Raw genomic sequence first — 144,179 nt, 5'->3', positions numbered from 1 at the left:
ATGTAATCATGAAGCATTTCACCCAGCTCCATTTTATAGATAGAAACTAAGACTTCAGTTAAATAAATTTCCACATCACCATATGGACTATGTTAGATTCAGATACAATCAGGTCTATCTGATTCCAGAGGTCGTGCCCTTCCTTAACCATGAAGCAAGCTATGGCTTCTGGTGCATTTTTCTGTTGCTGTAGGAGAAGCAACCGTAAAGGTTGGAAATGAGAAAGAATCTGAAGCTACTTTGGAGGGAAGGGACATTAAGGTACATGACCTTAGAGCTGCGAGTTTGAAGGCTGAAGCTACAAGGAAACCATACGTTAAATAGAAGGCGATACTCAAAGCTGCCGACATGTAAAGAATTTTCAAAGCTCTGAGTATGAGGAAAGAAGAGCAGGGCAGGCTGCGGTGGTGCCGTTCCCTGGCAGTGGGCTGCAAAGTGCTGGTCCTGATGGTGAGGAGTGAGTCATATGTCCTTTGCTTCCGTTATCTTGCTGCGTTTTCAAGGGCCATCTTCCTACAGATGTTGGAAACATGCGCACAGTAAGCATGTGGGGAAAAGCCGTGGGAATCCCGCAGTGCTTTATTTGCATTGATAGAGTTTACTTCTTTGTAATTTCTCTCCTATTTCAATGTTACACAAACATAAAATTTCCTATGGTAATACAATCCAGATTTTAGCTCCTACCTTTCGAACAAGGTCCAGGACTGCAACCTTCACAAACTGGTTTTCTCAGTGAGATCTCCAATAGCTCCAGTTTGAAGGCGCTCAAGGAAAAGAATCCCTGTTGTCAGCAGAGTACACGCTGTTTCCCAGGTCAAGACCGTTCTATACAACAGCCACCATATTACTGGGCTTATTTTAAAGATGGGGAAAAAGAGGGTGCCTGGGTGGTTCAGTTGTTAAGCATCTGCCTTTGGCTCAGGTCATGATCCCAGGGTGCGGGAATGGAGCCCTACATCAGGCTTCCTGCTCTTCCCCGCTGGTCTGCCCTCTCCCACTCCCCCTGCCCGTGTTCCCTCTCGCACTGTGACTCTCTCTGTCAAATAATTTTCTTTATTTTAATGGGGAAAGAGAGGCTTAGAGAACTTGAGATCTTTATGTTGCACAAACAGGAAACAATACAGCTGAAAGTTCCCAATTTGTATTCATATGATCAACTGGTAGAGGAGGAGGTTAAGCAGGTATAAATGAAGTTGCTTCCCACATAACAGAAGTAACCTCAATGGTGTCTAGTTTTCATGCACGGTGCGGTTTTTAGTTCTCTCGGGTGAATTATTAACGAGGTCCCTGTGCACTCTCAACATTGTCCTGAATTGAACGGTAAGCCATGTGGTCCACCTTCAGATGGTGAACTCTGAAGCGAAGCAGTTCAGGAGCAATCAGAATTAGCCCTCATTCTTAATGAGTTTGGGTAATTCAGAAATAGCGCGTTCCATTCAAGGTATTTTGTGCAGCTCAGTCAAGTAAATGGCTACCAAATATTGACACTGGAGATACAGATACAGAAGGTAGCATTTGCATGACGCGGCCCAAACCACAGACAAATGTGATCTCTAACGAATAGCAGCAACCTACCTCTAGATCCTCAGGGCAGGGATTCTCTTTGCTCACATCAGTTCAGAAATAAACATATTTATTACACGAAGTAATACCGTAAATATTGCTAATAATGATGCTGATAATATCTTCCCATTAAAGGTTGCATTCACTGTTGCATAAGCCTCTTCCTGCTGATAAATTGCCCTCAAGTTAAGTCGAGTCTAGTATAAATACTCCAGTGTGTCAGCCGAGAAAAAGAAAATAAGCACAACTTCAAAATAATTATGGCAAAAAGCCATTTCCTTTTGTCACTAAGTGTTTTAAGGGGTTTTATAATATAATAAAAACATGCCCTAGTGATTTGTTGTTTCATAATATATATTTCTTTTACAGTTAGAAAATTTATTAAATAAATAGTCCATCATCTTAATTGGTATGAAAGCATGCCTGAGTCCTGAGCAGAATGAATTCCCTCAGGTACTCTTAGAAGATCTGTTCAGCTTAAGAGGAGGTTTCTTGCTGGGTAGATGCTCTTCCAATGCATTTATCTCTGCAAGTCTAGAAACACTTTCCATATTTTCATATATTTCTCCTCATGTTATTTGAATACATGGCAAAGGAACATAGTTACCAAGTGGCTTTTTTGTGTGTGTGCCTCAGTGGAATAATGTTTTCAAAACATAAAGGTAGAGAACTACCGGTACTGTTATAAGCAAAGAAAAATAGGAAGAAAAAAGGGAAAGCAAGTCAAGATTATCTTTCTCACCTTGAATGAAAAGTCTATATTTCTAATATTTTGCTTATGGAATTTTGGTTCTAAGAAGCTTAAATTTTGCGGTTCTAAATTTATTTTGGTGAAGTATATTGCAAACCCAAGCCTCTTTAGTTAATACAGATCATTTAAACTGCTTCATCTTGTCTTCTCAAAGGTGTAAAATGTGCTTCTTTTCTCAAAGTTCTCAAGCATTGCTTATGTAACCATGATCTTAATCTCTGATTTTTTTTTCCTTGAAAAATGAGGAAGGAATCTTAGACCAGTAGAAAAATCAAGGATGAAAAAGTGCATGATCTTTCTTTAATATTTAGATGGCATAATATAAAAACTAGGTTACTCTATCTAGAATGCATTCTTAGACTTGAACTTCATTGTTGGTGTTATACTCTTCAAACTTTAGTCATGTAGCTTCCTTTCCCTTTCTGAATTGTATTAATAAGATTATCTACCAAGTGATTTGACCATATTCCTATTGAATAGTTTCAATCAGCTATATTCCAGGTACTACTAATATCTTTTTTGTTTTCACTGTTGTAGTAAAAACTGAAATTAGGTCATTATTTTTCTAGGGTCATATATAAACAATTAAAGCATTTTTTTTTTAAAATTTAGAAAGGCCATTATACTCACAAAACAAACTGAGGGTTGGAGGGGTAGGGAGAGGGTGGTTGGGTTATGGACATTGGGGAAGGTATGTGCTATGGTGAGTGCTGTGAAGTGTAAACCTGGGGATTCACAGACCTGTACCCCTGGGGCTAATAATACATTATATGTTAATTTAAAAAGTTTAAAAATTTAATAATTAAAAAAAGGCTGCTGAGCAAGGAGCCAGCTGCAGACTTGATCCCAGGGTTCTTGGATTGTGACCTGTGCTGAAGGCAGATGCTTAACCAATTGAGCCACCTGGGTGACCCAGAAATGAAGTAATATTGATGCAGGATGGCTGAGTCCAAGGACCCAGAAAGGTGTCCTATAGGATCTACCAAGAGGATCCTTGGCTTCATATGGGATAGAAATCAAACTCAAGCAGAGAGGAACTGAGAGCAGAGTTTATTGAAGATACAGAGAGGGTGTAGATATATAGAGAGTATAAAACAGATGGAGTATCTAGGAGTTTTGGAAAGGAAAGAAGAATGAGGCTCATCTTTGTTGAGGCTGGGGGGTTTTGCTGAAGATGGTGGTCTGGGGCACGTGTCTTCTCAGGCATCCAGGAATGAAGATGAGTGTTCAGGTGTCCGTTCTAAGTCACATATGCTGTGGAGCCTGGGGTCTTGGTGAGTCAGCAGTCTTGGAAATTGTTCCTGATGACCCCATCCAGCCCCTCCTTAGATGTTATCTATAGCGCTGGAAAACTCCAAAGAAATTGTTGGCTCCTTAAACTTTATAAGGACATATATTATCTGAAGGACAAGCCCTGTGTAGGGTGGGGATGCAAGTTCCTAGTAAAAATAAAAGCAGGAAGAGGAGCAAAAAAGCAGTTTATTCCATGAGGTCTCTCTAGTTTCTGTCTCAATATGACGTATATATTTAAATAAAATATAATGAAGCGTAATGTAATAGAGCTGAAGCTACAGAATAGGGTTTGGATTTGAACCCTTATGTGTGAGTTGCAAAGCTTGCTCTTTTCTCACTATACCAATTTTGTGGTGATTAACTAATCAGTTACATGAAAATACCAACATAAGCGGTGCTGTTTCAAGCCCTGGAAAAGATACAGGTGTGAAGACTAAGTAACATCAGAGAAAAAGTGGTATCTTTTTAAGGTAGAAGAGATCTAAATATAAGGACAAATTTAGGCAAATAACCATCATGGACAAACTACACACAGTCCAAGTACTGACAAATTTTGTAGAAGAAGGTAATTTTGCTTTAGAGAAATTGCATATACAATTTAAATTTCTCCCTGGTGAAAAGGAATTTATTTACTCCCTCAGAGCAAAACAAACAAAAATACCAACTGATATCCTTACTTTTAGTCTATTAGAAAACCATACTTAAGTAATACCTATGACTCATCCCTCAATTTATTCCATCTTACTCTTAGTTTCTCTTTTGGAAAAAAAAAAAAATCCTCATGATAATTTAAACAATAATAAAACTTAAAAATTTTGAAATCTGTTTCTCCATGGAAACATTTGTTCCATTAAAAAGAAAGTTACAGGCAGAAAGAGAATCATTTGCCCCTGGGATAGCAAAATAAGACTTAATTGCAGTTTCAACTTCCCTAGGGGTGGAATTTTAAGCCAATTAATCCGGAATTTTCTGTTTAGCAAGAAGGAGGTAATCTGTCACTTGAGCCCTCTCTCATTCCCCCCAGGGAAGATGAAGGGCTCCACCTAGTAAGACACCCACCACTCCAGGGAAGGTGATCTTAACTGTAACAATTCTTTCTTTTCTTTTGCTAATAACCTCTTGACCTATCTTCCTTCCTATAAAAATCTCCCATTTTGTACAGCTTCTCGGAGGAGCTTCCCACTACCTGCTGCCTTATCGGTAAATTACTTAATAAAGCCAATTAGATCTTCAAATTTAACTGGTTGAATATTGTTTGTTAAAATAAAATTTTTTTCTTTTTTCCCCCATTTACACATTCTTTTTATTCAAAACAATAAGAAAGTCTAGTGATCTGATTTTATAGAATAAAAATAAAAGGAAAGTTGAGGTGATTATCCTCACTATGCAAATTCCCTCCACAAACAGGGCAGAGGACAGAAGTTTGTTTTCAATAATGAGTTATCTCGAATAGCTTCAAGTATCAATTAAAAGCATTGTATAAGCCCTAGAAAAGCTCATCTTTCCTGTCTTTGTCTATAGCTATAATAGGAAGAGAGAAAAAGGTTAATTTTCCTAGTTAATACTCATGTTTTGCTCAATTTTGAACTGGAAAAAAAATTTAATAGTTTTAGCACATGGTAGAAATCATGTTTATTTTAGTCCTGAGACCCTGACATATTTTTCTAGCACATGGTAGACAGAGACCCTTATTTATGCATTTAGGTCATGTTTTTATTTATGCCTTAGTATTTTTAAAAACACCAGATCAAATTGTAAGCCAATCCATAATGTCTTCTGCATAACTGTGTGGGAGTTAAACCACAAATATTATCTATATTTATATTGGGCTGCCCCACCCGTTGGCTGTCTTCACAGCCTTGGTTTACTAGGACTGCCACTCCTGGGTAGCAGTGGCGCCACTTCCATTTGGCATAACTGTCTACATGGGACTTTCCCTTCTGTTGTCTTTCTTTGGCACAAACCAGCACATGAAGTCATGCAAAAATGTGGCTAGTCACTGGGGACGCCTGAGACTGTGATAACAGAGACGGTTGATCTGGCCCTGTGTTCTTTGGGTTTTGAACTATCTCCTCCCTATGCAGGTTTTTAGCTGGCCTGATAAACGTGTGTTAAACTTCATATACAGAGAAGCAGTGCCTATAAGAGCAGAGGACGTAAAGGTAGCGCACTGTAGGGCAGAGAAGTCACCCCATCTTCCAGCGGGTTGACGAAATCTCCTTGAGCTATCCAGACAGCCCTTCTGTTTGGCTTTTACGCAGACATCCTCTGCTGGAGTTAGAAACTACACTCTGAGGTTGTAGCGACACTCCTGTTAAGTTCCAGATACACCGCTGAACTCACTGCGTCAGAGCACACTTTCATAGAAGTCTACAGATTTGTGAAGTAGAAAAACTACAGATGTTACCAGAAGAGCTCCCAGTCAGCCATAAATACTTACTATAATAGCTTACTATGTCCCCAGAATCTTTTAAAGAAGGGGAGAGGGAGGACAGAGTGAGGAAGAAGAGAAGATTGTTTATACATCCAATTGGGGTAATAGGAAAAGAAGAAACTGGCTAAAAGTATGTAAGAACTTTCAGACAATGTAAAACTGACTTTGGCTTCAGAGTCGGGTTAGGTTTGGTGCAACAGGCAAATCGGTAGCCAGCACTGAAAATTGACCAGAGGGTCACAGTGATGAAGTTAAAGGATCAGTAACCCCATCAAGAAGGCTTCAGCGGGGGGCGCCTGGGTGGCTCAGTGTGTTAAAGCCTCTGCCTTTGGCTTGGGTCATGAGCCCAGTGTCCTGGGATCGAGCCCCGCATGGGGCTCTCTGCTCAGCAGGGAGCCTGCTTCCTCCTCTCTCTCTCTCTCTGTCTGCCACTTTGCCTACCTCTGAACTCTGTCTGTCAAATAAATAAATAAAATCTTAAAAAAAAGAAGGCTTCAGTGGGTGTCTGTACTATGCATCGTGCAATGCAATTGTAGGAGATGGGGGGAAACAAAGCGATACAAGACATCCTCTTTTCACAAAGGATTTTGCAATCTAATCAAAAACCCCTATCAATAGAAAAACAAATAGTAATTCACCCCCAACAGATTATAAAGCTAACTAAGAGATTTTGACATTAAGTGCAATATAAAGTCAAAAGAGTCCAAAGAGTGGGATTAGGTGGCCTGGAAAGAATGCATGAGTGAGGTGGAATTTAAAAGGGTCTTTAATAGGCATTCCGTTCTTGGATATGTTGTAATTACTCCCCCCTCCACATTTTTTTTTAATCTCCTAAAGTGCATATTGATTAAACAGATGCAAGGTTTTTGTCAGGAATAGTGGGAATAAGTGAGAACTAAAGACAAAAGGTATAAATTTTAGGGTCATAAATTTGGGGGGAAAAAAACTAGATTTTCACTCAGCTCAAACATGGCAATTGTTTTTCATAAGCATGAAACCCCTACAAAACCACTTAATAGTGACAAGGGATGCACTATTAGGGAAATTACGCCTGGATTGTGTAGGACTGTTCATGCCAGGCTTAAAAATGTATGCATTATCCCCTAAGAGGCAAAGAATCACTGAAACAATTGAGGCAAAATGTGTATTAAAATACGTATTCAGGTGGTATGTATTAAAATCTCTCAAATCAATATACCAGTTTTCAGATCCAAATAGAAGACAGGAACAGGCAGATAAATTTAAAAAACCATTGAATTTTTCAGAGTAATGTGGGTGCTTTAGCTAAAGTATGATGGCAGCAAAAACAGCAAAGTGATAGGTCCACTGTTAGAGCTAATAGATGCTGAAGAAAATTCTAGTTTAATGGGAAGAGACACATTGATTTCAGTTTTAGGCAAGTTTATTTTGAGTTAACAGTGGGGCAGGACAAATTTAGCATAAAGGTAGGCAGGTAAGACCTACACATTCCAGGGTGCCTAGAGGTAGAGAGAGAGAGAATGGCATCTCCTGGGTGCCTTCAGCTTGGCGGCTGAGCATGGGGTGAAGTCTTCATCCTGTATCATAATGGAAGTGAAGACTGGGCTTATAAAAAGAAGTCATAGTTATCACAGAATTGAAAAAATTCTAAATCCTTCTGTATTATGAAACTGACAAGTTGAGCTTTACGTCCACTTTTCTTCCCACATACTCAAAAAAATTGGGGGTGTGTTTCATGTCCATTGGCGTGACAAAATGCAACCCAGGATGGAGCTGTTGGTCTATGACACACTGGTAAGTCTCCGACACTCAACAGCAGTGCCGCTGCTTTGTGAAATGGAGAGCAGCCGTAGAGACACTTCCATAGATATGTTTCTTCCTTGCAGAATGAAGCAGTTTTAAATTCTGTGCTCCCTTCTCTCCTTCCAGCCTTCTAAACACTAGGGGAAAAAAAAAAAAGAGAAGGAAGGAAAGAAGGAGAGGAAGAAAGAAAGAAAGAAAAGGAAGAAGGGAAGGAGAAAGGGAGAGAGAAAGAGAGGTTGATTTCCTTCGATAGCTTATTTCTGCTTCCATATGAATACCAAAAAAACTTGATGGGATAGTAGGCTGAAGATGAACGTAAAGCCAATCAGTGGAGAGATCAATAAACAATATGGTCAGATCCATTCCACACAACACTTTTATTACACCATATTGAATTAATACAAATGCCTTTGGTACAATAGCAAAATTATTTATGAAACAATAGAAAATCTGCTCTTAAGTAGAAAAAATGTACTGCACATGATTTCAGTGAAAAAAAGAACCAGATGTTACACATACTTAAAAAAACTCCATCCCATATGCAGTTACCCATGAAATATTCAACGCATACATAAGTTTCAGGCTTACTGGCATGATTTCTTTCCTCCCTCTCACCTTCATGCTAATCTTCCACATGTCAGCATTTCTTTGAAATCAGGGTGTGTTACTGCAGTGGAATATAGAGAGCCAACTGAGGATTGATTCCAGTTGAAATGTTTGTAGAATGCCCAGGGATGTCCTCATCTCTAAAAGGAAGAGGGTGCAGCGACTACAAGTCAGGAATGCAGGCGTGAGCGCAGCACTGTGCGCCGCTTATCTACAGAACCAGAGATAGACTGGCTGCTGCAAGGAAAATGAATAAGCAAGCAACATGGTGCAAGGAAAGGGGGTTATTTACAGGGTCCAGATTCTTATACTAAAGATGAAGAAGTCGACAAGCGAGTACCAGTTAAATTCCCACCGCTGGGAGTGACCTATAATGTCTCAGCTACAAAATCAAACCCTTGACTTTAACTCTGGTATTCTAACTGAAATTGTGTTTATATATTAAAGTTTTGGGTTTTATTTTTTTAAAGACAACATTGAATCAAAAGCAGCCAACTACACCAACCATATGTTTACCCACTTGGTTTTTGTTTTGTTTTGTTTTTTCAACTGACACAGAAGCCCCAGGAATTTCCTACATCTAAGATTTTTGTTAGCTGTGCTTTCCTAATGTTCTTAGACTTTTGACATTTATTTTATTTTATTTTATTTTTCCACACAGTTACATCTGGTGTATTCTGAAGCCCATAGCCGTTGTTAGGAAATATATGGATACTTATATCATCCATTCAAAAATGCAAACCTTTTATTTTTATATGCTAGTTTATTTCTTTATAAATTTAACAACATTAGGACTGCCTCATAGGTTCACACTGCTTCCAGATTTCTGTCTGAAAATAAGAGTCAGTTGCTCTTCAAAGAATCTTAGGATCCTTGATCTTAGGAGGTTTAAAGAGCACTGGAAGTGAACAGCAGTGGGTTTTTCTTGGACTTGAAGCTAAGCCCCACTAGGCAAACTTGAATCTCTGGGCTAGGGGAGATGTTCTAAGCACAACTATTATTTCACTAAGGGTATAAATATATCATTCACAATCTTTTTTTTTTTAATATTAGAATCCTGATAGACAAGCTTTCCCAAATATTTTATAAAACATACATTAACAACATTCCTTCGTTCATTCAAATTAATTATAATTAACAAAGACAGAGAGACTCTTTAGCCTCCTCCACAAAGCACCTCCATAAAGCATCAAAGATGAAGTAAATTTAGAATTAGATATGAATATGGATATATAAGTATATAAGGATATGTATCTAGAGAAATACCATTTATATGAGCATGTGTATATTTATATAGATCACATACACACATACACATATATGTATACATTAAAAAATCAAAATATGCCTATTTACATATACACATAAATGGAGCTATCTTAACAGAGCGTGTATGGTTTCTACATAGACTTTCTTAGAAGGCAAACAGAGATTTCAGGGTATTTTGTTTGAGAACGAGAGTTACAGGCTCGTCAATTTAATCTGCTTTCCATAGTAAGGAAAAAGCATGATATAGGCAGAGCAAATATGTTCATGATATGTGTGGAAGATTTTTCTAAAATTCTCCCATAACCCTTATAATACATTTCAATCCAAAAAATAATTTGACGTGGAGCACAGGAATAGATCCCTCACAAAATAATGAAAATAAAAGTAGTTGGGGAGGGGTACAAAAAACGTAAATCAGTTCGTCATCAGATACCATGAATGGGGATAATGTACAAAGTGTTCCTATCTTCAGGACTGAGTCGCTGTGGATTATACCATAGCTGGTGATGTGCCATTTCATTATCCCATATTCATCCCTGGACACACTCTATATTTGCTTTCCCCGATCAGTAGGAAGAGATCACCTATTTGGAATTAACTAAGGTAAGCAGAGACTTTTTTTTTTTTTTTCAGTGTGGTCTTCCCTCCAGAAAAAACTGCAAGATGAGCATAGATGAAAGAAATAAATAATAACTGTCTTGACAAATGAACGTAGGGGGAAAAAAAGACAGAAACCGGGGGACACCTGCGTGGCTCAGTTGGTTGAGCTGCTGCCTTCGGCTCAAGTCTTGATCCCAGCATCCTGGAATCAAGTCCCACATCAAGCTCCTTGCTCAGCAGGGAGCCTGCTTCTCCCTCTGCCTCTGCCTACCACTCTGTCTGCCTGTGTTCACTCTCGCGCATGCGCTCCCTCTGACAAATAAATAAATAAAATCTTAAAAAAAAAAAAAAAAAAACAGACAGAAACTGAGAGACAGACTCTTAACTACGGAGAACAAACTGATAGTTACCAGATTGGAGGTGATGGGGAGATGGGTTCAATAGATGATGGAAATTAAGTGCTCTGGGGGTTGTGTGGAAGTGTGGAATCACTGTGTTGTATATCTGAAACTAATACTACACAGTATGTTAACTCAGAGGAATTTAAATAAAAACCTGAAAAAATAAAAAATAAAAACTGTTTTGAGTCAGAAATTAGCTATCGGGATTGTTGATATTAAAAACTACAAGTTAATAAGGTTTCTTTGCTTTTCCTCCTTCCCTCTCCTCCGTATATCACTTCCAATATATCTTTCTTCCATGCTTAGTCTTATATTTTCTCTTAAAATAAGCAATGAGAAAGAGTTTTTTAACTCTTTAAATCTATGCACATTTGAAAAGACAGTGGGTCAAGTGTAAAATTGAAAAGAAGACATGGCTGTGAACATCTGAACAACACTCCAAGGGGAAACAGAGCCAAAGATTGGCATTAAAAATATCCCAGAAGGCAGAATGGTCACTATTAAGGGTTTGGCTGTTATTAACCGTTCTGTGGGGTACATAAGCCATACAAAGTATGATAGGTTTTAAAAATTACCTAGGCTTGAGGTTTGAAGCTTTACAAATGAGTTGTACAGGTAAGACAGACAAATATATGGATTGGCAATGTAGTTAGATGACACTTGGATGTCCAATTTAGCAGGAAGATACTGGTCTTGAGGAAGTCAGTCTTTGGATATGGGAATCCAAGTTACCCATTGCATTCTGAAGTGGTTCCAGCTCCCATATAAGGGAGTAACTCAGAGGAAAGCAAGGCTCACTCATCCCAGGGGCTACTAGGGAATTAGGCAATGAAAAGATAAATTAAAATGACTGTGGACTCTGAGAAACAAACTGAGGGTTTTAGAGGGAAGGGGGGTGGGGGGATGGTAAAACCTGGTGGTGGGTATTAAGAAGGGCACATATTGCATGGAGCACTGGGTGTTATACATAAACAGTGAATCTTGGTGTTCCACTAAGTTCCACACTACATGAAAAACTAATGATGTACCATATGGTGACTAACATAACACAATAGAAAGAAAGAAAGAGAGGGAGGGAGGGAGGAGAAAGAAAGAAAGAAAGAAAGGAATAAAGAAAGAAAGAAGATCTATATCTATATCTGTATATATATATACCAAATCAGAAGCTAAGGCCAGTCAGTGACAAGTACAGTTGGACTTTGCGTATAGACGCTCTAGTGCCAAAAACATTTTCAGAGTGAAGACACCAGAAAGGGTTCAAAACTATGTGAGGCCCAAGTGTCAACCACCTGTGACCCAGGGTCTCAGGTCAGATTTGTCATAAATATGACCATTGGCACAGTATAGGGCCTGGGGGATATTGTGATCTTGATTAGTTTGGTACTAATCAAGAATCTAGAAAAGATACTACCATTCATCAGATCCCTTCTCTATGTCTGGCATGGTGTTAGATGCTTTGCACACCACTCTTTAAGGTAGGCATTATTATTCTATTAAGCTGACTGAGGAATCAAAGACAAAAAAAGGACTGGCTTAAACTCTTAAATCCAGATTGTTCTAGGAATTAAGGGGGGTTAATTGCATGGATAGGGATCTCAAAGAGCTAAGGAAATCACAGTGAGATAACAAACAGCTGATCATTGAGCTGATTTCCTGAGAGCATTCTCATCTATGTCTTAGAGTTACCTAACAAATGTTGTAGTCATGGAGGTTTGAGTATCTACTCAAGATTGTAAGGTAAAATCCTATTATACGCCAGAAAACATCTAAGCCTTGGGAATAGTCATGAACTTGTTAGATAGTGTCTATTCTCACAGAGTCCATATACTAGTAGTTGATGCCCAAATAGGTTTTCTAAACAATGTATGAAAATTCTATATCCAATATTCTATCTAGACTTGTGAGATATGAGAAGTCAGCTGAGGACATTTGAGAAAGCTCTTCTTCCCCCCAAATTTACATTCCTTCCTTCTATAACACAAGCATAAAGGGAAGTAGCTCAGAGTGAGGTCGACATGGAGGATGATCTTGGTGGGGGAAACACAGGTACCTGATGACATCATTGAGCATCTGATCATACCATTCTATAGGCTGCTCTCCAAATGGACTTCAATTTTGTGAAATAATTTCTTGACTCCTTAATGTGTAAGCCACTATAAATTTGGTGTACAAATCTGGTAATTTGTAGCTGAAAGTTGCCAACCTGTTACATGGACCAAGAACTAAAAGTATCTGTCCTACAGGCTAATTTCAATAAATAAAAGGCCTCTGAAGAGAGGGAGTCAAAGCATATGGTTTGAGTTGAGGTAGGGCAAGTAAACAGACCAAATCCAAACTGTAGCAGATAGAAGAGTAACCTTGGGACGATGGAAAGAAAATGGCCAATAAAAAGCAGAGCATGAATGTGAAAGTTCTCCTCTAAAAACAAAACAAAAATCTAAGGAAACAAACGAGAATCAAGTGCTGAAAAGACAAATCAGCAAGCTTTCTTCCCAAAAGATTTTCTGGAGTAAAATTTACTTTTTCTAGAACTCCAGGAGCAGATTTAGTGTCGACCATTTCAATTTGTCTTAATTGGCTTCAAAGATAGAGGTTGCAGAGTATCCAGCCAGAGTCAAATAATATTGATCTTGATAATTTTTATTACAATGAACTCATTATCTCCCATGAACCATCGTTGCAACAGCTCTTCTATCTCTATGCTGGTTCCAGTATTATACTCTGGGAGATGTTAATACAAAGGTAGATTCAGTGTAGGGCAGGAGAAAAGGAATTTGGTGTAGAAAAGTCTTAGATTTAAATCTCAGTTTTTAAAATGAGCATTTTAGGATGACCAGCTATTATTATCATTATTGCTTATGCCTACCAATTGGCAATTTTTTAAAGCATTTAAATGAATTCTCAAACTTAAGGACAAGTGGATTTTTAAAAAAATAATAAAAAGAAATCTACTAGTATTATAAGGAATATCTGCATTTATAATTTCAAAATATCCTTTTAAAAAAATGGAACTTGAAAAAAGAGACCTCAAGAATGTTGGTAAACACAAGCATCAACTATGGTTGCCATTAAGTATTTCTTATATTTTGAAAACTTTAAATACCATTGTTTTAGGAAGAGCACAGTTCTATACAGAAGTAATATGAAATTAAAACAATAGCTCATTGTTACAGTTCCATGCTAAGGATACCAGACATAATTGAGTTACATTAACTCACAAGAAATAGGACCCAGTGGTCACATCCTGATTACCATTCTCAATTAACACTGCTACATTTTTTAATGCCTATGTTTAATGTCAAAGCATTAAGAGGCTTCCAGGATAAGAAATCTATTAGTGTTTCAAAAATATGTTCCAAACCAGAGAGACTAGAAACAGAATGAAACCATATGTCATTTGCACTAAAGTGATAATTTCAGCAATATGAATTAATCAAGTTTCTCAAGGGAAGGCTATAATTTAAAAAGTAGTAAAGAAATTCAGTGTTAAACACGAGGCTGAATCAGCTTGTTTAAGACACAAAACAACAGATCTGAAATAATTTGAGAAGTATTACACATGAGGGAGAGAACATTTCCATACCCCTGTCTGCGGAGGGTATGCCTTCAAATCAAACGACCTTTCCATTTGTTCTTGAGGATTGATGATGACCCTCACAGGGCCTGGAAAAAGTGAGACTTCAATATGAGGTTTTTGAATGAATGAACAGATAAAAGAAAAAAAATCAGAAGAAAATAAAACTCAAAATGTAGGATTATAGTTGAAAGAAGCCTGGGGCAATGCAGTCTAGGTCTGAGTTCTAGCTGATTTCGCTGTTGGTTGTTCTCATAATAGTGAGAAACAAATCATTTGACACCCGGTTATTACATCTCTAAATTTGGATTACTAGGTCTCTAAAATCCCTCCCAATTCTTCATTCTGCCACAAAACTATGACTGAGCTTTAAAAAAAATTAGGCCATAAAATATCCCAGAAGTTGAGACAAAGAAAAGGAAATATGGAAAGTGGCCAAAAATTAGTAACGGTAGATGATTTGAAAGATTGTGTTTGTTTTTAAGATTGGAACCATCTGAATAAAATTATATGGAAACAATCCCTTAGGGTCTGAATATATTTGAATAGAAACAACCCATCTAAAATACAAAGAACACATCCTTAAAGAAAATAGAAAACAAAACTTCCAAAAAGAAGAGATTAATATTAAGTTGTTCGTTCATACATTCAGTCAACAAGCATGCATCAAATGTGTTCTCTGTGACAGCTCCCATGCTAGGCACAGAGGGTTTAAGACTAAATGGAGAGCCCTTGTCCTCTAGGAAGTACATCTAGCAATGAGTTCACAATCTAGTCTAGAAATGCAATTCTGAAGATTAAAGAAAAAAATGCTACAAAAAAGAGATTCAGCTAATAATAGTGTAGTCCTGACATTGAAATTTATTTTAAAAACATAAAAAATTCTAATATAATTATCATTTTCATCTTGGACTTTTTGAGAAAGCCAAATGAATTCACTTGAATATTAATTTGAAATAGTGACAATTTATGTGAGTAAAATAAGCTGAAACAGAATGGTCTCTTGCTGTCTGACCTAGGCAAAATTAATAATTGCTCTAAAAATCTTTAATTAGGGTGCTTAATAAATGCATATTGACTCTTATTTTTTGTCCATCTCAAGCAAGAAATTTATGAAGACTGGGATTATTGAATAAAAAGAATAAACTTTCTTTAAAAATTTAAACACGAAACTAAATTGCTTTGCCAAAGCTTTCTATTAATTTCAAATGTTTTAGTTAAAAGTCCAAACCATTCTCACAAAGAGCATTTTAAGTACTTTATATTTTTGTTGTATTACCAAAAATGTATTCTTTTTTAAATTCTGTGTTTCTTTTATTACTAGTGAGGGTCCACATATTTCCATATGGTTAGCAATTCATTTCTGTTATGCAAATTATTTGTCATGGCATTTTACCACTTATTAGGATCTTGTTGTTTTATATTAAAATGCTTTTAAGGGGTGCCTGGGTGGCTCAGTCAGTTAAGCATCTGCCTTTGTCTCAGGTCATAATCCCAGCATTTTGGACTCCCTGCTCAGCGGAGAGTCTGCTTTCCTTCTTCCTCTGCCTCCCCAACCCTGTGTTCTCTCTCTCTCTCAAATAAATAAATAAATCTTAAAATATATATATATATATATATATAATAAAATGTTTTTAAAACCAAATATATTTAATCTTCATCTTATTTCCTGTAAATATTATTCCCTGTTTAGAAGTTGCTTCTTTATCGCAGGCTTCTCTTAGAATTTGGTTGTTACATATTTAAAGTTTAATTTATAAGAAACGGTTTTAAAACCATATAACATATTTTACTTAATGCCATTTATAAAATATAACACTTTATAAAGCCCATGATTTTTAAGAAGAACAGAGTTCAATGATAAAATGTCAAGTTTGGGTATTATAATATAAGCAATACATAAGTCATTTATACAAAAAATACATAGTTCAAATGTTATAGTAAAAAAAATTTTGGAGAGCAAAAATGGGATTTATGAACAGAATTTACAGTAAGATAGAATAGTAACACAAGTAATAATAACAACTAAGACCTATTGAGTCCTTTCTGTGTGCAAGGCACTGTGCTAAGTACTTTATAAAAATGTAATCCTATTTAATCCTTACAACTCTTTCTCTACAATAAAGTCTATTATTTGAAGGATGAGCTCTTTTCAAAATGTCCTGGAAAACTTTGGAAATCTATAAGGCATTGCCAATTTGGAGCCTAAAGGAAACTTTATTTCTCGGTAGTTCCTGAAATGTACTATTTTTACTCTTATACTTATTTTATTTTATTATTTCTGACTTAAATAGGGAAATCCATGGTAAATGCTTTTGGGAAATCCCGAGTTAAAACTAAATGTTTCTTTCCTGCAGGATTTTCTTTCCTGTGAGTTGTCATACTCCAAGAAGACAATAGGATATTTAGTATTGCCTATGCACATCGACCACAGAAGGTCCTCCCCCCCCCCCCCATGAGCCTACTCATGGATTATTTTATTTTTTTATTTTAATTTTTTTTTAAGATTTTATTAATTTATTTGACAGAGATCACAAGTAGTCAGAGGTAGAGAGAGAGGAGGAAGCAGGCTCCCTGACGAGCAGAGCGCCCGATGTGGGGCTCCATCCCAGGATCCTGGGATTATGACCTGAGCGGAAGGCAGATCCTAACCCCTTTTCACCCCCACTGAACCACCCAGGGGCCCTCATGGACTATTTTAAATAATACTTGATTAATGATTTGTTTAACAGTCCCATATGAAAATGACAATCAGGAGATTAGGTTACTAAGGCCCCTCCCAAGCAGTATTGATATTTAAAGGAGGGTCCCCTGTTTAACTGTGAACCCCTACACGTGTTTAACTGTGCACCCCCACTCTTGGTGTATTCTGAAAGCAGTACCTGTGCAGAGGGAGTAACTCAGAAGAGAAATGAAGCTGAAGAAGGGATATGTTTATGAAGGCAATATACTTTATGAGAACCATCAAAGCACGAGACACTTTTCCAAGTTCTGGGGAAGAAGTTTAAATGTGCCATAAGGGAGATTGCTAAGTAAATGGTCACAATACCACAGGGAAAAAGTGAGGTGCTTTCTGGGAGCAGAGAAAAAGAACGCCCAAAGTACTTGTAGGCGGTGTCAGAGAAGGATTAATGGAAAAGACAGCTTTTACCTGAATATTGGAAATTGAATTGTCCAATATTTGAGTTGGGCAGTGATGCCCATTCCACGCAGGGTAATAAGTCTTACGAAGGCAAGGAAGTGTGAAGGAATACAGAGGTGGTTTGGGAAAACCAGTGATTTAGCAGGACTGCAGAATTGGTAAACCATGAAGCTGAAAAACTGGTCAAGGATCAGATTATGAGAACTTTGTTTGTCATATGAACAACATAATATTTGAAGATTTCCAGCAGGGAAGTGATCCGACTGGATAGTTAGTTGTTTTAGAAAGGTCACCTGGGCGGTGCCTGGGTGGTTCAGTCATTAAGCATCTGCCCTGGGCTCAGGTCATTATCCTGGGGTCCTAGGATCTAGCCCCACACCAGGCTCCCTACTCAGTAGGGAGCCTGCTTCCCCTCTCTATCTCTCTCCCCTGCTTGTTCTCTCTCTCTCTGTCAAATAAATAAATAAATAAATAAATCTTTAAAAAAAAAAAAGGAAAGAAAGGTCACCTGGGGACTTGGAGGATGAGAATGGGAGAGGGGAAGCGTGTGGCAAGGTGAGCGGTCAGAGGCAATACAGCAGGTAAGGAAGGCTGAGGAATAGATTTATAATGTGATAGGGTAGGGAAAGGACAAAGTTGGGAGCTATTTAAAGATATTTGGAAGTTAGGACAGGACTTGGTGACATGTTGGCTGTGGATGCCTAGGATCAAAGAGAGACTGAAGACAGCAACTTTGTCATGGAAACTGGGACCCCAGTACAATGCTTTTCTTTCAAAACGATCTGAGGTCATTGAACAGTATCAATTTAAAAATTAGAAAACTGGGGTGCCTGGGTGGCTCAGTGGATTAAAGCCTCTGCCTTCAGCTCAGGTCATGATCTTAGGGTCCAGGGATTGAGCCCTGCATCGGGCTCTCCGCTCAGCGGGGAGCCTGCTTCCCTTCCTCTCTCTCCCTGCCTGCCTCTCTGCCTACTTGTCATCTCTGTCAAATAAATAAAATATTTAAAAAAAAATTAGAAAACTGCACAGTCTTCAATTCTTATGCCTATTTGTTCAGGTGATAAAAATAAAAATATATGCTTACATTAAAATATCTGAAAATATAATTGCTGTGATATTTGAGAGTGTTTCCTTTCAGGCTCTTTTTCTAAGCATATGGGGAGGAGCAGTGAGTGAGTGTGCATGTTTATGGCTGTGTATGGTGAAGATCCAACTTTTATACCACACTGCAGCCTGAGTTTCTATTTAATATTATATCATGAACATTTTCCCATCTGTCTTCATTTCTTGGGACTACTATAATAAAAATGTCATAGATTACATAGCTTAAACAGCAAACACTTATTATTCACAGTTCTTCAGGCTATGAAGTCCAAAGTCAGCCAGCAGATTTAGCGTTTGGTGAGAGTTCACTTCTTGGTTCATAGATAGCCATCTTCTTCTGTCTTCACATGGTGACTAGGGTAAGGGAACTCTCTGGAGTCTTCCAGAGACTTGGAAGGATTCTGATTCCATTCATCGAGGGCTCTACCCTCATGACCCAATTATTTCCTAAACTCCCTACTTCCTAACACCATTATATGGCTGGGGGATGGGGGTGAAAAGGGGTTAGGATCTCCACATATGAATTTGGGAGGGACACAGTATTCAGTCCATGACACCATTATTAAAAATTATTCCTCAGAATCCTTGAAGTTTATTTATTTTTTTAAATATTTTATTTATTTATTTGACAGAGAGAGATCACAGTAGGAGAGAGGAAGGGAAGAGATCACAGAGAGAGAGGAAGGAAGGGAAGCAGGCCCCCTGCTGAGCAGAGAGCCCGATGCTGGACTCCATCCCAGGACCCTGAGATCATGACCTGAGCCGAAGGCAGCGGCTTAACCCACCGAGCCACCCAGGCGCCCGTTGAAGCTTATTTTTAATGGCTATATTAGATTCTATTTCCTAACTGTCTGACAATTAATTTAACTTTTCCCTCTCATTTAATATTGAAGTTGTTTCTTTACCTTGTCTCTCTCTCTCTCTTTTTATTTTTTCCATTTAGAAGTCGGTGCCTTGACAGATATCATTTCATCTAAGTGTTTTCACATTTTTATGGTAATTTACTTGTCATAGATTCCCAGAAGTGGGATTACTTTATCAGAGGGTATAAACATTTCCAATATTTTATGAGTATTAAAAATTGTGTTTCAGGCAATTCATAGACATGTACCCCTGGGGCTAATAATACATTATATGTTAATAAAAAAACTGTGTTTCAGAAAGCTTGAAACATCGCTACTTATTTAATTGACCATTAGCCATTTGATCTTTATTTAATACATTTAACCTATCCTAAATTCTATTTGCCAGATATCATACAGTTTATTTTCATTCCATTGGTTTAATAGTTGACAAAATTAGCTAGAGATTGGATTATTGCTAATTGTATCTCCTCAGAAAATGTGTTTTCTTTTTTCTAAAATAAACCACATAATTTCTTCACAAATTTTGATTTTCCTAAATTTAAAAAAATGGAAAAATTGATCAAGAATGGAAATTGTTTAACTTTTCTATGTTTAATAGATGTTTCTAATTTCTGCTAAAATTAATGTGCTCCTAACAGAAAATTTGGAAAAATATGTTAGCATCTACAGGAAAATATTACTTACAAACCTACCATCCAAAGAGAAGCATCTCTTATGTGTGTTCCTCAGTGGTGTTTTGGGTTGTTTTGTTTCTTTGGTCACCAATCTGACCCAAGTACCTAGAACAGTGTGTGGTATATTGCTGGTTTTTAGCAAGCATTTGTTAAATAGATAAATAGTTTTAGTTTAATTTCCAATATCTTACATAGATATTTACATTAGTTAATGTGTATTGATCAATACGCCAAGCTTCATACCAATGCCATATGCAACATCTCTGTAATACAACACTGTTTATAGGAACCACTACAATGTTCAGTTGGCAGATCTAGTCTGAGCTTTAAAAAGATTATGCAGCCTGTAAAATACCACATAAAAGCCAACAACTTCTGCTGCGGCAGGCTCCCAGGAACCTTGCCTACGGAGGGTATACTAGTCATATGAATGTCCACCACACAATTCTGCCCCTAGATAGGGAGATAAACAATCACTCTATTAAGGTTTATTACTCTAAAGCCACTATCGTCTGTAAACTATTTCCTAAATCTCTAAATGTTTGATTTCCTGGATTTCATAGCACTTATTAAAACATCTTCATTTTGGGGATAATTCTAGTATTTTATTAAATTCATACTGTGATATTCATCATTAAAAGTAATATTTAGTCTGCTTTCTGATGGTTACTTGAGATTTGATTTCTATCAGTTGAAATACTAGATCAAAGAAATTATTGTTTTTAAGGTTCCTGACTCAAAATGGTTTCTCCCCTTTGAAAGATTGTTAATATACCCATTACGGCTGTATAAGCAGCCCATAATCTTTTTGGTCTCAGGACTCGTCTCAATTATTAAAACTTACTGAGCACCCCAGAGCACTTTTGTTTATGTGATTGTTATTTATATTTACTCTATTAGACATTAAAACTAGAAAAAAACTTAAAACACATAAGCACACATTCCATTAGAAATCAGAGTTATGACTCATCACATATTAAATAAGTTCTAGAAAACTCTACAGTACACTTGTGAGAGAAAGAGAATGAAAGGGCAAATGATGTCATGGTGTAATTATGAAAATACTTGGGAGTATGTGCTTTCTGTGAAAAGTCCGGGGCGATTTCCAGGGGTCCCTGAATAACTTTGAGAATAACTGTACTACACTGTACTTAGTATTTTAATTACCATTTAAACATTTTTTCATTCGGGACAGCTGGGTAAATCAATTGGTTAAGTGTCTACCTTTGCTCAGGTCATGATCCCCAGGTCCTGGAATCCATCCCAGCCTTAGGAGCCTGCTTCTCCCTCTGCCTCTGCCTGCCATTTCCCTTGCTTGTGCAAATAAATAAGCAAAATTTTAAAAAATAAAAAAATAAAAATCTTTTCATTTTGATGGACAAAGAACAATACATCATCCTTATTTTAACATGCATTTATTTGGGTCATTATTTTGTGTTTATTTTATGATCTTCCTTCCTCATTTTGATTTTTTTTTTTTTTGTCTATCACTTTTCCTAATTGTTCCATTCAAAATCTCTTCACATTTTCACTTGAAATGTAGACAACAGCACAACTCTGCTTTTCATTTTCTCTTTAGCATGCTAAAGCAAGTTCATGTTACTCGGATCGACTGTTCTGGCAGACTTGACGTTCACAAGTCCTCAGCATAAGTCTATCCAACTTCATATATGCAACAGCTTATCCATAAGTGCCCTACAGATAATTCCAGAAAAAAAGGATCTATGCCTTGAAATACTAATGATCTGTTTAATATCTGTTTGTAATACATGAGCTCCCTAACATTTACCTAAAGGTAAACTTCTTTTCACTTTTTCTTCCTCAATCTGTTCTCAAAGGTAAAAGTCAAAAAAGAAAAGACACAGGATAGACATGCATGACTTCACCCATTGCTACCATGCCATGCAAATTTACTTCTTTGTAATTTTTTTTTTTTACCCATGTGGGTCTTCAAACACTTGTCAGAATACTGATATTTTATAACATTCTTTTTGCTATTTAATTTCATTCCCTTAACTTTAGGAATAGTTTCTAAGTGACGCCTACACTTACATTTCCAGTCATTATCTAGCTACATTTTTCACTTTGACATACAAAATTTAAATGCATTCTTAATAGAATATTGCAGGAGTTGTATTGTTTCAGCCGACATTGTATTGTCTTGTCTATATTTTGGTCATATTTCCTTCTACAGAACATAACCTCCCATGTTTAAAAAAGTTCATTTGATTTTTTTCCGCAATAAGGTTGAGTTTATCTTAAAAAAAAAAAAATCCCTTGCAGCATTTAGGTTTACAGAAATTATGTTCTGTCAAAATATTTTATAATGGCAGCATTAAATATTGCCTGAAGGAATAATATAGCTAAAAGTTGACTGAGAAATAATATCTTGGTGTTATGCCACATTAGAATAATTTTTTATTTCCTGGAGATAATATTTTATGGCCATACTGTTGAAAGAGTATCTATATTTGCCCACAAAGTAGAATATTTAAATGGGAAAGTTAAGGATTCATGATGCATTACTAAATTATGAATTCAACTGCCTCCCCCATACATTCCTACTCATAAAAGCCCCCTTTCCACTTTGGACTAAATGAAGTGGTTAATAGTTTGGGCAGAGTACTTAGCTTCTGAAAATAGCCTGCAGATAAAGGATGACATTGGTGATAAATATAATATACAACTGACAATTTACATACAGTTCTGGTGCCTACAGTAGGACACGATAATTAGCAAACACCCCTGGCAACTCTCCATATCCTCCCCTCCATCTGTTGCTTCACTTTGGGTTGTAGGCAACTAAAATATGGAATATTCAGAATGTTTTTCAGTATTATGAATTTTAGTTGTAAGTATATACATAGAGATAGGCGTATATATCATGTAATAGAGTAAATAAATAATATTATTGATCCAAGTACTCAAGAACTTTTCTATGTCTAGCATTGGTTATGCTACATATCAGATATTTGAAAAACATCTTTAGCCTTCATCTAGATATGTAGCGTCCCTTTAGATCTTAAAAATGGCAAAATCAACTCTGAACATTGTGAGTATAATATCATGTGAAAGTTTACATAGAATAGCTGAAGATAGCCTATACTAGGGAAATTATCTCATAGTTTTAGGAAAAGAAATATTGTCTATTTTCTGGACTACAATACCAAATGTTTAATGTTATCAATGTGATGAACTCACAAAACAAACTAACTTTATAGAACAGTCATTAAAACATGGATTAAAAGAATCAGACTTCCTGAGAATATAAATATATATATATATTACTATAAATATATATAAATAAATATTTAAAAATTTATATTCTTCTATTTATTAGCTACATAACCTTGATCAAGTTTCTTTACGTTTCTTTGTCTCAATTTTTCTCTTTGTCCCAATTTTCAAATTAATAAAATGAGCATAATAAGAGTATCTCTAGGGTTTTCATGAGGATTAAAGGAGCTGATATTCATAAACTCTTACAACGTCTGCCACAGAGTAAATTACATGTGGTTGTTAAATGAATAAGGAAAAAGGCGGCACACTATGTTTATCTTTTTTTTTTTTCCCCAAGCTTATCTTTGCTCATTTTACCTGCAAACTGTGAAAGATGCTCAAAAGTGTGCTTGTGCTAATTATAAAATTCTTATTGTTCTCATGCTGTTCTTTTAATAATTTTATTAAATGTTAGTAATATCATGGTAAAACAAATTCATTTGAGCTTTATCCATATTTTATTATGAATAAAACATAAGGTTTCCTTTTGAAAGATACTTACTTTCATACTGACCATTGCTTGTTAGAAATGTTCCAAATAAGACTAATGTCAATTAGTATAATAGCTAATTGTGTTTATTGGTCATGGTACCAAAAATTATTTTTAAAAGCTACAGAAAATCTTGTACTGCATGTGAATATTTTTTAACTGAACAAGAGACCATAACTAAAACCCTGAAGGTATAGATTAGATAATTAGTCACAGTGTGTTCTTTGCTGATCCCAATAGAAATTAGCTAAATCTAAAGCACTAATGATGGACAATATGACATGAGAATAAAGAGTGGCCCTATTATTCTCTATTTGCTGACATCTTCCTTTTTAAAATGTGTTTTTTAAATATATCTATATTTTCCTATGCCTTGCTCAATTTATCTTGAATTTTAGGATGGAAGATTTTATCATAAAGCTGTAATTATCCCTGTAATAGCGAGGGCATATGGACAGAAAAAACGTAACTCTCTTTCATTTTTGATATAAATTCCAAATATAGGGCAAACAATGAAGGAAACAAACTTATGTTTCCTGTTTTAAAAGTATTAATGCCACTAATATTCCTTAATATTTGAATAATCCAAAATTTAAAGGTTAGAAAATAATACTTCATCAGTCTATGTTATATTTACATAATTTATCATAAATATAAATGAAACACAAATGAAAAGCATAGTTATGACCCAAATCTGGATTTTTGTTTACATGATAACTGGCACTTTGTACCTATTTTGATCACTGGCTTATATGGCTGCATTAAATCCCTGAAGTCAGACTTTAGTAAGTATCTCAGAAAGTAGGAGACTTGAGCAAATTAGGCTTGCCAATAATTTATTAAAAGTAGCTTCTCTGTCAGTTAGCTTTTGCAAATAACCCCAACATTTAGAGGCTTACAACAACCATGATTTGTCACTGTTGATGACTCTGTGAGTAGGCTGGGTGGTTCTATTGATCTGGGTCAGACCGGGTTGCTCTCAGCTGGGTTCATCTTTATATTTGAGCTCAGCCAGTGGATTGGCTGGAGACAGGCCAGCTGAGATAGCCTGGCACTCAGGTCTGGGTGTTGGTGAGGTGACACTGGGGGACACCAGGGATAACTGGATGGTGCTCTCATTAGACGGCAGCTAAGCCTAGGCTCGTTCACCAGGCAGTCAAGAGTGAGAGGGTGAAGAAACACACCGATCTCTCCATGCTTGAGCTCAGAACCAGTTCAGCCCTTCTGCCGAATTCTATCGACCAAAGCATGTTACAAAACCTGCCCAGATTCAAGGATGGAGGAAAAGAATCCACCTCTTGATGGGAGTAACTGAAAGGAATTATTATTGTCACATTGGCAACTTATCACAGCCACTGTGGGTAATCTAGGAATAAATCGTGTTTTTTAACTGAGCTGAGGCCTAATCTGAGTACAAGGTACACATCATGAGCCTTATAATCGACAAACTCCCTTTTTTGTTTTTGATTTTGGTTTTGGTTCTGAGGTGTCCTGAGCATGCTACGAGGGCACACACTCGAACTGTGTCTTTCCACGGTGTCAGCTTTATTCAATCATAAAGCAAAAGTTAAATCACAATTATAAAGCAGGTTCACGATTCTAAATTCAGGGACAATTCACCACGTGGTTAAACTTGGCTTCTTACATAGCACACAAAGCAGGGCAGAGGAGAGCCACACGACTAACAGAAGGGTGCAGGAAGTGAAGGAACCAAATGCCCAGTCAGTCTGTGGGTGCCTGTTGAGCTAAGGCCTTGGTCTGGTCTGGGTCGACTCTCGGCACTGACTGCTTCTGACGTTCAAAGAGGGGAGGCTCTCCATTCTGTCTGGAGATGGATGGGGCAGAGCCTTCCGTAGCAGCTGCCCTTTTTACGTGGTCAGACATGGAGGGGTCAGGTCTGAAGAGTCTGACAGTTTGCTGCTCCAAGCCTCCTCTTTTTAAAGGAATTTAATTGGTTTTGGGTCCCTGCAGACCTCCTCGGGTTCTGCTTTTTATCAGTTCTGGGGCAACAGCTGGTGTTGGTCCTGCCGATATCCCATAGCTGTAGTACCTTAACTGTTTGCGTCTTTGCTAGACCCAGTCTCCTGCTTGAATGAGAGACTCCATTTTGTTGTCTACATGAGGCTTTCTCTCAATAACACTATCAAGGAGATAGAGGCATGAAAAAAGGCAGCCAGTCTACTTGGCTTCAGAAAGCCCTGAAATATTTTAGCCATCACTCAAGTAAACAATTTGATAGTTGATTCACAAGAAAGTATTTCCAGGCTAACACTTGATTCCAGGTGAACAAGTTGAATCCCCATTTTCTTTCTTACTTTAAATTGGTGGAATGGGATGAACCATTGCAGAGGTGAACAAAATTTTACTCATTTGAAAAAAGGTACTTGATGAGGCCCCAGTCATCATTGGAGCTCCAATTTGGTCTCCCAAACCTCAGCATAATAGTGTGGTATCAAGTAATATCAGTGATTTCAGTGATGTGCCAATGATCTCTAGCTGGAAGTAGGCATGTACCATCTAGAGGGCTCTAGTCGTGACTGTGGAAACATACAAATGATGCTTATTTTTGTTTTCCTGTCCCAGGCACCAAAATCTTGCCTGAAGTTTGCAATGGAGTTACCTGAATCCTGTGCTTCTTTCTGAGTCTTCCAATTTGGATTTTTAAAATTTATCTATTTTTTTATATGACAGAGAGAGAGAGATCACAAGTAGGCAGGGAGGCAGGCGGGGGCTGGGGGGGAGAAGCAGGTTTCCCGATGAGCGGAGAGCTCGATGCAAGGCTCGATCCCAGGACCCTGAGATCATGACCTGAGCTGAAGGCAGAAGCCTAACCCACTGAGCCACCCAGGTGCCCCAATTTGGATTTTTATATAAAGGTGGCAAAAGGATACATTGAGAAGAATTTACATGATACACATTAATGTTATAGATCACGTGCATATATGTGTGGAAACACATAGTTATCTTTCACAACATAACCCACGGATTCTTTGACCACCATCTTTCACCCAAGCCTACTCTCCTCCTGTGTTCCCTATCTCAATTAATGGCATCACTTCTTGTTTTGTTGTTTAAGCCAGAAACCTTGTTTAATGTCCCTTATTCTCACCCGTGGTCAGCAATGAATAACCACACCATACAGATTCTAATTCCTTGATTAGGTCTTATCTGGGTTACTGCAACTCTGCCCTAACACATCTCCTTAAAATAGATCTCATTTCCTCCCATCCATTGCCTATGCTGCTGCTGGAATGAACTCCCTACATTATTTATTTATTTTGTTCACCTATCGAAAATTTTATCCTGACTGTGGCCTTCAGGACAAAATTCACACCCACATATACATCGAAAAGGATTTTAAAGCATGACTCCTTCTGTCTTCTATTAGCTTCTTGCTGGAAAGTCAAGAACCAAACCATGGCTGCTGTATGTTGCCATTCCCAAAATGAAGAGGTGCATTCTGTGTGCAGTTACTAAGAGAGAGGTAACACCTGATTTGCAAACCTCAACCCATCACCGATTTCCGGACTGAGGCTTGTAGAGAAATTTTGGAGTCCCTTAACACCCATCCTCCTTCCGTGCTTGAGCGTGTGCGCGCACACACAGACACACCCAAGCATTGGGTAAAGGAAAAGTAGTTTCTACCTCTTGATGGAAACCAAGTGCGAGGATCATTAATTAAGACAGGCATTCAGCCCTTGAAATTTGCTAGACCCAGAAACTGGTACCAGGACTCTATCTTAAAAGGTCCGTGGAGGATAAGCATCTGCATGGCGGTCCTCCTTTGCTATTACCGATGACGACGGGATGACTTATTTTACTATAGAAAACTATTTTTATGTAATTAACATATGCTTTTTTTGTTTATAAATGCCCGATTTTAAAAAGAAAAGAGAAAAAGTTGGCGTACTTGTCTACTTCGTTATGTACCCGTTAGTCCTTCAGCGCCTCTTTCCCAAATAGATGACATTGTATAATAAAGGACTTCGAGAATTAAAAAAAAAAAAAAAAAGGTCCATGGAGCAGAGTATATACTGGCAGGAGCGAATTTCACTGATGGCCAGAGAAAGGTATATATTGTTCTCTGACTTGTGGGCAAGATGTGTACCACGTGCAGACTGAAGCCCTTTTAAATGTTACATAGATGACTGACTGGTAGGTCAATGTCATTCCAACCAGAGGATGGACGTCTGGATGCCCCAGTGCCTGCAGTAGGGATCATAAGTTGAATGGACTACTTGAGACCAGTATTGCCCACCTCAGAAGTACTGCAAGTGAAGGAGCTTAGCTAGAGCTGTACCTGAGAAACCAGGGAAACCATCCCCCCAGGGAGTAACCCATGAGCAAACAACCACGGTTCACAGAGCACCATCCCTGGAATACACCTGTGCCTGTCAGTAAGCTCTTTCTCATTTCTTTTATCTCCCTGGTTCTAGTCATTAAAGGGTAAAAGGACCAGAGCAGCCCAGGGATGAAGTGTGGGGTGAAGGGAGAGCAGAAAGGTGACCGCTGGTGTGGGTAAACGCTGGTTTATCCCCAGTGAAGAAACTGGAATTCGTATTGTGAAAATGGGAAATAAAAGCAACTTGCGAATTGTGTGAAGATAACACTACTTTTCGTTTCTTTTCTTTTTTTTTTTTTTAAAGATTTTATTTATTTATTTGTCAGAAAGAGAGAGAGAAAGCACACAAGCAGGCAGAGAGGCAGGCAGAGGTGAAGAGAGAGGCAGGCTCCCTGCCAAGCAAGGAGCCCGATGCGGGACTCGATCCCAGGACCCTGGGATCATGACCTGAGCCAAAGGCAGTGGCTTAACCCACTGAGCCACCCAGGCGTCCCAACACTACTTTTCTTTATGCAAACTTTGTTTCTCAGAAACTGACCGGAAAGTTTTCTAGAGCATATTTTTATCTGCAATGTTCAGAAACACATAAAAATCTGATGACATACCTTTGCAATATTTGGTTCTTTATAGAGCTGACTTCCTTTTAGCCACAGATACACTACATATTAGAAGAGATAATATAAAATGCCCTCATGCTTCTCTCAGAAAGAGAAATAAAAATCGAAACCTCAGAAGTTTACTCAATGGTAATACATAAATGTTTATAAAACACAATGAACTCTCCTGTTAAAAGGAATTTAGAACCTGGGGAAATATTGTCTAGTAAACCCTCTGGCAACATTTTATAATTATAATGCAGCGCTCCCCCCCCCCCCAGGCAATGAGTCCAATCTGTTATAATATGAACAACAATCTATTTACTGCAACGCATTAAGAAATCCAAATATCTGGAACAGGTCATATCTCATTTGCTATTGCTGATTAAAACAAATAATGGAGTAAGATGACTTTCAGTCTCTCTCTCTCTCTCTCTCTCTCTCCTCTCTCTCTCTCTCTCCTCTCTCTCTCTCTCTCTCCTCTCTCTCTCTCTCTCTCTCTCTCTCTCTGTTTAATCACCACTGCATTTGTGTCCAAGATTGTTTTGGAAATAAAGCTAATATTTTAGTTCTTGAATAGGTATAATTTTCAAAATTGTATTAAACATATGAAACTTCGTTTGGGAACTGTGCCTTTGAGTATTTTTCTGGTGATGATTTAGGAACTTTCGTCTATCAGTATTTGTGTATTTTGTTGAATACTTCAAGGAGGTGATTTCTCACAGGTCAGAATAGAGTGCCAAAATATGACTTTATGAGTTATGGAAAGTACAATCCTCTCTACTCACCATCTTAGATAATTTTCTAATCATTCGTATGAATTACTCCTCGTTCCCATTCTCTGTGAATTATACAAATGGTATTGAATGGATGGCCTAGACCAAGGCACTGGGTGTTCTGCTAAGTGGTACATAATGGGCATAGTTGAGCCCATCCCAGATTTGTCACTTGGCACCCAACGTAAGAGGACAGGCTGCCTTTTCTCTGCTCTTACACAGCAGTTGTCAGCTTTTGTGTGTGTGTGCGAGTTTAAAGAAGATTTCTCAGACTCCTGTTGGTATACCATTAGTTCCACTTTTCACAGAAAACAAAATCTTGAAAAGACAGATTATCTATGCATATAGAAAATGATTTTCCCTGAAGGGCATTTTCTTTTCCTTGATCCAGTGTATTTTTAACCGTCTCAAGTGATGAGGCTGGCTGTTCAACCAAGTTCAAGAGCACACTTTAATTCAGCCCATTATCTATCATTGTGAATTCAAACCTGCTGTTTCTCTTTGTTGATAATCTATCATCTAACGAGAGCGAGGATGACTTTAAACCACAGGAGCAAAAGAGCAGTCATGGACTTGGCTTACAAGGAGATTTATATAGAGAACAGCACACACAAAAATATATTCAGTTCCGTTATTTCCCTGCTCAGGTTTTTTACAATGCTCCACGCCTTGCCCCTGGTAGAAACTTGGATAGTTATGACAAAGAATTGCTAAATATTAAAAAGGAATGCGAAAGGGTGAATCTAAAATGCATATCTAGTCTCTCAAAATTAGTTCCCAGAATATTATTTTTAAGGGCTATAAATCATTATTTTATGCACACAAATAGAAACCAGAAGGGATGTCCTACTGAAGGACTCTTTCTCCTAAATGTCCTTATTCTTCCTTCATTATGCTATCTATGTTCCCAGGATAGCAACATTAATTTGACATGGCTGAATTATGCTACCTACTGTTTCCTGTAGAGCAGTCTCAGTGCCCGAGGCTGGGTTTCCTGCTTTGGGGATAGGGGGCAGAAAGACATTTCTAACTCTACTCTAGTATGAGAAGCAATTAAGCTACAAGTTGTTTAGCTGTAAGCAGTTAACCTCACAAACCTAATAAATTATTTGATTATATGGAATGCTTAGAACTTTGACCCCTTCTGGTAAATATGCATGAAATTGTAAAACTTGCGTTATTTTCTTTGGTTTTTTGTCACTTAATTATTTTAACATTTTCCCTCTTACTGCATGCTTTGTGATGTCTAAATAGCAGAGAGGGTAGATGCATCTGTTCTCTCATGGCCCGATCATCTGATTACATTGTCTCTGCGGCTACTACCATCTCTGTTTGGTTGAAGATCTCCCCACTTTGTTTCTGCACAGGAGAAAAGCCGCATGGGTTGTCTTTGTTCCTTTTAATCAATTAAAAACAAACAAACAGGCATCCAACGCTTCATGGACACTAATGAACCCGAAATAGTCTGTAATTAATTTCGAATTCACTACTAGTTTCAAAAAAATTAGCTAACACTGCAAATTGCACTGACCATGATAAGACCCTTAATAACGAGGCCTATTGTGTGAAATGTGCAAGTCAGCAGAAACACAAGTGAAAACCTTTCAGCTTCAAACACGTCTAGCAGCATGCAAAACAAAGCAAGATGAAATGTGAATTTTTTTTTTTAAAGAAGCTTTAAGCAGCTATGTCTCACACCAGATCTGTTAACAAATCCCTTTAAAGTACACTTCCTTTTTTGCACACTCATTTTTGTGAGGTCAGCCTATAAGAGGTTTGAGAGCAAAATTATCTTTTTCTTCTCCTAGAACCTCAATAGTAATAATATATCAGGGAGTCTTAGTAGGTTATCTAAAGTATTCCTAATAGGTAAGTATATAAATGACCTTTATTTTCATCATGAGAATTAATTTTAAAATACATAAATTAAAGAAGTTTGCATTATTATTTAATTTAACACAAAGAAAAATGAAATATTGAATTATTGGGGTGCCTGATATCTTAGTTAAGTATCTGCCTTTGCCTCAAGTCATGATCCTGGGGTTCTGGGATTGAGCCCCGTGTCTTGGGCTTCCTGCTCCGCAGAGAGACGCCTCTCCCTCTCCCTTTGCCTTTCCCCCTGCTTGTTCTCTCTCTCTCTCTCTCTCTCAAATAAATAAAATCTTAAAAAAAAAAAAAGAAATGCTGAGTTATTACTTCACTGCTGAACAATTCTCTAATCCTGTTTTTATCTGAGTATTACTGAGATTTCTTTTTTTTTTTTTTTTAAGATTTTACTTATTTATTTGAAAGAGAGTGAGAGTGAGCAAGGACAGCAGTGAGGGGGTGCGGGGAGGCAGAGGGAGAAGGAAGAGCTGACCAGGAAGGCTGATATAGACTGGATATGGAACTGGATCTCAGGAGTCCGGGATCATGACCTGAGCTGAAGGCAGAAGCTTAACCAACTGAGCCACCCAGGTGCCCCGAGGTTTCTTTCCTTTAAGGAAGTACTTTGACAATTAAACCAAAAATTTATTTTCATTCTCACTCTCCCTATATATAATATTCACTATTTACATATTTAAGGAAATAGAGACTTGTAGTAATCATTTCATATTATTTTTTGGGGGGGTAGTTATTTGTTTCCTTTTAAAGCAATACAACTCTGAGCTACAATTTTTGAAACCGTCCAAATGGTATGAACAGCATGCTAAATCACATTGCATCCTCAAGCATCATACTCTCTGAGTTTAAATTCTAGTGTCGTCATCTGTCAACTTGGGGAAATAGTTAAATCTAGTCAATATTTGGAGTTACTAGTCATGTAAAAGGGATAAGTACCCCCGGTCAGAAGGACACAAATTACAGAGGCAATCTATAGGATTGACTCAAAGAATATAGCAATACGGTTTTCTTCTTCTTCCGTAGTTCTGTTGGTGACCAATTTCCCCTGAATTTATAGCCTCACCCTCTCTAGGCCTCCAAGGCAGGTCTGAAATTCATGGCCAATTGGCCTCTTCTTTACCAGCTCTCATCATTTCCTAATTGCAGACCTTTCAGGAATGAGAGTGCAACTTTCCCTTTTGAAACTCTCTCTCTTGAATACCTTTCCTCTGAAGAATTTATGCAGCACTTCTTCCGACCCTTTGAAAAGTGCATTCCGAATTCTTAATGACTTTCAAACAAAAGAAAACCAGATGCTCCCCCCAAAACTCCAGATGCTGTACAACGCCTGACACCACACATAGCTAATCTTAGATAAACTAAAGATTCATTTTTTTCTCTCCCTTAATTTTTTCCTATAGCACATTGTTCTGCTTATGAATGTTGTACATACAGTCAATTATCCAAGCTAATGGAGGCAAGCTGTGGGAGACATAATTAAGAACAGTAGATAATCTACCCTGCTATTAGTGCAGGTGTCAGCAAAGAGTCTGGCCTGAGACATCATTGTAGGGGGTGTGTGGTGGGGAGGAGGAAGGCTTGTGGTCCCAAGATAGGTATAGAGTGGCAGGAAAAAGACCCCAAGGAGCAGCGATGGGGGAACCAAACCTGGTGAAGGAGCAATGTTAAGACAGATGCTTACTCACTAATAGGAATGTTGTGGATAATCCAGAGTTTACGGTTGTGTTTAAATACCTGCTTAGAATATGATAACAATTAGTCTAAAGTCATATGTTTCAATTATGCCCCCATGGTTATATTTTAAGGTGACAGACCCTACCATCAGCCCCAGAAGTCCCTATTACAAAGGTGCCCTTGTGATTGATAGAGAAATTGGCGTAACCCCACACCAGCACTGGGGCATCATTTAACAAGTGCGTTCTACTGATTATGAGTCAATGCCATTAATTCTGTGCACACAAGTCAAAAAGTAGATCCTAAAATTATGACCAGCTGGTTTCGTTTCATTTTATTTTTATTTTATTTTATTTGACAGAGAGATAGACCGTGAGAGAGGGGAACAGAAACAGGGGGGATGGGAGAGGGAGAAGCAGGCTTCCCATCGAGCAGGGAGCCAACTTGGGGCTTGATCCCAGGACCCTGGGATCATGACCTGAGCTGAATGCAGATGATTAACTACTGAGCCACCCAGGCGCCCCATGACCAACTGGTTTCTAATCACTATATGGTTTCTCTACCTAATGAAGCTTATGTAGTGATGAAATTTTTGTCTGTTCAAGAAGCCAATGGACTTTTTCTGTGTTGTAAAGGCATGGTAAAGATTTCAATACTCCACATACATCATAGAATCAAAATCATCAACCAATGAAAGCTAAAGAAATATTAAAGTCTACAAGGGAAAATAACAAGAGGGGTTCAGAAGTTCATTATTGAGTAGTTTAAGAAAAATCTGGTAATCATGGAAATTCCTTGGCAATCTAAGAGATTCTGTCATTTTTACCACCGGTGGCTTTAAAGGAAAAAAAGAGTAGCAGATACAGACCTTTCAATTTATAACCATCTTCCCAATAGCCCTACGCTGTGGTGTCCTTTGGGCAGAAACACTCCAGGGTCTCAACTAGTGTGTTTTTCAATTACTGGTCCTACTCTTCCCTGATAGATAGGAAGTGATAAAACAACAAGTAAGAAATCATTTTTCATAATTCTTCAGAGTCCAATTTCACCTCAAATCTGCTTCTCTTGCCGTCCTTCATGCTATAGAAGCTGAGTTTTTAGTGGATTCTACAGCCTCAGAGTGGAATCACTTCACATATTTTTCAGTAGATTAGCCTCTAGAGTATTTCTTTCTTACTCTCAAAGTCTAGTAAAACAGTATAGCCTAGAAACACCCTCACTGAGGAGGCATAAATATCAAACAAAATATTAAAACAACCTTGATTTCCAATATTTCAAACAACATACATTCTTATATTTCTTATAACAAACAAAAAAAATCCTAATTTTTTTTCCAGCTGGTTGACGAAATCTGCAATATTTTCATGAGGCATTCAGGAAAAGTCCCAGTTAATTTGTATGCCAGGAATTTTGAAAATGATGAAATTTCTTTGCTTAAAAGAAAGCTGAATGTCCAAGGAAATTAAACTGCAAGTTGCCATAAAATTATTTCCTCTCAAAGAAGACAATCAATAATACATTGAAATATTAAAAATTAATATAAAGAGTCAATTTTAATTGGCTTCAATTTTGAGGTTAATAGGTATTAACTTTCATTTTTATAAAATATGTCCATGTTAATGACTCCAAGATCTATTGTTTGAAAGATTTTCCCGAGGCACATGAAGCTAAAGTTGAAAGCAGTTAAGGGTGCTTGAATTCCTTTACAAGCCTATTATAAGCCAATATTCAATCAAAACGATTATTGCTAGCCATTAAAAAATCTACTAAGTATCAAGGGTAATAACTCTTGCATGTTATTACTGGGAATTCCTACAAAGCAAAAGGCTTTTGTATTGCTGTTTGCAAAGGCTGCTTAATTTATTTGACGTCCTTGGGAAAAGAAAAAAAAATTTGTTCAGGAAAAAAAAAAGAAAGGAGTAGTTTTGTCCCCATTATCTCTGAACAAGAAGTGTCAGGAAGCTTCAGGCTAGAATTAACATGAGATAGGCTATTACAGTTGTAAGAGCATTTAGCAGCCTTCCCTACTGACTTCAGGGTGATAATATATACAGCCCCCTGTAATCTGTCTCCTCTGCTGCTCTTTCTTTGCCTCTCTCCTCCTCGCCTTCTTTACTAATATATGTGCCTTATTATAAAGCATGGTAAGATGTAAACAGCATTTTTTCTTACTAAAGTGACACCATTAGTTGGAGTTTTACCTTCGGCAAAGTCATATAAAGAATCACTGCTTGAATGTTACCATGTTTAAAAAGCCAAACACAACATGCAAGTATAGAAATATTCCATGACCTCTGCTCTAGAAAGTAAACCATATATAGTATTCTTTGCACTAGAAAAGTATTCACATGCTGCTAATTTACACAGAGAATGCAAATTTAGTCAAGTTGAAGCTGAAGAGAATAATTGTTTAGAATTAGTATCTAACAATTCATGAAAAAAATGCAGTAGTGTTAAGGAGAGGTGAAGAGAATATCTGGATGATGCAGAGTATCTGTAATTATTATTGTAAATAATAATGTCTATCTGGAACTTAGTATGGTCCAAAGTACATTTAAACCAAGGCAGACTTTCCTTTTCTTGAAACTTGTAAGACAGAATGAATGTACCAGAAGTCATGTTTGAACATTTTTAGTTCCTGTATTTCTCCAAGCATTTCTAATTCAATTTCCCTTAAACGGATATTAATTCTCTTGAAATTAAAAATGCAAAGTAAAACAAAAATGACTTTAAGTATGTAACTCAAAATTTGTTAAAGCTTAGGCATCAAAATATCTAACAGATAACAGGAATGTATGGAAATTACTTTTAATTCAGTTGTTTTCAACCTTGGTATCATCGACATTTAGAGCTGCACAATGCTTTGTTGTGGCAAACCGTTCCCTGGTCAGAAGATACTCAGCAATTAGCGATATAAGTCAATCGAGAAAGACAATCATATGATCTCCCTGATATGAGGAAGTGGAGATGCAACATGGGGGGTTTGAGGGGTAGGAAAAGAATAAATGAAACAAGATGGGATCGGGAGGGAGACAAACCATAAGAAACCATCACAAAACAAACTGAGGGTGGCCCAGGGGGTAGGGGGGTAGGGAGAGGGTGGGGAGGGTATGTGCTATGGTGAGTGCTGTGAAGTGTGTAAACCTGGCGATTCACAGACCTGTACCCCTGGGGCTAATAATACATTATATATTTATAAAAAAAATAAAAATAATAATAATAAAATAAAGTTCTAAAGCTACAAAAAATAAAAATAAAAAGAAGATACTTAGCGTTATCTTTGGCTTCTACCCGTTAAGTTTTATTAACAACCCCCCACCCCACCCCACCTGCGCACCATGAGTTGTGACAACGAAAAAATGTCTCCTCAAAGGCAAAATCATCCTCACTGAGAACCACTGCTCCAAATGGAAGACCTACTCTAAATTTGACAACGTTTAATTACAATATTAACATTAGAAAAGGAGCTATCATGAAATCTCAATGGCAAAATTAAATTTGTTTTAAGAAACTAATATACATCTAGCTGCAGGAAGACAGAGCTGGGCTTCATCTGCATTTCCTATACACATCCCGGGAAAATGAAATAATTATTACAAATACACGAGAAGTTTGTGGTCCAAATACCAAATACCGAAATTTAAAAATACCACTGTCTTAGTCCGCTTGGGCTGTTGTAACAAAATACCATAGACTGGGTGGCGCAAACAACAGAGATTTTTTTCTCAAAATTCTGGAGGCTGTAAGTCCGAGAGCAGCAGGCCAGTATGATCAGGTTCTACCGAGAGAGGTCTTTTCCTGCCTTGTAGATGGCTACCTTCTCAGTGTGTGCTCACATGACTTCTTTGTGTGCTCAAGGTCAAAGAGAAACCAAGCTCCCTGGTGTTTCTTCCCGTTAGGGCACTGATCCCGTAGGAGGGCCCGGCCCTTAAGATCTCATCAGAACCTTACTACCTCCTAAAGGCCCCACCTTCCAAATACCATCACACTGGGGACTGGAACTTCAACCCAGGAATTTTAGGAGAACACAAAAATTCAGTCTATAACAACAATTAAATTTCTAGCTTACAAATGACATGGTGGTTGAGGTAAGAAGTGAAAATTACCTGTTTCTCTTTTCCGGGAAAATCAGAGAAATGATTTGACAATTACTTTTTAGTGTATCATATCCGTATTCATTATGTTCAAATTAGATGAACATTATTAACACTACCTGACACTTCTGTTGGTATAGTTAAATTTGAATTATTCTGCTTCTTGAACTTGACTGCAGTTTGTTTTATTCATATGTACATAAAATAAAAAGATAAAAAGAAAAAGCACAATTTCATTTACCCCCAAATCACATAGGTTCACAAAAACTACATAAAGCAGTTTTTTTGCTACTAGTTTATAAAACTGATCTATGATGTCAAAAGTCTGGATGTGGTTACTTTCGGACAAGGGGAAGGGATAGTGGCCCTGAGGGGTCAGTAAGAGTACGTCTGAGAAGTCCCTCTGAGTAAGGAACCACTGAGAATGAGTCTGGGGTCATCTCATGACCAAAGTTGAATACATTTCACTCATCGAGTTGTGCACTTAGGATTTGCATAATTTTCTTCATATAGTTCATACTGCGGCAAAAACGTTTTTAAACATTTGTTTTGAATTACAAAGCATTCAAGTCACGCATTTTTTTGCTTTTGTGGATTCCAAGATAAATAAGACAGCGGCAACCCTAAATGGGTCAAAGTCTAAAGAAAGATGCAGATCTGCAAACAGATTGCACAATGCAATGTGGTAAGTGATAAATGACATATAGGAGCAGAGTTCCTTGGGAACACAGATAAGGAAGTATTTAACTGTGTCTGAAGAAATCAGGAAAGATTTTATGACAAATAGCATTTGGACAGGACCAGGTAGCATGGTAAGAGCCCATTTTGCCACATGCTAATTACTATAAAGTAAGTTAGCTTTAAAGAAAATGTGTAAATACAAGTTAGCTGATTGTATCTAGATTTTGGTTTTCAGGTAGTTTCTACATTCTTGATAAAAACAAGCTAATCATGGGTAAAATGCAACTCATTAAGAAATCCCTTGCCTTACTAGCTATTAAGAATTATCTAAGTAGTAAAATAATAAAATAGTAGACATGGATATTTGTTTATGCTCCATCTTTGGGTGCCTTTGTCATTGAAAGCTTTCTTTTTTCCTTCTTAATCATGTTAAAGGCAGAGGGTAAAAAAGGCAGTAGAAAAGATGAAATAATAAAATGTCACATAAATGCTGATGGAGTACATTATGCAAATTGATACTATGCAAGTACTTGAGAGCAATCTTAGTGATAAAGAGATGTGAAAACATGAGTAAATGTCCTCAAAAATGATTGCCAATCATCAGTGACTGATTACAAATACAAAACTAACCCTTGAGGAAGAGTAATGGTTATGTTTTCACAGGTTATGTTAACCTTGCGGGAAATGCTGGTTTCTAGAAATAGAATAGGAGTAGTAGCCGCATCAACCAGAACTTGGGGTCAAAAAGGAACTGCTCTGTGTACTGGAAGAGGGTCTATTTCCGAGAGGTGTGAGAAAAAGGATCGATTTTCAGAAAATCAGGTTAGGCCTCGGAATTTCTATGTTTTTACTGGAATTGTACTCTTGAGAATTACTTTCCTCTGTCAAAGCTACTGTTGAATAATATGCTGAAAGAATTACTCAACTGGGAGTAAAATTTCAAATTATATAAAACCCGTATTTACTTTTAAATTGCTATTTCCAGACATGATTTTAATTTGGGGATCTCTCATTCCTTCTTTAGCAAAATACTTTTAAGATGGAACCCTCGAATGAATGAGTCAACTCTCAGGGGTACTTCTGAAAGCTTAAATTCTGAAAACCTCATGTTCTCACAACCACCGCTTACCTCGTATCTCCAAGTCTCTTTCTTTACTCTTTCTTCTTTCATCCCAACCAGCAATTCTGTAATTAACCCTACCCTGCTTGGCAGTCCTGTACTAATTTTCCCCATAGTGATAGTTTCACCACTGTCCTGCATTCTTCCCCTGTCTCATCTTTTCTAGTATGTTATTAAAGCCAGTCACTGTCCTTGGATCAATAGGAGCATCATCTTCTATTTTCTGTTATTAACAATGGCTCACACACTGGGAAAGGTGAATTATATAACGATGTTTATTGGTATTCACACTAGGTAATGGTTTCTACTTTAAATTGCACCATTAGCACACTTACTATTATAATTCAATAGAATTATAATATTCAAAGAATTCAAAGAAATTCTTTTCAATTCTTTGAGACATTCATTTTAAATATTTATTATACTCTTTATTATACTCTGTAAATATTTATTATACCCTTTAAATCTCCAATCATATTCCACAGTCAGAAAAAGTGAATATCAGGAAAAAACTCCATAACTTCTCTACCATATTGTTATCTATATATGGTGTCACACATTCCTCTTCTGTCTCAGACCAGATTTAATTCTGAGAAAGAGAGTAAGTCTTTGACCCACGAACTGAAGATTTTATTTTCTTTCCTTCTTTGGCCTCTCATTCTACTAATGATTCTCTTTCCTTTTTGCATTACTGAAACACTCTTTTACTTATCTAATTAAAATAGTTTAAGTCTGGGATGCCTGGGTGGCTCACTGGGTTAAAGCCTCTGTCTTGGCTCAGGTCATGATCCCAGGGTCCTGGAATCGAGCCCGGCATTGGGCTCTCTGCTTAGTGGGGAGCCTGCTCTCTGCCTGTCTCTCTGCCTCCTTGTGATTTCTGTCTGTCAAATTAAAAAAAAAAAAAAAAAAAAAAAGTTTAAGTCTGCTGCAATCTTAAAATAACTCTGCCTCTTACCACCCCTCCAAAAGAAAACAAAACAAAACAAAAAAACCCCAAACTTGCCTCAGTATTACTACCTCCTCAAGTAGTTATTGATTTGTCTCCTCCCCATTTGTGGTCAGTTTTTTTTTTTTTTTTAAAGATTATATTTATTTATTTGACAGATCACAAGTAGGCAGAGAGGAAGGCAGAGAGAAAAGGGAAGAAGCAGGCTCCCTGCTGAGCAGAGAGCCCTATGTGGGGCTGGATCCCAGAACCCTGAGATCCCGACCTGAGCCGAAGGCAGAGGCTTTCACCCACTGAGCCAAATGTTTTGAAAGAATATTTTTCACTTACTTTTGTAAATATTCTAAGTTTCCATTTTATCTTTGTCAATGGTATACAGACTAGTGTAAACCTGGCTTTGGTATTTCAAGAAAGCTATAAGAACAAAATTATATATATATGTCTGTCTTTGGGCAAGTTATATAATTCTTCTAAGACTATGAAATTTTGATACCTATTGCGAAAAGTTGGTATGGGAATTAAATGGCATAATGTTATATGGCATTTGCACAATGCCTGACACTGTATAAGTGTTCCATAGATATCGTCTATCACTATTCTTATTCTCTCATATTTTTATTCCTATTATTTCTGCTATCAATTCTTCAACCCACTCTAATCCACTTCTGCCCATAACCTCATCCCCAAAAAGACTATGGACTTGCCCTTGCTAGACTCAACAATGACCTCTTAATTATCAAATCCAATGATCTATTTTAAAAGCTTTGTTCTCTTTGAATATAATATTTGATACTTGTTAGATGCTCTTACCACTTGAAATACTTTCCTTATTTGATTTTTTAAAAAAATATTTATTTATTTGAGAGAGAGAGAGCAGTGGGGGAGGGGCAAAGGGGGAGAGAGAGATCCTCAAGCCAGTTCCCCACTGAGTGCAGAGCCTGATGTGGAAATCAAACTCTGAACCCTGAGATTATGACTCTGAAATCACTTGACATGAGCCAAAATCAAGAGTCAGCCACTTAACTGACTGAGCCACCAGGAAGCCCTCCTTATTTAATGTTTATAATCTCTTTCTTAGTGCTTTGCCATTTCTACATGGTGTCCTTTATTGACTCCTTATTCTTAGTGAGCTCAAATGCTGAGTCTCATCAAAGTCCCTTCCTTGATTTCATTTCCTTCATTTTCTTGCAGTTTCCTTAAGATAATTCCCTTCAACAGGACTAATGGGTCTAGTTGCACATCTTCCCTGAGCTCTGAAACTATATTTCCAATTGTGTACTGAAGAGCTTCCCACAGATGTCTCATATACATATCAAAATAACATGTCTACAGTGGAGCTCATTTGTATTCCCCTCAAATAATCCTCTTCCTATCAACTTTATTTTAATTGTCTCCCTCTAGTAGCATCCAATTCTAACTTTGATCCTATTGTATCTCGATTGAAATATTCAATTCATCTTTTATCTAGTGGCTTTGTAATCCAGTTTATTCACCACAAAATTATCTCTAATAATCAAATGTCGGCACCACCATGTAAAATGTACCTAATAGTACTGAATTATGTACTTAAAATGGTTAAAATGATAAAAATTTTTGTCATGTATTTTTTTACCACAATAAAAAGAAATTTAAAAATCAAATGCTGGGAAAAACTCCCTAGTGTTTCCCATAACTACAAAGAGGATGTTTCAAAACTTTGTTCCAATTTACCTTTGCAAGTTGCTCTGCTGCTAGTGTTTCTGTGATTCTTATCTTCACTCTATTTGTTGACTATTCCAGGACCCTTACCTACCACAGTTGTGCCCAGGTTTTCGCATCTGAGAGACCACCAAGGAGCCAAGCACCGATGCAATCACATGAGGGTTTATTTGACAAGCTTAAGCTTGGGCCCAAGTGTACCCGATGCAGCAGAGTAGGGACTTCGACCGTGAACCAGATTACAGTCAGTGTTTTTAAAGGCAGAGTAGGGGTGGGCTCGGCGGTGGGTGAGGACAAATGGGGTGTTCAGAAGGGCTATCAGGGTAAAGAAGACTGTCAGGATATTGAAGGCCTGGTTACTATCAAGCCAAGGCCGTTTTTCCCTTTAATGAGGCACTAGCATGAAGACAACTGGGAGTTTCCTGGTGGCATGTCACATTCTTGCTATCAAGTGTCCTTGTTAGTGAGATTTGGGTTTAGAAGAGATTTAACTTTATTTACTTTTCCTTCTACCTCAGCCTCCTTCAGTTTTGTTTATGGAGGGGAGGGTGACATTAAGGCTTAAGGAACTGAGTTATTTGTCTCTGGAAATTGGGCTAGACTCGAGGTGGGTACAGCCTTGTTTTTCTTGGCTTCCACAATCACAGGGCCTTTGCATATATTGCTCTCTCTGCTCAAAACATGATCTTTTCTTGTCTAATGAACTCTTTTCATGACTTAATCTCCAATCTCTTTTCTGTTACATTTCCTCAAAATCTCCCAGGCAGAGAGGCAGTGACTCATAGGTGCTCTGATAATACTATTATTGTGTACATCTTTACTACAGGGCTTATCACCTCATAGTATAATTATTTGTTTCTATATTTCTCCCCAGCTAGACTATGAACACATTAATCACTATGCCTCATTAGCCTTCTTGTCCTTAGTTTTTAGTGGAATTCCTAGAACAAAGTTGCTATTTTTTTTTTCACAAATCAATGCACAATTCATGCAGAAATCAATGAATGAGAGACCATAGAAAGAAAAGTGGCAAATAACATCACAAAAATCCCTGTGATAGTACTTTATTTAGGATGCCATCAGTCCTTAGAAGTGCTATTATTGTATTTGTGATTGAGAAGGAAACAACTGCCAATTAAACTATAACATAATACTTTCTTAAAACTTACATTTAAAAAAAAATTGTGTAGTTACCGAAAGCATTCTTTTAGGCTTAGTTGGACATCCAAAGTTTTTAAATGTAAATTATATGCAAACTGTACTACTTTGGGCAGGTTATATAACTTTTTTAAGTCTCAATCCCAATTGCTTATGGAATTCTTAAAAGATATTAACTTCTAGAGCCCACTCTTCTGACACTCTTTTTGGCTTATCAATGAGCATATTTCACACCAATTGTCATCCTCTGTGCTGCTGTGTTGTGGATGCATGGCTATTCCTTTTTTTTTCCCCCAAAGATTTTATTAATTTATTTGAGGGGCCCCTGGGTGGCTCAATCATTGGGTGCCTATCTTTGGCTGGGGTCATGATCCCAGGGTCCTGGAATTGAGCCCCTCATTGGGCTCCCTGTTCTGTGGGAAGCCTATTTCTCCCTCTTCCACTCCCCTGCCTGTGTTCCCTTTCTTGCTGTCTCTCTCTGTCAAATAAGTAAATAAAAAATCTTAAAAAATGTATTTGAGAGACAGAGAGAACACACTGGTGTAGAAGCAGAGGGAAAGGGACAGAAAGAATCTCAAGCAGACTCCCTGTTGAGCACAGAGCCTGAAACTGGGCTCCATCTCATGACCCTGAGATTATGACCCAAACTGAAATCGAGTGGGACGCTTAACCAACTGAGCCACCCAGGTGCCCTGATGCATTATTTCTTAAATCTTCACTGTTTTCTTCAAAATTTTCATCTAGACTCTTGACTTCCATTTGCCAGTTTTTGATGTCTGACACTTTATCAATCATACTATGATGTGTCAATAAATAGTTTTCTTTCAGAAACAAGGACCAGTGGCCTTCGTCAGAGGGTGATTAAATGGTCAGTTGATTGAAAATCATGAAGTTGCAGTTGTTTACTCCCACTGGCAGCAATAATGACTCAGTCATTATAGTTTGGGTAAGCTTATTTTTAAATGAGCCAGGTGCATGTCCACTAACAAACTAAAATCAAGAAGCAAAACATTAATACTTGTGAAGAAAGTTCCCTAGGTATCTCTTTCAGAAAACGTTTATCTCGCTTATCAGCTTGCCCATTCACCAACCATCTGTGTGTGTGTGCGCACGTGAACACGTGTGCACCCATGCACGTGTGTGCAAATACCGAGTAAAGAAGATTTTATTTATTTATTTGACAGGCAGAGATCACAAGTATGCAGAGAAGCAGGCAGAGAGAGGGGGATGCAGGGCTTGATCCCAGGACCCTGGGATCATGACCTGAGCTGAAGGCAGAGGCTTTAACCCACTGAGCCACTCAGGTGCCCCCAGAGTAGCATTTTTGAGGAGATATTCTGAGATATTCTTCAGAAATTGTTTGAGGTTAAAATTTAACATGGAGGAGACGTTGGCCATTGGCAGTCATGTACAGCGTCATGATGACACATCACCTTTCTCCATTGGTGCTCATGATCGTCATCTAGTGCACTGGTACTGAGATTATAAATTTACAGCACGCCAAAGAGCTCTAGGATTTATCAGTTTATCCTATTTGATTAAACATATATTTATTCCACTCCCCCCCCCCAAAAAAAAACCCCACATGCATTTACTCAGTTTTCTTCAGCTGAAAGAAGAGAAAGTACATCAGTGGCTGGAAGTGAAAGTGCTACTGTTCAACTAGCTGGAAGTTTCTGACCAATAGAGGTGAAACACATTAATGTTAATCCTGTGTTATAATTCAGCTGGTCACACCAAATTCTCATTGATTTCAAAGTTCACTCATCTCTTCTGAGGTATATGGCAATTTTCCTTTCCTTCAACTGTATTGCTTGGTGTGTGATAGCCGCTCCTTTTACAAACAACTCAGTAGTAAATATATGTGCCTTATATTCTTGGATCTCATTAAAGCTTTTGGTTGTTCTTTACAAGAAATTTATAGAATTGTGTTCATTCCCACCGCCCCCCCCCCATGAATATTTGCTTCATTAATATCTAATTCATGCCTCACTGCTCTGGGTACATGCCTTTCTGAGTATAAAATAACTTATTGTTTCAATACTGAATCACAAAGTAAGTAATCTTTTTGATGACATTTTTAGCAATGCACATAACTCAATTTAAGTGACAGTATGAACAGCCATGATCGAGTTCCCATATGTGCTGGAAATAGCAGTTACATCAGGACAGTCAGCAATGATTTTAAGTTGCCATCAGCTGTTAAAATGTTAGGGAAAAAATTGTTCCTTATAAACAACAAAATATTGTTAATTTCAAAAGAATTCAGCACAGTGACTCTTCCAAAACTTCTGTTCGTTTTCCACTCTCAATTCTACCCATTTACTTCTTTCTCAATAGATGACTTCACTTTCTACATTACTTAGAGAACTCTCAAAATTTTGAAGTGTATTTTATACTTGCTGACTTCACTTTTTCTCACAATCACTTGCTCTTTACGCCAAAGGATTCTGAACTTCCACACTGCACTAATGAAATCACAATTCACCAATGATAATCACAAAATGGCCTTTTTCTCTGACCCAGACTTTTCATTCACTATGCATGATATTCACAATTTTGACTACCCACATTTGACATTCTCTTTCCTTCTGACTTTCCTATCACTTGAAGCAGAGCTCTTCAACATATTTATTTGTATTACTTATCTCAATTTTCTTTTAAGAAACTCAAATTTCACAGAAGGAAAAACTAAGAGAGGCTGGTAAAAGAAAGTGTAATGTTGAGGGCAAAATCCTCCCAGAAAGTCATAAAAAGAAAGGAATTTAAAACAAGCAACTTCCGGCTCTGCCTGTCTTAATCCTTATTTTCTTCTACGGAGGGTAAAGGAGTCAAGACAAAAAGGTGTTTATTGGGTTGTAAATAGTAGGAAATAGTTCTCTCAAGCAGGAAGACAAGGAAGTGTGAGTTACTATCTTTCTCCCCTATACCAAAAGATTGCGAACATTCAGTAACATGCTTTTGCTTTTTTTAGGTTTTTATTTAAATTTTAGTTAGTTAACATACCACGTGATATTAGTTTCAGGTGTAGAATTCAGTGATTCAAAATTAACATACAATACCTGGTACTCAGCACAAGGGCCCTCTCTACTCTCCATCACCTATTTCACCCATCCCCCTGCTGATGTCCCCTCTGGTAGCCATCAGTTTGCTTGCGTAACCTGCTTTTAAAAGTCACTACCTGGGGTGATTCTTGATTCACAACAATTTTTCCTATATTTGAAAATAGATCATGAATAACCAAAAGTGGGAACTTAGTGACTGTATGTATACTCTGAATATCTGGGGTTAGATGCTTGACCAAATTGGGCATAGTGATTTGGTATCCTCGAAATTCAAACTTCAGAAGGCAGAGACACAAAGGCTCCTGGGCATTTTATTTCTGTGTGTTAATAAATGTCAACACCTGGAGCAAAAAGTGTTCTTTCAACTCTTAATAGATGATGTAGTCCCTGCTCTTCTGATAAAGTATATTGTCCAATCCTTCAATTAGAAGTGCAATTTAACATTAAATACTGCATAATCTTACAGTGAGAATCTCCCTGATCCCTCCACAGAGAGATACAAAAACTTGGTAGGTTCAGGATATGATTTCTCCTTTGTTGTCCCTTAAAGACTCTGCAATGAAATTTTATTCACAAAATGTACCTGATCTGGAATTTGGAATTTCATTTCATTTGGAATTTCATGCCAAAGTCCAAATGAGGTACATTTTGTGAATAAAGTTCTATGAAAATTTTGGTAGGCAGACATCACAGAAAAAAAAATTTTTTTAAATGAACTTAAAAATGATTCTCAGAATTTTATTATAAAGTTCAATGCATTTGTTTTTTATCTCTCAACCACTTGTTTTCCTTATTATCAGGGCGCTGAGAATGGTTATATGTTCAGAGTTACTTTTTATTGTCTATCCTTTACAACACACCTGTGAGTTAGCAAAATATGATTATTCATACTGTACAGATGGTGGGACTAAGATATAATGCCATCTAAAAACTGAATAGCAGAGTAGGAACCAAAATTTATGATTCCCCAAACCTTTAGTTAGAGCAGTATTTCCAGTGATAGCCCTGCCCTCTCTTTAGTGTTTGTGAACAAAAGGCTGCATATAATTGCAATCTCTAACGAAATGCCAACTACTTTTTCAGGATGGATTTGGCTCTTTCACTTTAATGGAGATATATAGTGTACTGAAATATAGATAATGGTTATTAGAAGAATTCATGTATTTCTAATCTGGTATAGATGTTACGGTTTTCCAAACTTGGTCACAAACATAACATCAATTCATCTTTTTATCATCTTAGTTTTTTTTTTTTTTAATTTGTTATTTGTTTCCTTTAAAGACTGTGTCAAAACATAAGTTTTTAAAATTCCTACCTCATGTGATGTCTTGTTTAGGGTATGTTTATTAAAACAAGCATAATCTCTGGTGGGAAAAAAATATTTTATTGAAAATAGCATGGAGCTAAGCATTTAACATTAGGTGCCAGGTTTAGGAAATGCCAGCTTAGTTACCCAGAGAAAATCATATTTGGTGACAAGAATAAATATTCAGATTAAATTTATTTTACAATAGGAAAGAAAGGACACAGGGAGAAAAGTAATTTGGACATACATATTGTTCTCACTTACAAAAAACTACCCGCCAATATTAATAAAAAGATTATCTCCTCTCTAAAAATTAAGTACAGGAAGAAGAGATACTGACTTAACCTAGTACATGATTTTCCCAGGGGCCAGTTCTGGAGTAACTAGATTAATGAAACAGGATAATATCACAATTGATTTTTCATAATACCAAAATAAAAATAAATCTTTGCTGCATGCTCATCTGTATAATATCGAAATTAAGATCTCTTCCAGGGTTTTCAAAGTTTAGTTTACCATCCATGTCATTCAGACTTTTTTTCCATCAGTTAATGAAGCGCAGGGGCTAACCTCATTCATACAATTCCCATCTGTCATCGCCACAGTAGTGATGAAGCCCAAAATGAAATTCCATTCTTCATTTAATTCCTGTAGCTTGATATTAGTCAGGTAATCAAGCACAACTCCTGGGGTCTTGTGTTTTCAGATGAGGAAACTAAGGTCAAGTGACTTGCCCTGGGTCACACAGCAAGACATCATAAGAACAGGGAAAAGATCCAGTAGCCTTGGTCTTTTTCAGACGTTACCAAGACCACTGAACCATACCACCTTCTCAGGTAATTGCCTTCTTTGATATCAAGTGGGTCACATTGTATTATCTCTTTTTTTTTCCTCTCTCTTTCAACAGAACACTGTGGGTTTTTTTTTTCTTTCTTTCTTTCTTTTCTTTCATCTTCTTCTTTTAAACGGGTATTTAGAAATGCTGTTCTCCGCTTAGTGTTTCTGGTAATTATCTTCAAGGAAACCAGAATACAAATTTAAAGTACTCATTAACATGCTGATTAGAAATTTCTCTCAAAGACTCAAAAGGCTGGAAGAGACCCCCAGAGATCATCTGATCCAGCCCCTGACTTCAGGCATGTTTCACCTAAACAGTCTCCAGCAGATGGAAAACTATATTTATGACCCCCAAGGAAGAGTCTCCAACCTCCTTTGGTAACACAACCTAATGCTTAGGTCTGCTTTACTGTGTAATGGATTATGGGCAAATGTAGAAAGATAAAATGACCTCTCTTATAATGTCAGATATTACTAAGTGATTGAGATGAACCATAACTTATATTTGCACTATATAATGTAACTGACCAACATTTCTATTTTGGAAATGTCTAGTTTGTCATCACACATTCTCTTGACATAAAACCTGTTGTAATTTATTTTTCAGTGTGAAAACATATCCTAAAGTATGTTGAATCTTTGTAATTTGGGGTTAAAATGTCTGCCCTTAGTATTTTTGTGCTTTTAGTTTCTGCAATGCAGATGTAGAATATACACCTTGCAGAAATGCTAGTTCTTTCTTTCAATCCTTACTCCATCACCCCAAATAAGATGAGCTTGGGCCAGGTTTGAGAAAACTGTGAGAAGAATGGTCTCTCATGGCTTAGAAATTAAATGGTGATCTGGGTACATGTGTACATCCTGACTCGTTTGTGGAATTGCTTTCATCACTTTCTCATTTTCTTAGCAGATTATGGATAAAAATCTTCAAAAAAATCATCAAAAAAATCCCATCTCCAAAATCCCAATCCCATTTCTGCATCATTCCTTTTAGGGACAGATCTCTCCTCTGCCCATTTATGCTTCTGACTTAGAATAATTTTGTCTTCATTAAAATTAGATTTTTTTTATCAAAATATTAATGAGTACTCTCCTGAATCTCCACATTGAATGGCAGAAATTACTTGTTCAAAGAAAACAATTCCTAGGTCAAATGTACCTAAGAGAATTAGAAGTGTATCCAAAGGTCTGTCCCCTCATATCTACACAACCAGCTTCAATGAACTGCATGAATTATATCCTCAGCACTGAAGGTGGTGGGAACATCCTGTCATTTCTTCATAAGTTAAGATGTTTAAATGTATTGACAAGGACTGCAGATTTCTCAGACTGCCTCCCAGATCCTATCTCTTCTTGTGTATTCTCTGCTTTCTTATTAAAACAGATCTGTGAGACAGGACAAGCATTGGTTTGAGAATTGTGTCATCTGAGTTTCTAGCTGTAAATCTTTCACTGGCCAACAGATTCAGCAATTTTTTGCTGTGGATCCCTGATACTGCAAAATAAAGAGCTTATAATAGATAAACCATAAGATCCATTTTATCTCTAAAATTTTAGCATAAGTGAATGAACACATGAAGAAATTAATGACTGAATAAAGTTATTGAGCATTTTGATCTAGATTACCTAGTTTGTCTTCAATAAAATTGAGCCATTTAAGTATGCATTTTTGAAATATATTTCACTGTAACCTAAAATTTTGATTGAATATCGTTCATTCAATAGAACAGATATTTATTGGACCCTTATGTGCTAGATATATGCGAAGGATTAAAAAAAGCAGTCCATTATTTAAACTTTAAATATGTTGGTGGTTAATACCATGAATGCAGCTCGAGTCCAAAATTAAATATCAATTAAATAAAAGTTTGATTAAATACTAATGTAATATATCCCTAGGGCAGAGAATTTAGAACAAAGTATTAAACCAAGTCTGTTTCAATGAAAAATTTCATGTCAGTTCTGTCCAAATATCTTTTACTCCCTTTTCTAGAAATCTGTTAGGGCTGATATGAGAAGGAATCAAAAATACTCCTGCCAAATGAAGGCCAGATAGATGACCATTTTGCACACATCTAACCATGGCACAGTAATAGCAAAGAATAGCATATTCATATCAGTAAGGTCAACAGTGCTCTTTAAAGTCCTATGGGAGGTGTTAGGTACCATTGAAAAACAGTCTATAACTAGAATAATCCAAAGAATGTTATGCAGAACCAATGATTCATACTGTTTTTGAAAATTAGTCTCACCTGTGGCAGGTAGAATGCTATCCCTTCATGGTATCCACATCCGAATGCCTGGAACTTGTGAAAATGTTATGTTAAATGGCAAAGAAAAATTGAAATTGCACACGGAGTTATGGTTGCTAATCAGCTGACTTTAAAATAAGGAGGCAATCTTGGAATATTTGGGAGACCCAATGCAATTACAAGTGACCTTAAATGAGAGACCTTAAATGAGTGACCTTAAAAGAGAGTCAGAGTCAGAGTCAGAGACAGATTTAAAAATGCGACACTCCTGGATTTGAAGATGGAGGAAGGGGCAAGGAGACAAAGAATTCAGTCAGCCTCTAAAAATTGGGAAGGCAGGAAGCAGATTTGCCGCTTGAGGTTCCAGAAGGAACATAGCCCTGATGAAACTTTGATTTCAGTTCAGTTAGATGATTTTGGACTCCTTGCTTCCATAACTATAAAATAATACATTTAAGCTGTTTTAAGCCACTAAGTTTGTGCTAATTTGTAAGAGCAAAAATAGCAAACTCATACAGCATCCTTCTGGTAGTAAAACAAAAGGTAGACATTCCATAGAGAGATCAGGAAAAATCAGCTTCTAAAAAGGCTCACTTAAAAACTTGAGCCTGTGCTAACTAATCTCCAAATTGTACTTGAGACTCTCTACATCTCCAGAGGCAACAACTATTGTCAAAAAAACTGGTATAATCGATAAAAGTCTGTTCTGATGTGACAGATCAACTTGGTATTGTTAACTACAAATTTAACCCTCTTACTACAAGTAACTTTGCTTGTAGGGTTGGTTGTCATCATCCAAAATAGGTTATTCTTAATTAGGTAGAGACCCTATCTTAACACTTTATATCTCTTTATACTGTACATAGAGTAGGCCATCACTAAAAATGACTATTGATTGTGTTATCTAAAGAATCTTATCAAAGTTAGTCTCAGAAGAGAGAAATCCCAAAACTAGGTGTAAAAACATTAACAAGAAGAGCCCAACAAACAATATCCAGGTCTTCGTTTATGAATGATTATCTTAAAATTTTATAATGTGTAATATTAAATTCTTAATTTTAATTTTATATTTTGAAATGGTGGCTTTGTAGCCTAAACTATAATTCTCACAATTACAGTAGAAGTGGAGAAGGCAAAGAAAGCAGTCCTCCTATTGAACCAAGTCATCTCTAGGAGTCTGAACATTATATACAATCAAGTGTTATTTATCATTACTATATTATCTATCAGTAAGTTCAGACTTCTGCACTTTGGACATTCTTATATTTCTTTGTGTCAAAAATGTCTAAAATTATTTTCAAAATTGTTTTAATGTTTCATCTCCTCTTAGGCATCTTTGAACTGGATCACCTCCTTGAACGTTAAGAGAAACAAATGTAAAAGGAGATATACATTTAACCTAGTTTTTAAATGAAGATACATTTCTTAATTTAATACATTAATTATATAGTCCAGCTATCTGAAATATTTCCAAATATTTTTGGAAATTTACAGTTATAAATTTACAGTTACAAATTCAATTAATTACATACTTTTGTTTGTAGCCCCAAGTTTTTATAGCCACATATTTTTCCTTGTCACCTAATTCTATTTTTTAAAGATTTTTAAATTATTTATCAGTAAGAGAGAGAGTGTACAGGCAGAAGCAGTGGCAGCGGTAGGCAGAGGGAGAAGCAGGCTTCCCACTGAGCAGGGAATCCAACACAGGACTGATCTAGGACCCTGGGGTCATGACCTGAGCCAAAGGCAAACACTTAACTGACTGAGCCATGCAGGTGTCCCCCTTGTCATCTAATTCTTAATGTCCCTTATTAATATTTTTATTAGATTTCTAAATTCTTTAAAACAAAATTCCTATCTACTTCATTTTTACATCCCTCTGAGTTACCAACAAGCATCACCTATTTTATATAGCAACCATTCTATAAGTGTTAACAAGACTGAACAATACCAAGAAGAGAAGACTGCTTAAAATGTCGCTTGAAATGGGCCTTATTAAAAGGCCACCTTATTTGTACAGAAAACACAATGCCTTTGTTTTAGCAAATTATTTTACTAATTTACCACGACCTCACATCCAGAGCCTCTCTAAATTTCTATTCATTTGAAATAGAAAGTGAGATAGCTATTAAGGTTTATTTTATTGAAGATTCAAATCCATTACCCCTATATTGAAGTTCATTTCTATTTTGTGTGGTAGTAGTTCTGCACTCTAGAGTCCTTATTGGATTGAAGAGCAAATATATACATATGTTCTGTTGTGCCAGGGGGCACAAATTCTGTCTTGATTTACTCATGTGCAACTACTATTAACACCGTGAGGAATTCAGGGCAAAGTTTATTTTATTTTTCAAAAAGGATCATGTTGTTACATATTCCAAATAACACATGAACTCTCTTAGACTATAAAACCAATGATGTGCAGCCACACGCATTTAGGTTACTCATTTAGCTTTTTCATCGACTAAATGTCTGACTAGTCTGACTTGTTCTTTATGGCATATATTTTTAAAAGCAAGATTTGACAAAGAGAGAAATGAGGTGAATTTCTGGAACTAGAAAGCATGGATTCAGAAATTACAGGAAAAAAATTCCACATTTTAACATTAAAACATAGTGAACACGCTGAAACATGAGACAATGGTGCACACATTACTTGGCTTTAAATGCACAAAAATTATCCATCTGTGTGAGCTAATCTCGTTTGAGTGTTTTCTTTAGTCAAGTAAAGTAAGTGCTGCCTAGCTGCTCTGAATTTGGAGAGGTTGCGGGGGTTGGGGGAGGGAATCCACGAAGAGATATTGAACACTGAGAAGAGAGGGGAGCCAGGTGGGGAGGTAACAGGGCATCCTTCAGGTAGCTGACCCTTCTCTGAAATCAAACCTTGTATGCCTCTGTTGAGTGACCATTGGAAGTAGCAACCTTAGTCCACATTCTTGGCTGTCCTGCCCCCTGAGCACATACAACCTGTCTAGTTACAGTCGCAATGGAATTGACAAACAGACCCTATGTGGGGCTATGAAGTATAAACATACTAAAAGAGTTTGTCCTCACATATTCTGACTCAATTTCATACTGGCTATAGGACTTTGAAAAGCCATTTCATTTCTCTGTTGTCTTTTTTTTTTTACTTTTTGTAAGAAATGAGAGATTTTAAAATTTTGCCAGTGACTCTTTCTGTCCTATGCAATGTTTCTAAACTTTTTATTGCTATGTAAGTTGACATGTTAGTCGTAATTTTGTTTATAAAGTCATACTTTGTACCAGCATTATTCAAAATATATTTTTTAAAGATTTTATTTATTTATTTGACAGAAAGATCACAAGTAGGCAGAGTGGCAGGCAGAGAGTGGGGGAAGCAGGCTCCCCTCCGAGAAGAGAGCCTGATGTGGGGCTCAATCCCAGGACCCCGAGATCATAACCTGAGCCGAAGGCAGAGGCTTAACCCACTGAGCCACCCAGGCACCCTGATACTAGCATTATTAAATGTAAACCAAAATATAAGATAGCAAATAGAATAGCGAAATATCTTACAGTATGTCCAAATAACAGGAAATACAAAAGGGGATATCCACACAAAATCCTTACCTAGAGCTAGACAAAATTATTTATTGTTTTGAACCGGGCTCTCTAGATCTATATTGTTTATAGAGATGGATAACGTTGGATGCCCATATATAGGAAGGCTTGAAATTGAGTATGTCAAGTCAATACAAATATACTAGATATATATGTATATCTCTATCTATATATCTCTCTATATTTCTATTATATATATTTTTTAATGGGGAAATGACATATATGTAATATGTAACATATATGTAATATATAACATATATTATATATTTGTCATTTTCCCATTAAAAATATTACAAGAGATATACAAAGATGTTACTGCATTGTTATATTTAAAAAATATATGTATCTTACAATAGGGAAACGATTGAAGAGTATGACAACACATCCTTTCTGAACCCAAGGAGCTTAGGAGCTAATGCCAGGAAGAAAAAAAACAATACAAATAAGCCTGTAATGAATCTTCCTAAGATAATGAAAACCAAGGGGCACTTGGGTGCCCCTTAACAGTCAGTTAAGCTCCAGAATCTTGATTTCGGCTCAGGTCATGATCTCAGGGTTGTGAAATGGGGCCCCACGTTGGGCTCACATGCTAGGCACGGAGCTACTTAAGATTCTCTCTCCTTCTCCCTCCCTCCCCTGGCCCCCTCCCTTTCAAATAAATTAATAAATAGATAAATAAATAAATATAATGAAAAACAATGTTACACATACAAGTCAACTCCCATAAAAATAATAGAATAAAGGACAAGAAAAACAGATTTTTTTTTTTTAATTAAGGAGAAGGAAACAGACTAATGAAGAGGAGTAGCTGATAGAGTGAATGTATCTAGGATTGAGTGAATTTCAAAGTAGAGAGATTACTCTTGAGGAAACATGGAAAGGTAAGCTGGAAACAATACCAAGATAGGTAATTAGGTAATACCTTGTTAGTGCTTATTATGTGTCAGGTCTAATCTGGGCATTTTGTATATATTAACTTATTTAATTCTGTCAACAGCTGTATATGAAGGAGATTTTATATGGATGAAATGGACATGGAGAGGTTCAGTGACTTGCCCCAAGTCTAATTAGCTGAAAAGTGGCAGAGTTGATTATAGACCCACGTAGTCTGTGTCCAGAGTCAGCACTCTCAGCCTTGACATTGTACACATCAAGAGCCAACAGAGTAGAAAAGGGCATCCATTCAAATTTTAACCTAAGATAGTAAAACCAAATGAATGGTAAATAACAAGTTTTCAAAGAAGAGGAAACTATGTTATGAAATACTCTAGAAAACAATTTTAAACGGATTATTAAATTATATTTTATTAATACCTGAAAAAGAAACCATTGATCATATGGAGTATTTTTTCCTTAGGCATGAGTTATGCCAAACACAACTCATCTCTTTTATCTTTATGGTTGCTATAGCTGATAAAGTGTGAATAAAACATAGCATGAGTTACCTTAATTTTCACAGAAATGTCTGTCTTATTAAAAATTACAAAAATCTTCAAAATGGTCTTAAAACTGAAATTTAAATAAAACCTTGATGACTTAGTAATTGATTGAGTAAACACAAAGATGAATAGATGTCTCTAGTGATGCACGAAATGTTTTGTTTTTAGCTTTTTAGGTTAAAATTATCCATCAATTAAATAGAGGATGGGGTTGGGACACCTGGGTGGCTCAGTGGGTTACACCTCTGCCTTTGGCTCAGGTCATGATCTCAGGGTCAAGGGATCGAGCCCTGCATGGGGCTCTCTGCTCAGCGGGGAGCATGCCTCCCCCCTCTCTCTCTCTGCCTGACTCTCTGCCTACTTGTGATCTCTGTCAAATAAATAAATGAAATCTTTAAGAAAAAAAGAAATAGAGGATGGGGAGGACTAAGCAGGAATTTGTATTTCTTAAAAAATGCCAAAGTTTTACTTGACTAAAAAAGTTTGATATGATTCCAAGAATGCTAATGCACTTGAAGGGAGTGCTGTCAGAAATACAGTATACGGAACAAGGGCAGGAATGGATAGTATAATTCTAAGATCGCATCTAAATAGTTATGTTCCACCGGAGTGACACATAATGAAAGCAAATAATTAGGAGGGCAACATGGACGGTAAAAATTTGGACATTTATGAATAAACAACAGAAGTTTAGTCTGTAGAACAGGGGGGTGTGTGTGTGTGTGTGTGTATGTGCACATGCACACATGTGCGTGAGCTCCAGACCTAAGTATTGGGAATACATTGATCTTTTTTGAGGAACAGAACAGCATGATTTGATCCATATTTTAACCGTATTTTAACAGGACCACTCTGCTACTGATAAAGGATAGTTGGAAGAAAGGGAGGTAGGGGCAAGGGGCTCCCCCTGCCCTAAGAGGAAATCAGTCTTAAAAGGATTTTACACCACCTGGTAAGGAGCCCTCCACCCTTCCCCGAATGATAGGTAGATGACAAAAACCCAATTGAATGAGAGCATAGGGAGGATTAATCAAACTAAAACAGTTCTCCAATAATTGCATAAAACCCCCTAGATTTAGAAACTCTAGTGGCAACCCCTTGGGTCCCTTACCTCTTTGGGAGCTTTGTATTACCACTCAGTCAACCTTGTTTTACTCTAAGTAAACCTTGCTTCGCTGCCCGGTACTCTATCTTGTCTACTTCTTCATTCTTCAAAGTGGCGTGGCCAGGAACCACAGGCACAGAAAGAAGGAAAAGAAATCCTGCAATATTATATTGAGACAAAAGTGGAATGAGGTCAGGACAGATGCAAGGAAATAACATAGCTGATGATCCAGATGAGAGATATATGTTACCTGAATCAGGATGGTTCCAAATGATGAAATACTATATCTTTTTGGCTTTATAATAACTTTAAAGGTGAAGCCAACAGGATTTGGTAGTATTATCTGTAGGGTGTAAAACACAATACACCAAGGTATTTGGCTTGAACTCTATGTTAGCCAAATAAATTTTAGATTTTAAAGAAACCTTAGAAACTTTCTCATCAAGCCTTTGATTCCTTTAAGAATGCTGTCTACAACAACCTGCTCCTCTTCGAACAGTTCCTTGACAAGGAACTTAATAACTCAGGCAGCACTCATCCCATTGTAGAATAGCTCTTTTTTTCTTTTTTCTTTTTTCTTTTTTTTTTTTTTAAAGATTTTATTTATTTATTTGAAAGAGAGAGAGATCACAAGTAGGCAGAGAGGCAGGCAGAGGGAGAGGGAGAGAGGTGAGCATGACCTGAACCGAAGGCAGAGGCTTAACCCATTGAGCCACCCAGGTGCCCCAGAATAGCTCTTTTTCTTACAATGAGCCAAAACCTGCTTCTCTGTGATAGACAAGTGTGATATTGTAGTTTATAAAAGGAAATAAATATTTGATCTTTGTCCTGTTTGGCACGCAACTCCTAAAGCCCTTGGAATTTTCTAAGTGACGATATCCATGACAAATCCTCTTCAAACACACTTGACTTTATGTTGACTTTATGGGGTCAATTTTAGTAAACATTTAAGGATGGGGGCGGGTCACTAAGGGAACCAATAATGTGATTAGAGGACTGGAAATTTCAGTCCCATCTCTGCAACCTCTGGGGAGTAGAGAGGGGTTCGAGATGGAATTGAGTCACCACTGGCTGGTGATTTAATCAGTCATGCAATGTTACAAAGCGTCTGTGAAAACCCAATAGGACAGGGTTGAGGGTAATTCCAGGTTGGTGAAATCATATGCCTCTATATGATACTGTGCTGGGGCTTCTAACTCCAAAGGAACAAAAACTCCTGCATTCAGAAACTTGCCCTGAGTATCTCTTCTTCTGGCTGTTGATTTGTATCCTTTATATATTTTGCAATAAACCAGCAATCTATTGAATAAACAGGGCTCCGGAGTTCTGTGAGCCCATCTAACAAATTATTCAAACCTATGGCGGGGGTTGGAGGGAAGGGTATGGGATTTTCTGATTGTTAGCTAGTTATTCAGAAGCACAAGTAACAACCTGGATTTGTGATTGACATCTGAAGCGGGGGCAGTCCATAAGACTGAAACTTTAACCTGTGGAATCTCCAAGAAGAGAGTGTCAGAATGGAGTTGAATCATAGAACACCTAGCTGGTGTCTGAGACTTGCTTGATGTCGGGGGAAAAAATACACACATATTGGAATTGGTGTCAGAATTGTGGCAAGTGAATGAGAAAAGATGAAAAACCTGGTAGAAAGGTGGGTAAGAGAAGAGTGGAAAGGAACCGGATTTGTTTCTTCACTGGTATGTCCCCTGTCTATAGCATGGAATGTAGCATTAGGTGTGTAATAAGTACTTTTTTTTTTTTTTTGCTATCTGAGCAATTTGTAAGAAGAGCATTGGGTCAAAATGATGTGACCATAGGTTATTAATTCATCATTTCTTAATGAGTGTATAAGAATACAACTGAAAGGTTTTCTCTACCCATCATGCTTATATAGGTGTTTTACTGATTCAGTGAGTTTGCTTGTGATGATGGTGCGGGTTTTTGTTTGTGTTTTGTTTCATTTATGGTGATGGTCTTAAAGGAATGAAAAATACCCATGTATTCTAGTTTTTGGTTCCATGGTGTCCTAAGTCTCAGCTTCTCAGCTATATTAAAGTATACATACCCTTTAAATTAGGAGTGAGATACAAAATATAAACGGGTACAGTTTGGTTGCCAACTAATCAGAGTGAATGCTGGCCAGTCCGGTGCATATCAGCTAATTTCCGCCTGCTTCAAACTATGGGAGAATCAAGCTATTAGAGTGCTGAGTTTAAATACTACATATTTTTATTTTGTCTTTATTGTAATGAACAAGCCCTGTCTTTAGCTCCTGCTGTGCACTTTTGGAGGGTCTTCCATATGGTTGCTGCTAAGTATTTTGGCATTTTCCCAACTGTTACAATTGGGTCAGTGGGGGGGATTGTATAGGAGTAATAAAACAAGGGTGACTGCTGCAGGGAGGAGTACGCTTACTACACACATAACAGCTTATTGCCTCTCATGCATTCAAGCACAGCTCAGTGCCATTCATTACAACAGGCAGCCAGGGTAAACCGCCTTTTGCCTCAGAGTTTTCGCCAGAAAGGCCAGCCTTACGCGCAGAGCCTACATGTTCTTGTTTACATTTTTTCCCCATTTCCGTACTTGTCCCGTAATATCTAGAATAATTTGAGGATGAATGAGACAATTATACTTTGCATTTTACCATGTCATTCTGAGAAAGTTCTCCTGAGCAGTCTCTTAGCTACATTCTAGCCACAACAGTAGGATTATCAGTGGCCCTGAGGACTTTGAGATGAGAAAAAAAATGGGGAAGCAAATTCTGACTCCCACAAACACTTAGAAATCTTTGAGACATGATTCATAAAGCCAGAGGTGACTAATAGTATTGACACTATTACTGGAGTGTTTTCCCTGGCAGAAATGCCATGAAACAAAGGCTACTACTATTTTTATCCTGTAGGAGACAAGTATTTCTTAAGGCTCTAACAGATTGCAAGGAAAAAAGTTCACAGCAGAATTAAGATTTTAAATAGCGAGATAATATATTAAACTGAGGTATGTGTGTACACACACACACAGAATGAAGTAAAACAATGAACTTAAGGTCTTGCTCCAAAGACTATGTTTTCCATATTTATGCTTATATTCACAAGTATTCTTTAAATAATTTATTATGCTTTTCCTTTAGGGGCTCCTCTCCCCACCTTAAGCACCAAGATCCAGCTATATAGCATTCTAATAGGTTCACAGTATACTCATGAATTTTTCCTGAACAATTACAAGAAATCGAAAATTTTTAAGAAACAGAATTGGAGACGTTTAAGCCAGGATACAAACATGGGGGGATTTTTTGTTGTTGTTTCCGACCAAGAATAGTAAATAGTGTTGCATTCAGAAAATTGTTCCCTATTCCTTCCGTTCCCCGCCATTCTCAAGCCTAGGAACAGGATTCCCAGAGACACACCGGGTGGTCGGCACCCTGGGCCCTGCCAGGCAGGTGAACGCCTCCGGACCCACAGGGGGCTACGCGGGTGAGCGCCCGGGAGATTGCTGACGAGTCAGGGCGGAAAAGAACGTGAACTTCGGAAACACCGCCAGGGCTCGGACCACAGCTCGGCAATCAACCAACCCCTGCACTTATGAAAGTACCGATACTGACAGCAACGGGATGGTTGTAAACCAACTGGTTCCGGGACGACCCACACTTGTCCTAAGACGCTGGAGACCCCCACTTCCAGCTTCCTCCAAGAAAGGAAGAGAGGGCTAACCAAGGCTCATCTCTGTTAGAATGCCCCCACGAACCCGCAGAGAGAAGCTTCCCGACACCGCCGACGGTCTTCCACGCTCTGCTGCCACCGCAAGCCCCTGCCGGACACGCCACGCCGCGACCCCGCACACTGGAAGAGCGGGCAACAGCTGAGGTAAGGGCAAAGGCAGCAGCTTCAGGCGCCGCAGTGCGCAGGCGCTTGCGCCTAATGCGCAGGCGCCGCCTAGAAGTGACTTCTCCAAAAAGTGTCTTAGTTCTCGGTCACCTGAGCCCGGGGCGACTCCGCTGCGGCAGGCTTCGCGGATACCCGCCTTCCGCAGGTCCTGTCTGGAGACCCCACCCTCTTCTTTTGCCCTTCGCTCCGCCACATCAAACCCTCTTAGGGCCTGTCCTTTCCCTCCTGTGCTTTCCCAGCCGGGGTCGGACCGGACCGGGCCGAGCCGGGCAGCCCAGACGCGGTCCCTGACCATGGCGTCTCTCTTCAAGAAGAAAACCGTGGATGGTGAGTTCAGGCCGGGCCAAAGGGGCCCTGCTCTGCGTTTCCCTGGCGTGTTTTGGGGGCTTCCGGCCACGGTTCTTTCAGCTGTCCCTGGGGGCGGGGCTGGATCAAGTGGCCCCACAGGTGACCGCCCTCGTGCGTCACTTCTCTGCTTCCCCATCTCTGCCGACTCGCCACACCTCATCCTCACCTGAATAATCTGGCTGCTTCTCTCTGTAACACACACACACACACACACCACCTTTTCGGCTCCCTTTCGCGCCCCCCCCCCCCCCCCCCCCCCTTTTCCCCCCCCCGCCCCCCCCCCCCCCCCCCCGTTTTTCCTTTAGCGAGACCTTGAGCATTTCGAGGAGTCAGGATGCTGCTGGCCCTTGAGTGTCATTAGACGGTGATTTGATGCATTTCTTGTTGGTTTCATCTGTTGGTTTGTTGCTTCTTCAGTTTGGAGCTGTATGACTTATACAGGCTTACAAACAGGAAAACTGTTCAGCTGGGGGAGGGGATAACAGGCTCCAGTTAGAAAATGAACCTGGGTCGGGGTCGACTTGCCCTTAAAGAGTATCCCATCAAGAGAGATGTGAAACAACTGCTTCTTTACTGACTCCAGGAGAAATATTAGAGAAACCAAAGGGAAGTGCCTTGAGTTTAGTTTTCATAATGTATTTTTCCTTCCCTGTGATTATCTTTTGCTGTCTCAAGTAAGATGTGGTATGTATTATCTGCATAGAAGTTTACATTTTTATATATTTGGCATGGTTTCAGGCATTTAGTTCAGTGTCATATTAAGGGGAAAAATGAATAGAGAAATCTACACATTGGTGTTTATGAGCAATTACTGTAATATGTATATGTAACACTGATTAATTACTCTTGATATATTCATTGACTGCCACCAGGAATCAAATTCATTCAAGTAACTTAAAAATTCTGTTTCCTATTACATGTTGAGTCTAGGTTGCTGTTGGTTCAACCAAAGAATCACTTCTTTGTAAGGATCTAACCCAGCCACAAAAGGAGCAGTGGTAGCTAGACAGTGATTGGTACAAACAGGGTGCTGAGTCCAGACCTGGGGTAACTCCTTCATTCCTTTGTATTGACTGTTCCAGTGCCAGCAACACTATTTTGGGGAGGATAACAAAGACATCACTCTTTCTCTGCCACTCTCCCCCTCACTTCAACACATAATGTAATGTTAGTCCTGATTTAGTACACAGCATAATGCATTTTTGCCTACCTTGAGTGGGTGAAAAACCTTTTTTCGATTTATGGACTTTTTATTAACTAAGAAATACCATTTACAGTACCTGGACATACCTTTCAAGTTGGTGTAGGATATAGTACAATTATGTGAGATGGATTTTACTTGAGAATGCCTTCTAATCTTTAAGGGGGCACTTCACTGTTTCAGTACCAGTATTGTGGTTTCTAATTACTGTATAGTACTTCAGGGGGGGAACAGGTTTATCTTTTGTTTCAGTTTTATATAGTGAGAATTTACTAAACAGAGGAAAAGAGTTGTACCTTTGTTACTGTGACATTACAAATTATATTTTTAAAAACATCATAATATTAAAGGCCAAACAGCTTTAATTGCTTAATATATGTCAGATATTTTCAAAGATATAAATACCAGTTCTATATTCTCATCACTGTGCTTCTTGGTGCTTTTGGAAGCCTAGTAACTATTGTACTTGAAGTAAAGAACAGAATTTAAAAAAAAGTGAAGATGTGCAGTGGAGATTTTTAACTGTATACTCATTTGCACTTGGGTTAATTTATCCAAGAAATAATGTTTTTTGCTAAATAGATTTATTTGTGAAAATAAAGTCTTAAGGACTTTAGCTAGGAGCTGTACTACAGATATAAAGATCTGCATGTGAAATTTCTGAATGTAAATTTGGCCACCATGTACATTTACTATAACTACCAAACTGCATACTTGATTTTTTTTTACATTATTATGTCAGTTCAGATCACTTAATGCCATTTTAATTATAGATTTATACTTTTATTCTGATATAGAGCTTTATTAATGTTTTTACTCCTTGTTTTATTAAAAAGAAGGTGTTTTGTTTAAAAGGTGACAGCATTCTTCTTAGCAGTAATGAGGCTATATATTATGAAATGTAATGTATTTTTATGGATTTCTTGCAGATCCTTGGACTCGTTGATTATTGATCATAAGATCTTTTGCTGTATGCTGCCTTTTTATCTGCTTCAGCAGTAATGAAATTCTGATATATAAGGGAGATATGTAACCACATAGATCTGGAGAATAATTGAATCTTTTTGTCTCTTTGGATTGGCTGGAAGAGTTGCATACTATATCATTAAAGACTACTGCACTTGTAAATTAGAAAGGGAGACAACATTACAGCACTTATTACTATTCAGAGTTATGTTTAATTCATCTTGACACAAAGATGAACAAGTCTCTGCAGTGTATACTTTGTTGCAAAAATTAATGAGAATTGTACCTCAATGCCATAGAAGATAAAGATATCTCTGAATTTGAAATTACAATTGAGTATTTGGTTTTTCTTTTACCAATTTATAAAGTATACTTATATACATAGGTTAAAGTGTTCACAGTATTGTTTTTTCCCCCAAGTAGACTAATGGTGACCTATTTATTGTTTATTGAAACTAATTATGAACCTGTGAATCAGGATGCCATGAGGATTTGTCATAAATGAACAACTAAATATGTCTTTTAAAAAGTGAAAAATTTTCAGCATTATATAATTGTTGTCTCTTGTCCTCAGTAAAGGCAAATTTGAGGTCCTCTTCAAAGCCAGCACTGTGATAGCATTTTGTATGCAGCATCTTATACTTAATTCACAGAGAATTTAGAAGATACGTACTACTATCATCCTCACTTTATAGGTGAGGAAATTGGGATACAAAGGACTAAGTAATTTGCCCAAGGTTACACCACATAGTGGCAGAACCAGAACATCATCCCTTGAGTATTATCATTGGTAATATTTTCTTTTTAGAGATCCTATGGCACGGTTTATTTTGCTGTTCTTCCTAGTATATGGAATTCTCAACTTTTGGTAGGTACTGTGTAATGGTAACCATTTATCTGTGAACCAGGCTCTTTTTCCCTGGAATCAGTGGTAGAACTTTAATTTCAAATAGTAGTAGAACTAGAAAAATCCTCCTTTCCCTGATTCTCCCCCTGACCAGGGTGTTTTAGGAAGTATTGTCCACTGTCTTTTTTCTCTTCTTGTTGTCTCCCATTCCTACCCCTTTAATTCTCAGACCACCCCCAAATTCTGTGGCAGTTTGCTTTACAGCTTAAGCAGTGAGATCTTGCTAAGATCATCAATAACTCCTCGATTGTCAAAATGGCCATTTTTTTAGTGATCAGCTCTTGGGCCTATGTTTTGCATTTGATCCTAATAATAATTTATTTATTGAAATTCTCTTTTGGCTTTCATGAAACTCTTTAATATTTTCCTCAAATTCCTCTAACCGCTCTTTTTCTTTCTCCTTTCAGGCTTTTTTTTTTTTTTTTCCTTCCTTCCTTTTTCTTTTTTTAAGCCTGCTTCCTAAATGTTAGTGTTGTCCTTGCTTCCATCTTGGGCTGCCACTTTTCTAACTGTACACTCTCTCCCTGCATGATCTTATCCAAAGTCTTAGTATTTTAGTTATTACCTAAGTGCTGATAGATACCAAATTTGTAACTCTAGTTCTTTTTTTCTGAGATTCAGACCAGTGATTTGCTGAGTATCTCTACCTAGAGGTCCCAAAGTACCCCAATCTGAAGAGATTCTAAACAATTCACCACCATCTCCTTTAAGTCAGTTCCTTTCCTGAGTTTCCTCTTCCAGTGTTGCCAAGTCTTGATATTGCCTCCTACCTTTAATTAATTACCACGTTCTGCTCCTTTTGCCTCTTAAATATTTGACACACATGATTTTCCACTGTTTGCCTACAACTCCTGCTCTAATACAGATCCCATTTTTCTTGTAATTTTATTACATCACCTTCTGCTTTTCTTTCTGTAGCTTCATAACTCTTAAGTTGTTCATCTACAGAGTTGCCTTGTGATTTGATCTACCTAAAACCCAAATCAGACTATGCTACTCCTCAGTGTAAACCCCTTTATTATATCACTGGTACCAACACGATCAATGAGAGCTCTTTAATAAGGCACATGTGGCCTTCTTGATCTGGTCCCTTCTTCCTGTCATGTATCTGAACATTTTACTGTTCAGCAGTATTGTCCTTATATTCATCAGGACATACCATACCAAACTCTTTCTCTCTCTGACATATTTTTGGTCATGATGTCCATATGCATAGAACCATCTTTTTCCTTCGTCTGGCTAACCTGTACTATGTCAGGTGTTTTTCTTCTCTGAGAACTTTTCTCCGATGCCACCTCAAACTGTGTTAAGTATCTCACTTCCTTTTTTTTAAGCCTCTGCTTCCTGACTTGCATTCATGGAACTAAAGGATATCCTTGTGTACTTCCAAAGTTGGATTATATTTATTCAGAGTTTTTCCTAAATTGCATTTATGCAAGGTAGCAGAGTCTCTTCAGCATACATGGAAGTATCTCTGGAGCAGTTTATCGTTTAGAGACAAAATTTGAAAATAATAGTATTTACTAACCCAAAGCAGTGTTTCCGGCATTCAGAGCTTATTATAATCTACATCCATGTATCACTGCCACCTCCATGCAAGTTTAGACAAAATTTGAGGAACCCTACTGATAGAAGAGGAGCAAGCTTCTTGGTTTTGGCGGTATTGGGATTGTATACATGTGTGCTAGTAGTCCAGGGTTCAGGATGTGTGAAGCTTTGACTAACTTGGGATTCATCTCCTGTCAAAGGGAAGTTGAGACATTTGTGTTATCTTAAGAGAGAAGAAAATCTACCATCTATATAACTGAATCCCCTCCAGAACTCTTCTACTTTCTTCCAAATAAGATAGAACAGTCTGGTGCTACCTGTTATATACCTAGGTCTTCCCTAGGATGCTGTGTGTTCCCTTAGTGCTTATTATTCTGAATATTTAAAAACTCACATTTTACTTGCTGTTTGGCCCCTACAATCTTGGCACACCAAAGAAAAATAATTGAACGTGGGATTCATTCAGAAGCACAGTACTCTCTTTTGAGAATTTTTCTGAGTTAAAGTTCTCCATTCTTTTTGGTATGGAGATGGATGGATACCATCCGTGGATATTTCTGTAGGAAAATGTCTCCCCTTTGTATTTCTGCATCCCTAGCATGACCCCAAAGAGTGGTATATCTTTTCATGCTACTATTTTCTACCTTCAAGTCCATAGGTCTGTGAAACTTCCCTTTTATAGGATCTTTCCTTCTTGTTCCCACTTTTATCTAAAGTGAGAAAATGCTTTCTCACAATTTCCTGAACTGAAGCTGTTATTGATGATGGTACCAAAGCCTGTGTCTTTGAGGACCACATGAGACCTAAAGATCTACTAACATAGAGCCCATATGAAGACCTTCCTTCAGCTCTGGAAAACACTGATATTTTACTAATAAACTAATCTGAATGAATTTCTCAGTATTTGAGTGACTTGAGATTTTACTGGAGGGAGGGTGGGGAGCATTCCTTTCATGCTACCATAAGGCTAGACTCCTATTTTCTCTTTAGTATTCCATCTCCTTTTTCCAAGAAAGTCCTGCTGAGTTTTTCAACTTCAGCCTAGTTTTTAAATGGCTGGTTGGCTCCCAGGACTGTATGTAGGAGAAATCTGTTGGCACAATCCTCCACAATCCTTTCAGTTTCCCCCTAGTTGTTTTTTGTTCTTATTTTTTCTTTACCGTGTATCAGAACTGGTTAATTAAGCTGATGCCATTCCTCCCTGATATTTTTGATGCATAGTTTCCAAACCCTTGAAACATTTGCTTACATTCCAAGTTCTGATTCCTCCCTCACCCATTCCTCTCATTGTCATTTTCCCTCTGCCTGTCAGTAACTTTGGTTCCCAGAGCCCCCTTTTTCAGGAAAGGGCCTTAAATGTTTCTTTCTTACCCTTTAGCGTTTGAATTTGTACCATTTGCAGTTTTCTTCTTCTCATCCACCCCAGATGCTAGTACATCCCGGCATAGTCAGGATGCCTTTCCTCTTTACTGTTGGGTGAGCTCCATCACACCCCCTTCACACAGGTGGTTCTTCTGTTCAGTAAGGATCAGGATGTAGCTAATAACCCATTAGTCTGCCTTTCCAGCGCTGCAGACCCACTGCTTCCACTCCCAGCTGCTGCAGAGATTGCAGATAAAATCTAAAGGAGAAGCTCCCTGTCTTCTCAGGTCTTAATCTCCAAAACAAGTTAATAAAAATGGTAACGCAGGATATGCCTTACTTATTCTGTGCTCTTATTTCAATCCCTGTGATCACTGGATTTAGGATAACTGATAGGCAATAAAAATGTATGGATTTTTTTAAAGAAATACATTTAAAAGCAGAAAATATGATATATTAGATTAAAATGTCTTGGCCTTAGAGTAAACATAACCTTATAGCAAAGAACAAAACCTGTATATGGTGGAGTGGATGCTGTCTAGTACACCAGTGCCTCAAGGCTCCTGGGGCAGAAAACTGAACTACTCTGTAAGCTTGAGATGGGCCACCTCCTTTTCCCCAAAGGAAAGGCACTTTAAACATATTTAACATATAACTCAAAAAGAAATGAATGCCTGTATTTAGAGTTGATAATTACTTTTTGCCTTAATCCTTAAATGTGCAAATTATATGTAAATAAGCAGGGCCAGGAAGGACAGCCATAATTCAAGTTGGGGCCTCGCCTCAAACCCCAGTAGAGAATTCTAGTAAGCTAGGCTGGACTATATGGAGACCCCCTTTATTTTTGTTTTTATTTTTTATTTTCTGACTTTTTTTTTTCCTGTAAGCAGATAGAGCTTATTGATTCAGAACTAAGGAGAGCAGAATGACCTTTTCTCTCTGTATCTTAAGTCCAAAATTTGAGTCTGTGATATATGTATATATATTTCACTCAGTAAAAAAGAGCCTGAAAGGCTTAAGTTAGGCTTTTAATGCCTATAGTAGAGCTGGCTTGGGTGTCTTCTAAGTGTTGTGCTGGGTATGGGTGAGAAAGAGGGTGGTGGTTTGGGGCGGCCTCTGGACTCTTTTCTGCCTCACCAAATGGTAGCAAAGAACATATCATAGTCACAGATATGTATCATTGCCATTTTCACAATGTGAAAGTTCTTTATTACCACCTATTATGAAGTGTTTCACAGCAACCCCACAAGGTAGATGAATTGCTAGAATATAAAAATTTGGGCATATTCTTTTGCCTAGAGAAAGAAGCAGGGATGGACAGGAGCCAAGCACTCTATCTCCTAGATTCAGTAATACCCAGTACATGTTTCTGTCATTGTCTTGACTTGGAATGAAAAAAGGGAAAAGCAGAAAATTATTAGGGAAATACCTGGTTATTACAGTGTTTTATTTTTCTCCTGTATAAAGAGATCTGACATAGTCAAGGTTCATGGTTACATTATCAACCATCTTTCTTGGTAACCAGTGGAGTTTATTATACATCTTAAAGAAATGTATTAACTATGCCTGTAAGACACATTCTTCTACATTTAAATATGTTTGTACTCTTGCAGATCACTGCTAAATACACATTGGGGTAGTAGTTGGCATGAAGTGTGGTGGGAATACAAGTAGAATAAAGAAAATACTGTGCTCCTTGCTCTTAAAGTGCTTGTAATCTTGGGAGGAAATCCAACCTACCAAAAAATAAATATAATGGAAAATAAACTTGGCCTAAAAACATTAAAAGTGTCTTAGAATCTGTTATTAGTCCCTCTGAATTATCTAGGAGACCAAATCATTAAATGTGGATTTAACATAGGGATTGCTTTTATTAAAAAAAAAGTTGAGAGTAATATGTTTGTTTTGTAGGATTATGCCTATCATCTTATATGAAGAAAATGTTTTACTCTCTTTTCTTACTTACCATAATATGTTTTAATGTGTTATGACTATATTTTAGTATGCAACATTAGGTGCTCTCAGTTTATAGCTTAGAACTGTTTAAATATTAATATGTCTATTAACTATGGGGCTATGGAATATGCAGTAGTTAATTTTCTTTATTTTTCTTTCTCTAATGTACTGTGACAGTTATGGTACACATAGTTATATAAAATTAAGAAAAGAGAAGTAAAACTATTTTGATTAAGGTACATGTTTTGGTAAAATTTCGTGTCATAAGTAGTGTTTTCCCAACAGAGATGGCTATATCTATTTTCTGCTCTCATTCTCTGACATCAACTGTTGGGTCCAAAAAGTCAGTCAATCCTCACACTCTGGAGTTAGCACAGACACCGCAAGTTCAGGGCTCAGGCCTCCAGGACTGTCCTCATCCTGGATGCGAGTCATAAGTCCCAGTTGGCCACGAGTACTTCTGACTAACCAGTTGTAAATTCTAGAGTCCCCATAACTTCCTCCACAGTTTGATAACTGTTAGAACTCAGGAATAGCCAAATGGAAGCAAAGTTTTGGAGGCTGCAAGTGGCACAGAGCTTTCATGCCCTTTTCAAGCATGTTGCTCTCCCAGCACATCAGTATGTTTTTCACCAACCCAGAAGCTGTCCTAATATCTTTATTCAGGAGTTTTTATAACCCAGTCTTCAGTTCCACTCCCTTCTCCTGAGGTCAGTTGAGGGGAGCGATGCTGAACTTCCTACCCTCTATTCAAGCATTTGGTCTTTCTGGTAGCCAGTCCCCTCCAGAAACTACCTACGGATACCCTTTCTTGAGTTAAAAGATATTCCTACCACTAAGGAAATTCCAAGGGTTTTAGGAGTTCTGTGCCAGGAACTTAAGACAAAGATCAAATATATGCTTTTTATCATATATGATACCACCCTATAATGAGAAAATATATATTGATAGAATTCGAAATCTTAGCAGTCAAGGCTTTCAGCGATTGCTTTGCATCTGTGTCAGTTATTTGATCACAATTTGGCTTGTCAGTATGGTGGCTTCTTTTTCACTTCTGTACTCTGTGGCTTTAGAAGATCCTCATCACTATCTCATTGTTACCATTTCATTTCATGCTAGATGAGTTTAGGAAGTTGTCAGTACACCAAGATGTTATACTCCAGAGTTCATTATAATTTCATAGTTTTAAATACAAAATATATTTTCTGTTGAAAGAGTAGGGTAAATGGTGAATGTTTTTATACCAATTCATTGGCTTTGGCAAGATAGTATGCTAAGTTCAAAAGAAGAAAATTGGGAGTATTGAGGATGAAAAGGCCGATGATTGCTTTTAAATCTAGGGAAATGAGAACTTTGCTGTTCAGTGTCTACAGATACCAGAGGAAAGATAATGTGTACTGTGGACCGAATTGTATGCTCCAAAATTCATATGTTAAAGTCCTAACCCAAATGTGACTGTATTTGGAGATAAGGTATGTAAAGAGGTAATTGAGGTTAAATGAGATTATGAAGGCAAAGCCCTAATCCAATAGGAGGGTGACATTATAAGAAGAGGAAAGAGGCACCAGGGATGGGCCACTCCGGTAAAGGCCATATGAGGACACAGCAAGAAGGCAGCCATGTGCAGGCTAAAGAGAGAGGCCTGGGGAAAAATCAAACCTGCCAGTGCCTTGATCTTGGACTTCGAGCTTCCAGATCTGTGAGAAAATTAGTTTCTCTTGTTTAAACTACCCAGTCTTTGATATTTATTACAGCAGTCTTAGGAAACACAAATTGTGACAATAGAATTACAGCCAGTGCTCCACCAATATAATGTTAGTGAGAAACAGAGTATGCAAAGGTGGGGAAATAGATGTCTTATAAGGAGGAGCTCTGGCATTGTAACTTTTATTTAGAAAGTCATTGTAGTTGATTAGTTATATCTTATGTAATGACTTGAAATGTTTTTCATTGTATATTTTTATTAATACAGATCTATATTTATAAGGATTATGTCTCTGATAACTTTATTTCTTGTTTGTCTGAAAGGCTTCACAGCATAATACAGTAGTTAAAATCAGAGGCCCTGGAATCAGACCGCCTGTATATGAATCCTAGTACTGTTTCTTCCTTGGACAGATTACCTCACCTAATGTCGATTCCCTGCTCTGAAATAAGTGAGATAATAGTACTTACCTTTGTGGTGGTTGTAAACCTCTTAGTATACTGCCTGTTCTTCAACGTAAGCGCCTATCTTTATTCTGTGTAAAGTTTTATGTTATACACAGGAATGTGTAGAAATAAGTTGTGATGTTCCATCAGCAAAAGGAAAATGGATGTTGGCTCTATTGTTTTATTTGAGGTGAAATTCACATAATATTAACCACTTTAGAGTGAACAACAGTTCAGTGGCATTTAGTACTTTCACAGTGGTGTATAACCATCACCTCTAGTTCCAAAACATCATCACCTCACAGTAAAATCCTGTACAAGTAAAGCAGTGCTCAGCATTTTCTTTTCTCCCCAACCCCTGGAAAATACCAGTCTGCTTTCTGTCCTTATGGACTTATATAATTTGATATTTCATATGAACAAGTCATAAAATGTGACCATTTATATCTGGCTTTTTCACTTAGTATGATATTTTGGAGGTTTTGGATATTCACGTTGTAGTATGTATTAGTACTTCCTTTCTTTTTACACTCCATCTCTCTAATACCTAGAAGTGGAATTGCTGGGTCATATGGTAATTTTATGTTTATCTTTTTGAGGAGGCACCAAATTGTTATCCACAGTGTCTGAAACAATTTACATTCCTATTGGCAATATATAAGGGTACCGGTCTTCACATCCTTATTAACACTTGCATTTTTCCATTTTTGTTTTTTCATTACAGCCATTCTGGTGTGTGTGTAGTATCTCTCCTTTCCCTTATGACTAATGATGCTGAGCATCTTCCTTTTTGTATTTATTGGCCATTTCTGTATCTCCTTTGGATAAGTTATCTATTCAGGTCCTTCAACCATTTTTAATTAGATTGTCTTGTTTTTAAATTATTAAGAGTTCTTTATATATCTTAGATACTAGACTCTTTCACATATGTATAGTTTGTATATAGTTTCACTCTTTTTGTGAAATATCTTTCCACTTGATAATGTCCTTTGGTGCACAGCCTTTAAGTTGCACGAAGTGTCTGTTTTTTCTTTTTTTTTTTTTAATTTTTATTTTTTTTTTAAGATTTATTTATTTATTTGACAGAGAGAGATTACAAGTAGGCAGAGAGGCAGGCAGAGAGAGAGAGAGGAGGAAGCAGGCTCCCTGCTGAGCAGAGAGCCCGATGCGGGACTCGATCCCAGGACCCGGAGATCATGACCTGAGCCGAAGGCAGCGGCTTAACCCACTGAGCCACCCAGGCGCCCGTCTGTTTTTTCTTTTGTTGCTCATGCTTTTAGAGTCATATCTAAGAATCTGTTGCCAAGTCCCAGATTATATAGATTTACTCCCATTTATCCTAAGAATTGTATGATTTCAGTTTTATATTTGGGTCAATTTTTTAAAAAAAGATTTTATTTATGTATTTATTTCTTAAATACTATTATTATTATTTTTAATTGTGCATGGGCACATGAACGGTGGGAGGGGCAGAAGGAGAGGGAGAGAATCTCAAGCTGACTCCACTTTGAGCATGGAGCCTGATGTGGGCTCAGTCTCATGATCTCGAGTTCATGACCTGAGCTGAAATTAAGAGTTGGACCCTAACTGACTGAGCCACCTACGTGCCCCTAATTAATTTTTTAGATACACTGTGCTGTAGGGGCCCAATTTCTTTTTTTTTCTTTTTTTCATGTGGACATCCTGTTGTCCCAGTGCCATTTGATGAAGAGACTATTCTTCTGTTGTTACTACTATTTTTAAATCTACGTCTTGACTAGAAAGGAACTCTAATGAAGTAATTAAGATTACTGGATCCAAATCTGGCATTACTGCTTATGACCTTGTGACTTTTGGCAAGTTATTTAAACTTCCTAACACTTAATTTTCTTCAAATATAAAATAATGAAAAACCAACTCTATAACATTATTGTGACTATTGTATAATGCACGTACAGCACTTAGCAAGATTCCTGATAAAGAGAGATCAGTTTTGGCAAGAATTACCATCAATATTTGTGATTTTTTTTTTTAATTTAACTTATTTATTTGATACACAGAGATCACAAGTAGGCAGAGAAGCAGGCAGAGGGAGAGAAGGGGGAGGAAGCAGGCTCCCTGCTGAGCAGAGAGCCCAATGCGGAGCTCGATCCCAGGACCCTGAGATCATGACCTGAGTCAAAGGCAGAGGCCTAACCCAATGAGCCACCCAGGCGCCCCAATATTTGTGATATATTTTTTTAAAGATTTTATTTATTTTTCAGAGAGAGAGAGAGGGAGAGAGAGCATGAGCACAGGCAGACAGAATGGCAGACAGAGGCAGAGGGAGAAGCAGGCTCCCTGCCGAGCAAGGAGCCGGATGTGGGACTCAGTCCCAGGATGCTGGGATCATGACCTGAGCTGAAGGCAGCTGTTTAACCAACTGAGCCATCCAGGCGTCCCTATTTGTGATTTTTAAAGAAATAACTATTTAGTAACAACTAACCCAAATTACGGTCCATGAGGCCTAGACTAATACTAATTCTTCAAAAGATGGGAGTAATGAATCCAGATGAGTTGAAATAAGTTAGAAAAACATTACGAGGGTGCCTGGGTGGCTCAATGGGTTAAGCCGCTGCCTTCGGCTCGGGTCATGATCTCAGGGTCCTGAGATCGAGCCCTGCATCGGGCTCTCTGCTCAGCAGGGAGCCTGCTTCCTTCTCTCTCTCTGCCTGCCTCTCTGCCTGCTTGTCATCTCTCTCTCTGTCAAATAAATAAATAAAATCTTTAAAAAAAAAAAAGAAAAGAAAAACATTACGATTGAGTGGCAATTCAATAGTATATTATGTATGTTAAATACACCTTACCAACTGTCATTATTTTATGAATAAGAAATTTGAAGTTTAGAATATTAACTGATTTTGCTGAGGTATCATCATGCAATGAGCCAATGGTAGAGGGAGGATTCAAATCCTGCCTCATTGGAAGGTCTGCTGCTTCACGCTGTATTATATAATGACTTAATGTAGAAAAAAGGATTTAATAAACACATGATCTGTCTTCCTTCCTGGAATTTCATAAAATACTACAGTAAGAAGAGATGAAAAGTGTGTGTGTGTGTGTGTGTGTGTGTGAGTGAGAGAGAGAGAGAGAGAGAGAGACATATATGTGTGCCACATAAAACATTGCATACAATCAGTTTTCTAAGCGAATATTTTATTGTGATTTATATATACTTTTGGTTAAACTTCTCACTGTAGCATATCTGTACTTTTATAATTCTTTATATAATTAATATTTATAATCCAAGTATTCATTTTTGACTAATCTTTTAGTATATTGAATGCAAAAATTTTAACATCTAGTAAATCATTTTCTTCTTTTTTTTTTTTAAATTAAGGTCTCCAAGTCTAATATTTCAAATATTATTGAAAAAAACTTTGGAATTCATACATTTAGGTTTCTTTTGTGGTTCTCTTAGATGTAATAAAGGAACAGAATCGAGAATTACGAGGTACACAGAGGGCTATAATCAGAGATCGAGCAGCTTTAGAGAAACAAGAAAAACAGCTGGTAAGTAGAACATTAAATTTCAGTATAACTTTTCAAACAAATTTGGAAATTAGTGTCAGAATAATTAGCTAACTAAGAAAAAGACACATGGCAGGTGGTAAGTGATTTACTAAAAAATGGCATTTACCGTCTTCCTGCATTTTCTGCTTACCTTTGTTGATTCTGTCATTCTGCTCACTTTTATCAGGATTCTGTGAATTCTGCTCGTTATAAAATCAAATTATTCTTCAGTTTGTAGAAGTCATGAATGCCTAGGAGGAAGTATTGCTCAAAACACAGCTACTTCATTCTCAGTTAACAACAAAGACCAAATAGTCCTGAATAGCAAGAAAGGGTTAGAAGAAATAATTATGTGGACTCATAGGTATCTTACTTGATTTTTGGTGATTATTGTGTCTGTGATAATGAATGTAGTTTTAAAAAATTAGATTATCTTGTCCATTTTTAAATATTTTTATGTTATGTTTTTAAAATGTGTATTTAATATGGCTTCCTTCACTCATCATAATTATTTTGAGATTAATATTATAACATAATCAGTATTAATTTTTTTTATTTACTTCATTGTATGGATGTTTCACAGTTTATTTATCTGCTCATCAGCTAGTGGACATTTGGGTTATTTCCAGGTTTGGGCTCTTTTGAATAAAGTTGCTATAAGGATGCAATTGAAGTCTTTGTGTGCACATATGTTTTCGTTCCTCTTGGGTGTATTCCTAGGAGTGGGATTGCTGGATCATAGGGTAAATGTATGTTTAACTGTGTGAGAAACTGATAGACAGTTTTGCAAATTGGCTGTAATGTTTTCTGTTCCTACCAGCTGTATATGAAAGTAAAGTTGTTTCCCATCCTGGCCAATAGTTAGAGTTGACAGTCTTTTTACTTTTAGTCATTCTGGTGGCGTATAGTGGATTGTCATTTTAAATTGTATTTTGCTAATTGCCATTGATGTTCAGCATCTTTTCATGTGCCTTTGTGCCATTTATAGGGCAAAAGTGTTGTTTTTTTTTTTTTTGCCAAAGTGTCTATTAAAATATTTTACCTATTTTTTTATGAATGTTTATTTATTTGTTAGGGTTTTTTATATATTTCAAATACAAGTACCTTACTGCATATATATTTTACAAATACTTTCTTCAGTTATTGTTCTTTTATTTTCCTGATAGTGTCTTTTGTAAAACAGAAGATTTTTATTATTTTTATTTTTTTTAAAGGTTTTTTTTTTTTTTTTTTTGAATGATTTTATTTATTTGGCAGAGAGAGATGCGGCGAGAGAGGGAACACAAACAGGGGCAGTGGGAGAGGGAGAAGCAGGCTTTCCGCTGAGCAGGGAGCCCAATGTGGGGCTTGATCCCAGGATCCTGGGATAATGACCTGAACCAAAGGCAGACACTTAACGACTGAGCCAACCAGGTGCCCCAGATTTTTATTTTAATCAAGTGCAATATATTATTCCTTTTCTCTGTGATTAGTACTTTTAGTGTCTCAGGAAAGCTTTCTCTAACCCAAAGTTGCTAGTTTTTCTCTTATGTGTTCCTCTAGAAGTATATTTTTAGTTCTTATATTTAGGACTGTGAACCATATTGAATTAAGTTTTACTGTGTTATCAGGTGAGGGTACAGCCTCACTTCTGCATCTGTTGAGATGATGATCATGTAGTTTTTCTTCTTTTGTCTGTTAATGTAGTGAATTACATTTATTGATTTACTAATGCTGAATCAAGCTTTTTCTCCTGGGATAAGCTCCATTGGTAAGACATGTTTTTTTAAAAATATTTTTTCTCAGTATGCTGAAATTTTGTAAAGAATATTTTCATCCATGTTCGTGAAAGATACTCATTTGTAGTCATCTCTTCATGCAGTGTCTTTATTTGGTTTTGACATCTGAGTGATGCTGACTTTAAAGCATGAGTTGGTTTCTCTTACTGTTCCTTTACTGGAAGAGTTTGTGTATTTCTTCCTTAAATGTTTGATAGGATTCATCAGTAAAGCGATTGGGAGGGAACTTTTCTTTGTGGATAGGTTTCTAAACTATAAATTCAATTTTTAGGAAAAAACAGATACAGAATGGATCAGGATAACTGTCTTTTTAAATGAATTTTGGTAGTTAACATTTGTCAAGTGATTTGTCCATGTCTATTAAATTTTAAAATGTAATGACTTGTTATTCATAATATTCCCATATTATCCTTTAACATCTTTAAGAGGGATGCCCTCTTTTGCATCACTTTTTTTTCTTTTTTAAAGATATTATTTATTGTCAGAGAGAGAGAGAGTCACAAGCAGGGAGAGCAGCAGACAAAGGGAGAAGCAGGCTCCCCACTGAGCAGTGAGCCTGACATGGGTCTTGATCCCAGGATCCTGGTATCATGACCTGAGCCTAAGGCAGATGCTCAACCTACTGAGCTACCCAGGCATCCCTCCTTTGCATTCCTAATCTTTGTAATTTGTGTGTTCTCTTTTGTCTCATTTTCCCTCCCAGGCTAATAGCCTGCCAATTTGATCAGTCTCCTACGAAAAATGGCTTTGGATTTCATCAATTTTCTATATTTTTCTTTCCTACTATATAGATTTCTTTTATTGTTTATATTATTATTTTTTTTAAGATTTTATTTATTTATTTGACAGAGATCACAAGTAGGCAGAGAGGCAGGGAGAGAGAGAGAGAGAGGAGGAAGCAGACTCCCTGCCGAGCAGAGAGCCCGATGCGGGACTCGATCCCAGGACCCTGAGATCATGACCTGAGCCGAAGGCAGCGGCTTAACCCACTGAGCCACCCAGGCGCCCTTGGTTATATTATTTTTACTTGTATTTACTGTTTTACTTTTTTCTACATTCTCAGTTTTCAAGCTTGTGAGATACTTATTTTTTCCAATATAACTTTAATGCTATAAATTTCTCCCTAAGAGCTATTTTAACTGTAACCCACACATTTTGATATGTTGCATTTTCATTTTATTAAATTCAAAAAACTATCTTATTTCTCCTGAGATTTTTTCCAATTCATGACTTATTTAAAACCATGTTGTTTTATTTCTGCTTATTTATAATATTCCTTCCTTTCCCTTACTGATTTCCAGTTTAATTTCATTGTGGTTAGAGAACATACTTTGTATGCTTTCAGTCCTCTTCAATTTTTTTTTTTTTTTTTAAGATTTTATTTATTCGACAGAGAGAGATCACAAGTAGGCAGAGAGGCAGGCAGAGAGAGAGAGAGAGGAGGAAGCAGGCTCCCCAACAAGGAGAGAGCCCGATGCGGGGCTCGATCCCAGGACACTGGGATCATGACCTGAGCCGAAGGCAGAGGCTTTAACCCTCTGAGCCACCCAGGCGCCCCAGTCCTCTTCAATTTATTGAGTCTTGTTTTCTGAGCAAAATATGTTGTGTTTTGGTGATTTCCTTTTTTTTTAGTGTACACGTATGAAGTATTCTGCTATTGGTGGTGGCGTTTTTATAAATGTTGGTTAGGTCAGGTTGATCATAGTATTTTTTGTAAATATGTATCATTACAGATTCTCTAGCTACTTGTTCTAACAATTATAGCTGTGTACTGGAGAGGAGTGTTGAATACCTCATGCTAATTGTGTGTTTATCCTTTCAGTTCTGTCAGTTGTGCTTCACATATTTTGAAGCGCTGTTCTTAGGTGCATGCATGTATAGGATTGTTTTAACATCTTTATATATTGATTCCTTTGCCATTATGAAATCTCCCTTTTTATTTCTGGTAGTATTCCTTGTTCTCTTGGTTTTTTTGTTTGTTTATTTATCTGATGTTAATGGGCACACTCCAGATTTTCAGATTTTAGTAGGTAATTATAGGGAATATGTTTTCTGTCCTTTTATGTAGGTTTGTTTTTATAATTAAAGTTGGTTTCTTGACATAACATACAGTATAGTTTATATTCTTACATAAAATGACAACTTTTATTGAGGGTTTAGGTGAACCTTCTCACTTGGTATAATTGTCTTTATTATTCACTTTAAATCAACCACTGTGCTCTTTTTGTTCTATCCCACCAATTCTTTGTCTTTTTTTTTTTTTCCCTTTCTTCTACTAACTTTTAGGTTGAACTTTCTTATTTTCTTTCGGGCTCTTTGTAAATACCTTTTTATAGAGTTGCTTTATATTTGTAGATGAAGGTACAAAGTCCCTTGTAAACATGTGGAATAAATTGCCCACTCAAATTAACTATTTTTTTCTGTGACTTTATGACTGCCTCTTCCTTTCTTCATGATCAGGGAGAAAAAAAGCATATAATGTGTGTGTGATTTTTAATTTTTTTTTCTGAAGTAAATCATTAGGGATTACCTACCTATCAATGATTTTATTCCCAATACTCTCTTTATTTCCTTTCTTAGGAGTTAGAAATTAAGAAAATGGCTAAGATTGGTAATAAAGAAGCTTGCAGAGTTTTAGCCAAACAGCTTGTACATCTACGGAAACAAAAAACAAGAACTTTTGCTGTAAGTTCAAAAGTCACTTCTATGTCGACACAAACAAAAGTGATGAATTCCCAGATGAAGATGGCAGGAGCAATGTCTACTACAGCAAAAGTAAGTGGAACCTTTATATCTATACATTTATGGTTCTATTTAAGACATTTAAGGATTCAAAGGATTCAAATGAGATTTAAAAGTACCTCCTGATTACATGTGGTACAGAATCTGTGTAATATTTAGTAAAAGGAGTTATAATAACAGGTAATCCAGATAACTGCTTCTGGAATTTTTAATTGAAGCATATTACCTTACAATATTAAATTAGTTTCACATGTACATAGATTCTTTATTGATATGTTTTACATTAAAATTTCTTATTTCAGGATATTCTGATTTTTCCAAGATCATGTGTAGTCTTCTAAATTTTTTAAATTGACTTAAAGTGTTGTTTGCTGTTTTCCCTTAAATTCTTAGATTTTTGTCTTATTTCATTAAGCTGTAGGTTTTAATTACTCAGTAATTTGCTCTTGATTCATTTTCATGTTTGTGTCAGAAGGACACATGATTTCTGTCAGAAGGATTTATCAGTTAATTTTATCAGGAACTTACGTTTAACTTAGTCTTTATATAAAAAAATAAATGTTTTCACTATAGAATTTAAAGGTCTCTGAGCTGTTTTTAGAGAGGCAGAGTTCGGGGCTGGGGTGGAAGGAGAGGGAGAGAATCCTAAGCAGGCTCCACACTCAGCAAGGAGCCCAACATGGGTCTCGACCTCACAACCCTGAGATCATGACCTGAGCCGAAATCAAGAGTTGGATGCTTAACCACCTGAGCCATCCAGGTGCCTTGGAGCTTTTTTGATTTTTTAATAATGAGTCCCTTGATATATAAGAAGTACTATAAGGAATAAGAAGATATTTAAGACAAAGGCCCTGTTCTTACAGATTTTATTATTCATTTGGGGATAGGGTGGGGGTAGAGAGCAGGGAGGTTAAGCTATATCTGACAGGGAAACTACCTTCTACATACATCAGCATTGCTAAGTTTGAGCTAAGTTTCAGTGAACTGTACAGATCTTTGAACTGAATGATCTGAAAGACTTTGCAGATGATCTAGGTCTTAAAAATACAACCACGTGGGGGCACCTGGGTGGCTCATTGGGTTAAAGCCTTTGCCTTCGGCTTAGGTCATGATCCCAGGGTCCTGGGATCGAGCCCCACATCGGGCTCTCTGCTCAGCGGGGAGCCTGCTTCCCCCTCTCTCTCTCTCTGCCTGCCTCTCTGCCTATTTGGATCTCTGTCAAATAAATGAGTATAAATCTTAAAAAAAAAATATGACTAGGTGTTAAATATAAGGAAGGAGGGGTATGAATATGAAGACTAAAAGAAAAGAGAGCCACAGAGGAAAGTAGGAGCTTCATATTAGAAAAATGGTATTTACAGTTGATTCTCATTATTTGAAGTAGTTAATGTTAAGTTGGGAACACTTGATTAGTGAATATCAAACCATCACTTCTAGGGGAAATACAGGGTTAGCTTCTTGTGAGCCTTTGGTCACAACGTTTTTGTCAACCAGCTTATACCTAAGTTTGTTTTATGTGTTTCTGTTGAAAGACACCATAGGTAATAAATGTTGATTCATTAACATTGAACTCATGCCTAATCAAAGCTTAACATGTATTTTCTCCATGAATACATTATAGTTTTATGCACTTAGGAACACTACACAACACTTTAGTACTATGATTGAGGCTATTTTAATAAAGGCAAAGTCACCAACAAAAGGTAGGTAGACCAGAATAAGGACACTTGTTTACGGTATGAGAGTTGAGACAAGGCAGCACGGTGTCACCTTGTTAGACCTCAGCTGCAAACAAGCACGTTTGGCAGTTCACATTTTTTGCTGTTCTCTACTTGTCCACAGAGGAACACAAAAGCTCCATGATACTGGTATGAGGTTACACATACATTTTAGTGAGTAGGCAGATCCACAAATAGAGAATCCAGAAATAATGAGGAGCAACTATAATTGTGTTGTAGATTACAGAGCACATGAAAATAGAATTTATCCATCTTAGCTGCGGTAAGTGCAGTGACACATTATGTTCTTTAAAAAAATAAAGGACATTTCAAAAAAGTAGAGGGAGTTTCAATATTAGTTCTGTCAGTTAACTTACTCTTGATGGATCTGTGTCATTTCACAGTGAAAAATGTAGTTAAGGACAAAAACTTGTTTTCCTTTTTTCTTTCACAAATGGAACTAAACATCTAATTGAGGAAAAGATCATATGTGATGATCACACACTTGAGATGGGTAATCTTTCAATAATGTTAAGGGGAAAACTACTTATTTTGCTATTTTTTGTAGGTGGTAGGCCAGGAAAAGGTATGGAGTATGGTCCTGCCTTATAGGGATATGTGAACTAGAATTTTCAGTTAATCTTTTTAGATACTTGTTAATTCAGCAAATATTTGTTTAGATCCTATATAGGTAGGAAGTACAGCAAATGATGGGGATGAAGTGGAAAGCAAAACCAGGCGCGGGTTTAAACTGTACGGTCTATTTCAGATTTTATTTACTTATTTCTTTGAGAGAGAGAGAAATCGGGAAGACGAACAGAGAGAGAAATACAAGTAGACTCCATGCTAAGCTTGGAGCCCAACACAGGGCTCAGTCCTAGCACCCTGATGAGATCATGACCTGAGTTGAAATCGAGAGTTAAGTTGGATGCTTAACCAACCAACTGAACCATCCAGGCGCCCCTGTATAGTCTATTTCAAAAACAGCACATTTGAGAGGTTGTTTAGTGTGGTAATTAGGAATATATATTACTTGAGTTCAAATCTCACTTCTATTCATTAGCTTTTGGCAAGTTATTTTGCCCTTCTGTGCGTTCATTATCTGTTTTTAAAACAGGAACAGCGGTGGCACCTAGCACATCAAAAAGATTGGTCAGGTTTGAATAAATGTCTTTTAATGTTGAATGTTATATGTAAAAGTGCTTGGAAAAGTGTCTGAAACATAATTAAGACTCTGTAGGCATTTATTGCTTTATTATTATCATTATCATCATTGCTATTAGTATTAATTGCAATAATACTATAAGTTGCAAGAGAAGTAATATAACTTACATCAGTAAATAGGGAATCCCATCGGTAGTGAGTAGGACTTAACAGGAATATCTGTTCTAATCAGGGGTGTTAGGGACCATTTCCCTAGGAAAGTGGTGAAATCTGAAGTGTTGATAATGAAAACAAATGGAGAGGAGCATGTGTAAAACAGCGTATGCAGAGGTCCTGTAGCAAGAGAAAGTGTGGCACATTTAAGGAAGTGGAAGATCGGTGTGTCTAGAGGGCAGTGTACACCATAAGACTAGCTTGTTAGACAGAGTTCGTGGGTGTTTGGTGAATTACAGATTTTGGCTTTTGATACAAGAACAATGGAATCCTACTTCTAATGTCTGTGTTGGCTGGAGGGGGATGGGGAAAATCCAGTGTTACACTTAGAAGTTACTTTGGTAGTAGCAAAGTTACCAAAGTAACTTTGTAGTATCCAAAGTAACTTTGTAGTATCCAAAGTTAGCAAAGTGACCAAAGTTACTTAAGCAGTAGATTGTATACAGATTGGGAAAAGACTGCTTGGTATCTTTGAAACTGATGTATTTTCTATTGTATAGTGTTTTTGGCCATACTAGATAGCATTAATCTCTTTTAATGAAATAATTTGTGAATATAAAACATAAGAGAATTCTTTTCAGATATTTCTATAAAACTCAGTGTTCTGTTCATTTCTTCAAAACATGGTTTAAAGTACGTGAATGGATTAAGTGTGTATACTGTGTGTCCCCCCTTTTAATTTAGACATCAAAAGCTTAATGAAAAAATTTTGCAAAATTTAAATTGTGATTCTATTCAATTTAGGCTTTGTGTGCTTGCCATAGAGTAGGCAAATGTAGTTGTCCCATTTGAATAGCAGTGGATTTTTTTTGTTGACAATGCTTTTTAATTTTTTTTTTTTTTTTTTTTTTTTTGGCCTACTGTTCGTATGAGTTTTTTCACTATGGTCTTTATTACATAAATGTTAAGCAGATGGTTTCCAAGTGAGTATTTCATTTTTTCTAGAATACCGAACAGTCTTATGTTTGATTATGGCAGTATGTATATCTTTAGAAAGCCTGTATCTAATTTGGTTTGTTCTCATTGGACTTATTTCATAGTAAAAATGTCACATTTATGTAGCTAACATGAATCTTTTCATATATTTAAAGACAATGCAAGCAGTTAACAAGAAGATGGATCCACAAAAAACATTACAAACAATGCAGAATTTCCAGAAGGAAAACATGAAAATGGAAATGACTGAAGAAATGAGTGAGTTTAATAACTTGTAATGAAATTTAGTTTTTTTATCTTTGAATCAGCCAAGTTTATTTACTAGCAACTTCGTATTCTAATCCATAAAAGCACAAATGTTGAAAAAAGCAATGATACAGCAGGCTTCTGAATAGATGTCTATATTATAACTCCAGTGAATTTTTAAATTTGTAAAATATAAGGCTCAAATCCTATCAGACTTGACTGAAAAGAAAAATATAAAATATGATATGCCATATCTTTATGCCATATTGGCCCCAGCAGTTTTACTTCATTGATGAGGGGACCAAAACCAACTTGTGAATAAAAGAACACTTCATGGTATGAATTTGGTAGTTTCAGAGTTGTGTGTTGATTGTTTCATACAAGAGAAGATCCCTATTTCTGTTGGAGGTAGAGATAATGAAGTGCTTTTGTTCTCATTTTTTCCTTTTCCTTCCCAGAGTTCTTTAATATTTAGTTTTCTTCGTTTTGATTATAAGTTAGTTTCATTTTGTAGAAGAACTATGGAGAACACAAAGGAACAAAGTTTATTTAAAAAAGCTATTATCACACCATCCAGATATTTAATTTTATTATTTAATTACTGTTAATGTTATATGTTTCATTCCTGTATTTTCCCATATCTTAGTTAAATCATACTACATGTGCAATTTTGAACCTTATCCTGCTTTTAAAAAACATAATAGTATGCTATACACATGTACTCATGACCTTAAATCTTCTCTGAAGTCTTTTTTTTAATACTGTATAACATCAATATTAAATAACATCAGTCTTAATTTATTGAACCATTCTTACATTGATCAGTAATATTGTTTTAAAATTTGTTGTGTATTTGCTAATCCTTTGATAAATGTTTCTATAATATTTTTTACTACATTTTAAAAATATTCTTAGAGTATCAACTTTTTTTTTTTTAAAGATTTTTTAAATTTTTTTATTTGACAGAGAGAAATTCCAAGTAGATGGAGAGGCAGGCAGAGAGAGAGAGAGGGAAGCAGGCTCCCTGCTGAGCAGAGCCCGATGCGGGACTCGATCCCAGGACCCTGAGATCATGACCTGAGCCGAAGGCAGTGGCTTAACCCACTGAGCCATCCAGGCGTCCCAGAGTATTAACTTTTATAAGCCTTTTGGTTCATACCACATTCTTTCCAGAAAGATTATCCCAACCTTTAATTTACTGCTAATAAATAATCCTGGTCAACATTACTTAACATTATTTGTCACAACTGACATCATTGTTTCGCAAAGGTATTTTCTGATTGTTTTACAACTATGTAGAGATATGACAGTTTAGCTCTGCTTAGCTGCCAGCATTTTAATTTAATGGCATTTAGTGAAAAAAATAGTGTACAATTAAATAATATCTAATTAAATTACCAGGAATACTAAACTCATCACTGTTCAAGTATTCAGTTTAAGAATATCTGTTTCCCTTTTAGGAGTTAATGTAAGTGTATGTGTGTCTTTGATAGTTCAGAAATTCTTTAGCTTTGATTGTGAATCTTTGCTTTGAAAAATAGGACTTTTTTGAAACATCATTAGTGAATTTTTAATGACTATGAGAATTGTCATTTATATAATCATCACAGTATCTAACGTGTATGTGATTTCCAGTGATGGCACAGGTGTGAGCAGATTTTAGAGGAATTAACTTTTCCATTAAGCTATAATGAAGAGAATCACTAGGCTCAAACAACTCGTTTCTTTCATAGTTCTCATTTGTATTTTAGTACTTTGCAAATGGGGCTGAAAGAGTAGTAATTGTTGGTGATTACTCATTTCTTCTATGACCTAGTAAAGTACATTAACATTAGTATTTTCATCCAAAGGTAAATTCAAGGTTTAAATGGATATATCTTTTTCTAATTGAGATTTATACTGTACAGTACTACTCCAGAACTTGTTCACATTCCATTTTGGAAACAGGATCTTTGAGAAATCTGTATTTTATACACACACACACACACATTTTGTATACATATGTATATGTATGTAAGTACATATATGTAAATTCAAATACATAAATTATATAATATTATATAATTATACATAAAGTACATATATGTAAATTCAAATACATAAATTATATTATATAATTAACCAAAATATGGTTAATTTTGTTGTACTTTTTCCGAAGCGTCCTTCTTTGTTAATCCCTAATTATACTTCCCTGTTCTTTTCTCATCTGCCCCTTCTTTCATTTTTTCTGCAGCTGCTTCTTAACTGAGTCCCTTATAAACTTTGACCTGTACTTCCTACCCTCATTATTGCTTCACTTGCATCTAAATCATTTTCCCAGAAACTTACCTCTGAGGATGCCAGTGAGATTCCTTTAGTGGCTTCTTGCTGACTATAAAATAAACCCCCCACACGTAAATCAAAAGCAGTTTTCATGTCAGGCCCCTTTATTTTGCCAGTGAGTATACTGAGGCCCAGAGAAGTGAAATGACTTTGTCCAAAAGTTGAATCTAAGTGGAAGAATTGAAACTCTAATTGAAGGGTTAACATTTGCTTTATTTCTTCAGAGATGATACTATGGTGTTTTTTTTGTCCTTGAACATAATATAGCTTTTTCCAAATGTACTTTATGCTGTTGAGCTAACACAAAAAAATCAGGTTGTCTAGTCATGCTCATACTAACCAGAGACCTTAACCAGTGTCAAGCTTTATTAATTATATCAAGAACACAAGCAGTTAAAATGTACATGTGAAACAGGGAACATCCCAAATGATTCCCCAGATCTTTTTTCCCATCTCAAACATAAACTCTTTGACCCAGAATAATGGATACACCTTTTCCATTCATACTCCTTAAATAAAAACACAACAGAAGAACTGAGCCTACTTGAGTGAATCCTTATTGTCTTCCACCAAGTCTTTACTCATTCTGTGCTCTCTATCTCTGTTTGGTCAAATCCTGTGCATCCTTCAAGGAGCACCTCACATGTACTTCCTCCCAGTTGGATGTAATCTCTTCCCTTTATTATCTTTCTTATTTATACTGATTATTAATTTCTTTTCTACTTAAATGTAAAGTACCTGACGTCTTCATTTTTCTCCGTCCATTAATTGTAGTTGTACTACATGTCCAGGCACTTTGTTTTAGAAATAAATATGACAATCCTAACATGATGCTTTCTATACAGAACCTTTCCCATAAATATTTTGGGAAGGAAAGGAAAGGAGGAAGAAAGGGATATAGTAGTAGTAGTCTTTGCAAGGTTAAATTGGATGTCATTCTTCAGACAAGTTTAATAAAACATTGAACCTTGGACTTTGTTAGAATATTCTGCCTACATGTTGAATGTAAATTTAAGTTAAAAATATAATTATAGGTCTAAAAAGAGTAAATTGTCTCCCTAATATTTACAGGATATTTGGTTCTTGAATATTATTCCATGGTCAGATTAAACAGCTACTAACTTTCTCAATGAATATAGTTTTTGGAATCATTACTTAAAAACTTTAATTTTTATCATTTTATAATGGTTTATTTATATTTATATATACTATGTATGAATATATATATTTATAATAATTATTTTTATAATGATAATATTTATCATTATTTTAATTTTAACATAACTTTAATTTTAATCATTACTTAAAAACTTTGGCTGTGAATTTGTTGTTTATTAAAGACACATTTTTAAAAATCAGAGTAGACTTGTTTTATTATGGGATAATCTGTGTTGCAATGAAAAGTACTCCAGATTTAGTAACTCAAAAATGTGTAGGTGAACTTCACTAACTTTTGAAAATGACTTTTGTAGTTTGTTGGGTCAGCTAAGTTTGCCCTGGAGTAATACACAAGTATGTATACATACTTGGGCCACCTTCTAAAAATGTAAATCTAACTTGAAATCTGTTTGATAGTAACTGTAATTTTGTTTCTCCCCTTTCTCTCAAGTCAATGACACACTTGATGACATCTTTGATGGCTCTGATGATGAAGAAGAAAGCCAAGATATTGTAAATCAAGTTCTTGATGAAATTGGAATTGAAATCTCTGGAAAGGTATGAATGTCTTCCATCCTCGGTCGGAAATCAATTCTGCCAATTTTGTCACTTAAAGTTAGCTTTTGCTGTTAGAGGCATCTTTTTATATATTTGAATGGCAAATGTTTTTGTAGCATATCCTTTGTGTCCTTGCCCAGATGTTTGATAATGCACATTTTTTTTCCTTTTCCTTTAATATAGATGGCCAAAGCCCCATCAGCTGCCCGAAGCTTACCATCTGCCTCTACTTCAAAGGCTACAATCTCCGATGAAGAGATTGAACGGCAACTCAAAGCTTTAGGAGTAGATTAGTCAGAAAAACCATAATATTTTGCTTACTTATAATTATTTAGTATAAACCAGGCACAGTGCAGATTCCTTTTACAAAACACATTTATTTGCAAAAATGAAGACCATGGAGCAAACAGTTGTTTTCTAACCCATGACTGTTTTGAATCTTTTACCAAAGAATGACAAGGATGCAAAAATGGGAACAGTTTGGATTTTAATTAGAACTCTTTAGAAGTGATGACGTGTAAAATGTTTGACTTCTCTTCTGCATGGCATAGAGAAATTATATTCGTTACTTAGTGTTTATGTTCTGTCTTTTTGCAGTGAATACAAAAATCTTGTTAAAAGCCACTGGGCACCAACTAAAGAGACATGTAAAAATATTAAAAATATATCATTAATTCTGTATCTGTTGCTTGTCCTTTGTTAGTGATATGTAGTATGACCATAGGCAGTTCAGCTGCCAAATTATTTTTAAATGATCTAAAAGAAGAGTGCTGTTTAAACATCTGTCCTAAAAACAGTCATGAGCTTTTCTTTTCTTTTTTTTCCTTTGGGAGAACATGCTAGTTGGTAAGTTTATACCTTTCAAAATGTGCTTGGCACCTGCCTTAAACAGCACAAATATATTGTGCACATCTTTAAATTATTTTAATGGACAGAAAAGACTTAAATTTTAAACCGAAATTAAGGCCTCTTAGAAAACTTATCCTGGCTCTCTTTTATAAAGCTTATGAAAGTGAATTGAATGAATTAGCAAAAACAGGCACTGAATTAATAACATTTTATAGTAATAAAACTGTATTTTGGTCTTTCTTCCAAGAACTGAGAAAACTTTCCCCATATAAGATATAATTTAATCTCTGTTTAATTTTGATCTTCAATAGTGTGTATATTGAACCCTCTGAATAGAAGCCATCCTTTTTCATTTAACACTACTATGACAATACTTGACCTAAATTTTAAAATAAAAAATAGCATTTTTTTTTCTTGGTAAATAAACTACAACTTTGTCAGAAATTATTGCCTAAATGTGTATTAATGTATTAGCAGTATTTTTTAAGGTGAAGTTGCCATGGTATTTAATGTATGTATAGGAAGTGAGAAAAAATAAAATGGCAGATTAGTTAGGGATAGAATTTAGGATTAGGTTTGTTTAAAAAAGTCACACTGTAATATATGGGTTCTAGCACATCCCACCATAAAAACTGGAGAGGAGATCAGATAGGTGTCAGCCTGGTCAGCTTATGAGGATGGACATTTTGGTCTAATATCGACAATGTAAATCCCATTTTATGACAGGGTCTACATGTGGCATATGGATTGGTGGGAAGAATGTAAAGTTTATATTGTTTATAATTCATAAACCATTGTATGATGTTCAAAGATCAGGTTGCATTATTGATAGTATTAAATAGTTTCCCTGACCATTGATGGGTCAAAACATTTTACTGGATTATGGAATGTTAACCCAGAATTTGTTTTGATTCTTGGATGTACTTAATGATGCCAACTAACTTTATTTACTTTCTTGTTTACATGCGGGGGCTTTTGTTTTTAAAAATTATTTTGTTAAAAAAAATTCCAATAAAGATTTATTGCTATTATACTTTTTCCCCTTATCTTTTATTCTATTATTGGCTTCTGCTAAATTAACATTTTTATGCATATCTGGTAATTTTTCAAAAGAATTATTTTTATTATTTTCCTAGAAAGAAAATTAGGTAACTCTCTTCCTTACATTTTAACAAATGTCATTTCTATGAATTAGCAGCTGAAATAGGACTGATGTTTATGAATGGAGGAAGCCTAAGAATTGGTGGTTTTACATGAAATTGATCTGATCACTGCTTTTCTAGAACTTGCAGGGGATAAACATTTTTAAATACTATTTTTAAACAGGTAAGTCTTAGTGATTTCCTTTATTTTCAGTCAAACATGGATACTATAGAAGACTTTGGGACCCAAAGGAGAGTGGGGAGCCATTCTAATTTGGCTATATTTATAAAATGCTCTTGTGGTCCATTTTCACAGTCATAAATTTTATACTGTTACACTATCCTTTACTAAAAATAAAACTTATTTTCAGTCCTTAAATTAGGAAACAAGGATTATTATACATTGAATTCAATGAAAATATAGTTGACCCTTCAACAGTGTGGTGTTATTAGGTAGGGGCACTGACCCCATGCAGTCACAAATCCACACATAACTTTTGACTTCCCAAAAACTTAATTATTCAAAGCCTACTGTTGACCAGAAAACTTACCAATAACGTCAATTAACACATATTTTGTATGTTGCCTGTATTGTATTTTGTATAATAAAGTAAGAGAGAGAAAGGAAAATGTTAAGAAAAATCATAAAAGTAAATACATATATGGTACTGTCTATATTTATTGAAAAAAAAACTGCATATAAGTGAACCTGCAAAGTTTAAACCAATGTTGTTCAATGGTCAACTGCACTGACCTTTTTTTTTTTTTTTTTTGCCTTGCTTTCCCTAGCTTCTCTTTTTTGGCAAAAGGATTACTTTAACAACTGTTGTCAAACAAGAGGTTGCCAATAGAGAGAAAAAGAGCATAGCAATACCTCTGTTATCAAGAAGGATGCAGCCCAATATCACATTCTATTACTGGATGTAAAAGTCATGGGTGGGGGGGTGCCTGGGTGGCTCAGTGGGTTAAACCACTGCCTTCGGCTCAGTCATGATCTCAGGGTCCTGGGATTGAGTCCCGCATCAGGCTCTTTGCTCAGCAGGGAGCCTGCTTCTCTCTCTCTCTCTGCCTGCCTCTCTGCCTACTTGTGATCTTTCTCTGTCAAATAAATAAATAAAATCTTAAAAAAAAAGATTTAAGGGGCACCTGAGTGGCTCAGTGTGTTAAAGCCTCTGCCTTCGGCTCAGGTCATGATCCCAGGGTCCTGGGCTCGAGTCCCACATTGGGCTCTCTGCTCAGCAGGGAGCCTGCTTCCTCCTCTATTTCTGCCTGCCTCTCTACCTGCTTGTGCTGTCAAATAAAAAAATAAAATCTTTAAAAAAAAAAAAAAAGATTTAAAAAAGTCATGGGTGGTAGAGATTTCAGGGTATCAGAGAAGTGGAATGTGGTATGAAAATCTCAGTACTGATAATAATAGCTAGCCTTAGAAAACATAAAATGACCATCTGTCAGATGATTGTGTTGTGTAGACTACATTCTGTGCTCTGAGAGGAGTGCCTGGCAATGGCAGGCCCAGTGGAAAGGGGCTCAAGATTGTGACCCTTTAAGACCAGAGATAATCTGGTAGCCTTGAGCTTTATTTTATTCAACCTGCACAGTGATATATATTTTATTACTTGCATTTAAGTGCCTTTAGGAGAAAACTGTACTCTCCCCTTAGCCCCAAGTACATCCCTTACTAGCTCGGTAGCCACACTTTTAGCCTGATCCCTGTGGGCCTAATTTAAGTATGTGCTCCTATTTTAGACACTCCCTTGTTAAAACACAGTGTGTTTCTAGAGACCAATGATGGCTTCCTCCTTTGATGCCATTATTTAGGTTTTTGGAGCAGCAGAAAAATGGATCAGCTTTTCAATTTCCTCTCTGTAGAAATTGAGTCCTGTCAAGGGACATAAGACCGTTCTTCCATACTTACTTCCTTTAAAAAGTCAATTGAATTGAATTCACCTTAGAGGAAGCCTAGGATTGTAAAGTTTGATTTAAGGAACTCTAATTGTTGGAGCACCACACAACAGATTGTTCCCTTACTCCGCCCCGCCCCCCCCCACACTCCCCAGAACCTGAATGCAGGTGTGCACAGACCCACTGCTCCCATCCCTGATGGGTGAAAATGGATCTAGTAAAAAAATCTTTATTAAAATCTTTACTAAAAAAAGTCTTTACTAAAAAAATCTTTACTAGATCCTTGTGGATCTAGTAAAAAAATGAAAATATTTTTTTACTAGATCAATCCTTCCACCATTAGAGATGGAAAGGTAAATTTATGAATGAGTGTCAACCACCTCTACCAGATAAAGCTGATTGTATGAAGTGTATAACTGACAAGTCTGTTCTAATGGACTATACTAAACTCCTGAAGATTTACCACTGAAGAGTTCACAACAACATAGGATGGCAAGACTACGGCTAAAGTCAGCTTTGCCATTTATTCTCAAATAATATTCCCAAATTTGCCTTGGAAATTACATCTGCTATTTGTCTAATTGCAGTTTAGCACTCTAAATAACACCTATTTTCTATAAAAAGATCAATATCTATTAAAATATTTCATTAATACAAAAAAAATATTTCATTAATACAAATACATGAACTGTAAATACCAGTACACTTAAACTAACTTGTGAATAAAGATTTGCTATTTCAATATCAAGTATTGATCCAAAATAATTCCTTTTAAGGAGAAAAATTACTTCCCAACATTTGTTGTATCTAAACTGGAATGACCTTATGGGTGAATGTCTGATAAGATTATGATCATATATGTATGTGATGATGATAGCAGCATACATACATGCTTATTTTTGGTTAAAGATTAAACGTTCCCAGCAGATTCATAAAGAGCAAAAAGTCACTACTCTTATTTTGCATCCCATTTTGTTTCTATTTGCAACTTTCAGACATGCATATTTGCATTTTTGTGTATGTATATAGGATGTATATATGTTTGTATATACATCCTATCCCTGCCCTTTGCAAACTAAAGAATCCCTTTGCAATCAGTGTGTGTGGTAAGCTGGTGAAGTATACAGAGAAGGAACTGACATATCTACATGGCTGAATAACTTGGAATTTACTCTTGAATAATAAGTTTTTGTATATATATATATTTTGTTCAACATTTCCTGTGTGCTAGATATATACGTAAGCATAGATGATTAAACCACTGAAAAAGATCTCTTTTTGTTAATAACACATCAGAATTTCTCGTCTTCCAATTCGTGGTGATTATGTGTGCATGAACACATGAGATCTATGGAGATTATGACCTGTACAATGCTTGGTCTTAAATTAATATAAAAACCATGATACTGGATAGTATAACTTATTCAGTAAGCATTCTAAATCAGTAATAAAAGTTGGTCTAATTATTTCCATTTGTGTTATATAAAATAAGTTAGATAAACATTGCCAGCAGATTATTTAAACGCAAAAAAGGCCACTTAGATATTACCTTATAGTTTGCTTCTACTTGCAAATTTCAAAGAAGTGCATTCTTATAAATTAAATAAATATGTTCCTTGGATATAATTCCCCAAATTTAAATACATAATATGTCAAACTTTTTCATCAATAATAAATCATACTCTAACCAATTAAACCAAAATGATAGTCTTTTTTGATAGGATTGCAGATGATTTTCTGGTTGTGAGACTTAAATCATGTTATTAAGTTAGGCACCGTTCAAGTTCATAGCAGTTGTTAACAGCCCACTCCTTTGGTGATTTAACAAAGACAGCATGCCCACTAGGCGCAGACACTCTCCCGGGGAATGGAGGAACAAAGACAAACAAACCAGGTATCATTCTTGCGCTGTTGTAGCTTACAGAAGAGCTGCTTGGGGTTCAAGAATCCATAAAAGATATTTTCTATAAATAAACAACAAAAAAGCTAAATACCTGGGAAGAATAAAAGATAAAAAGTGTCGCTTCTGATTAAGATTTATTTCTAAATGCACTAATAAAATTCAGAGGCACCTCTGCCTCTTAAGTGCAAACTATTCAGTTCAAACTATTAGAGCTGATGGTAAGCAGGATATTGGTTAATCAATTTTCTAATTGTATCTTCCGTTGTGATATTCTTTACTTGGCATTGTGACTGAAATGTTAAAAAGCTAATAAACAGCCTTTGGAAAAGGAATCAGACTAGAAGACCACATGCACACTGTGTGTGTGCGTGTGCATGTGTGTGTCTGTAGATAGAGCCAGAGGGAGAGAGAGAAAGAATGTGAGAGGATCACTGTTTTATTCCTGTTGGTATCTTTGGTTGAAACATGCACAGTTTGGCTTCAGAGAATAATTCCTTTAAAGAAAATAATTCATCAATATTTAAGTTGTATTCTCTTTTAAAAAAGTAGAAAAGCTTCTGTAAAAGTTACTGATATAAAATGATTTTTGAAGCCAACCAAATAACTAATTTCTATTTTCGTTGAAGAAGAGAAAGGAATGAAAAAAAAAATTGGCTGTCACACAATAATAAATTTTATCTGCATTCAAGATGTTCCTTAGAAATAGTAAATAAACTCTGATTAAGACTTGTTTTCACCCGTTTTTCTCTCTGCCTTCGATTGCAAAACCAAACTCTTACTACTTCTTTCTCAAGATTCAGTTCTTCAGCCATTCGCATGATCTCTTGAGAGGAAGGTTTATTCTGTTCTCCGAAGTGCCTCTCCAGAGCATCTTTAGCAGCAATACTGAGGGGAGGGGCGTAGAGAAAGAAGGGGGAGATGATAGTGTTTTTATGATGTTTTGGCAGATCCAAATTAAGTAGTGTTGAATATCCTAAATATCAACATTAATACCATTTAAAGACTTTGAAAGCCCTTCCAAAGCGTCAACAAAGCTAAATATGCAGTCTGTAGAATATTTAGATGCTTGTCTTATGCAGGGTATCCTGAGCCAAGTTAAGAGGAAAGTAGTAAGGTGTTCTGGGCTTTCTGTATTTGTCCCATTTTGTGCCACTAGAGGGCACTGATTTCCTAATAAGGAAATGAACATTGGTGCAGGCATTTCTAAATGTCTCTAAGAAATCATGTTATTTACAATAGACGAAGTGTTCAGTGAACTCATCGACCAAAACAAAACCTGTATTTTAGAATTTCCTCTGTAATTTTTATGCAAATCACCAAAAGATCAGCAATTTTTCTGGTTTGAAATGCAAGGTAGCATGTTGGACTTTGAGACTGAAACACTGACTAGTTTTGCTGTTTTTAATAACATAGATATCAAGTTGCCACAGCAAGATGTATCGAAAAGGACAACAGAAATGATCACTCTCTGTAGAAGTGATTGTTCAATTTGTATTTTATCTAAGACTTGTAGAGCAAGTGTTCTTGAATCAAATAACCTACTTTTCTATCAAATGTTAAGAATTACTAGCTCTCCCTTTCTCACTACTAAATTACTAAATTGCGCTTTTTCACCAATCTTGTTTTTTTCAGTTGACTCTACTCACCATACATTTATGTTTCGTTACACCTACATTATCCTCACTCTCCTGTTTGTATTATATATTCCATCTCCTCTGGATGTTTTAATATCTCAATACCTTATTGTTGTTCTTCGCTTCCTTTTTCTTTCATTTGCTCCCACTTTTTCATTGTACAAAGCTGTAATGTGGGGAAAAGAGAAATGATTACAAAAACAAAGCAGGTTCAAAAAAAAAAATCAGATTTGAGTTTCAAATTTTCTTTGTAAAGCGATGCAAAATAAAGTCACTATGCATTTTTGTCTTAGATTTTTGCACTCTTCATTATTTTATAGTACAAGACCAAGATACAGATGTTAATGCAGAAATATTAACTTTGCACAGACAACTGTCTATTAGTGGTATGCTGACCATACTTTTCTTGGAACACTTGCTTTAAATGCTTTCAAGCCTTGCTTTTTATCCAGCCTTCTCATTAGTTGAGTAGATAATTTTATTACATTACCAATTGCTTCTGTACTTACTTGGAAGACTGGTACGCACAAACGCTCTGGTTACAGTAATATCGGGTTATAAAAATTCATGGATGATCACTACAGTACGAACAGAGCCAGAAAATCTGGATGTGTTAAAAAAAATCATTTCACCACTTCACGCCTCTGCCACATTATCCAGAAAGCGTCCTTATGCAGCTTCTTTTCTCACTATATTTACCTTCTCAAGAAACTTATTTCTGCACATGCATGAGCTTTCCTCTTTTCGGGAATATGAAACATTTATTTTTCATCTGAAAGAGAAAAAAGCCAACTAAACTGCAAACCTCTCTGCTTTAGCTTAAATCCTAGCAAGGAAGCCATCGTTTTTAGGTTAAGACATCACAGAGCCTAAAACTTCAGTACCTCCTACTTGCTCAGCTTCCTCCAGCCATTTAGATAATATTGCTTTTAGCTTGCAGGCATTTTTAAAGCTGAGCTGCAGGTTTTCGAATCGGCAGATAGTTGTTTGACTGAATTCAGAGCCGTGCACAGCTGCCAGGGCTTCCCCGACGTTGGTTTGGGTGTAGCCTGTGAAAGGGCAGGAGAGATCTGTTAGCTTCAGCTCTTCTAGAAGCATTCATTTTGGCCGGTTATCACAGAAATTGTGTCCTTCTTCATCAACTATTACATATTGCTTTAAAGCATATATTCATTGGCAATTTGAAATTGCTTAGTAAGTTCAGTGCAGAATTGCTCAGTACTCTAAAAAACACTTCTAGTTATCTTTTTCTAGAAGTCAAAATTATTCAGACAGGAACCCCTGCCATTCACAATATTTAGTGAAACTGGATAGATATGTCATAACATGTTATATATAAGATACTTATAAATTCTTTCTACTCTTATTAAATATCTGATATATGCTCAACAATATAGTATATTAAATGTAATGCATAAGTTATAATGATATAAATATTTTTATCTCAACTGTAAGAGTACAAAATTCAACTATATTATTAAACGGTACCAAATAAAAATAAGAATTATGCTGACTTTCCCTGAAAACGTGTTTATTATGACAGTGAGATCACCCAATATTTTACATGTATTTTTGAGCACATTCATTTTATCATTTGGTAATGCTTCTATCTTCAGGCCAAAGCTCTGTTTAGATTGTCCCAAAATATTTTTAGAGTACAGGTTAGTATCAACCATCAACACAGAATTTGAAATACAGCCATATGAATAGCAAACTGAAAATGGCTGTTACAAAGGTGCCCACTGCTGTGTTTATTCCATATAGTAACTGCATATTAATTCAGGGCCTAAAGCTATATATCTGTATGCATAAAACAGCTACGTACAATGCCCATCAATAAATATCATTACAAAATTACCTGTGCTTCATGCCACAAGTGCAGACGGTGGAACTATCATTTTCAATACATTTAAGAGATACACTACTTCGTGAATTCAAGTCAAGGTTAATTATTATAGTTATTTTATGTTAAGAACACTATTGAATAGAAAGTGTGCGAACAGACAGTTCGCAGAGAATTACAAATGACTGTAATACACGTGAAATAACACTTTTCAATCTTCACGCATAAATTTGAAATGAAACCACCAGAGCACGTGGGTGGCTCCGTCAGGTAAGCACTGGACTTTTGATTTCGGCTCAGGTCACTATCTCAGGGTCACAAGACGGAGCCCCGTGTGGGGCTCTCACGGGATGTGGAGCCTGCTTATGGTTCTCTGTCTCCCTCTCCCTCTCTCCTACCACTTGCACGTGCGCTCTCTTCCCTTCTCAAGAAAAACATACAAAAAACCCAAAAACCTACCGCGGGAACCACTTCAACCTATCTGATTTGCAAAGATCCAAAAGATTAGACCATAGTTTTCCTTCAATAATTTATTCTATGTGCTGCCAGTCACTGTTCTAAGTGCTGAGGATATGCTTTTAAGGAAAAGCAAAAGTGGATAAAGAAAAAACTACTGCTTTCATAGAGATTATATTCTAAGGAGTTTGCCAAGTGATACTCGTGGTGGTGGTAAAATTTGGTATAACCTCTGTATAGACCAATTTGATGACATCTATCAGAATTACAAATATACGTGCACTTCAAGAAATTGTGTATATTGGGGTGCCTGGGTGGCTCAGTGGGTTAAAGCCTCTGCCTTCGGCTCAGGTCATGAACCCAGGGTCCTGGAATCGAGCCCTGCATAGGGCTCTCTGCTCAGCGGGGAACCGGCTTCCTCCTCTCTCTCTGCCTGCCTCTGCCTACTTGTGATCTCTCTCTCTGTCAAATAAATAAATAAAATCTTAAAAAAAAATGTGTGTATTTATACAGGTACAAAATGCCATCAGTGGAGTGAATCATTGTAGGGTGGTTTTTAACAATGTAAGATTGGAGACAACCTAAATTTATCATCAGTAGGGGACTGGTTAAATAATATATTCATGAAATGGAATTTGATAGACCTATTTAAAAAATCTCTCTAAAAATTAATAAGGAAAGCTCTATCAGATAAATGGTTAAATAAAAAAAAATCTGAAGATATGTAAGTATTTGCTTATATGTGCAAATGGTATCTCTGGAAGGATGCAAAGAAACCAACAACATTGATAAACAGGAAAGACAAACATAAAAAATACATTTTACTTACACTCTTTATGCCTTTGAATCATATGAATGGCTCATCTATTCAAAAAAGTTCAAACAAAATAGGGAGAAAAGCACTTCAAAGTTAATCTTGAGGTAGGTAAGTTGAAAAAAAATATCAATTAAAAAATCTATGTATTTAGGATCTATAGAATGAACACGGAAATAAAAGGTTTTTTTTTTGTTTTTTTTTTTTTTGGGTAGGATTTTCATAATTGGACTAACTTAAATCCACAGCACAGATGTAGAATGAGAAGTATCGTGGACTTCTGAGCAGAGAATAAGAGACTGACCAGTACTATCAAGGATTTGCAGACCAAGTTGTATGCCCATTACCCTTAAGAAGTGCATACCTAACTTAATTCTTCTCACTTTAAATTCATTGGCAAACTTCTCAAGTTCTCGGATTTCTGGAGAATCCATGTCTATTGGCTCTTCCACCAATTTACTTTTCCGCCTGAGTTCCTGCTTGAAATCAGTGACGGTGGGGTCCTCTGCCAGGAGAGGCTGGTGCATGGAAGGAAAACCATGACTCAAAGTATGGTCAGGAAACTTATAAAGACAAGGTGTTAAGCTACCTGTGAATAAACAAAGAAAGAGAAAGAAAAGGGCCATTTGTAATTATCCGCCATTTCTACACAAGCAAAAGTTTTGCACCTTAGAAGCCATTATTCCCCTGCAGCCATCACAATTCTACAAGGTTAAATAACATTCAGCTGTCTGAAATGGAAGTCAGGGTGGCATAGTATAAATGTGGTTATTTCTTTTCCACCTTCCTCAGAGCAGTGAAAACAAAAATAACGCCAAAGAGCAAATTCTCTCAGAAGTATGTTTTCCATTATTTTGTTTTCTCTTAAAAGACACCTGTTCCTGTGAATCTGAGGTTCAACTGAAACCCGGATGTATGTTTTGATCTCTGTTTTAATTCATTACACAATCTGCGATGTTTATTATAATCAAGGCATATCGTTAAGTGCTATGCTGGGAAGTTTTCTTAGGATTCGAAAATGGACTTTACAATATTAAGAAACTCCATGGTTTTATCAGCCAGTGCTTAATTTCAAGGGGAAATAATCATGTCATTTTAAAAATTGAATGAAGGCAGGTAAAAAGAAAAGTATGAGAACATAAAATACACTAATATGCTTAAATAGATTCAAGGAGTGAATAGAAAAAAGTAATTTCTAAAGTTCTATTAAAAAGTCAGCAACAAGATTTCTTGAAAAGTATACAATATAATGGAATCATTTCTTGATTATTATTTAAGAAACAAAAGTAAGTGGCAGGAAGGGTGTAATACTAGATATGATGGGCATTTACCCATAAATGAAGCATTAGATCAGTTGATTGGGTTAAATGATAAATGACCAAAAAAGATCTAATTCTTAAAAAAAATTGTTTCCAGATTTCATTCTTTACTAGAAAAGAAGAGTTTCTCAATTGGGGACATTGGCTAGAGGATAGCATAAGCCAAATTTCCACACATTTTATTTCTATTTTCCTCATCAATATATCACATTTTTATTGGTAGAGATTTCACTTTGATTTATATTAAATGACACTTGTATAACCAACACATTTTAATATAAATAGAATATTTGGTAATTATTCACTTTTCTTATGATTATAAATAAATATTTAAACTAAAAATAAATTGCTATAGGATATAGGCAATAATCATTCTTGAAAACACTGGAAAAATTTATCAAGTTTATGCTACCTATTAGTTCTCTATAAATACATTCACGAATCAAAGACATGAGTAATAATGTCGTTTTCCAGAATATATAAATCTTACATTAATATATCAATATGTAATGACCAAAGAATAGTGTAAGTCATCAAATTGTTGGCTCGTATTATTTATATGACAATATATAATTATAAGGTATACCCCTTTCCAATAGACTATAATTTTTCTGGAAGAAAAGTAAATATACAAGGGAGGAGTTAAACAAAATAGCACAAAATAAATTCAGCTTCTGTGAAAAATATGTGAAAGAAATCATTTGTCTAGAAGAAAAATCCATGCTACTTTTTACAAACCAATATTACTATTTTACTTTTTAAAAGTCAGTTAATCATCCATTTTATGCTTTAGTGGGTAGTATATTGATCAGACCAGATACCATTTTTTTTTAAAGATTTTATTTATTTATTTGACAGAGAGAAATCACAAGTAGGCAGAGAGGCAGGCAGAGAGAGAGAGAGAGGAGGAAGCAGGCTCCCTGCTGAGCAGAGAGCCCGATGCAGGACTCGATCCCAGGACCCTGAGATCATGACCTGAGCCGAAGGCAGCGGCTTAACCACTGAGCCACCCAGGCGCCCCACCAGATACCATTTTTTTTTTTTTTTAAGATTTTATTTATTTATTTGACAGAGAGAAATCACAAGTACACTGAGAGGCAGGCAGAGAGAGAGAGAAGGAAGCAGGCTCCCCGCCGAGCAGAGAGCCCGATGTGGGACTCGATCCCAGGACCCTGAGACCATGACCTGAGCCGAAGGCAGCGGCTTAACCCACTGAGCCACCCAGGCGCCCCCCAGATACCATTTTTAAGAGAAGTTTTTGACTTTTTAATTCATTACATAGTTTAACTTTTGAAAATGGTTATTATTAATTTGGGGGTTATTTTCAGCTTTCTATTCATTTTGTATTTATGCTAGTTGAAGTAAAAGACTAACCTACCTTAAAAGAATACTGATCACATTTATTTTAGCATTTATTTGATATTTATCTCAAGATTATGTTTTCACTTAGGCTTATAGACTTGGATGTTAGATATATGAAAAATCTTTGCTTCTTTCATGATTCAAAAATACCACATGCCATTAAGACACTTAACGATGAACTACTCTGAGAAAGAGTAAAAGCAGTGAGCAAAAATGAGGCTGCTGGGTTTTTTCTCTTTCTTACTGTATTTTTTTTTTATTTGAAGTACAGTTGACACACAATGATACATTAGTTTCAGATGTACACCATAGTGATTGAACAACCCTCTATGTTACGCTCCGCCTGCTGTAAGTATGGCTACCATCCATCGCCAGATGATGCCATTAGAGTATCACGGACTATGGTCCCTGGGCTGTACCTTTCCAACCTGTGACTTATTCAGTCCATGACTGGAAGCCCATATCTCCCACTCCCCTTCACTCAATTTGTCTGTTTCTCCACCTACTTTCCTCTGGCTGCCATCAGTTTGTTCTTTGTATTTATGGGTCTGTTTCTACCTTGTTTGTTCATTTGTTTTCCTTTTAAATCCCACATATAAATGAACTCATATGGTATTTGCCTTTCTCTGACTTATTTCACTTAGCATAATACCCTCTAGGTCCATCCATGTTATCACAAATAGCCATCGGGAGAGGGGGAGGAGGGGCCAGGGGGGAGAGAGGAAGAGAATCTGAAGCAGGCTGCATACCCAGCACGGCGCCCAACCTGGGGCTCGATCTCCCAACCCTGAGATCATGTCCTGAGCTGAAATCAAGAGTTGGATGCTTAACCAACTGAGCCACCCAGGTGCTCCCTCTCATTCTTTATTTAAGGCTGAGTAATCTCTCTCTATATATATATATGTGCACACTACTGTTTGATTTTTGCACATTTAATGTATTTTAAGGCACTTTAGATAACTCATTTAACCTATGTCAAATTATTTTTATTGTCTGTAAGTAGTTTGTTACATAGCTTTTATATGATAAGCCATAAGTCCTGAATTTGTTAGCAATCTCTGTCACTATTTTCAATTTCTCTTGCTGACCATAGTCACACATGATGACGAATCTTCCATGTGATACTTTGTGCTGTATTCATTTCACATTTGTCATCTTCTTAACCTTATGTAAAAGCTAGAAAGATTTTTTTTTTTATTCACAACTTAAGATTTAGAAAATTTAGGTAAAAGGCAATAACCTCCCTCGGGTGCCACAATGAATCAACGATACCGTTGAAACCAGAACTGAAGTCCAATGATCACTTCACTAAACCACATCAAAACAAAAACCTCATTCATTTTTCCGGCAGTCTGTCCTCCGGTAAATCAGATGACTTTCCTTTGAAGACATCTGCAGTTTAAACACATTCAGCTACATTAAACAGATGATTTCAGACAAAAATATTATAATTATTAAAAACTTAGAAGATAGTCACCTCTATTTCTGGAAAATTATAAATGTAGTTTATACATTGTAAACACTCTGGGGGAAAAAAAATCAACATTTAAAAAATAAATTTGAACACAAGTCCATGAGAAGAGCACAGAAGACGCCATGTTCAGAGGTCTGGTGTCTGGAGCAAAAAGGAAAACATGATGTGTGATACATTTGTATTTTTCATTAAGCAAATATAGCCATAGTTACCCACACAGACATGGTTTTCCTGGAGCTAACCAGCCTTGAACAGAAATTCATGATGGTCACAGGCACAGTCAAACAAATGGCAGTGTCTATCCCGTGATCCTGTATTTGGGGGAGAGTGGAGAGTGACTATGGTATGGTAATTATGGAAAAATATTTTTCAAACCTTTCTAAGGCATGGATTATTGAAAAAGAAAAAAAAAAAAAAGAAGACGAAGATAAAAGCAGCAGGGAGTCCTGTGCAGTAGAGGTCTTGTAAACCATTTCCAGAACATTGATAAAGCAAAATTATCTGTAAGCCCCAGAGAAGCACACAGTGAAAGAGCCTGGAAGCGTTTGCACATTATTTCCAGCCCAAAGTACATGTTCGCATTGTGGATGAATCCACCAAAGCCGTTCTCAATGGCTGTGTATATACTTGTGTGTGGCAGAAGTGGGAGAAGAGGTCAATCTTTTCAAGCAGGCCATGGGGAGGCAGAGGTGGCCGGCTCAACACTGGGGCCCTGCCCCATGTAACTGCCAACATCTCTGAGATTATGGGCCTGAAGCCTTAGAAGAACAGGCAGGGAAAGCAGAGGGATACAGTAAGACACACCATCTTGATGGAGATGTGCAAAGGAAGGTGTATTGGATATTTCCATTTATTTCTTTTTCATCACACAAGACAATGCAAAGCAAACCGTGACTGCGACTTGTGATCTCTACTCTTTTGTGCATTGGTAAATCCTATCCATATACAACAGGGATCCTCTGCCTGGTGTTGTAATTTATTTGGAACACGGCCATGCAGAGTTGTTTACACATCGCCTATGGCTGCTGAACCGAGTAGTTGAGAGACTAAGGAAACAGGGAAATTACCTCATGTTACTGCTACTGAACAGCCTTTTCTCATTCAGAGGTTAAAAAAAACCCTTCAGAATCACTTCTTCCCTCAGAGGCAATACAACCAGAACAAGTTAGGGAGAAACAAAATGGGAAGGAAAGGAGGTGAAAGAAAGAAGAAAAGGGATGAGAAAGGAAGGGGGAGGAACAGGGGGAGGAGAAAGAGAAGAAGGAGAAGAAAGAAAATAACTTAAGAATAAGAGACGGGCTCTGACGTTGACTGTTTTTCCATGTCAGCCATCAAACTGATTTCTGTTGCCTTGTGCCTAAGAGCGCTGGAGCCCTAGGGCACTTTCAGCCACAATGATCTTTTCTCTTATTATCCACTTCCCATTAAAAAATAAAACAACAGCAAAAAAAAAAAAAAAAAAAAAGGCCATTCATCTTCGTGGTTAATTCCCAAACCTCCGCTATTTTGCTTTTCTCTGAAAATGAGCTTTGAAACGAAGACTCTCACAATTCACCTTGGTTTTGGCCATGACATAATCTGACCCCGCCTGGTTTAGGTCATCCCTGTGTGGCTGATGGGCCATCTCCACAGGAGGGCGGCAGGGTGGGCAGCCCGCTGAACAGGTTTCCCAGCTTCACCCAGCTTCGGAAACCAGAGAACGGAACCAATTTCAGATACCCAAGAATTAGAGTTTCTAGAGGGCTTTGTTGTTGTTGTTGTTGTTGTTATTTTAGTGTGTGTTTATCTAGAAGAGCTTTTTTTTTTTTTTTAAAGATTTTATTTATTTATTAATGAGAGAGGAGACAGCATGAGGAGAGAGGTCAGCAGGAGAAGCAGACTCCCTGCTGAGCAGGGAGCCTGATGTGGGACTCGATCCCAGGACTCCAGGATCATGACCTGAGCCAAAGGCAGTCGCTCAACCAACTGAGCCACCCAGGTGCCCCTCTAGAAGAGCTTTTGAAGAGCATTTTTAATTCACTCTAGGCTGTTGAAGGGTTTAAACTCTCAGGAATGAAGGCACAGAAGACATTCTGTTGGAAGTGTATCGAAAGAGAAGATCATAGGAAAAACCAGGTCGAGCTGGTACAAATCTGCCACAATCCAGCTTCAGCGGAGTGGTGGCTCTCACCACAACTCAGCCAGGAAGAGGAGGAAACTATTAGCAAGGACGAGGATGGAACTAGAGGGTATTATGCTAAGCGAAATCAATCAATCGGAGAAAGATAGTTATCCTATGATCTCACTGATATGCGAATTTTAAGAAACAAGACAGAGGAGCGTATGGGAAAAGAGGAAAAAATGAAACAAGTTGAAACCAGAGGGGGAGACAAACCATCAGAGATTCAATCTCAGGAAACAAAGTGAGGGTTGCTGGAGGGGAGGGGCGGGAGGTGTTGCGGGGAGGGACACTGGGCAGGGTGTATGCCCTGGAGAGCATGAATTGTGTAAGACTGAAGAATTACAGACCTGACCCCCGAAGCAAAGAATACATTATATGTTGTTAAAAAGGAACAGAAAGATATATTTAAATATTAATAAAAATAAAGTGAAGCACAGGGTGTATGTCTAAAAAAAGAGAGACGGAAACTCAGAGAGGTGAAGGGACTTGAAGGTTTCTAATTAGTTCATGGTGCGGCTAATTCATTTTTCCCAATTAGTCATTCTTTTCAGTGTGTCCACTCCTAGACTATAAGGCACAGTGGATTCATCTGGTAACTGCGAAGTCCTCTCTCTCAACCTTAACAAAAAATTAGTGAGAGCTCTTATTCATTCAAGGAAATGCTCAAGCTAAATGGAAGCATCAGACTAGGTTCTAAGGTTGCCACATTAAAATAAAGCAATTTCATATGCTTTGAAATATAGGTCTTTCTGTACCTTTCCTTTCCTATGGCATATGTGACAATGAACCTGTCTTTGTTGTAGGTGATAAGATACTTCTGTGAATTGTGTGGCAGTGGCTGATTTGATGAAAGCTTTGAGACTTCTTGGAAAATTCTAATGACATTAACCAGGTTTCTCTTGTGTATTTTATACCTTTGCTTTCTTATATTTGAATTCCTATGTTTTATAACTCAATTTGTGTAGCCTCTCTGGGGATAAAGACAGGAGAGTTCAGATTCTCTGAGGTTTAATCTGCTATGATGCAAATACTCACACTAAACATATGTCAAATTAGTGACATTCTAACCAATAATAAAGCGTCACTCTCAAAAAATATTCAAATACCATCTCTATGCTTGCCATGGTGAGTTTTTCTTCCAGGGACAACATGTATTTGCTTTTAAGACTACGGTGATACATTCAAATCTTAGGATAACCATTTTTGCTCCTCATGGTACTAACCACCCAGGCTTTGGGTCACTCTAAAGGGCTCTTCTGGGACCCTCTCCTTTCCAGCTGCCGGGAGAAAGTGGGTTTGCTGAGGGCCTGCTGAGAGGACTTGGTAATATAGCCCGAGCTGCCCGTAGACTCTCACTGTGAACCCGGGCCTGGAAACAAGAAACATGTCAGAATTCTCAGGCCAGCTGCACATTCACTAGGCCAGTAGCCAGTGGCCTTCATCTGGTGGGGAGGGAGGTGGTAGCAAAAACCATGTTATAGTATTGGTGGGGGGGTGCCTGAGGGGCTCAGTCAGTTAAGTGTCCCACTCTTGATTTTGGCTCAGTTCCTGACTCAGGATTGGGATCGAGCCCCACATGAGTCTCTGCACTGTGTTTGAAGCCTGCTTAGGATTCTCTCTCCCTTGTCCTCTGCTCCTCTCTCATCAACCCCCACTTCCTTTTCTCCCTTCCTCTCTTAAAAAAAAAAAAAAAGTATTTGGCCTGTGACTGATGTTACCTTTGTGCTAACCTCAATCTATGCTGCCTGTCACTGGGTTTAAAGGAGCCTAACTGTGGAGCTGAGTTTGTGGGAATTACTGTGAGTGAATAGCAAGGACTCCCCTCCAAGAGACAGCAGCACACGGCCACGTGCTCGTCATTCCTATTTTCATAATCAAAATGTAGTGTGGGCCACAAGAAGCATTTTGCCTGCCTCTCTAGTGGCTAAATGCACAATTTACTATTTTTATAATGAAAGTAGTTTATCATCAAAAAAGGCTACTTTCATTAACCATGAATACTGATTAGCTATTAAATATATGAATCATAAATGATCAGTTTTCAAAGGGGGAAAATATGGTTGTCCCTATTTCATAATTATTAAAAAAAAGAGACACTAGGATTTACAGGTCAGTCTTCATTTTACTATAAAAGTGAGAACACTAGTTTATTCAAGAATGCTGCTTGGTAGGATGTAAGTGAAGCTAATTTATTCTGGAATATTTTATTTTAAAGTTTTAGTGTTTTATTTAGTCTCAAACTGAAAAATATGGAGAAATTAAATGCCAGTGAACTAATTTTTTATTCAGTTTTATTTCGAATTTATAGTCATAGATCCATTTTTTTTCTATGACATATTAAGGATGATAACAAGACACAGCAGTGAGGAAAGATTTCCCTATTATATGATTCCTTTATCTAAAGCTTTTCTCTCTCTCTCTCTCTCTCTCTCACACACACACACACACACACACACACTTTTTTTCTCACAGAGCCCCAGTAGTTTTTGTCACTCATCAGGTTTCTCTCCCTGCTGTAGCAATGAATATAAAACATCAAAGAATAGCTTAAAAAATTAAGTGAACAAAATTGTGTACTTTATTAAACCATGAAAATCTTTTTTTTCTGGCCTTATCCTAAAATTGAGTTATAAAGTTTTGTTCTGAATGGATTAGGTCAGATTTTCCTCTTCTTTAAGGAACGTGTTATCACTGCCTTCATACAAGTATCAATAGATAATTAACCTTGATCTACTGATGCTTTATTTATCTAAAGGAGAAACATAAGTAACTTTAACTCTTCAATCTCATTTAAGAATAACAACAATTCTGAGCTGCCAGAATTTCAAATGAATATCACTGAACCCACTGCAACTGACTCTTAGCTTTCAATGTTTTATTTATCTTTGGACCACACATCCAGAAAAAATATTGCACTGAAGATGTTTTATAAATCTGTGCTGTCTGCTTTGGTAGCCACACGAAGTTAGTGAGCCCTTCAGATGTGGCTAGTGCAACAGAGGAATTCAATTTTAAATTTGACTTTATTTGAGCTCATTTATGTTTAAATTTAAATAATTTAGGGGAAGGGAGGGAACATTGAAGGGGAAGAGATCAGAGAGGGAGATAAACAATATGAGACTCTGGACTCTGGGAAACAAACTGAGGGTTGCTGGAGGGGGGTGGGTGGAAGAATGGCCTAACTCAGTAATGGGCATATGGAAGGCACCTGATGTGATGAGCAATGGGTGTTATTCACAACTAATGAATCATTGAACATTATATCAAAAACCAATGATATACTATACATTGGCTAATTGAATTTAAATAAAAACATTTGAAATAACCACATGAGATTAGTCACTGCTGTATTATTACTGGATCGAACCCACTGATAACATCAAGTGACAGTCAGCCGTTTGATAGTCATCAATTAGAGTAAAAAGCATACAAAGCAAATAAAAGAGTTAAGCACAGAAGTTCAGGTCTATGGAGAACAGGGGCAATGAGATTTAGTCATTATGATCACTGAATGCATCCCACTATCAGGGAACATTTCAATAAATAGTGGTTTACCAGCAATTTCCAAAGTTAAGAGATGAGAATTTCATGATACGCTCTGGTCAAGATTCTCTCGGACCCAAGAAATCCATCTAAGTGTCCCCAACTCAATCTCTATAGGCAGACAATTTTTCTTACCTGCCATCACTCCATAGGTCGATGGCTGGTTTCCATAATGACAGGAAGGAACAGAATAATGAAGTCCCGTTGCTGTGTTTCCCAACGTTGTCACCGAAAAATATGTGCACAAACATTTAGGAGTTTGGATCAAAGACAAAATAGACGGGACTGGTAAGAAAATGTATGAGGATTCAAGATACATTCATTTCATTGCAAAAACACACATTTATGTGATTCTTAAAGTATATGGCATAATTCATTTTTCTCTTAATGGAAATCCTCTGATGAGTAGATTAAAAGCAGGAATCAAAGTTTGCCTCAAGTAATCAGATCATAAATCATTAGTGTGGATGATAGCATTCATTAACTATGCTCAGCTCTGTGAAGGGGTGACTGACCAGTTTGGATGTTGGCTAGTTGGGAGTTGCAGAATTCTTGTAGGTTGCATCTCATATAAACATTACAATAAACTGACTAGAGGAATAATCTCTTTAAATTCTTGTGTAATATGGTAATATGGAGTGGTCTTTCTCTGGAAGAATGAATAGAGAAATCAACTCTTGAAGAATCTTTACTTCTGCTTATTCTCCTAACAATTTCTTCCATTCAAAAGAAAATGTCCAAGCAACTAGCCTCTAATTGGATACAATCATAAAAATTTCCAGTAAATTCAGAGGTTTATGAAAAATCCATGACAGTGTATGATGCATTTATGTTGATGCTGAAACCAAGAGGTGGTATGTTTTTTGCGTGTACACAATCAGTTCAACAATTACAATAATAAAAGCTGGTCAAAAAAAATTGATTGTTGAATGACTTGAAATCTATAAAGGTTGAACCCAGTATATAAACATAACCATTCATAGTTACTCACCTTGTGGAATCAATGTATATGAAAGTAAATTTAAAATACTAAATTTTAATCGAGCTTTAAACACAAATCACCAACTAAGAGTTTGGGTATTGACAATAAAACCACCATTTATGTATTCTATTTTCTGTTTTCCTTCATATCCTGACCATAATGATGGGTTTTCATAAATATAATAGGATCATAAATCCTTGAATACATATGAGATGTTAAAAGTATAGAATTAGAATCCTTTGACAATATTGAGATGCCATCCAGTGATTAAAGACTTGAGTTCACTTCAGAGAGCAAAACATTTTCTCTTAATATTGAAAATCTTCAATATTGCACAGATTTTCGTTTTACAATTAACATGTAGAAAGAAATGAAGTCACTTTACAGCATAACAATATTTTATAATGATTACATGTAAATATCTTACTATGCAATCTAAAATTAAACAAATAAACAAGAAACCCATGTAATGTCCAAGTGTTCTTTTCATTATAAGCAATATTTCTAGTTTCTTACGAAGTAATTTATAATTAATGGAAAAATTATAAAACTGATGCTATTATCATGTATTTAAATACTATTATTTGTCTATTTACAATAGATATATCTATTATTTAAAATATATAATCAGTTATGTGATAATTGCTTAAATTTACTTATAGTACAAAATTTGGTTAAAATACTCTATTTTCTAAAAAATATGTTTGGGGAAACTCCCATTTTTTAAAAAATTTAAATTATGAGACTCTTTGGTAGATGAAAAACAAAACAAAAAACCGTCTACCTTAATGATTTCACCCAAATCCAGATATCCACTTTCTAGATTTTAAAAATTCAGCTGCAGATTAATCCCAAACTTACATATGAAAGAAATTTACTCAATCCAAGACTTTGTCAATTTATAAAGCTACTTCATTACCACATAAAGGACACATTAGCAACACATACTATTTGATTGCATTTGAGACAATATATTCAATTTTCAAGCTTACTTTTTACATTAGAAAATTACATAAGAAAATATTAAAACTTGGTTAGAGAGACTGAAGACTCTTTGGAACTCAGTTTTAAGATATTTTAACTCAGTTTGTGGGCTCTAAATGCTACATATTGCTTCTAGCTTTGATTTTTGAGTTTTGAATGATGCTAATAATGTTTGTTAAGATCACTTAATTACAGTATTCTTTGAAATCCACTGTTGTTGGTATTGGGAATCATTCAGTTGTGTTTACTACAAGGTATATGGATGTTCTTGGACGTAGTAAAACCAAACGAATCTCTAAGATAAATAAGTAACACCTTTTAAACACTAAATTATTTTACCTATCCCTTTAGTTTTGTTCCTTACCCATAAATATTTCCATAGAAACATTTTCTGGATTAAAAACACCCAGGCTTGCTGTTTACTTTTGTAGAAAATACATCTCCTTTATAATAAAGCCAGCAATTGAAATTACTACGCTTAATAATATTCTTTAAAAATGTCTAAGGTAGTTCGGCCTTTTTTAAATAGCCTTCATATTTAACGTAAAGGGAATTAAAATGAAGGAGAAAATAAAAGAAGCAAAGAGATTCTAAACTAACAAGATTGAAAGCATCCGTCCGGCCGCACGCAGACTGGTAGGGGAGTCCGTACCTGTGGACATCACGTTGGTTGCATGGTTGGAGACCGGGAGGCACTCGGCAGCGCTGTGGTGCATGATCAGAGGCAGAGTTGCAGAAGCCTCCGAATTCAGAGGTATGAAGGTATCAGCTGAAGTAAAAGGTTGGCAACTCATTCCCACAAGACAGGAGAAAGCTGAGAACTGCTGCTCCCCAGCTCAGACTTTTATTCTATTACTGTTTCCAAGGGCCGTTTCAAATCTCACTCCCTGCATATATACATCAGGAAGGCCCTGAGCACCAGGAGGGCGCGTGCTTGGTACTTATACTGCAGGGAAATCCCTTTATACATGTTAATCGTCTTTTCCCAGGGGTATTGCTTTATCATGGTGCATCGTCTTTCTTCTCACCGGAACCTAATCCATGCCCAAGAGGGACCCTGGTTCTGGGGTATAGATGGAGGGAAAGGGAGAAATCTGAAACTTGAGTGGAGAACTTTCGTGATTGAGACCTTTTAGAAAGGATTCAAGAGCTTCAGAAGTTAAGTGTCCCTCCAAGAAGTAATCCTAAAATGAATTGAAAAATACTAGGTGCCTCTAAGTTACTAACACAATAACAAATTTTTATACGGGAGATTCTTTTTGATAACTTCTCATTCAATCTGCAAAACAACATAAAACAAATATTACACAATTTTTAAGAAACTCTATTTAAGAAACTGTATTTGAGTTTGTAATTGAAAAAAACTCTAAGTTTAAATTGAAAGATGCATAGAAAACTCAATCTTAGAATGAATATATTGCCAACTACTGATTCGGACTTAACACGCAATTGTGAAAAATCATGTAAACTAATTTGTTATATATTATAAGTAGAAAATAGAAAAATTTTTATTACAGTTGTAGTACTGTGTAGAGAAGACAAACATGACTGATAGTATCATTTTTCCTTGATTTCAGTTTTCTCATTAAGAATGAATATTTAGTTTCGGGCTTAGTGAAAAGCCCTTACTACATGTTGACACTATCCTAGGCACTTTCTATAGTTCACATCGTGCAAATCTCACATCTGTGTGAATTATTTACCATACTGTCCTCACTATGCTTAACTCCTCCAGAACCCCTGATCTTAACCATTCTGCTCCAGAGCCTACAGTAACCATGGCAGCGCTGGGTGCAAACCTTCCACATCACGTGAGCATGGGGGGGGAAAAACCATATATATATACATATATATACACACACACATACATATATATATATATATATATATATACACACACACACACACACTACTAATAGTTATATACTACTAATAGTTCATTCAAAGATAAATATATTAGCGTCAGAAAAAAATATATATGGATATACATACATATATATATATATATATACTAATAGTTCATTCAAAGATAAATATATTAGCATCAAGTACAATGATCATGATTTCACATAATAAATGAGTGAATGCAATACTATTTTTAGAATGTCTGCTGGGGATAATAAAATAGAAGCAAACTGAGAGGCATAGAGATTACTGACTTTGTAAGCAAGGACTATGCCCCATTAGCTTTTTTGAAATTTTGTTTTATAGAATGTTTCCAGATAACTTGAATTGGCTGTTTTGTGCTAAACCTAATGTTTGTGTTGATAAGAATACTATCTCAAAAAACTTGCAACTTGAGTGTTTTGTTAGTAACCAGTTGATATTTTTTGGAAAATATAAGATTACCCAAATCATTAAATATTGCCTGAAAAATATTTATTGTAAAAGTGACATATTTTTTCATTCTGAATTCTATATCTTTGAAGCTCTGTTTGCTCTAAATGAGAGAAGGAGTTATAGGTAACCAAAAGTATGTATTTCACACTTGCAGAATTTATATAATTTTCAGACCACATAAACAAAGAAACAAAAGGTTTTACAATGTATTTATGCAGAGAATTTCCTAAGAAAACTAAATAAAAATAAGTTTATTTGGCATTGAATATAAAAAAAATAAGCTAATTGATAGAGTCCTTGGAATATGCTGATAAAGCGTATCAACCCAGTGGCAGGTAATAAGGGGCATTGTAAAACCTCCCTGGACAAAGCAAAAAGCTTTCCCAGTAGTTTGTCATACTACATAGAATTTTACAGTTGAATCTTAGACATCATTTAATAACAGTTTTAAAATTTTTAACTCTTTGGCTGTGAAATGCAAATGAGAATGCTCCGGTTAAAACTGAGCAAAGCCAGAAAATAGACTTTTCCACTACAGTAATCTCACTTAGTACTATTAACAGTTAATTTATCAGTTTTTACAATCAGTTTCATAAACAATTATAATTTTACATAATACTGAATTGTATGGATGTATTATAATTTGACCATCTCCTTATTGCTGGGTGTTTTGTATCACCTGCTTTTCATTTTTATAAATAACAATGCAATGAATGTTTTTATACATTTTTAACACAATGCGTTTTCACAATATAATCTGTATTTCAAAATATAATCTAAATATCCTCCCAATGGTAGATTCTTAGAGGTGGGATTATTAAGTTTGTCATAACAGGTTTTTACAGGTCTTAAAAAACATTCCCAAATTGATTTTTCAAAAAAAACTTTTTTTTAAAAGAATAGTTTTATGTTCATAGCAAAATTGAGCAGAAAGTGCTGAGAGTTCCCATCTACCCCTTATACCCGAACATGCACAGTCTTCCCCACTATCAAAATCATCCACCAGATTGTTACATTTGTTACAACTGATGAATCTGCATTGACAGAATTATCACCCAAAGTCAGTTTGTATTAGAGTTCCCTCTTATATTCTATGGGTTTTGATGAATCCATAATTACTTGAATCTACCATTGTAGTGTCAGAAAAGTACAGAAAAGTTTCACAGCCCTACAAATCTTCTTGCTTTGCCTCTTCATCCTTCCCTTCTAACCTCTGGTACCACTCACCATTATTTTTTTAAAGATTTATTTATTTATTTATTTATTTGAGACAGAGTGTGCAGGAATTGGGGGGGGGGGAGGAGAGGGAGAGAAATCCTCAAGCAGACTCTCTGCTGAGCACTCCATCCTAGGACCCCAAGATCATGACCTGAGTCTCTGATACCACTTACCTTTTTATTGTCTACATAGTTTTAACTTTTCCAAGATTTCATATAGTTTGAATTTCATAGTAGGTAGCCTTTTCAGATTGTCATATTTCCCTTTAGTAATATGCACTTAAGAATCTTAAATTCTGGGTCTTTCATGCCTTGATAGCTCATTTCTTTTTAGTACTGAATAATATTTCATTGTTTTGATGTGCAACAGTTGGTTTATCCATCCATTTACTGAAGGACATCTTGTTACTTCCAAGTCTTGTCATTTGTGAATAAGGGTACTAAAAACATTTGTGTGCAGATTTTTGTGTAGACATGTTTTCAGTCCCTTAAGGTAAATACCAAGGAACGTGACTGTTAGATTGCACGGTAGGTGCATATCTAGTTTCATAAGAAATACCAGTTTTTCTAAAGTGGCTGTAGCATTTTGTATTCCCACTAGCAATGAATGAGAGTTCCTGTTGCTCCTCATTTGGTATCATCACTATTTTGGGTCTTAGCCATTCTGGTGGGTGTCCAGTGGTATCTCATTAAGTTAATTTGTAATTCCATGATAACATATGATGTTTAACATGTTTTCATATGCTAATTTGCCAATTGTATGTCTTCTTTAGTGAGGTGTCTATTCAGGTCATTTGCCCATTTTTTTAATCGGGTTGTTAGTTTTCTTTATATTGAATTTTAAGTGCTCTTTGTATATTTTAGGTAATAATCTATTTTCAGATATCTCTTTTGCAAATATTTTCTTCCAGTCTTTGGCTTAATTTTTCAAGCAATTTATTCTATTATTATTTGGTTTCAAATATCAGGAACAAGTTGAGCAAAAAATAATTATTTATTATTAAGAGACATGGAGTTTCTTGGAACTCACAAAAAAAGAAAGTCAGGCCACTGGGAGATGCTAAATAGAAAATGGGAAGCCATTTGCCAAATCTCTCTGACTTGTCTATCTCCTTTTCCTTACTCCCTGCCTGACTGATTCTCCATTTATTTTTAGATCATGTCTTAAAGCTTTTAGCCAGGTGAAAGCTTTTCAGTCTACATTTATGAGAGATACATCCTGATTGGCCATGGCTAAGGACATGTTCTAGAAGTATAACATTGTTCCTGGTGCCCAAACTTATGAATGGATTGGTTTGCACTGGAAGCAGTCAGGCATTTGCAGACAATGATGGATAGAATGTTATCTGGGAAGATGTTCTTAAAATGTGAGTGATGCTCTTCTATAATTTTACAAAAGCACCAGTAGAGTGAAATTGACAATTTTCTTGCATCTCCATGTCAGTAATAAAAAACTAAATACTTAGGCTTAAATACTAAATATTAATCTGTTAAGACAATGGCATCTTACTAATTAATTTACATTTTTATTGCTAATATGCTATTTTTCATATCTGTATTAGCTATTTGTATTTATTGTTTTGTTAATTAGCAGTATATTTCACCCCATTATTTAATATCTTTTTGTTTTATTATCAACTAGTGTGTTTTAAAATATATAAAGAATGTTAATTTTTAGTGTTTTTATTTTGATTGAAATTTTCCTAATTTCTTGTTTGTCTTTTATTTTTTTTTGAAGATTTTATTTATTAATTTGACAGAGAGAAAGAGAGATCACAAGTAGGCAGAGAGAGAGAAGGGGAAGCAGGCTCCCTGCTGAGCAGAGAGCTGGATGTGGGGCTCTATCCCAGGACTCTGGGATCATGACCTATGCTGAAGGCAGAGGTTTTAACCCACTGAGCCTAAGGCAGAGGCTGTAACCCACTGAGCCACCCAGGTGCCCCTCTTGTTTGTCTTTTAAATTTATATTGGACACTGACGTACATAATAGGTTAGGTATGAACTAAATACGTTGATCTTTTCTTTTTACATTTCTTAATAATTTCAGCTTTTTACATTTTATCTTGCCCAGTAATTTTTTTTTTAATTTATTTTTTAAAAAATTATTTGAGAGAAAGAGAGAGAGAGCATGATTTGGGGGTAGGATCAGAGGAAGAAGCAGACTCCCTGCTGAGCAGGGAGCCAGATACAGGGCTCCATCCCAGGACTCTGGTATCATGAGCTGAGTCAAAGGCAGATGCTTAATGACTGAGCCACCCAAGCACCACTTATCCAGATATTTGTTTGTTTTGTATTTTGTTATTTTGGAGTCTTTAAAAATTCCTTTTGACATTTTAAGTTGCCATATTCATTATGTTTCAAGAGTTTCTTTATAATTGCTTAGCATATTATATATATATATATATATATATATATATATACATATAATTGTAACATAATTTGAAAACTATCATATAAATAAAAAGTCTAATCAGGTCAAAGTAATAAAGGAAAATACAGCTGAAATCTTGGCCAGGCCGATTTGTTAGTTTTGTTCACTCATCGTAGCTCCTCCTCAGTGCAGCCAAGAATTTTTTTTTTTTTTAAATATACTGTTTGAGTTTTGGGCAGAATTATCATATTTTGAGAAAAACATACAAATCTATAAACATGCTATTAAGAAATAATAGCTGATTTTTCTATGTTTTTGTTTGAGCTGAAAACTATAGAATAACGATACGACATATAGATAGGTTCTGGAGCCAGACTGTCTGGACTTGAACTCAAGATTTACACTTTAGCAGCTATGTAATGACTGATAGTTAGCTTCCCCTTTCAGTGTCTCAGTGTATCTTATCCATAAAATGGAGACAATTCTAATACTCGTTTCATGGAGAGGAATGCCAGGCATGTAATAAGCTCTCAATAAATATTAGTAACCATTAATAAGTGACTTTTTATAATAGTGTTTATGCTTATTAAGTCTGCATATGTTATGGGTATTTCACTTAAATCTCACATGAATCCAGTAAGGTAGGTGCCATTGTATAGACTGAGAAACTGAGTCAGAGAGAGCCTAAAGCTTTACTAAAAGTCATATAGTCAATAGTGGAGCTGGTGTAGGAATTCAAGCTACACAATTCTGCCTTTTATTATATAAGGAAAATGTTGATATTGAGATGTATCTAAGTCTGTTCCCTATCTCCATGTACCTCTATATGCAGACTTCTTGTCACATGACTTCAGAGAGAAAACACGGGGAAAAGGATAACTCTTTAAAAGATATAGTGTTCTATCTTTTCAACATCCAGATTGCTGTATAAACCTATACGAGTATGCAGGTATATTACAAGAATAATATAGACATTGCTTCTTATGGGGCATAGGACTAACACTGCTGAATAATTTAACCCTATCTAATAATGTGTTTAATTGATATTAATAATCCTTTCCTCAAATTACAATTCAAAGCACTTCAAGCTGAATCAAATTTGTGGATATTTTAAGATTTCATCTATTTATTTGAGAGAGAGAGAAAAATCACAAGAAAGGGGCAGAAGGAGAAGTAGATTTCCCCCTGATCAGGGAGCCCTACTCAGGGCTTGATCCCAGGATCCTGAGATCATGACCTGAGCCATTATATATAAATATATATACCTATATATTTATATAAGCATATCTATATCTATGCTATATATAGTAAATACTATAGTTAACTATAGCTGTATATAGTTATAGATTATTTATAGGTATTTATATACAGATACATATATGCTGAGAGGAGAGAGAAAAGGGATAAAGGGATTGAGATGGGGGATTCCCATCAGGATATGAAAATGAATCTAAATTAATTTATTCAGATAGTCTTAGTGGCAATAAAATAGAGAATTCCCACAACTCATAACTTTTGAAAAGATGATAAATTTTACTCAAAGAAGTTTTTTAAGGAAAAGATTATACAACCATATGGCTTGAAAAGGAACTCCGTCACACTGGAAGCAGACATTATTTAAAGTGCACATCCGTCACACACGCCATGTTTGGCTCTTTATTGATTGTGAAAACAGCAATGAATGTGTGCATTATTCAGTTCATTCTTACTTAAATTCCTTCAGATCCAGAAATCAAGGTTCTTTATTGCCCAAGGAAGAGATAATGTCAATGGCTTGCAACCTTCCCGAAGATGAATGCTCTCTTAATGCTGTCTAAAGGGTAAACTCATTACTTACGGATAATAAATGTCAAGGTGAGACACTGACTTAGGAGTGATGCTCGCCCATAAGGGCCGTCTCCCCGCGGTACTACAGTCCATGGGTAGATTTATCATTGTCTCCCTCACTTAAAGAGAGTAAGTCTTGTCTAAACAATGGACTGCCGCACCTGAATTAATTTAGTTAGGAAACCTCTTTGCTCTGAGTTTCATTAGACAGCATTAACCATTAACACACGATGCACAGAGATATATTTTGAAGTGTATAAATCTTTCACAAGAGATGTTTTCTATTGGTACCTGAATTAGAAGTGATATTTTTATTCCTTCAAATCATGATGGAAAGAAAATGATTAGCTCCTCAGTAGTCTGAGTGACACACGCATATCATATGGTGTAACAAGAAATAAGTACAGAACACGGCAAATTAATTGATATTGTGCTGAGGGAGCGTGTCTCCTTTTTTCATTTAGGCATCTCAAGATGAAAGAAACAGAATGCTTTCCTTAGTTACTGCAATGAGGTTATTTAATTATAATCATCTGGCGATGGCTTAGTTCATGATACAAGATAATCTAATGTAGGGTTTGTAGAGGGAGACCAGGTAAACAGGGGTGTGAAGTGGGAGGAAGAAAGGTGTTTCATTTCCTCTGGTAGAGATCAAAGGCTATGTTTGATTATTTGGGATTGCCTCAGTGTTTTGCTGGGGTTTTTTTGGTTTTGTTTTGGTTTTTGGTGGAGAGGCAGAATATGTCAACTAAAAAAATCTAGTCATTTCTGTGTAACTCCCAAAGTTCTCATTAAAGTGAAGGCAAGCAAGACTTATTACAGATCACAGTGAAGAAAGAGAAGGCTTTCAGAAGACAGTCGTACTATGTTCTGCTTTAACACTATTCATCCTAAAATGTTATCTATACCTTTTGTATCTTCTTCCACTTATCCTTTGTTTACTTCTACTACCGTGTTTAAAAGTATAATTTATGCTGCTTTTATATTTCCTACTTATATTGCAAGACTGCCACCGGCAGATGAAATCTTTGTAAATTTCTGTATGATCACCTGAGGAGTAGAGGATCTAATGACTTAAACTTTCATAAATCTATGACTCTGAATCTTATATGGCTAAAGGTTTCTCTGTAATTCAAATGGGGAAAAAAAATGAATGGCTTGATGGATGTGGGAGAATTTAAGTGGCATTGTATATTAAATACATTGAAAAATTCCAATAATAAGGAGACATTATTTAAAAATAATACTGAGGGGACACCTGGGTGGCTCATTTAGTTAAACATCTGCCTCTGGCTCAGATCATGATCCCAGGTCCTGGGGTCAAGTCCCACTGAGTGTCAGACTCCTTGCTCCCTGGGGAGCCTGCTTCTCCCTCTGACTGGCTGGTCTCCCTGTGTTTGTTCTCTCACCCTCTCTGACAAATAAATAAATAAATAAGTAAAGTCTTTCAAAAAAAATAATAATGATGAAGACTGTTCTTGGCACATAGGCACATACTGTTTAGTACTCAATTATTAGAAAACACTATTTTTGATAATAAGACATTTCTTTCTAATATGAATTCAGATTCTGTTAGTGTTTACTGAGCATCTACCCTGTGACCCATTTGTCCTGAGTGCTTTGAAGTATGTTATTCCAACATGTTATTTAAGTGAGTGTAATTCTAATGATCTCTGAGTGATTTTAGACTAATCTCTGTCCTATATTTTCCTGACATTGTTAGATAGGTGGTTCATCAAGTATAAGTTTGTTATTTATATATCTTTATTTGAAATACTTCTTTTATATTTCTTGTAGTGTGACTCACAGAAATCTCCAATTATTTGCACTTTACCTTGAAACTAGTAATCTCTCCAAGTCCTAGAATTCTTTCGATGTAGTAACTGAACAAGACTAGAGGAAAATTCAAGTTTAGTTCTGTAATAAGCAAGTAGAATGTGTCTCTGCGGGAATAAATGGAGACAACAGATTAAGACAATATGAGAAGAATGCTTCCTCATACCCCTAATAATAGCAATTAAGTACATTGTGTGTGTGTGTATAAATATATATATTTGTGATTAATTACCTGTCTAGGTCTTAGGTCTCTGAATAAAAACAAACATAATTACATTACTCTTGACTGAACCTAGAAGTTCAAGAAAAAAAAAATGAAGGTTTCAATAAAGGGTAAATAAAATTAGAATTTCTTTCACTGAGACACCTGCCTTGCACTAGATTGATTTTGCAAATGAAAACCCTCTGTTGTACACTGAAGAAAGAACTATCTCTGAGGATAAAGCTGTTCTTCCCACGGTTCTCAGAGAACACGTAGGGTGTATAAACAAAGTGTTTCAAAAAAAGTTTTTAAAATTAGATAAGCTAACTTCTGAATCATAAAGGATGATAATCTGAGTAAAACAATGAGCTGAATGGTTAATGTTTATGACAAAATTGAACACATAAAATAAATAAAACCAGTAGGTATCATAAAACCAATGGCATTGATATTAAGATACCATGAATAAATGAAAATTAAAAAGGGAGTTTTAATCAAGTCATCTAATGGAATATAAAGTTGAATCTGACAGAATCACCCAATTACTTCACACTATAAAATAAGATCACTTAAAAGTACATTGTATATTAAATCGAATATAATTATATTTCTTTTTTTTTTTTTAGACTTTAATTTTTTATTTTTTATAAACATGTATTTTTATCCCCAGGGGTACAGGTCTGTGAATCACCAGGTTTACACACTTCACAGCACTCACCAAATCACATACCCTCCCCAATGTCCATAATCCCACCCCCTTCTCCCAAACCCCCTCCCCCCGGCAACCCTCAGTTTGTTTTGTGAGATTAAGAGTCACTTATGGTTTGTCTCCCTCCCAATCCCATCTTGTTTCATTTATTCTTCTTCTACCCACTTAAGCCTCCATGTTGTATCACCACTTCCTCATATCAGGGAGATCATCGAATATAATTATATTTCTAATGAAAAATCAAATCAGTGATTCAGAAGTCATAAATGATAAATAAATATTGATATTTATAAAATATTAAAAAACACATGACAATTACTTTTCCAAGTACATTTCCCTTTAATAAACGCATGTACTGATTAGATGCACAGCAAAATGAACATGTTTCTTACTTGTCTTAATTCTATTCTCTATATTTTCCAAGGGATCAAATAGATTGGAATGCATGAGGGGAAAAGAGAGGAGGATAAGTTAGAGGGAGTGGGGGCAGGGAGACTGAGGGATTGAAGAGGATTAATTTTGCATCATGTGTTTAAAGACCATTGGGAATCCCATTTAACGGTAGGTAGGAACAGGTGCATGGAAGATATGAAACAGAGAATGCTGGTCATGTTTCACATGTGATGGATACAAAAGCAAACTATACCATCGTAAGATTCAGTTCATTATGATGGAGATGATAAGCACAGTGTAAAATATGACAAAGAATTTTGTCTTCTTAAATTATTATTCTTAGTATTTCCTCTGCTTGTACTTGTTACCCATAACCCAGAGAGAAAATATAGGGAAATAGGGATGAAAATAGGAGAAGAACAAGTTCCTAGAATTAGTCAATTACGCAAGTTTGTAAAGCTAACCTCAGAATTCCCGTTTACAAATGATTAGTAATGGGAACAAAAGTTCTTTGGAGTTCATGGGGGCTTTGTAATATTTTAATTGCTTTTTTTATATTGAAGAGTAAAGTACAAATCATAATGGTATTGAGAAATAATGACCTAATGGAGCTTAACATATAAGCACCCAGAAAAGCCATTTCATTTTTATTCATACCTGAACTTTGGACACATACTTCTGTTTAATGAATATTGGTGTGTTAGTCAGAAAAACATCATCTGTTCAAACTCAGTTGGTAGTTTAAGGTTTCATTTTTCTATCAAACATCTTGCAAGCCAAGTGATTTCATCAGCATATTTAAATCAATGCTGAGCTCCGTAAAAGGTCACTTGTAACACTATGAAACATAAGACAGAGAAGACAAGACTTGAACCTAAAAACATTACAGTGGAATTGTTTTCTAAAAAAATCACTTTTAATATTTCATATTTACAATTTGTCAAATTCTACTAATAAGTTTAAAATCACCTGTATAAATCTCAATGTGAGAATTTCATTTTTGGTGAAAATGTTTTTAAGAATCAGTAGGAAAAGACAGTGTTATTTAATAAGTGGTCCCATGACTCTTGGCTTACTTTTGAAAAACATCAGAATAGGAGCTTTGTTTCTGAGCATATATCAAACAAGCACACGTGGATTAAGGCATCTGTTATTAAAAAAAATGCAGTCTTACAGGTAGAAGTTATAGGTGATTAAGTCATGACATAAACGGATTTTTTAAAAAAATTATTTATTTATTTGAGAGAGAGAGAGAGACAGCTGGAGAGGGAAAACAAGCTGGGGGAGTGGGAGAGGGAGAAGCAAGCTTCCCACAGAGCAGGGAGCTGGATCCCAGGACCAGGGAATCATGACCTGAGCAGAAGGCAGACGCTTAACGACTGAGCCACCCAGGCGCCCCTTAAACTGAGTTTTAAAGAAAAATAAAAGGATTGGGAAGCACATGCAGATTCAGCTATAGATGCATATTTAAAAAGGCCTTTATATCAAAATCACCAAAAGCATAAGCATATTAATTTTAATACTTTGAATTCTGGAAAAATGACAATCATATAACCTTGAAAACTTTGTTACAAATAGAAATGCTGCATAAAATAAAGGTTTCTTTATATGTGTAGCTGAGCTACAGATGGAAGGAAGGAAGGAACAAGAAAGAAAAGAAGCAAGGAAGCAAGGAAGGAAGGAAGGTAAACACTCTATATAATAGAAACCAATAGACGGGAATCTGTACCACACCTGGGTTGCTGGAATAGTCCCTTCAAGGCTTTGTTGTTGTGTTTCTGCCATATTAGAGACACAGGTATCTTTGGCTCAGAGCTCTGGGTAAGGATTGAAACTCCTTAAGGCACTGGTGTCCATCCTGAAGTCCTTGGGTCCTGCCAGGGAATCACTGCAAGTCCTCTTTTCTCCTAGTACCAACAGCACTCTGTCCTCTCAGCCTGGAGAGTCTGAAGGCTCACCATCTAGACTTTTGGAAACATAATCCAGAAAACATCTTGCCTCAAGCTTTATGAAATCACTTGAAGAGATGGAAAGCAAAGATGGAGAAAGAGAAGAGAAAATGTAAATAAACATTTCCATAAAGTATTTTACCCTAAATTCTAAGATTATTTAAAGAAGATTGCAAATGGAAAATATTTTTCGAGTTGAAGTCATTGTGAAAATTATTTATGGAGAGCTTGAGGCTGGAATTCAGCTGTGAAGAATGAGTAGTACTTGAACAGAAGGAAACACATTCTAGGCTGACAGAAATAGAAGACATAATTAGAAAAACTGCAGGGGGGGGGGGTGTTGGAAGAAACATAATAAGCAACTAGCCTGCCTTCTTGCTTGTCTTCAAGGCCACCATGACAATATCCTAATTATACTACCATTTTCAAATACCGACTTGAAACAAAAAACTTAAATCTCACTTTATCCAAATAAATAATCTTGGATGTGGAGGAGGGCTGGAACTTGTTGAATAAGTAATTGTTTAAAAAATTGGATAAGAATATAACTATTATACAATCCTCTCAACATCTCTTCATATGTACTTCTCTCCACAATAATGATTTTTACTATGTTTTTAAAATTACGTATTTGAGATGAGTAAGCCTCATGTCTGTGTCCACCTACTCCCAGGCCTCATGCACCATTTTTGGAGGAGCTAGATCTTGGAGGGGGTGCATCTGTTGATTTTAAATGGTCACTTGCAATGCTGTGTTATCCCACTTAGTGAAAGCAGAGCTTGGAGAAAGAGCAATTCTTCAATTAACATTGAGCATTAAATTCTAAAAGACTGTACTTGAAATGAATGATTTCATGGGAAGTAGAAAAGGATCAAATTTAACCCTGTTGGCTAAATGGAAATCAGGCTTCTTAGGAAGATGTGGAATACATTATGATACCTTGTGAAAGTGTGAAAGAAAGAGACAAATCAATTAAAAAACAGAAGTAACCAAAATAGGTGAAACCAAATAGAGGCAGATCTTTGTAAATTGATGCTGCATTTTTTCTTTTCCAGTGAACTGATGATCTATAGTTTTATTCAATTCACAATCCACTTTTGGCAATTGATACCAGTCTTCATGTACAGATGAGGAAATCAAGGTTCAAAAAGTTATTTTAGTCAAGTGGCAAAAATAGAATGAGTCAATGGTGGAAAAACACAGAAATGTCACTTCTGGCACTGAGTCAATAACACAACTAGTGCTATCCGAAGGCTAATTCATAGCAGCTCACACGATATTACTGAACATGACTTTCTTACTCCCTAGGTGTCTCCACTCACAAGACTTTGATGATTATCACTGGTTATCCGTTTATTAAAATAGTCTCCTTCTCTTATGATTAGGGTGACCACATAATTTATTATCCAAATATGGATAGCTTTTAGAAAAAAAGTAGTGCTTTTAAAAATTGTACTGTGTACCAGGTATGAACTAGGTAAACTGGGATACGGGGTCTGGCATGGTTGAGGAAGCAGTTATGACCCATTATAACAATTACTTGTAAGATTTATGTAGCATGACACAGAAACCCAAATGGACATGGAAGAGGTATGTTCTGACAAGGAATTTAAAAATGGATGGTGGGAATATTTAATTTGGGCATCCTGGTGAGATAGCTTATAACTGCCAGTCTAAGAATACATACAAAGTATGGTGGAGGGCAGTGACATTCACCTTCCAAAGATTAATGGGAATTAAAATAAAACTATCTACCCACCATCCAGATTGCCTACAGTGACTTAGGAAGTGACTATTTAAAAAATATTTTTAAAAATATTGATCAAAAAGAGCACGGAGTTTCTTCCTTTTATTAATTAGATTGTGAGAGCTATGTAAAATTTTATTGAATTTAATATTTGAGCAAAATATTTAAAATTTAAAACCTACAGTGTTTGATTTTTCAATTGGATGGACCTCAAAAGCATTATTCTAAGTAGAATAAGACAAAGATGATCTCACTTACATGTGGAATTAAAAAAATAGTTTCATAGATACAGAGTTTAATGGTTGTCACAGGGTGGGGGTGGAGGGTAGGTGAAATGGGTGAAGTGGGTTAAAAGATACACACTTCAGTTGCAAAATAAATAAACCAGAGCGGAAAAAATGGGGCGCCTGGGTGGCTCAGTGGGTTAAAGCCTCTGCCTTCTGCTCAGGTCATGATCCCAGGATCCTGGGATCGGGTCCCACATCCAGCTCTCTGCTCAGCAGGAAGCCTGCTTCCCCCTCTCTCTCTGGCTACTTGTGATCTGTCAAATAAATAAATAAAATCTTTAAAAAAAATAAAATAAACCATTGGCAAGTAATGTAAAGCATGGTGACTATAATTAATAATTCAGCATTACACATATGAAAGTTACTAAAAGAGTAAATCTTGAAGTTTCCCATCACAAAGAAAAAAAAGACATCATAACTATTATGGGCAGGGATGTTAAATAGACTTACCACAGTGATCATTTTGCAGTATATTTAAATAGCAGATCACTATGTCGTAAATCACCTGAAACTAATATGTTATATGACAATTATACCTCAATTACTACAAACAAAAAACAAAAATACAAAAATAATCACGACTAGGACATATGTGTTTAATTAGCCAAATAAATAAAATTTGGTTAATAATTTCTATCCATATATATTTACATCACCTTTATTTAATAACATGGGTAGGTATTTCTCCATGTCTTTAAAAAGTCTAATAAAGACATTTTAACTGTCTATATAATATTTCATCATATATATTATATTTGGTAATGTTAACTTGTTATTGAATATTTAGGACAATTTCAATATTTGACTAATTATACATATGCACTCATGAAAATTTTTGTTTATCAATATTTGTTAATGTCTATGGTTACTTCCTTAGACTATACTGTTATGAAAATGCAAATGAGTTGTTAAAAATTGAGGAACATTTTAGGAGTTGCAATACATACTGCCAAATTATATTCTCTAAGGGACCTTTAAATTTATACTTTTACTCGCTATTCAGAAGTGTGAAGTTCTCAACATACCCTTGAGAAATTGAATAATATATTCATAGAAAGAATATGGTATCTGATTATTGCATTTTGATTCATTCTTTTTCTTCTTAAGGAGGATGTTTACTGCTGGTTTATAGCATTTATCTATTGGCCATTCTTTTTTCTTTTTGCCTTTCAACTATGTAATTCTTTTGTTTGATCCGTCTTGATTTTTGATCTGAGATAAATATGGGAGAGTATCAAATGTACTGTCAATATTATTATATATGCAATTTCAGCAGTCCTCCCCTTCCGTGGATATAAATATAATTGACTAATTTTGAAGTCTGGCATATAGGAAGGAACTATGAAAAATGAGTAACATGAGTAACAATCATGCTAGCATTGCTAAAGAAAATTAAAGCCTGAAAGGACTTTGGAAGTTATCGAGACCTCCAAGAATTCAGCAAATTACTTAGATGATAGATTCTTAGTTCTGGAATGCTTTTCAGAAGCAGGCTTTCGACCTAGTCCCACAGTTCTTTTTATGAAAACTAGCATGTCGTTACCACCTGAACACTTGGCCACAGCATAGAAGTTACAGAAAAAAGAAGAGAAAGAAGGAAGTAGAGTTAGGTGGGTAGGGTTGTGGTGGGAGTGGAGGAAGAGTTAGTAGTTTACTGTCTGTTCCTTGCAGTCTTGAGATAGTATCAGAGATCTTCTCTGAGAAGTCTTCTAACAATAAATCCATCTACCACCTGGGGTTGCTGATAAAAGCTCATGATATTTGCATCTCAGAGACTTTGCATTGGTGAATCCTGAGGAGGCATGCACACATTCAGAGTCTAGTTGAACGGAGCCACCATGATAACTCGAGCAGGTGTAAGGAATTCCATCTGTGGGATGTAGAAATGAGAAGCTCTTATTTAGAAAGTGAAACAAATGTATATTTCTCAAGTGTTTGTTTAGTCTAACTAAATATTCCCTCATCTCTATTGCTTCAATAAGAAAAAATAGAAGAAAAAGAACAGGGTATGAGTATCATAATTCCTAAGTCAACCAATTCATTTCCTTCATTTGAATAATTACTCTTTGAAAGCTTCTATTTTTTGGGCTTGTTAAAAACATAGTCTTTTTTCTTTCCATTGTGGTGTCTTTTGCATTAGTCATTCCATTTTTTAGAGCATTCACTCCTCTCTGTTTTCCCCCCCCCAAATCATTTTGTGCAACAAAAGACAAATAACAACTCATTCTTTAATGGGAGTTACTTCATTTTAACAGAACTTTAAGTGTAGCAGCTTTTCAAAAATAGCACCACTCCCAGGACTCTAATATTTTGTCTTTTCTTTCAAAGGTTTGGGAAAAGTAGTACAGAAAAATAAATGACAATAAGGAGAAATCAATTCCACTAGCTACTGTGATGTTTACTTTTTTATGTTAACTTGGCTAGGTTATAGTGACTGGTGATTTAATCAAATACTGACCTAGGTCTCTATGAAGGTATTTTGTAGCTGTGGTTAACATCTACAGTTGACCTTAAGAAAAGGAGATGATCCTCAATAACGTTATTGACCTAACCCAATTAATTGAAGTCTTTAAGGGCAAAAACTGAGATTTCACAGACAAAAAGAAATTCTGCCTCAAGTCTGCAACATCAGCTTCTGCCTGAGTTTCCAATAGGCTGGCTGCGCTACAGATTTCAGACTTGCTAGACCCCACAGGCACCTGAGCCAATTCCTTTAAAGTCATGCACGTGTGCAGGCTCGCTCACACACGAGTGTGCACATACACCCACTATATGATTCTATACATCTCTTTCTGTAGAGAACCTTAACTGATACAGCTATTAACCATCATTAGTGTCCAAGATTATTGGCTAACTGAATAATCTTTACTATTTTTAAAAACAATACCTGGCTACATGTAGTATCTCTAACCAGAACTGGAAGAGAGAAAATGCACAGAAAAAGACACAATATGAAAAAACACGGTAGTCCATGAGATTGTGCCAGAATGTTTTGTATTTCAGGATTTAAAAGAGCTTGAAGTATATTTTAAAGTAAAATCATAACTAAAATTAGTCAGGTATAAATATAAAACTGAATGTACTAGCAGCATACACTAAACAAAGTGCAAATTGTATTGTATTAGAGAATTCTCTTTTTTTTTTTTTTTTAAAGATTTTATTTATTTATTTGACAGAGAGAGATCACAAGTAGGCAGAGAGGCAGGCAGAGAGAGAGAGAGGAGGAAGCAGGCTCCCTGCTGAGCAGAGAGCCCGATGTGGGACTCGATCCCAGGACCCTGAGATCATGACCTGAGCCGAAGGCAGTGGCTTAACCCACTGAGCCACCCAGGCGCCCCTATCTGTCCATAAATGGTTTCAAAGTTCACACACTTACACGGATAGTGATATATTCCAGTTGATCAGATAAGTGATTATTACTGGTGTTGTCAATAACCCAAGTAGTATCACAGTCTTAGAAAGCTGCAAATTTTATGGTGGAACAAGACAATAAATAAATGCATGATGACACAGGTTTAAGCCAAAATATTACTGTGAAAAAGGACTTGAAGTAAAAATATTAGACCATTAATGTTACCATGATACCCTACACCCCAACCCTACAAATATGTCCCTAGACTGAAGCATTCTCCAAAGCCAGTACTTAGTCCTTTCTCGTAAGTCTCAAGTCATCTACATGTTTACTTGATGTCTCATAAGACTCAAGTTATCTACATGTTTACTTGAAACATGTTTGCAGTTTCCTCTCAAATTACACATATTGCCAAAGCATTGCCATAGGTCAAATGTAACCCCAAAAATGTTGGATTTTGGGGATACAGAAGATGTCAATGAGAGAAAAATGTATTTATAGAATATATTGTTGATGTTTGAGGGAAGAACCAATTAATACTCTCGCATTTCTACATCTTGCAAAGTATTATATCAAAATATGACTAAAACTAATAAGAAAATTAGTAAATACTCCTTCTGATGGTAAAAATATTTTTTTACTATTCTGAGTGTATTTGTCTCCCTAGGTGTACTGAGTGATAGACAGAAAGGAGGGAACGTGATGTTAAGAGCACATATGGGTATTATATAAGACTGATGAATCACTGACCTCTACCTCTGAAACCAATAATACATTATGTTAATTAATTGAACTTAAATTTAAAAAATGAAATTAAAAGGAGATGTACATATATATAACTAATTTATATATATATATATATATTCACATTCTTATTCAGATTGAAACTATATATATATATAAAATGGAATACCACCCAGCCATAAAAAAGAATGAAATCTTGTCATTTGCAATGACATGAATGGAGACAGTATAATGCTAAGTGAAATAAGAGAAAGACAAATACAATATGATTTCACTCATATGTGAATGTAAGAAACAAAGTGAATGAAGAAAAAAGAGACAAACCAAAAAATGGATAGAGAAAAAAAACGATAGAGAACAAACTATTACCAGGAGGGAGTTGGGTCAGGGAATGAGAGAAATAGGGGTTAGGGATTAAAGAAAATATTTATTATGATGAAAAAATAAAATGATAAAAAGGAAGAAAAACCATTTTATATACCAAGTTGGTATCTGGAATAGCAAATTATACCAGCACTGATCTCAGCTTAAGTAAGCAAATGGATGAAAACCTGTGTCTGTGTATATCGCAGCACAGGATCCTGAGAACTTAGGAGATACTGAGTGTGCCATTTTTTTAAAAAAAAGATTTTATTTATTCATTTGACACAGATCACAAGTAGGCAGAGAGGCAGGCAGAGAGAGAGGAAGGGAAGCAGGCCCCCTGCTGAGCAGAGAGCCCGATGTGGGACTCGATCCCAGGACCCCGAGATCATGACCTGAGCCGAAGGCAGTGGCTTAACCCACTGAGCCACCCAGGCGCCCCTGAGTGTGCCTTTTTAGGTCCCAGGTTCTGGCATTTGGCCATCAGACATTTCCTGGGCATTCACATCCATCAATACTGTAGGCACTCTTGCCCTTAAGCAAATCACAGCCAGCCCTTTCAGTCTTTGAATTAGTCTGTGACCATGTGTCCATCATAATAAGCATCAACAACACATGAGGAGTTAATGTGTCATCATCATCTAGCAGATTATCTTCTATCTATATCTATCATCTATTATATATCTATCTATAGATATCTGTATCTCTATATCTATTATCTATAGCAGATAATCTTCTATCATAAAAGCAAACACTTTTCACTAAATTAGGACTCATTTTTCATTCTGCTACATTTTCATTCTGCTACATTTTTCATTCTGCTCGATTCATTCTCTCATCGAGCTCCACATCGGGCTCCCCGCTCAGTAGGGAGTCTTATTCTCCCTCTCTCCCTCCCCTGCTCATGTACTCGCTCTCTCTCAAATAAATGAATAAAATAAAAAAAAAAATAGATATTCTTTGTTTTGTCAAAGTGGGCTGTGATGTGAATAGAAATTAAGGTGAGAGCTGTTCTGGTACCTTCACTATAAATTCCCATAGGGGCAGCTCTAGTCTGGGATAGAAAAAGCAATAAACAAATTATAGACTTCCAGGGGGCCCACAAGAGCTTGAAACTTCCCCATAACCTGGCACTAACCCATCAGGTAGATAAAATGCTCACATTCCTATTACTCCTTTTAGTTTAAGTAAAGATTGTGAAGCAACCATGCAAAGCCTTAGCCAAGAGTTTGTAAGTCACTAGCCTTCCTGATCGTTTTCCAGAAAAATACCCTCCATGTAAAAAAAAAAAAAAAAAAAAAAAAAAAAAAAGCTAGAATAGATATTTATTTACTGAATATGTTTAAAGAATGCCCACAATGTTTTTAAAGGAATTTGAAGTAAGTTACTGCAAAGCACTTAAAATCTGACAATTAAAAGCAGTGTTTAAAAAAAGAAATATTGAAATATTGGCATTTAGCCAAAAGGAAGCAGCGAGTGGTACTGTGGTCTTTAGTCCACAGAAGGCATATTGATGACTGCATCAAGGAGACAGTGAATATCCCACGTATTTAGCACTTTAGTGGCAAAGTCGTGTTAGTGCAGTGCACCATGAAGACATAGACACTAGATGGGGGACAGTTGCTGGAGGAGATTCTAGAAAAGCTCAGAAAGTTGGCATGACAAAAGTACTACAGTTATGCAAATTTTGTCTCCAATTTCACCTCCAGAGTGAGTCTGCTTTGCCATTTCTCTTCTACATATTCTTCTGCTCTCAGAAGATGGTAGTTAATTATTATTCAAAAGAGTTGGAGGAATGGAGTAAATGAAAGTCAGTTACTGTGAGTTAATATATGGCACCAAACCTTTTGGTTCATTTGTTAATTAAGGAAAAAACAAAACAAAACTGGGGCACCTGGGTGGCTCAGTTGGTGGAGCAACTGCCTTCAGCTCAGGTCATGGTCCTGGAGTCCCAGGATGGAGTCCCACATCGGGCTCCAGCTCCACAGGGAGTCTGCTTCTCCCTCTGACCTTCTTCCCTCTCATGCTCTCTCTCTCTGTCTCTCTCTCAAATATATAAATAAAATCTTTAAAAAAAGAAAAAAGAAAAAAAAAAAGACTTTCTGAGGTAGAAGTTAGTGTTCTCTCTTTCTCTCTCTACACACACTCTATCTAGCATTAAATTGCAAAGCTTTTTGCAAACTGACACGAATACTTCCCCCCTGATTATTTTTAAATGTTATTTTAAAAGCAGTTTCAAGTTTCTGTTGATTGTTTAGGTGGTTTCCATGAATACAAATGGTTAGGAAAAGAAAACTGGAGGGAAAGAGAGAGGCTAGTACCACACATGCAGTGATCATTCATCAGCTGACTTGGGAAATCAAGTGGGAAGTTGATTGAAGGTCTGATTGCTATCAGTGTGTGTGCATCAGATAAATTGTCCTCTTACTATTCTGCTCAAGAAAGTTGAGAAATATAAAGACATTTCATAAAAATTGTAAAAAAAAAAAGTTGAATAAGAACAATTTTGGTACCTAAAGTTGTAAATTTCTCATTAGAAAGTTTAAAGTTTTACTATCCCCAAAAAGTTGACTAAAGGTCTGAGGTAGACAATTTTACTGCATTTAAAAATAAATGTTTAAAAAATAAAATTAAATTTAGGTGAAATACTTCTATGCATCTTGAATAGTGCTCAACCTTATTTAATTTTCTAGGTCCTTAACGTTCATCTGGCTCTCCATGTAGATTGCTTTTATTCATGATACTGACATGTGCCTCAAGTCCACCAGCAGGTGGCACTACCACACACCTAGAGCCTAGAAAACAAAAGGAATTGTGAAGATTTATCTGAGAATGTTCTCATCAGGAAAATAGAAACAAGTTTAATATTTCTTAGAAACAAGTCTAATATTATTTTTAAATAATATCTGTAATAAAAAGTCAAAGCTTGACTTCTGAGTACTTTAATGAATTATACAGAGATGATCAAATATATCTATATCTATCTATCTATCTACCTATCTATATATATATATATCTCCATACACACAAATACACAGAGAGGGGGAGAGAAAGAGAGAGGGATAAGCACACAGAATACACACTGAATGTGTTTCTAGGACAAATAGAAAGAGGGCAGATAGTTTTTCAAATTCTTGCCTGGTACCTGGAAAACCCTTAAAGTGGCATTTCTTAAGAAAGGGATTCGCAAATATACTGAATTTATTGACTAATATAAAATTATACTCCATGGTAAAACTCCTTGGAATAAACTCTGCATCATGGGTAAGTGATAATTATTTGTTTCAGTTCTCAAGAAAAAAATGTAACATTTATTTTATTATTTTATCTAAATAATCTTACCACTGAAACCACAGATACATGAGGAAACAAAATAATGTTTATAAAACAAAGAAAAGTTATGCTGTAATATAAAGTATCTTCAAAATTTTCAACATCAAAGCCTACATTAAACTTGTTAGCATAAAATTTGTTATCAAAAAGTACATGAAAAAAAAAAATAGGGGCACTTGGGTGGCTCAGTCAGTTGAGTGTCTGACTCTTGATTTTGCTTCAAGTCAAGATCTTGGGGTTGTGAGATCAAAGCCTACAACAGGCTCGGTGCTCAGTGAGGAGTCTGCTTGGGAAACCCTTTCTCCCTCTCCCTCTCCTGTCGCTCCCCCACAACTCCCTCTCTCCCTCTCTCTCTCTAATAAATAAATATTTTTTTAAATGTGAAAAAATAAACTCTACTGAGTGAATATTGTTTTATTTATTCGGTATCCCTCAGTGTAAATGAAATACATGCTTTTTAGTTAATATATCCTGGTCAACACTCTAGAACACCACATTAGAAAAGCCTTCTAGATCTAGGCGGCCAAATCTGGCTCATCACCTGTTTTGGTAAATACATTTTATTAGAACATAGCTATGCTCATTTATGTGTCGTCTACGCGTGTTTCACACTAGAACAGCTTCACATTCATACTGTACCCCTTTACTCTGCTTTATATTTTCAGAATGCTAAATTTCCTCAATATATTTGTATATTTTCTGTCTCCCTTCATTAGAATGTAAGATGCTCAGGGTCAGAACTTTGTGGCACTGTAGTATTCCTGGCTCCTAGAAGATTTCCTAGCACCTTGCTACTCAAGAGTATAACCTGTGGACGAAGCAGCAGAATCACCTGTGAGATTATTAAAAATGCAGAATTCTAGAACTACTGCATTAGTAGCCAAACAAGATCCAAGTGATTTGTATACACATTAAAGTCTGCGAAGCACTGGCTTACCACTTTCTTAGATGCTCAGTAAATATTGGATGACAGCATAAAGTTAGAATAGATGGAAGATCATAATTAGCAGAACATATAGACAGAGGTAGGGAGAGAAGTCAAGGGTGGTAATGGAGTTTCTGGATTAGGCAAAGCGGAAGGCCCTGGAGCCACTCAAGGAGACGGGAAATACCAGGGATAGGCAAGTGTATGGGTTGAAAGATAAAAATTTAATTTTGCGTATTTTGAATTTCAGTCTCTTATGAACAGCCAGTAGGTAATTGAATATAGAATCCTGAAGTTCAAAAGGAAGATTAAAATTAGATTTATAGATTTTCATGCAGATACAGACTGGAATAATTCAGAGACACACTTTGTTTGTATCCCAATTCTATCCTGGCCATTTGAAGACAAACTAGAATGCTCACAAAAGCATCACTACTTAAATATGGAACTAACACCAAAAGTGCTTTCAGCTCTAATTCCCAAGGACTTAACTTTGTGTAGAATAAACTCACCTCATGCTCTGGAAAGAGAAGAAACTTCCTGTTTCTAATGATCCAACATGTTCAGTCATTTTAATCTGCTGTTCATATTATTAGTCAATACTGACTGATATTAAACAAACGTTGTGGTCATAGTTAACTGCTGAATGCTAAGGTTTAGAGAGACCAATCTGTACAAGGTTGTCATTCGGAAGCTCATGCCTTAGCTATGTATACATTAGTCTCATGGCAGGTAATCAGAATAAATATTTAGGGGACAATTCTTTCAGCATCAGTGAAGCATTTAACTTAATTGATTACACTCAGCTTTTACAGATAATGAGGAGCCTTGTTTGTAAATTGTTCAGATGACTGTTCTTAATGGATGATGATATAATTAAACAATAATTTTTGTTTCAAATGAACACTGTACACAAATAGTGGGCTGTTTCCACTTGCCTGTTAATAAAAATAATTTAGAAAAATTACAGAATATCATTATCCAGTAGCAGCAGTTGTAAAAGAACGTTAATGGTTGTGTGGTCAGTTCTTATTTTCATTTTTACTATTAAATCAGCAACTTCTTTTAAAAAAAAATGCCAGCCATAATGAAGGCAAACTAGTATGTTTATTGCTTTCTTGTGAGTAATGTAAGGCGTTCAATTTGCTAGTGGGCATCAAACACAGTGCACATGTATGTATATTATTATAAATTATAAATTTATATAATAATTTTTATATGTAGTTCTATTCCAGTATTCCACTTCTGGGAATCTTTCCCCAAGAAACACTTCAAAATAGGAGAAAATAGTCATTACTGAATAATAGCATGTTGGCTAATTGGTTCGTGAGTCCTTCCCCCCAACTTTTTTGGTTATTTTGTCATTATGAATTAATAAGCAAAAGATTTTTTTTTTTTTAACCTGTCTCTTCACTCTCAGAAAAAGTACAGCCAGGTTTTGAAATATTTGTTCTGGGTTTCCTTGTGCAAGAAAGACCAAACTGAATAAAGGGAAATAACCCAGTTTTGGGGAGAAAATGAGCTCATGATGCTACTGAAGTTGGAGATTCAGTTGACAAGCTCCAGGGACATGGACACACGAGACTTCAAAGACACAAAGTGAGGGTTAGGAATCAGTGACGTGTGCCTGTGTTATAGCGGGGGAGGAGAAGACCAAGTTCAACACGGAATGACTGGGAGACACAGAGAGACTATATACCCCTCGTCGGGATCCCTGAAACCTTGGGCTCTGCTGCTCTGAGGCCCAGAGCCCATCACCCTCAGCTTTCTGGATTGTTTATTTCCAAAGTTCTTAAAAAATCCCAAGGAAGGCTGAAAGTTCTCTGTGCCCCTTAAAAATGTGGCTAGACTTCTGGCAGTATCTTTAGCATCTGAGACCTCTTTTGCACAAAGAGAAGCTATCATAGCCTTGCTTAAGATTTAAGATATTGATTTTATAAATCTTTTAAACATTTCATCAAATTCTCCTCTTCAACTGAAACCACATGACTAAGTTATCAGGTTCTCTTAAGTTTTGGAACTTCTAAAGGTACACAAAGTGCATATAAATGATCACAGTAAGAGCTATTATAAGATCTATGTCTAACTATACACATATGTCTGTATGTAACCAGGCTACAAAAATATTATAATTACATACTTAGCTTGGCTTCCTTTAAAAGCAGAGCCTGAGACAAAGGCTTGCAGGCAGGTAATTTATCTGGAGAGGGTGCCAGGGAGCAAGAGTGGGGAACAAGCCAAGTGGAATAAGGAAGGTAGAGGGCCGGTCAAGGATGCCTTATGGAGTTGGTCATCACTCTTGGCGCCACCTAATACTACATTCCAGAGGATATTCTTAATTACCTTATGAATGCATGTCCGGACTATTTGCCCAGGACACAAAAGCACTTCCATCCTCATTGGTCAAGAATGGCTTCACCGGTGTTAACTCCTTCGTATCTTCAGAACGTGTGTTGGTGGGTGCCAAGTAGATTCTCTTGAGGACTTGGACACTAGTTTTTCAACTCTTGTGTGGACCAATCATCATGGCTATGTTTATAGGAACAGATGGAGCCAAAAAGTTCAGAAATCATCTCTAACATTGCTTATTTGCCTTGGTCAGTTTTGGCTGGATTGATATAGTGCCATCAATTTGTTTTTATTTTTCTTGGTTACATCACTTTACTTTCCTTATTGTGCCTCTCACTTGCTACTGCTGTCCCACAGAAATAGCACTTTCCTCTGCAGTTTAGAAGCTCTCTTTTTCTGGGTGCCTGGGTGGCTCAGTGGGTTAAACCTCTGCCTTTGGCTCAGGTCATGATCTCAGGGACCTGGGATCGAGTCCCACGTCAGGTTCTCTACTCAGCGGGGATCCTGCTTCCTCTTCTCTCTGTGCCTGCCTTTCTGCCTACTTGTGATCTCTCTTTGTCAAATAAATAAATAAAATCTTAAAAAAAAAAAAAAGAAAAGAAAAGGGAAAAAAAGAAGAAGTTCTCTTTTCCATCCTCAAGTGACATTGGGCTAGGGGGTTAGAAAGATCTTCCCCTTGTTCCTCATCTTGGCTATAAGATTATTCACCGCCACCTCCTCTCAAAACCTCCTCTGCTTTAAATGTCCTATCATTTAACTATATCATCTACACTCCCTTTTCATTGCTGTCATCCACAGCATCTAGATTCATTGCACTCTCTATAATGTTATTCCTGACATAATTCTTGTTGATTTCAATATCCATTTGGTGAATAATTCCAGGATACTGGTTACTCAGTTCCTTGATTCCTCCCCCACCCTACCTCCATGCTAGTGGGCATTTAACAGACTGTCATTACTAATAATGGTGACATTTCCTTTTATCTCTATGGAAATATCCAGCTTCCCATACATCATCAACTATATTTCTGATAACTCGACTTTAATATTATTTATGCCCCTCAAGGACCTATAATCCATCAATAACCCTACTTCTTATTGCTGCTCTCTTGTGTCCTCTTTCTCCTCCTTAGCCAAATGAACTTTTTTATCATGCATTCTGATATTCTCTGGAACACTTCTTCAACTATCTTGACCTTCTCTCTTAGTGGGATGAAATCACACAGATAAAGCCATTTTGGCTGTTTCGTGCATCTTCCCACAGAAAGGGAAACCAAAAGGCCAGGCTAAGTGCTACTTCATACTCATGATTACTGGCCTCAAGTGGGCTCTCAGGGCTGTGCAGGAATCAGGTATTTCCCCAATCCATTTACTTTCTCACTCTGTTTCACATTGATTTTATGTCGTTTTCTCATTCTTCAAACTTCTATCATATCTCTCATCCTCATTCCCTGACAACCACCTGGCATCTTATTTCACTGAGAAAACATAAAATAATAAAAAAGTTTCTAAAGCTCCCACTACCTCTTCTCCCACTTCCCTGTGTTTTTATCCACATACTCTACCTCATCTCTAATTTGAATGAATGAAACCTCCTTTTGCATTCTAAAATCTTTAAACTTCTCAAGGACATCTTGCCAAGAGCAGATCTAGGGTTTTGTGGAGACAGAGCTTACAAATTTGAAGAGCCCTCTTTCAGAAAAGAGTTAAAAATAAAAAAAGAGAGTACAAAATAATATAAAATTAGTACAAATGTGGAATTGATTTAAAACAATAAATCACTATAGATTTCAAGTTTAAGAAATTTGGAAAAAGTGATATATTTTGTATTTATTATTGAAAGTTTAGAAGTTTGTTTCAACTTGAATATTGGTGATGTCATGTAAATTTAAGGATTATTGTAAATACATACAAAATGTTTCAAAAATACTTCCTTACCGGAGATTTAACCTATCATCAAACAAACATGCTCTTATAGATCCCATGAATAAAAAGTCTTGGCACTTCTTTGCCCTTCAACTACTGTCCCATTCTTTTCTTTCCTGTAAAACTGTTTGAGCTCACTCTGGCTCCTCCTCTTCCATTCTTTTCAAATTCACCATAAGCAGCCGTAATCTCCACTGACAGTCCTGTCAGTTCACTTTGACTTGAACTCAAAATCCTACCTTCTCCCTCTCCTATCTGCAACCCCTAAAAACTTTATCTCAGTTAATGTAAATTTTCTATGTCCCATTACTGAGGTCAGAAATTCTAGAGTTTTCTCTGATTCTTCTTTGTTCTTATACAATTATGACAGAATCCCTTGGGCTCTCCTTGCTAGTACTTCCATTGCTAACATCTTTGTCTAAATCGCCATCTTCTCTCATGCAGATCAACACAACATCCTCCTGGTTGTCCCTTCCTCATTCATACAGCTGTTAGGGTGTGACTCTTAGCTGGAAAGCCAGTTTCATCCACTGTTTATAATACTTTGGTAGCTTTTAATTCCACTCAGTAGAAAAGGCAAAATCCTTATACGACTCAAAAAGTTCTGTGCAGGCTGGACAAGACCTCCCTGTCCTCATTTCCTCTGCTCATTCAGGCTTCCTTGCCAGTCCTTGAACATCGAAGGCAGGCTCCCCAGTGTCCAGTTCCTTCCAGGGTCCAGCTCCCAATAGCCATGCTGCTGAAACAATGCCCTCCCCTTTTGAATTTACTCAAATTTCATTTTCTGTTCTGCCTCTCATCATTCTATTTATTTATTTTTAAATATTTTATTAGAGAGAGAGAGAGCATGAGGCAGAGCATGAGAGAGAGAGAGCATGAGACAGAGCATGAGAGAGAGAGTGAGACAGAGCATGAGAGAGAGAGAGTACATGTGAGCACAAGCAGGGGGAGAGGAAGAGGGAGAAGCAGACTCCCCACCAGACAGGGAACCTGATGAGGGACTCCATTCCAGGACTCCAAGATTATGACCTGAGCCAAAGGTAGAGGCTTCACTGACCAAGCCACCCAGGGGCCTGTTAAACTGCACTCTCTTCAAATTTTCTATTGCCTTTTTCTGCTTTATTTTTCCTCATAAAACATTTCTGTGGAGGCCGAGAAAAATTAAGGCCCTCCCACCTCAGGTTTAGCCTTAGCATAAGTACAGCCATCTTAGCTTCGACAGCCATCTCAGGCCCCTGTGACCAAGGGCTGAACTTTCCCCTACTTTACGTTAGTTCCAGGAACCCCCACCCTGCTTTAGTTCCAAGAAAGTACCCCACCCTGCAACACCCCGGCAACAGCTAATTAGCTTACTGCAGAAAAGTCTGAAGCTTCTCCTCCCCACCCCAAGCCTGTTGTAATGACCCATAAAAAACCCCTGCCTTAACTAGCCTCAGGGTCCAAGTCCCTACTCTGCTGAGTCGGGTATACTTGGGCCCAAGCTTAAGCTTGTCAAATAATCCCTCATGTGATTCCATCAGTGCTTGGCTCCTTGGCGGTCTCCCGGACATGAAAACTCAGGCATAACAATTTCCTTCTACTAATATAGAATAGAACAGTTAATTTAGTTATAGTCTGTCACCCTTTGGCCCCATCCCCAATCTCCAAGAACAGAAGCTCCAAGAGGGCAAAGATTTGTTCTCTAGCCCTACTAATAGAACACAGAATGTTGCCCAGCACATAGTAGGCACTCAGGAAAAAAAAACTGAGTAAATGAAAAAATGAGCAAATGCTGAACTTTCTCTTTCCCTTATGTTTCTGTGTCTCTCTCATATATACATATAACATATAATTGGGATATTCTTTAGTAAAGTCTTTCTCATCTTTTAATTGTCATGTTTAGGTCATTTAGACTTTTGTCATAGATGTTATTTCAATCATATTAGTGGTTTGGGAAATGTTATGTCTTTTTTTTCAAAGATTTTATTTATTTTCCAGAGATAGAAGAGTAAGAGTGAGAGAGAGAGAGAGAGTGTGAGCGCACAAGCAGGGGGAGTGGCTGCACAAGGAGCCTGCTGCACAACTTGATCCCAGAACCCTGGGATCACCAGCCATGCCAAAGGCTGATGCTTAACTGACTGAGCCACCCAGGCATCCTGAGAAATGCTATTTCTATGCATCAAATACTTCACTCCTTTTTTTGTTTCCTATTCGATTGCTGAATTTTCCTTTTTTCCTGTTTTCCTCTCTGCTGATTTGGAAATTATATGTCAGCCTTAGAATTATAGACATTCTATTCATAGATTAATTTGGTAGTCTAAGCAACAGATTGATTTTTTTTTTTAATAGCCAAAGAAAGTAGCTTCGAGGTCCTTCATTTACCATTTTCTCCCTGACAATCTGTAAAGGCAGAGATACAAAAACTGAGATTTTTAAGTGCAACTTTTAAAACTAAACAAAACTTTATCCTCAAGCATGTCTTGGCATAAATGGGAACTTGGAATGTGAAGCTCCCTAATTATATAGTTAGAGAACACTATTTAATCACTTTATTATTACCTTATCACTATATATTTACCTTAGGAAAATCTGACTGCACAGTAGATTCACTTCAGAAACTTTTAAACAAACATGGGTGCCTGGGCCCCATTTCAAATAAACTAAATCATAAAATGTTGGGGGCAAAGATCTCAGGAAGTGCCTCATGTCATTCAAATGTGTAGTCAAAACTGAGTATCACTACTTTAGATCACTGACGTGCCTGAAAGGGCAACACATATTTTATATCCCAAATATCTCCATATTATTCTCAATCTCCATCTTACGTTTATACCAAAATATAATTTCATAGCCTTCAGGTTTTTACAAAGAATCCCTTCATGCTATTGAAATTCTTACTTATTAGAAATTATTTTGATTGAGGCGCCTGGGTGGCTCAGTGGGTTAAGCCACTGCCTTCGGCTCAGGTCATGATCTCAAGGTCCTGGGATCGAGTCCCGCATTGGGCTCTCTGCTCAGCAGGGAGCCTGCTTCCTCCTCTCTCTCTGCCTGCCTCTCTGCCTACTTGTAATCTCTCTCTGTCAAATAAATAAATAAAATCTTAAAAAAAAAAGAAATTATTTTGGATTAATAAATGTTTTATATTAAACACAGATATAATCTATAAAAGTATAAATAGTAGTGTGTGGACATGTGCTTAAGCACTGATCTTCTGGGAGAAAAAAAAGCCTAATTCATAGCATTTGTCAATTTCCCTGGTGAAAATATTCCCACCATGGTCAAGCTATCAACCTGCTGTCATTAAAAATGGAATTTGGAAAAGACATGTTCAGTTAGCTTTCATGGGCCTGAGGGCCTGCTCCCAAACCCACTAAGTACTAAGGCTATCAATCATCTATTATAGAATTATAGATCTACTACCTCATTTTATAAATAAAGAATTCAAGATGAAGAGGGTTTGAGTGCCTTGTTTTTTTTTTTTTTGTTTTTTAAATTAAATTTATTTATTTTCAGCATAACAGTATTCATTATTTTTTCACCACACCCAGTGCTCCATGCAATCCATGCCCTCTATAATACCCACCACCTGGTACCCCAACATCCCACCCCCCTGCCCCTTCAAACCCCTCAGATTGTTTTTCAGAGTCCATAGTCTCTCATGAATCACCTCCCCTTCCAATTTCCCCCAACTCCCTTCTCCTCTCTAACTCTCCATGTCCTCCATGATATTTGTTATGCTCCACAAATAAGTGAAACCATATGATAATTGACTCTCTCTGCTTGACTTATTTCACTCAGCATAATCTCTTCCAGTCCTGTCCATGTTGCTACAAAAGTTGGGTAATCATCCTTTCTGATGGAGACATAATACTCCATAGTGTATATGGACTACATTTTCCTTACCCATTCGTCCGTTGAAGGGCATCTTGGTTCTTTCCATAGTTTGGCGACCGTGGCCATTGCTGCTATAAACATTGGGGTACAGATAGCCCTTCTTTTCACTACATCTGTATCTTTGGGGTAAATATCCAGGAGTGCAGTTGCAGGGTCATAAAGAAGTTCTATTTTTAATTTCTTGAGGAATCTCCACACTGTTCTCCAAAGAGGCTGCACCAACCTGCATTCCCACCAACATTATAAGAGGGTTCCCCTTTCTCCACATCCCCTCCAACACATGTTGTTTCCTGTCTTGTTAATTTTGGCTATTCTAACTGGTGTAAGGTGATATCTCAATGTGGTTTTAATTTGAATCTCCCTGATGGCTAGTGATGATGAACATTTTTTCATGTGTCTGATAGCCATTTGTATGTCTTCATTGGAGAAGTGTCTGTTCATATCTTCTGCCCATTTTTTTTATATGATTGCCTGTTTTGTGTGTGTTGAGTTTGAGGAGTTCATTGTTAAAATGCCTATACTGCCTAGAGCAATCTATACTTTTAATGCCATTCTGATCAAAATTCCACCAGTATTCTTTATAGAGCTGGAGCAAATAATCCAGAAATTGGTATGGAATCAGAAGAGACCCCGAATCTCTAAGGAAATGTTGAAAAACAAAAATAAAACTGGGGGCATCACATTACCTGATTTCAAGCTTTATTACAAAGCTGTGGTCACCAAGAAAGCATGGTACTGGCATAAAAACAGACACATAGACCAGTGGAACAGAGTAGAGAGCCCAGATATGGACCCTCAACTCTATGGTCAATTAATCTTTGACAAAACAGGAAAAAATATACAGTGGAAAAAAGACAGTCTCTTCAATAAATGGTGCTGGGAAAACTGGACAGCTATATGTAGAAGAATGAAATTCGACCATTCTCTTACACCGTACACAAAGATAAACTCAAAATGGATAAAAGACCTCAACGTGAGACAGGAATCCATCAGAATCCTAGAGGAGAACATAGGCAGTAATCTCTTCGATATCAGCCACAGCAACTTCTTTCAAGATATGTCTCCAAAGGCAAAGGAAACAAAAGCGAAAATAAACTTTTGGGAGTGCCTTGTTTTAAATAAAAAATAACTTATTAAAATAATAGTTTTAATTAATATTGAAGTAGCTTGTGATATAAAACTCTAAAATATATGTGTAAACAAACACACATACACATAAACACATTAATAAATAAGGGTCTCAATTAACCTAACACCATAGGCATCCTGCAAAGATATGGTCAGGTTCAGTTCCAGACCATTGCAATAAAGCAAATGTCTCAATAAAGCTAGTCAAACTTTTTGGTCTTTATATAAAATTTACACTATATTGTAGTCCATTAAGTGTGCAATACTCTTATATCTAAAAAAAAAAAAAAAAAACCCAATGTGTAGACCTTAATTTAAAATACTCTGTACTGGGGGTACTTGAGTGGCACAGAAGTTAAGCATCTGAGTCTTGGTTTCAGCTCAGATTGTGATCTCAGAGTCTGCTCAGTGCAGAGCTGGCTTAAGACTCTCTCCCCCTCTTCCTCTGCCTCTCTGTTCCTACCCCGGCTCTCTCTCTCTCTCTCTCTCTCTCTCTCAAATAAATAAATAAATCTTAAAAAAAAAAAAGTAGTAACCATCATCTGAGTTTTTGGCATGTCATAGTCACTGATCACAGATTACTCTGACAAATATGATTTTTTTCAAAGTTTGAAAAACTGCAAGAATATCCAAAATGTGGCACAGAGACACAAAGTGAACAAATGGTGTTGGAAAAAATGGCACCAATAATTTGTTCCATTCAGGATTGCCACAGACCTTCAATTTGTAAAAATTATACAGTATCTGTTGGGGTTCCTATGTTGGTTAAGTATCTGCCTTTGGCTCAGGTCCTGATCTCAGGGTCCTGGGATCAAGCCCTGTGGAGGGCTCCCTGCTCAGTGGAGACCCTGCTTCTCTTCCCTCTGCCTCTCCCTCAACTCGTGCTCTCCCTCACAGTGGCTCTATCTCAAATAAAGGAAAAAAATGTAGTATATATGAAGTGCAATAAGATAGCACAATAAAATGAGGTATGTCTATATTTACTGATTTTTTTTTCCTGCTAAGGTATGATGTCTCTTCATTACTTATTAAATGCTTATAAGGGGTGTTTCTGGGTATATAACCTGCTCCATTTTTTTTTCTGTCTAGTCTTCTGTGACTTTGTTTTAATATTTGCTGAGAAATACTATGTGTTTTTTCTGAAAATACCATTTGGCATTTTTTGCATATTTTTCCAGACTTCTTTAAAATATATTTTCAGGGGTGCCTGGGTGGCTCAGTGGGTTAAAGCCTCTGCCTTTGGCTCAGGTCGTGATTTCAGGGTCCTGGGATCGAGCCCCATGTCCTGGGATCAAGCCCCATGTCCTGGGATCCAGCCCTGTGTCCTGAGATCGAGCCCCCACTCAGACTCTCTGCTTAGCAGGGAGCCTGCTTCCTCCTCTCTCTCTGCCTGCCTTTCTGTCTACTCTCTCTGTCAAATAAATAAAATCTTAAAAACAAATAAATTAATTAATTAATTAAAAAAATTTCAAAGTTTCCCTACCAAAATTATTAAGTTTATAATTAACCGATCAAATTTGATAACCAATTAAATTTGTAATTAAATAAAAATTATTAATTTAAATATTAAATATTAAGAACTAAGAATTTCTATCATTACGAATGAGGTTTTTTCTTTATATACAAGAAAACTGATAATTTTTATAGACAAAAACTTTCTCAGCCAATTATATTTTCTAGGTATAAAAACATGTGAATACAATAAACTATGCTATAAATAGGTACATACACACACACGCGTACCCTTGACCCTCATTATTCACAGATTCTGGATTGGCAAATTCACTTACTAAAATTTATTTGTAATCCCCAAATCAATACTCTCAATGCTTTTCACAATCATTCCACATCATTTGTGGACATGCACA

At 36.5% G+C, this 144,179-nt stretch overlaps 2 protein-coding genes and 1 long non-coding RNA gene across 5 annotated transcripts; 1 reads left to right on the top strand and 2 right to left on the bottom strand.

Moving 5' to 3' along the window:
* Window positions 1-47,344: 47,344 nt before the first annotated feature.
* LOC132012299 (uncharacterized) lies at window positions 47,345-60,246 on the bottom strand. The gene is made up of 4 exons (XR_009402580.1): window positions 60,128-60,246; window positions 56,387-56,537; window positions 50,258-50,311; window positions 47,345-48,181 (listed from the first exon to the last, which is right to left on the bottom strand). It is a non-coding gene; the product is annotated as an uncharacterized LOC132012299 (long non-coding RNA).
* A 6-nt stretch (window positions 60,247-60,252) lies between these two features.
* On the top strand, window positions 60,253-88,952 carry CHMP2B (charged multivesicular body protein 2B). 2 transcript variants are annotated; one of them, XM_059392136.1, is made up of 6 exons: window positions 60,253-60,594; window positions 74,146-74,237; window positions 78,596-78,790; window positions 82,944-83,046; window positions 86,966-87,072; window positions 87,256-88,952. In XM_059392136.1, exons 1-6 carry the CDS (start codon window positions 60,561-60,563, stop codon window positions 87,364-87,366), a joined length of 642 nt encoding a protein of 213 aa, XP_059248119.1. In that variant the 5' UTR covers window positions 60,253-60,560; the 3' UTR covers window positions 87,367-88,952. The 2 variants fall into 2 exon arrangements, with proteins under 2 accessions (XP_059248119.1, XP_059248120.1); XM_059392137.1 differs by lacking the exon at window positions 74,146-74,237.
* Window positions 88,953-93,542: 4,590 nt separating this feature from the next.
* Window positions 93,543-110,234, bottom strand: POU1F1 (POU class 1 homeobox 1). 2 transcript variants are annotated; one of them, XM_059388172.1, is made up of 6 exons: window positions 110,093-110,234; window positions 107,610-107,759; window positions 97,980-98,204; window positions 95,387-95,551; window positions 94,608-94,668; window positions 93,543-93,753 (listed from the first exon to the last, which is right to left on the bottom strand). In XM_059388172.1, the coding sequence occupies exons 1-6, from the start codon at window positions 110,232-110,234 to the stop codon at window positions 93,543-93,545; spliced, it is 954 nt and encodes a 317-aa protein (XP_059244155.1). The 2 variants fall into 2 exon arrangements, with proteins under 2 accessions (XP_059244155.1, XP_059244156.1); XM_059388173.1 differs by having other exon boundaries at window positions 107,610-107,681.
* Window positions 110,235-144,179: the final 33,945 nt, after the last annotated feature.

The sequence above is a fragment of the Mustela nigripes genome, chromosome 2 (assembly GCF_022355385.1).
Source record: "Mustela nigripes isolate SB6536 chromosome 2, MUSNIG.SB6536, whole genome shotgun sequence".
Classification (NCBI taxonomy): domain Eukaryota; kingdom Metazoa; phylum Chordata; class Mammalia; order Carnivora; family Mustelidae; genus Mustela; species Mustela nigripes.
The sequence above is the reverse complement of the archived record's forward strand: the minus strand, read 5'-3'. Positions and strand labels throughout refer to the sequence as shown.

What these genes read in the sequence shown, in the direction of transcription:
- CHMP2B (XM_059392136.1), top strand. Translation starts at nt 60,561, where the DNA reads ATGGCGTCTCTCTTCAAGAAGAAAACCGTGGATG. An exon ending in CAAGAAGAAAACCGTGGATG is followed by an intron (nt 60,595 to 74,145) that starts GTGAGTTCAGGC and finishes TGGTTCTCTTAG; the next exon opens with ATGTAATAAAGGAACAGAAT. An exon ending in CAATGTCTACTACAGCAAAA is followed by an intron (nt 78,791 to 82,943) that starts GTAAGTGGAACC and finishes ATATATTTAAAG; the next exon opens with ACAATGCAAGCAGTTAACAA.
- POU1F1 (XM_059388172.1), bottom strand. Translation starts at nt 110,234, where the DNA reads ATGAGTTGCCAACCTTTTACTTCAGCTGATACCTTCATACCTCTGAAT. An exon ending in AACCAACGTGATGTCCACAG is followed by an intron (nt 107,760 to 110,092) that starts GTACGGACTCCC and finishes TTTTCTTACCAG; the next exon opens with TCCCGTCTATTTTGTCTTTG. An exon ending in AGTGAGAAGAATTAAGTTAG is followed by an intron (nt 95,552 to 97,979) that starts GTATGCACTTCT and finishes GCCCTTTCACAG; the next exon opens with GCTACACCCAAACCAACGTC.